Here is a 108,068-nt window from a genome sequence, read left to right as displayed (position 1 = left end):
TACGAAAAACCATGAAGGGCGAATTTGTGCACTACCGCATAATGATTTTTTTTTTCCTTGTTGCATTCATATATGTGACCACCAATTAGTATTTTAATTATTTTTAAGCAAACAATTTTATTCAAACTTGACACTTTTACATTTGTTTTTTAGCACTATTTCTGAGCCAAAATCAATCAATGGCTAAGGTTAGTTACTGCTGCCAAAATATATTTAAGTCGTTATTTTTGGTTGAAAATTCGTATATGTAAAAGTAATTAAATTAAAATTGATTAAAAAAGTAGTAGTTTATTATTAGGTGAAATATTTAACAAAATTACATTTGTTCCAGTTTCCACTCTAGGAGAGTCGAGGCCAGGCTTAGTGAGTTAATTTTAAAAAAACAAAGGGATGAATGTTCAGCCGGACCGGTCCATCTACCCTTTAGTGGACCAAGGTTGCACCAGCCCGTTATCCTTCCACTGCAAGGAGCGGGAAGTTTTCGCTGCTCTGTGAGGCCAGCCTGACGCCATACCCTCCACTTTAGGAGAATCGTGGCCCATACTTTCATATGGAACGCAAGGCTCAACTCCTCGCTTGGAACGGGCGGGCCAGAATATTGCAAATTTGGGCCGAGTAGCTAAACTGATTCAATGTCCAAACATCCCAATGCCCCCAACTTGGGTTACAAGCTCTTGTTAATGAGCTCGGCGACCTTAACTCCTCTGACCCTTCTTATTAATTGTTGTTAAGTAATACTCTCTTTCTATGTGGGATACCTAAGTTTTCCCATTTCCACCCAAAATAAAGAGGAAAATGGATATTTTTTGCTTTTGAATTTGCATGCGCTTAAACTTCAACTTTTATTAGAGAAATTCATTCAAATTATCTTCGACCAAAAGAAAAAATGAGGCAGAGGATTCAACTTCTGATTATTTTGTACACACTGTATACTTTATTTGCTTCTTAAAAGAATATAATGTAAACACAAAACTATTATAATTCAGTGATCCACGATCCTAACATAAAAAAATATTTTAATCATATGTGTATCATTCCGATGTATGATTCAGAAAAATGTTAGATTTTCTTCCAAGAATGGACATTTCGGCTTCAAATAAAACGAAGGGAAATGGATCGGTTTGAAACAAAATAAAGTTGCCCTTGTCATGGGTTGGTCAATCGTGCCTTACCACTTCAGTTGGATTTCGACTCGTACATGCACAACTCTATCTCGCTTTTTCATTCATGTATATTTGGATTCTTTTGTGTTACATGGTGAGTAGTATGACTACATAAAAAATAAAAAAACTTGAATTTTTTTAATTTAGTGTGTGTCACATATAGAATATATGGGACTTGGTGTAGTACCTTCCGTGTCTGTAGCAGAGGGATATGAAATTTGATGATGATAGCAAACAAGTGGACACTAGTATTGATCACTATTTCTTTTTTTAAAAAAAATTTCTTCCCTGACATATTTTGACAATCGTTCTACAAAGATGGAACGACTTCAATTTGTGATAAATATATAGTTCTACAACAAAAAATGTTTTTAACTCTCTTTTTAATAGAAGGAAGAAATTTCAATGACAATATATGAATGCTAATGTTCTTTTATTTGAATTATCTCAATTTGTTGTTATCACTATGAAGCATGTTTTGGTCATGTTCATATGTGATGATTGTTAAATGAATAAATCCCAAAGACACCATAAAAGACATCATTTCAAGATAATATTGTTTTATTATATGATAGTGTTCCAACTTCCAACTCATAATCTAAGGACTACACGAGAGCCACATATATTTTTTTCACACGAGCTCACATATTACAATTTATAAACAAATATAAAAAAAACTAAAAAAAGAAAAAGAAAACATGGCTTCATTGTAATTTGTAACCCTTGTACTAATACCGTATGTCGTTTGATAGCATGAGCAAATCCATGTGTAGACTCACTACAAAGATTGGATTTTATACTTAATCAATTATTTATTTCTGGTTTGATATTTCATTTATTTATCATTAGTATAAAATACCAAAACTCTCCCCTTTTATTTGTTATTCCTCGAAGGAAATAAATCTTGGTTCCCAGTACATTCGACCATGTTCGTCATTATACTCATTTCATTTTGAAGTAGAAATTTAAGTTTTGTGACTGGACGAAGTTAGATTTAGGAAGGAAAGCCCGAATGGATTGTATTCGGTTCGATTAGGATATATGTCGGAAATGAATAGCCTAGCTCCACCTCCCTTCCAATCTTCTTTTCCGTTGCAATTGCATGGTGGAAGCTTAATTTTGCCACCACTAGTCATACTCTCTTGTTTTGCAAAGCCATTCGGCAGATTTGGAAAAATTCAATTTTTTGGCATTAATCCGATGTGGCATGGAGTTTTGTTGGATCATATAATGGCTTTACCAACATTTGGATTTTGTCGGATTCTTTGCTGGAGGTGACCGTGCAATTAATCAACGTAATTACCTTGTGAAGATTTGGGGCCAGACGGCGGATGAAATTCAAAATCTCATTGGCTCTCCGGGTTTTATTTCCCTTAAGCATATTATGAATCGATCGGATCGGAGAATATACAGTGGATTATCTCCTTGCAAGAAAAGTTTTGTTTTTGAATTCTCAGTTTTAGAACTTGCTGGTTGTGATCTGCCTTATTGGCTTTCTTATGTAGTCTCTGGGGACATTGGTTCTTGATTTTATATATATGTTTGATCTCAAAAGAAAATTGGAATATTAATAGCTTGTGGAGTTAAAATAAAGAATTGGGTGTGAATTTTCTCAAATATATGCATGAAAAATAAGTTAATTTATTAAAAATCGAAAACCAAGTTTGTATCTTGCTACGGCATTAATGAGACGCTGACATTAGGGATATAATAATATATGCATGATATTACATGAAATTGTTTATATTCATTCTGATGGAAAAAAGGGAATACCATGTGCATAATTGGAGACACACCACACCACACCACCTTTGCTCCTAACTTTACTGTGCCCATATTCATGTGCGACTCAAATGCCATGGCCTATGTGTTTCTATTAGCAGTGGCATGCTATCAAATCCCCTCCACACACACACACGCACATATTATATTTATTATACATAAAAAATTTGTATAACAGGGAAAAAAAATGACACCAACTGTTTTTTTTTCAAAATTGTCTTTATATAATATAGGTATTATATATTTTTTTTTCCTTTGGCTTTTTTGTTTTCAATATTTCAAATTGCGGTTTAGTTATTCGATAATTTTTAAAATAATAGTGTAACCTTCATGTAAATATAATCAATTCAAATAACAATATGATCGATCCTTCATTACTTTTTACAATTATATATTACTCCTATTTGAATATAAACAAAATTAATTAAAAAAATCTATTCAAATATGCAACGCGCGATTGGAGAGTCTATGCTAGCACATGGATAGTGCATGTTCACATGAACATCTGAAATGTAAAAAAATAATAATAATAATAAATCGTTGGATCTGCCCATGTGATAACATAGACTCTTCCCTGATAAGGATTGTTAAAGGACCATCTCAATCCGATATCTTACCGGATTTGTTCGTTTCTAGCTTGTATATACACACACATCATCGATACTTAAGTCATATGAAAAATCCAAAACTATTTTTCGTTATGATTATATATGAATGTCGAGATTTGCATGGGAATGAACAAAAATCATTATATTCAATAAATTTTTTATGCAAAAAATAATGAATGCCGAACTCGTGAAATACCGCATTATATATGAATTTTTTTGTTTTTGCTTGTTTCATTTACATATATGCTAATGTGTCCACCGAATTATTCTTAAGAAAACACTTTTAATCATTGGCAAATGAATTAATCAACTTTTGACAATTTTTCCTAATCAATGGCTTTGATTAGAAAAAAAAAAATCAAAGGGATGAATGTTCAGTTGGACCAGTCCACCTTCCCTTAGTGGCCCAAGGCTACACCAGCCGTCATATGAAAAATCCAAAACTATTTTTCGTTATGATTATATATGAATGTCGAGATTTGCATGGGAATGAACAAAAATCATTATATTCAATAAATTTTTTATGCAAAAAATAATGAATGCCGAACTCGTGAAATACCGCATTATATATGAATTTTTTTGTTTTTGCTTGTTTCATTTACATATATGCTAATGTGTCCACCGAATTATTCTTAAGAAAACACTTTTAATCATTGGCAAATGAATTAATCAACTTTTGACAATTTTTCCTAATCAATGGCTTTGATTAGAAAAAAAAAATCAAAGGGATGAATGTTCAGTTGGACCAGTCCACCTTCCCTTAGTGGCCCAAGGCTACACCAGCCGTCATATGAAAAATCCAAAACTATTTTTCGTTATGATTATATATGAATGTCGAGATTTGCATGGGAATGAACAAAAATCATTATATTCAATAAATTTTTTATGCAAAAAATCATGAATGCCGAACTCGTGAAATACCGCATTATATATGATTTTTTTGTTTTTGCTTGTTTCATTTACATATATGTTAATGTGTCCACCGAATTATTCTTAAGAAAACACTTTTAATCATTGGCAAATGAATTAATCAACTTTTGACACTTTTTCCTAATCAATGGCTTTGATTAGGAAAAAAAAAAATCAAAGGGACGAATGTTCAATTGGACCAGTCCACCTTCCCTTAGTGGCCAAGGCTACACCAGCTCGTTCAGCCTGACGCTATGCCCTCCACTTTAGGAGAATCGAGGCCCATAATCGAGGCCCATACCTTCGTATGGACCGCAAGGCTCCTCGCTTGGATTAGGAAAAAAAAAAATCAAAGGGATGAATGTTCAGTTGGACCAGTCCACATTCCCTTAGTGGCCCAAGGCTACACCAGCCCGTTATCCTTCCACTACAGGGAGCGGGAAGTTTTCGCTGCTATGTGAGGCAAGCCTGACGCTATGCCCTCCTCTTTAAAAGAATCGTGGCCCATACTTTCGTATGGACCGCAAGACTCAAGAAAAAAAAAAATCAAAGGGATGAATGTTCAATTGGACCAGTCCACCTTTCCCTTAATGGCCCAAGGCTACACCATCCCGTTATCCTTCCACTACAAGGAGCGGGAAGTTTTCGCTGCTCTGTGAGGCCAGCCTGACGCTATGCCCTCCTCTTTAGGAGACTCGTGGCCCATACTTTCGTATGGACCGCAAGACTCGACTCCTTGCTTGGAGCGGGCGGGCCAGAATATTGCAACTTTGGGCCGAGTAGCTAAACTGATTCAATGTCCAAACATCCCAATGCCCCCACTTGGGTTACAAGCTCTTGTTAATGAGCTCGGCGACCATCACTCCTCTGACACTTGTTATTAACTGTTGTTTAGTAAGAGTATCTTCCTATGTGGGATGCCAATCTTTTCCCATTTCCACCCAAAATGAAGAGGAAAATGGCTCTTTTGCTTTTGAATTTGCATGCCCTTGAACGTTAGTGGGAGACTGGCAGTCAAATACCCAACTTCAACTTTATTACAGAAATTCATTCGAATTTTCTTTTACCAAAAGAAAAAAAAAATGAGGTAGAAGAATCAACACCTAATTATTAATTATATTATTTTGTACACATTGTATACTTTATTTGCTTCACTTAAAAGAATATAATGTAAATACAAAACTATTATAACATAAAAGAATATTTTAATCGTATGTATCGTCCCAATGTGTGATTTAGAAAAATGTTAGATTTCCTTTCAAGAATGGCCATTTCGGCTTCAAATAAAAGAAAGGGAAATGGATCGGTTTGAAACAAAATAAAGTTGTCATTGTTGGGTTGGTCAATGATGCCTTTCCACTTCAGTTGGATTTCGGTTTTAATTCATGTATATATATTGGGATTCTTTTATGTTACGTTGTGAGTAGTATGATAAATAAATAATATTTGGATTTTTTTAAATATATGGGACTTGGTGTAGTACCTTCCATGCATGTAGCACAGGGATATGAAATTTGAAGTTGATAACTATTTCTTTAATTAAAAATATTTTTCTTCGCTAACGGAATTTGACTATCTTTCAACAAAGATAGAACGATTTCAACTTGTGATAAATGGTTATACGACCAAAAGTGTTTATAATTCTCTTTTTAATAGAAGAAAGAAATTAATTTCAATGAAAATATGAATGCAAATGTTATTTTGTTCGAGTTATCTCATTTTGTTGTTATCACTATGTGTTCATGTTCAATTCATATGGGATAATTGCGGTGAATAAATCCTGAAGACACCATAAAAGGCATCATTTCAAGACATATGCTTTATGAAAACTCGCAACACTTGGCAAATTGCAATTTTATATGGTAGTGTGCAACTCTTAGAGCCCGTTTGGATTTTGTAAAGATTTTTTAAAATAAGTGCTTTTAAAAGGTACAATTTTTTGCTTTTAAAAAAAATACTAATTTTGACTTTAAAAAGTGCTTATTTAAGCATTTTTTTGATCAACCAAACATCTTGTTAACTGAAAAGCACTTAAAAAAGTACTTTTTTAGCCTGACTTTTGAAACCATACGAAGCCTTAATCCAAGGACTAAGCCACATATCTTTTTTTCACACGAGCTCACATATTTCAATAATAATAATAATAATAATAATAATAATAATAATGGCTTCATTGTAACCCTTATTCGTATGATAATATGAACAAATCCAGTGTAGACTCACTATGAAGATCGCAATTCGCATGTGTTCCACAATTAATTACACCTTTTGTAACCTAGGTGGGATATTTGGCACATATATTTGTACATGATTATTATTACTGATGATGTCGATTTTTTACCTCGGGTTCGGTCTGGTAGAATGGATGCTCCAAATCTTTTATGAAACAGGTCGGGTCGGGTATCAATGAATTCTGCACAAGCAACAACTAGGTCAAAGGGCGCCGAAGGTGTTTTCGGCGTGACCCCTCCGATGCCTAAGTCAGTGTCTTGAAGGCAGAGGGTATGATTAATGCGAAAACTGAGAGATATGAGTGCGTGAATGTAAAAGTGAGAGTGAATGTGTGATGAATAATGAAGAGTAAGTAATGAATAATGAATAATACCATAACAATACCTGTATTTATAGGGGAAAAATAGTAAGTTACATAGTCGAATTATAACATGTCCTGGACTAGGACTCGTCATCCATTGGTCCATTTGTAAGCTTATCTCTATCTCGTGAATATTTGAAAAGATCCAAACTTATCTCATATATATCAGAGTCTTACTTGAATTATAAAAGAATACTTGCGGCCCATTAGAAACAACTTGGGTTGGCCCATAATGACCAGCCTTGGTCAAAGTTCAACATAGCTCAAACTGGGCTGGACCTTGACATGTCGGGCCATATCGGGTAGACCCATTATAAACGGGCTCGGGTTGAAATATTTTCTCGGGGTAACAATAGTACCTCCCTAACTGGTCTAAAAGAAGAATGAATTTAGACCAATAATGTAGAACTGACCCCGAACTACATGTGCTTCCTTTGGACGAACGGTCTAGATGAAGGTCTGATTAGAACCGAGCTCGAATAAAGAGCAATAGACGACAATCTGATGAAACTGAGTGCCAGACCTGTCTGGGCTTTGAATACCACTGACGTGGGCCACTGAGGTGGACTTTGAGTGCCAGACCTGCCTGGGCTTTTGAGTTCCACTGATGTGGTCCTTGAGTGCCAGACCTGTCTGGGCTTTTTAGTTCCACTGATGTGGTCCTTGAATGCCAGACCTTCCTGGGCTTTTAGTTCCACTAATGTGGTCCTTGAATGCCAGACCTGCCTGGGCTTTTTAGTTCCACTGATGTGGTCCTTGAGTGCCAGACCTGCCTGAGCTTTTTAGTTCCACTGATGTGGTCCTTGAATGCCAGACCTGCCTGAGCTTTTAGTTCCACTGATGTGGTCCTTGAATGCCAGACCTACCTGGGTTTTTAGTTCCACTGATGTTGTCTTTGAATGCCAGACCTGCCTGGGCTTTTTAGTTCCACTGATGTGGTCCTTGAATGCCAGACCTGCCTGGGCTTTTAGTTCCACTGATGTGGTCCTTGAATGCCAGACCTGCCTGGGCTTTTTAGTTCCACTGATGTGGTCCTTGAATGCCAGACCTGCCTGGGCTTTTTAGTTCCACTGATGTGGTCCTTGAGTGCCAGACCTGCCTGAGCTTTTTATAGTGTTGAACCATAAATTGGGTCTTATTGCTAGATTGCATGCCCGATATGATATAATTGGGCCTTACTGCGAGATTGCATGCCCGATGTGATATAATCGGGTCTTATAGCGAGATGGCATGCCCGATGTGATATAATTGGGCCTTATAGCGAGATGGCATGCCCGATATGATATAATTGAGCCTTACAGCTAGATTGCATGTCCGATATGATATAATTGGGCCTTATAGCTAGATTGCATGCCCGATATGATATAATTGGGCCTTACTGCGAGATTGCATGCCCGATGTGATAAAATAATACAAGGAAAGAGAAGTCCAACAAATTTGATCACAAGAAAACAAACATGTAATTTTGATAGTAGAAGATGCCTCAGAATATTATTAATAATGATAATAAATAAAAATTTAATAATTTAATTCGAACATAAAGATTATTGAAATACTTATCTCATTCATGCGTTGTCGATGACATGACTTTGGATTGTAAGATAAAATCTTATATTCTTTGATCAAAGAACCGACTTGATGTAGCAATGAAAATTGATCCCCACCGTCCAAAATCAGTATCAAGATGTTCAACTTTGAACTCGATCCAAAGATTCAATTAATTCTTATGATTTTTACAAGATTCTGATAGAACACATAGAATTTGTGCGAGGGAGCGGCATTTGTGCGGCGGTCCAGATCTGATTCTAAAAGCCACCAATCATAATATTCACCGTTCAGATCTTAGAAAACATATTACTGAATATGTATATAAAATTTGAACTTGATCCGATGGTTAAATTAATTCTTGTGATTTTTTCAAGATTCTGATATGCAAGCCCCGCGAAGAACACATAGAAGCTGTGCGAGAGAGCGGAATCTCTTCGGCGGTCCAGATATGATTCTAAAAGCCACTAATCACAATCTCCACCGTTCAGATCTTAGACAACATATTCGTGAATATGTATATAAAATTTGAACTCGATCCGACGGTTTAATTCATGTGATTTTTGCAAGATGCTGATATGCAAGCCCCACGAAGAACACATAGAAGCTGTGCGAGAGAGCGGAATCTGTTCGGCGGTCCAGATCTGATTCTAAAGCCACTAATAACGATCTCCAACGTTCAGATCTTAGACAACATATTTGTGAATATGTATATAAAATTTGAACTTGATCCGATGGTTCAATTAATTCCTGTGATTTTTGCAAGATTCTGATATGCAAACCCTGTGAAGAACACATAGAAGCTGTGCGAGAGAGCGGAATCTGTTCGGCGGTCCAGATCTGATTCTAAAGGCCACCAATCACGATCTCAACCATTCAGATCTTAGATAACATATTTTTGAATATGTATATAAAATTTGAACTCGATCCGACGGTTCAATTAATTTATGTGATTTCTTCAATATTGTGATATGCAAGCCCCACGAAGAACACATAGAAGCTGTGTGAGAGAGCGGAATCTGTTCGGCTATCCAGATCTGATACTAAAGGCAACCAATCACAATCTCCACCGTTCAGATCTTAGAAAACATATTCATGAATATGCATACAAAATTTGAACCCGATCCGACGGTTCAATTAATTTCAATGATTTTTGCATGTTTCTGATGTGCAAGCCATACGAGAATCCGAAATTTTTTTCTTCTCTTGTACTCACCATCTTAACCCTTTATTTTCAAATTCCCACGGACGGCGCCAATTGATGATGTCGATTTTTTACCTCGGGTTCGGTCTGGTAGAATGGATGCTCCAAATCTTCTATGAAACAGGTCGGGTCGGGTATCAATGAATTCTGCACAAGCAACAACTAGGTCAAGGGGCGTCGAAGGTGTTTTCGGCGTGACCCCTCCGATACCTAAGTCAGTGTCTTGAAGGCAGAGGGTATGATTAATGCGAAAACTGTGAGATATGAGTGCGTGAATATAAAAGTGAGAGTGAATGTGTGATGAATAATGAAGAATAAGTAATGAATAATGAATAATACCATAACAATACCTGTATTTATAGGAGAAAAATAGTAAGTTACCTAGTCGAATTATAACATGTCCTGGACTAGGACTCTTCATCCATTGGTCCATTTGTAAGCTTATCTCTATCTCGTGAATATTTGAAAAGATCCAGACTTATCTCATATATATCAGAGTCTTACTTGAATTATAAAAGAATACTTGCGGCCCATTAGAAACAACTTGGGTTGGCCCATAATGACCAGCCTTGGTCAAAGTTCAACATAGCTCAAACTGGGCTGGACCTTGACATGTCGGGCCATATCGGTTAGACCTATTATAAACGGACTCGGATTGAAATATTTTATCGGAGTAACAATTACTAATCCTTCAAACGTATTTTTATCATATATTTTAAAATTTCATGAGAAAGGATATGCTATAAATTCTAAACAGATTATATATATATATATATATATATATATATATATATATATGAACGATATTAAGTCAGAAAATATTAGATAATGTATAGATTAGTCATAAAAATGAAGAGATTAGAATAGTTTATTATTGTAGATTTTCTTTTTTAAAATAATTGTTTGTTTGAAAAATGAATAGATATTATCACATGTATATACAATTTATGTCCGAATAATAAATACTCCCTCCGTCCCAATTATATTGTCCATGTTTTCTTTTTTATTTGTCCCAAATATATAGTCATATACCATATTTAGTAATTTTTTTTTACACTTCTTTACTAATATACCCCTATTAACTACTGCAATCATTTTTTAATACATTAAATAGGGATAAAATAAGAAATTTATATAAAAATTTTTTTCCCAATACATTTTTCTTAATCTATGTGAAAATCCAAAAAAAACATTATATATGAGACGGAGGGAGTACAACAAAAGATGAAATATGAGTGGGAAAGTGGAGAACGGCGCGTTTTCTAGAAGACCACCACACCCTTCCTAATTTCCTTCCATTGACCATTGAAAACGCCGCCGTATTCGTTCGTAAAAGCATATTCTTTCTGCCAAACTAATTCCTCGTTTCTCTCGCACAAAGCAAGGACTAATCTTTTCCCTATATTTATTTATTGACCAGTAATATTTTTTTGGTATATAAACTATTGATATAAAATATTAAATTGATACACACACTATCGTAAATGGTTTAATTGATAAATGATCAAATCTAAAAGTCAGATTTTACCCTTAATATAAATTGTTTTTTAAGTCCAATCGTTATTAGTTATTACTAAACTTTGACTAGGTACATAATTTATTTTCAAAATTATTTATTGATTAATTTAAAAAAATATATTTATTTAAAATTATATCATGATAAATAATTTTCACCTCAAATTATACAATAACAAATATTTTAATATATTGAATGAAAATATAATAAAATAAATATATGTTACAAAGATCATTGATCATGCTTTTAAAATATTTAAGCAAACATTATCATCATTTCAATTTCTCGAAATTTGTTATTGTTTTGTTGGGAGTTCAAAAAAAATTTCATTTAGATAATGATAAAACAAATGTCGTAAAAACATAACTTACTAATTGTCTCAATTTGTGTAATTCTAATAAAGTAAAGTTTTTCCACTTATTTAAGAATTTATAATTTTATTTTTTACTCGTTTTTTAATTTAAATATAAATAAATAAATATTTAATTTATTATATTTGTATCGATATTAAATATATTTTATTTATGTATATGATTTATTTATTGTGTGATAAATTTTTTATATCAATTTTTTTTTTCAAAAATGGATAATTATTTAATATAAATAGAAAAAATATCATTTTAGTGTATATATATATATATATAATATTTTTAAAATATATTGTACTTGAATAAATAATTTATTAATAAGGAAACTATAAATATATTATAAAAATAGTAAGATACTTATTTCTTTTAATTTTTGAATATATAAATATATATATACTTTTAATCAATAAAAATTATTTTGAAATAAAATTTGTTTTTAGTTAAATTTACTAAAAAATAATTGGACTTAAAGAAATTTTATTAAATGATAAAATCGACTTTTTAGTTGGACAATTTTCAATAGTTAATGTATCAATTCGACATTTCATTAATATTTTGTGCATCAAAATGAGTTTTACTCATTTATTTATTGTGTAGGTCTTTTGTGAGACGGTAAATCCTACTCATATTTATAATAAAAAATAATATTTTGACAAAAAATAATTTTTTTTATGGAGGATCCATATAGAAGATTTTTCTCACAAAATTGAATCGTAAGATCACATTATAAGAGTTTATTTGAGACATATCTTTTATTTGATCATTTTACAATTATTTTACGAAAATAATTTATTTTTCATTCTAAATATAAAATTGAATAAAGCCACATGTTAGCCCCGGTGATCCAAAAATTTTGAATTAATTTGATATTAATTCGGATAATTGGATTAAAAAAATTAAATATTTCAGAATTGAAAGTTTTAGCAGGAGTAGATTTTTAATCCGGACGCGAGTGGTGTGTATGATACTGTTGGGTTTTATATTATAAAAGCGTGTGATTTTTATTCTTGTGCTGTACACCTGAATTCTCCCTCCATTTCTCCCAGAATTCCAAATTGTCATCCATCGGTCTCCGCCATGCACGACGATCGCCGCCGCCGATACTGCAGCGATCAACAACAAGATAACATTTCTCTAGACTTGAACAATCTCAAGGTGATATCAGTTCTGGGCCGCGGTGCCAAAGGCGTGGTGTTTCTGGTCCAAACAGAGACGTTCGAATTGCTTGCGGTCAAAGTAATTTTGAGATCTTCGATCGAGAAGAAGAAGAATAATAATAATAAGAATAAGAAGAGCACTGGCGAGGAATACAGAAGAATTTGCTTCGAAAGGGAAGTTTTGAGCGACTTTCATCATCCTCTGCTTCCCAAGCTTCACGGTGTTTTGGAAACGGATCAAGTCGTCGGATATGCGATTGATTACTGCTCCGGCCGTGATCTCAATGTTTTGAGGAAGAATCAGACTGAGAAAATGTTCTCCACAGATATTATAAGGTGATTTTGTTTCTTCTCTTCTCGGCAATCAATCACACGAACAAATTTTGATTTCGAATTTATGGTTGCCTTTTTCTGATTTCGTTGTTTGGTTTTTTCATAGATTTTATGCTGCGGAGTTGGTGTTGGCTTTGGAATATCTACACGGGCTAGGGATTGTGTACAGAGATTTGAAGCCGGAAAATGTCCTGATTCAAGAAAATGGGCATTTGATGCTCGTCGATTTCGATCTCTCCACAAAACTCGCAGCCGCAAAGTCTCCAGAAACCCGTCAAACCCCTCAAGCGCAAATCGCCCCGAAGAAGAAGAAGAAGAAATTCGCCCTTATCTTCAACCGCCGCGACACCGGCATATCGCCGGAATATTCTCCCCAACCCGCCGCCGCAGATCCCCTCTCGGATGCTTCCGACTCGGCGGAGAAATCCAACTCGTTCGTCGGCACGGAGGAGTACGTGGCGCCGGAGATCGTACTCGGCGACGGCCACGACTTCGCCGTCGACTGGTGGTGCTTAGGGGTGATGCTGTACGAGATGCTCTACGGCACGACGCCGTTTCGAGGCCCGGCCCGGAAGGACACCTTCTATCGGATCGTGCACAAAGAACCGGACTTAACGGGGCAGGCGACGCCGTTAAGGGACCTGATTCGAAAATTACTCGAAAAGGACCCCAACAAGAGGATCACCGTCCGTGAAATCAAGGGCCACGATTTCTTCAAGGCTGTTGATTGGGATTACATCCTTCAGATCCCCCGGCCGCCGTTTATCCCAGACTTAACGGACGTTGGGGACATGGTTGGCAGTAAGGAAATTGACGTGGAGTCTTACGTCCAAGGGGTGTTTAAAGTTGACCAAGAGGAGAAAATACACACATATTTTGAAGGGAATCAGAATAAAGATTTGTGGGCAAATAATTTAAAACATATTCAAAATGACAATTTCTTGATTTTTTGATACGAAATATGAATAGATTAATTTATTCATTTGTACACAAAATATTACTTCTTGTTAAACTTTCATTTAGAATTATATATATGATTTATTTATTTATATATTTAATTTTTGTAAAGTAGAGTATTTCATTTCGAACAAGAATATGTTTTCATTATTATCACTAAGATTCCCGTACTAATCGTAGGTCTCAACCAATACTTTGAAAGGTGACTTCTTTTCTTTTCTTTATCAATTAATTTCGTCACACGTATTGTGTGTTTAGAATTATTTTATTTACATATTTCAAAGACAAAAGCGTGACAACTAACAAAGTGATTATTCAAACATGACGACCACTTACGAAAAGTTATTGGCCAAATCAAGGAAGATCATAAAAATTATTATATAATTAGATTGAATGTTTAATCAAAATGCATGATCCACTCGTTGGAATATTTATTGACAAAAGTATTACATGCTTTTATTCATTTGGAATTTGAATATTTATTTCCAAATAAAACGTAAATCTCATATCCCACGCGACAAGATTTTGATTGTACTCAATGTTTAGCTTGATCAAGTATAATAAGTTTACGCAAAAACTTATATGTGACATTTCATATGTTAATTTCGTCAAATAGATATTTATTTGTCTTTATCCATGAAAAAATATTATTTTTATATCAAAAATATTGATTCTCTCGGAGAAGATCAGCTCATCACATCGATGACCCTTATCCAAATGTCTAGGTCGGCAGAGCTCCCTCGCCACGCATATCAGGTCGGTAAAGTGGCAGGTCAAAAGTCGGCAAAACTCCCTCATCCACGCACTTCAGGTCGACTAAGATATTAGGGCAAAAGGTCGGCACATCTCCCTCGCCATTAAACCCAGGTCGGCTAGATGTTAGGTCGGCACATCTCCCTCGCCATTAAACTCAGGTCGGCCAGGTGCCAGGTCGATAGGTCGGTACATCTCCCTCGCCATTAATCTCAGGTTGGCTAAGATGTTAGGTCGGGAGGTCGGCTAGAACACTAGATCAGCTATACGGTATCAGATCACTTCAAATATTTGACCTTCCATCTTTAGGAAATATTCAGACGAGATCTCAGTCAAGATTCATGGGATTGCAATCCCAATATTCTCGGATTCTAACTAAGAAAGGACGACACCGAATCTGGATGTTTCTCCTATAAATACCAAGTTCAATTTCATTATTAAGGATTCCAAATTCATCAAGTTCACACACATCACTCCTGCTATCATAGCATCTGACTTTAGCGTCGGAGGGGATGCGCCGAAAACACCTTCCGACCCCTCTTAACATTCTTACTGTTGGTTGCAGGTACTTGTCAAGTGGGACTAGATCTATTAGCTCGGCCAAGGGATCACATTATTGAGCATTATCAAATATTATTTTTTATTGTAGATATGAGCCGGATCGATCCGTCTCACAGATATATATCCGTGAAATCATCTCACAAAAATCATACCCATAAGTTTATTATGGAATAATAGACTCAATCGTGTTTTCCAAATACTGTACCTAATTTTTGAAAATTTATGATACACGAATATCATATAAATATTAACTCCAATATTCCCTATGTATTGAACATACTCAAAATTGGATTAGAATTTTTTTTTATTTAAAAAAAGGCCTATATCGTGAACAATAATGGGATTTAATTTGGAAGGGGCAAGGTTTGATCTGGATCTAGATACGAAATTGTTGTCATTATTTCTGCTAGTTGTCCCTTGATAGTTTCATAATTATATACAACTCATAGCTCACACGAGACTATTATGACAAAACTTTAAGAATTTAGTTGACTACCCTAATAGTCAGGTCTAGATCTTAACATCCCAGTGATATTATGTATTTAGATTCGAAACTCATCGATTTGTAAGAGATGTTTAGCTAATCAGATTAAATTTAGATTAAAAAAATATTGTTTGACAAAGGAATTCCAATAAAAGTCCTTTGGGAAGTTCAATTCTCCTCAAATTTTAATCATTTTATTTTGAACACAAAATATATGGGGTTGCCACGATAATGGGTCTGTCACCATACAAAAATTTATCAAAAAATACAAACGCTGTTTAAAATTTTAAGACCATAGAAATTTAACGTTATTTTTCAATCGACATGTCACACACACCGACTAAAATAACCCATATGCCTGCCTACTTGTACGCTACGTTCAAAAAAAAAATGAACAAAAAAACAAACTTGATTAAGCTTTGAATATGCTAAAACAGTAAAACTTGATTAAACGACAAATTTTTATAACAAAAATGTCATTTGTGGTTTGAACAAAACTATTTTTATTATACACGTTTCTTTACTTTTGAACTTGAAAAATCTATTAAATTTTATATTGATATTAATTATATCATTGTGTTTAGTGTTTAATTTAAAATAATTAAAATTATAATACAAATTAAAAACCCTATTTTTATGTTTAAGTGAAATTAAAGCTTGAAGTTCGACCTCCTCCACGTTTCGACAAACTTCACACTTTTTATAATCGTGCTTATAAATCATACCCAAGAATCTTCATCCCAATATTTGATCCAACATTCAACTTCCGAAAATCATACAAACTTGTAATATCAAGTATAAGATCGGCATCAAATAAAACTATTGAGATCTATAGCTAATGATAATTGAGAGCTATAACTAATAACAATGTTGTTCGAAAAATTTAATGGGGTCGCAGCCCACATCGTCCCAACAAAAAAATGGAGGCACATAACTACAGCATTTAATTTTGGAAGAGAATAGAGTTTGATGCTTGATTAATTAATCAAACATGTGAACAGTGGACCAAGATCCAAAAGCCTAATAAATAGACAGAGTGGCTCCAACTTCTTTATATCTCCAATGAATTGGCAAATTAGCTGCAATATTTTTTTTTAAATATATATTGTGGCCATCTAAGTTCAAGTCTACATCTCTAACTGCCTAATAAATTGTGCAATAATCAACAGGCATAAGCTGCTCCCACAATCTCACCCCACAATTTGTATACCACAACAAAATATCTATAGCAGTTTTGGGGTCAGTTTTGGGGGTTTAAGGTAGGCACAAGAATACAAATTCTGAAATGAAAATGACCATCAATCCCATCCAGTGAAGAATATCAAAATGTGATAAAAAATTTATAATTTTTTGCCCAAGGACCACAATCAAAATTCCAAAATACATGCCATGTGTGTGAGTAAAATTCATTTTATGACATGTCGATAATGACATAATAGAATGGGAAATTGAAATACTATAGAAAAGAAATGCAAGACCGAGCTATAATTCTTCAACGGGCTTGAAAGCAAAAAGTCATTGCAAATCCAAATGGAACTGTGTATTACACACAATACAGATAGATAGCACGAAACAAAAGTTTGCATTGTCAACATTTCCACTCAACTTTCCAATACCAAGTAGTCTCAAAAACATATTACAGGAGAATGTAAGTTTACCCCAATAGCTCATTCATCCTCCTGGCTGCGCAGACGAGCTAATTTGTTGGTCACAACAATATCCAGCTGAGCCGCCCGCTCGACAATGTCCTTCCTTTTCTTGGTTGAAATATTGTGCGCTATCTCAGCACAATATGTCCTAAAATGTCACAAATAAAAGTTTCAGCAAATTCAGATGGACAGGGCTGTTGAAAGGAACTATTGGGGTTGAATAATGAGTGGGGAGGTTTGAAAATGCTCAGATGAAATGTAACAAACCTGTTGTGCATCATCAGAACTTCAAGTTCTTTGACATTGTGAACAACAAACTTCTTAAACCCGTTGGGAAGATAATGCCGTGTCTTCTTGTCTGATCCGTATCCAATGTTTGGCATGAGGGTGCATCCCTTGAACTTCCTTCGGACTCGGGAATCAATACCCTTGGGCCTACGCCAGTTTGTCTGCCAAAAAAAAAACGTTCAACAGCGAAGTACTGACCATGAATAAATACGTGAACATGCTCCACTGTTTGTCAAATGTTATTTTACTTCTTTCCCTTTCATAAATTGTAATGAATTAGTGCTGACTTCAAAAACCATCTCATATTCCGGCAGATAAATAACCTTTCAAATTATATAGACTGTCATACATTATTACATTTACTCCTTTTGCTAGGGCCACCGTAAATTTGTTCACCAACTCAAAATGAAGTCACATATGATCAGAAAGTTAATATACACCATGTCTGCTACCATTTTAAAAGATATGCCCATCATATGTTATATATAATCTACTTTGCAATCCGAGAGCCACATTACATAGCCACGTGAATGAGTAAGAGTAATCAATGACCATGCCCACACTACATTTCAAACACAATGTTGATTTTAGAACTAATTTTAGGACCGAAGACTGCCCCTACCATTAAAAACTAATACAAAAGGCAGATCAAATCGCAAAACTAAATAGCAATCCAAATATCACGATGGGATTGATGTCACACAACCAGCAATCATTGAACCATATAAACTAAAACAATATCCTAGAGCCAGACGCTACTATTTAAGTCAAAAGATTGGGAATGATTAGCATGACTAAACAATTTATGTTACTCTATTATCTATACATGTTTTTCCCAATGGAAATATGATTAAGGAAAGCAATTAGGGCATGACAGATGCTGGACCAGAAACACACCAGTGCATACAAACATATGGTAATGATGACGATGCAAACAACAACAAAGTAAAATAGTAGCGAAACAAATGCGATACTAGGAGTTGGGTAGATACTGAAAATAACAGTATTTTGCAATAGAAATTTTGAACAGTTTAAGCCAATTACTGCAGCCATGATGAATCCCAACATGATAAGAGATGACCTGCTAAATCTTAAATGTAAAATGGAGACGAGAAATAACCTTCACAGAAACATAGCAATCACTCTGGTGCCGCTTGAACTTTTTGACCCGTTTCTTAACAATCTTCTTGGTAAGCAAAGGAACAGCCATCACTTCTACAAAATAAAATCAACTTCAATGTGAAATTAATCGAAGTTGAATCCATATTTATATAAATAATTAATGGGGTCACAGACATAATTATTTTGAAAAATAGAAGCTACAAAATCAAATAACTATGCGATTATCACTGCTACTCTTAGGAAAAACATCATGATTGTGCTCCAAGACCCGATTAGAATACTCACGTAAACTTGGTTGTTACTTGAAATAGCAACTCGCACAAATTATTTGACACCATGCCCAAGCAACTGTGTGACACAGCAAATCATGCATTCTGAACAACTGAAGCTAAGCGCTTTAAGAAATAGCAGAATTATGAAAACTATGATGTGGCGACTAACTCACAGTCATTTCCTTTAAGAAAAAAGGCTAACATTTGACATTTCTCTATTTTCAAAACACCTAAAACTCTAGTCCCACAATATGCTTTATAATTTTCAATGTTCAAGGTACATATTTGTGTCAACCACTCAAGAAAAAAATACCAGCATTTTAAAGTAAAACCCAAACCGAAACAAAATCTAGCCTACGGAATGTTTAAAAAACCAAATTCCTCCACAGATAAACTATATTTACACACACACACACCCCACCACACATACAACACTCCTCTATATGCGCAAGCATAACTATATAGATAGAGTATCACAATAACGCAGCTAACACAAATGGAACAGAGAGACGATGAATCAAATCAAAAGCTGAATTACTAAAGAAATTTTTTTTAACGGGAACAAAGCTTAAAAATCAAAAACAAAAATTCATGAATAGGTACGTATTAACCAACCAGAAGATATAACAATATATCGAAAGTTGAGGAAAACTAAACAAAATGAAGAGAGGAATTTGATCAGAACCTAGCGGCGACGCAGTCGAGTTCCTACCGAGGGAATGAATTTTGCGGAGAAGCTAAAGTAACTTTTAATAGTCCCGTCAAAATTTAGGGTTCATAATAAATGGGCTGGGATGGGCTGAATTTCAATCAAGCCCAACATTTACGAGTCCAAAAATATGAACTGTCGGCTCAGAATCAAATTTAGTTGGATCTTTAAGGTTGTTTTAGGATGGATGTATTTTGATTTGAGAGTGTTCTTATTATTAAATCTCTTGTTTGGAATAATATAGAATTTTAAAGTGGAATTTTAAATCTATTTATTAGAAATATGTTGTTTGGTTAAAAAATTTAAGAATTTCAAATCAAAGAAAATTCTAATATATTATTCTTTATTTCTTTATATATGTTGAAATTAAAATTAGTGTTATGATTACAAAATAACCGTGTTTAATTTTAAATAATATAAATTTAAATTTTATTTATTTTAATTGGATTAAATAATAAATTTACGTAAATAAACTTTAAAATAAATATTTATGTTTTTTTCTAAAAAAACAAATATATAACTTATTATAATTTATACTGGTAACATATAAAAATATTTTTATGCAATATCTCTACAATAAATTAAATCAAATTTTGGTAACATATATTAATCAAAAAAATTATATTAACACATATCCAATATTCAAAAAATATATTTTGAAATTAAAATAATAAGTATTATGATAACACAGTAACCATATCCAACTCAAAATAAAATAGAGTTCATGTCTTATTTATTTAAATAGACAAAACATTTATATAAATAAACATCTAACAAAGTATTAACATTTTTCTCACAATGCAAACATATAAAATAGATGTAGCGCTCATCCTCATAAGCTAAAAATATCAAATCCAAATTCTAGAATAGTCGGGAGTCGTAACACTAAAACATAAACAAAGAAACACTCTATCTTTAACTTGTTAGTTTCTAAACAAAATTCTAGAATAATCATGAGTTAATGAGAAAATGCACCCATTTTCTTTTATCCTCATCCGAAAGTGCTTTTAATAATCTAAAATTTTCAACGTCACCATTCATAATTTTTTGGATCGCCTTAAATCTTTGGGTGTCCGTAAGTCCAGTTACGCTAGAGACAACCTCATGTATTTCTGTAAGGACCCGATATTCATATGTTAATTAATTTGTGTGTTAAAAATATGTATGAATAAATATCTATTTATAGACGATATTAAAATGCATATTTTATTTATATAGCACATATGAGTTGAAATAACTCAAATTTGGGTCAAGTTGTAACCCCGAATGAATAAAATAAGACACACATTAAACCAATGTATATCTAATTAGATATGGACATACAAATACAGATATATGATAAATAATATATTAGACTCCATTGTTTTCTCTCTCCTCCAAATTTCTTCTCTGCGTCGTCTTCTTTTTTTTCTTTGTTAAATTTTTCCCGCCACTTCAAATCGTCGTTACTTTGCCGTTGGTTATCGATTTTTGAAAATAAATATAGTTTCAGAATCCTCTCGACGTAAGATTTTTTTTGATACCGATTTCGTAAAGTTTCGTCGTTGTCTCGAAAACCCGACTTCAACAGCTGCCGTCCAGTCGCCACCGTTCGCCGCCTAGGTTAAGAGAAGGTGGTTTAAGTTGTGTTCGGCCATATTCGAGGTCTGGGAGGTATAATTTCGAATTTAGGGTTTTGAATTTTGGGGATTTCGATTCAACTTACTTCAAACTATTGATATTTGATTTATTGTTGATTGTAGGTGCTATAATTGAGCTAATTGGAGGTACCGATCGAATTTCTGAATTTTTCAGAATTGATTTGCGAATTATTTGGAAAATTCCAGATGTTTATATTAGGGATTTTTGAATTTTACTGTTGATTATTCACTATGGATTGGTTAGATACTCTAGAAAATATAACTGCAAAATTTTGAAATTTGTAGGAATTTTTAGAAAATTCAGATTGTCGATTATTTGGGTATTGGAATTGTCTATCTGAAATTCAGGATTTATTAGCAATTTTCTGGTATACCAAATGAAAGGGTCCGTGTTCTGATTTAATATGTAATGATCAAACAATCAGGATTGATTAATGTAAACAGCGAAAACGAGTTAAAGTTTGCATTTTGGGCCTACAGAAATTTCGGCATGACCTATTCGTAAACAGGACATCCCAAAAACCTATACAAAACAATATATACTCGAAAATAGAGTCGCATCATCAATTTAAAAACCTATAGCCACACTGGCCATGACTAAACACATGCAGAGCCGTCAAGGCTCGATCACACCAACAAAGTAAAAACTATCAATACAGATACACAGGGCATGTCCCCGAAAAATATAAAACTCGCTAATATAAGATATACATATAACTGGGAACTCGACTCCACGCTTGACTCACTGGGTACCACTAGATGACGCTCCACCAGATGCGTCAAATTCCCTGGATAACCTGCTATGGAATCACAAACAACCACAGAATAAAAAAGAAAACAGGGGTCGGACCCCAGTACAACGAACTAGGAAAATTACGACAAATATAACTGACATGAATAAAATCAAGTACAATGCAATGAAATGCAATGTAATGTGTGACAGGTATCAATGGAATAAAGGATACCAAATGGAGTCCAAATAATCGTATCACAATAATCTCAGTGGCCACCCGTGCCAGAAACGCAGCAGACCTCGAATCATCACTGCTAATCCATACACGTAGCTTTGGAGGGTGACTGGAGCGACCCATTCAGCCTCATGTTGTCATCAGGAGTGTCGTACGTAGCATCGGAGGGCGACAGGAGCTACCTGTCCGTGCCTCATGCTATTTCAGGAGTGCACTAAACAATGTCACTCGCTCCATGATGATTCAATACATCTCAAGAGATCAATATCAATAGCAATCAAAGGAGTCAAGGCTCAAAGTGCTATGAAAAATTATTAACATGCTTATTTGACGAATATCCCTTAATATTTCCAATAAAAAATGTATTTGAAATTTATTTTATTTTATTAAAAGAAAATAGGGATTATTCTCAATTCAGCATATTAACAATCAATGTAAATGAGTGAATGCAATCATATAATCCACATAAGAACATAAAACACGTTATCACTCATTACAAAATACTTAATATCATTACATGATATTATAGGAGTCGTAATTTAAACAGCTCATATGTACCTCAACCAACACTTAATTTATCACATAAATATCTCAAGTATTTCTCGAATAGTCCAATCCTGTGGAGAACCATTTATTTCATATCAATTCCTATTCCTTTACAAATCTAAAAATTATCAGAACTAAGGCTAAAACTCAAAAAGTTGAATTATCCAACTTATCAAAATCTGAATTTTTCTATAATTATTTAATAAATCATAATTTAATATAAGACAATTCTAACACAGTTAAGCATCTAAATATTGATTTCAATAATCCTAAAGTTCAAAAATCTCCAACTACAATAATATGAAAATTTGAAATAATGCTCAAATAATTTCTAAAAAATAGACAATACCTTCAATAGACTCCGATATAATACCTACAACCAATAATAAATTAAATATTAATTATTTGATGTCAATTGAATCGAAATTCCCAAAATTTGAAACCCTAGTCTCGAAATCTACCTCAAATATTCGAATTAGAGATTCAAACAACTCAAACAATGTTCCCCTAACCTCCGGCGATGCACGGCGGCGGAACGACGCGGCTGGTCAAAAATCGAGCTTCGAGCGACGCGAGGAAACCTTACGAAATCGGTATCAAAAGAAATACTACGTCGCGAGGATTCCGGAACTATATTTATTTTTGAAAATCGATAACCGACGGAAAAGTTACGGCGATTTGAAGCGATGAAGAAATTTGAAAACTAAAGAACAAAGAACGGGATGAAGATGATCGCAACTTGAGGAGAGAGAAACGGTGGAAAATATAATATATATCATATATCTGTATATGAATATGTATTAGTTTAATGTGTATCTTGTTTTATTCATTCGGGGTTAAAACTTGACCCGTTTTGAGTTATTTCAACTCTTGTGTGCTCTATAAATAAAATATGCATTTTAATATCGTCTATAAACCGATATTTATTAATACATAGGTTTAACACACAAATTAATTAACATATTAAAATCAGGTACTTACATTTCCCCCCCTCTAAATATGTATGAATAAATATCGGTTTATAGACGATATTAAAATCGGGTCCTTACATTTCTCCCCCTCTAAAAAAAATTTTGTCCTCAAAATTAACACACATAAAACTTATATACAAAGGGATCAAACATCTACCACTGATAGTACATAGGAAAATCAGAGTACATGGAATAATTCATTACATTGCCAAACAAATGAGGCAATTCTTTACGCATTCTATACTACAATTCTCATGTAGCTTCTTCTCTCCCATGTCTACTCCATTCCACCATAACCAAAGGAATCATCTTGTTCCTAAGTTGCTTTTCTTTACGATCAAGAATCTGCACTGGATACTCAACATAGCTAAGGGAACTATCCAACTCCACATCATCAACCCTCAAGATATGAAAAGGATCTGGTTTATACTTCCGCAACATAGATACGTGAAATATATCATGTATCGCAGACAAACTCTGCGGCAAGTTCAAACGATACGCAAAAATACCAATCTTCTCAATAATCTCGTATGAACTGATATAACGAGGAGCTAATTTCCCTTTACGCCCAAATCTCATAGTACCACGAAATGGTGATACTTTCAAGAAAACAAAATTGCCAACCTGAAATTCTAAAGGTCTACACCTGTTATTAGCATAGCTGGCTTGACGATCCTGGGTTGCTTTCATCATATTCCTGATCAGTTCAACTTTTTCTTTCATCTCTTGGATAAACTCTGGTCCTGACAAATGTCGTTCTCCTACTTCTTCCCAATATATCGGAGATCTACATTTTCTGCCATACAAGGCTTCAAATGGTTCCATCCCAATAGATACTTGATAACTATTATTGTAAGAAAATTCCACCAAAGCTAATGATTCTTGCCAACCACTACTGAAATCCATCACAACAGCTCGTAATAAATCTTCAAGCGTCTAAATAGTTCTTTCAGATTGACCATGGCCAATTTAGAACCCAAAGCTGATTTCAAACTAGCCCAAAACTTAGAAGTAAATCTGAGATCACGGTCTGATACTATCGTAACTGGCACACCATGCAATCGCACTATCTGATCAATGTACATTTTCGCCATTTTCGTATATGTTCAAGTACGATCATATGGAATAAAATGGGCAGATTTAGACAATCTATCCACAATAACCCAAATGGCATCACAACCGCGACTAGATCGAGGTAGGTGTGTCACGAAATCCATAGTAATGTGTTCCCAATTTCACTGTGGTACTTCAAGACTAAGTAACATACCACCTGATTTCATTCTTTCAGCCTTTACTTGTTGACACGTCAAACACTTAGCCACAAAGTCAGAAATATATTTTTTCATATCTTCCCACCAGTAATGGGCTTTCAAGATATGATACATCTTTCTAATTCCAGGATGTACACTATGTCGACTACAATGAGCTTCTCGTAGTGTCTCTTCTTTTATATCTATCAAATTCGGAACCACAAGTCTACCATTATAACGCAGACATCCATCAAAAGCAACAATGAATTTTCATGACTGACCGCCTAGGTTAAGAGAAGGTGGTTTAAGTTGTGTTCAGGCCATATGCTCCTGTACCGTAGTTTGCTCCTACACAGCCTTATGTTCATGTACAACACAAACAACAATATATATACTCAAAAATAGAGTCGTCCTACAGAAATTTCGGCATGACCTATTTGTAAACAGGACATCCCAAAAACCTATACAAAATAATATATACTCGAAAATAGAGTCACATCATCAATTTGAAAACCTATAGCCACACTGGCCAGGATTAAACACATGCAGAGACGGCAAGGCTCGATCACACCAACAAAGAAAAAACTATCAATACAAATACACATGGCATGTCCTCGAAAAATATAAAACTCGCTAATATGAGATATACATATATTTGGGAACTCGATTCCACGCTCGACTCACTGGGTACCACTAGATGACGCTCCACCAGATGCGTCAAATCCCCCTGGATAACCTGCTATGGAATCACAAACAACCACAACATAAAAAGAAAACAGGGGTCGGACCCCAGTACGACGAACTAGGAAAATTACGACAAATATAACTGACATGAATAAAATAAAGTACAATGCAATGACATGCAATGTAATGCGTACATATATCAATGGAATAAGGGATACCAAATGGAGTCCAAATAATCATATCACAATAATCTCAGTGGCCACCCGTGCCAGGAAAACAGCAGACCTCGAATCATCACTGCTAATCCATACACGTAGCATCGAAGGGTGACAGGAACTACTCATACAGCCTCATGCTGTCATCAGGAGTGTCGTATGTAGCATCGGAAGGCGACATGCGCTACCTGTCCGTGCCTCATGCAATCTCAGGAGAGTGCACTAAACAATGTCACTCGCTCCATGATGACTCAATACATCTCAAGAGATCAATATCTGTGAGACCTCGGTTCTAAACATCTAATCTCGGATAATACAACAATTAAGCATACAAGATCAAAGATAAGAAGCAATAATTTTTTTTTAAGAACAGAGCTCGCTCGATCGGTAAAATCTTACCGATCGAGCGGCCAAACAATAACCCAAGGACTGCCCAAAAAAAATTCAAAGGCCCCCGCTCGATCGGTAATATCTTACCGATCGAGCGGATACAAAATGCCCAACTCTCTGCCTCAGCTTAGGGTTGCTCACTCGATCGGTAATAATCAACCGATCGAGCGGCACATTTATGCAGAAAAGAAAAACAAAATTACTCTCCTCAACATGCAACACAACACCTCAAATCTCAATATACAACATGCATAACTCATTCCAATCGACATGCATAATCCAATACAAGTTAGTTCTAGAGTTATACAATCTCAAACTAGTAGAACATGTTACAGTCTAGTTTATTCAATACAATACATAACGAGTTCGAATACAATATAAGTTTGATTACATATTCGACTTCTAAAACACCAAGGCCTCACTCTATCAACTCGACCACCTAGCCATGCGATCTCTGAATTGGTCCTGTCCCACCTGTTGCCAAGCACACATACAAAGACAATACAACAGCCGGATAATCCGGTGAGAATAATATTCCCAAAAAAAAAGACAAACATGCAATTTCATTTAATATATCAACTAATGATATATAATCTCAAGCATGATACACAAATCTCAGTCATGTATTTCAAGAAGGAATGTAAAATGAAATGCATGACTTTAAACTTGGGATTATCAAGTCTGGATAATCAAAAGGTAATCAGCTCTTCTCTTCCTTTATTGGGATCCCGATGATGAACTATCACACAAATCGCACCGACCCTCCACTCGGGGTGGATAGTGTATAATTCAATCCTCTAGACTCTGGAGCAACTATATAGGATTAAGTCGGTCATTGCAGTAAATCGCCTGCCAATGCCCCCTATTATAATTCTCAGATCGTCTAAATCAAAATGAATGAATTCAAATGACTCAATATGAATGCAAGTGCAAGCATAACTCATTCAATAATCCAAGTAATTAAATAACATGCAAGTATGTGATTTCTCCGAAACACTCGAATCAAGTCGGATTCGATTTAATCGTTCCATTCAAATCTAAGTCGTCATTTACCTTTTCTCAGTACGTTGATGCTCCAAAACCTGGAAACAATAACGATTCCTCAATCAAGATTTATTCTAATATCTTTTATCGATAATAAGAAGGTCGATACTATACCATCTTCAATCTCTTGAACTATTCAAATTCTGAAATCTCGCAACTCTCGGCCTTCAAATGAATCTATAAAAGAAATAATAAGGCTCGAGATCAATAACGACATTCAAACTCGACTCATAACAGCTCAAACCAATTCATCCAATCTATAGTCCAAAACTCAAATCGGCGGCATAACGGCTATATTCTTATCAAACCGGAAACACAGACAGCAGTACAATAAAGATACTAACTCAAATCAGTACCAAATCATCAAAAACCACTCAAAACAAACAAATCTCAAAACTCCAATTTTTGAAAATCACAAGAAATTTCATAACAAATCCGAACGATGCTCTATTTCCAAACCGACTGAGAATAAACGATAAGAACTCTGTCAAGAACAACATAATCGAAACTCAATCGATTCTAACGACATCCGAAAATAGAAGTCTAGCTGATCGAAGAAGAACTTACTATAGAACGAAGCTCTCGTAGCCGTGATCGCTAATCTGCCTTCAGAAATAAATTCTAACGGACGGATCGGCCGAAAATTGAAATCTTAAAGCTTAAAAGTGAAATGGGGCATCTTCAATGGAGGTTAGGCGGCTTGGAGGAGAAGGTGAAGTGAAGAATAAGTCAAACCAAGTATAAATATCTAATAAAGTCCAATTTTGAAATTTAGTCCCTGAAAAATCTAAAATTTGCAAAAAGGACCCTGATCAAACTCAAGTCGATCCTCTAATTCTATAATCTCTGATTATCTCAAATAAAGTTAATTAAGATAATTTTGGGGCGTTACAATTCTCCCCCTCTAAGAATAGATTTCGTCCTCGAAATCAAACAGAGTTTTATCTCAAAGGCTAAGGAATAAAATCCAAAACGTCAAGAGAATTCATCTCTCAGAATAAGTCCAGAAAATTTATGATCCCATACGAACTCTATCTCTCAAATACTCCTTCAAGACCGTCTATCAAAAGTCGACTCATTCTCGTCAAAATAATCCTCTTCTGCTCAGTCACAATCGAATCATCTCTGGTTCCGACCAATGACACAGAAAATCATCTCGAAAACACAGAGATCTTCATCTCTTCTCGTACAACTCTTGAAAAATACCTTCAATAATGCATCAAATAGTTGTCGTTGTACGGAATCTCTACAAGAATCCAAAATTCTTCCAACTAGGGCTAAGTCGAGCTCTACTACTCATGGCATATCCTCCAAAGTTTGACTCGTCTGATCTGGCTGTCCGTCGTTCTGAGGATATTGAACTGAAATAAGTTGTAATCAAACAACAAAATTCTCTTCGAAGTCTATGCTGAAAGAACGAGTGCAACAAGGATCTCTATCTAAACTGATGGACTTCGGCAAAACAAGACATCTGACGACCTTTGACAAAAATATCAATCCCCTGATCCTGACTAAAAGTCATTCTACACGAAATACGGTAGCAGATTACATCAATCAGTCAATCATAAACATATAGTAGATAAAATAAGAACAAATTCGTCGGCTCAAAACATCAGCTGTTGCAATCAATTCCTCAGGTAAAAGATTCGCAGTCAGAATCTCATACAATCTAATCTTCTTCTCTGTCCTCATAATCGGTTCCGTCTGCGAAATAAATACTAAAACTCTTAAGATTAGAAAAGATCACGAAAATCTCCTCATAAGACAATAGATAACAGATATTCTAATCAATAAGATCGCTGCTGTTGGAAAAAACTGGCGGTCAGATCAATCACGATTGATACCCGGTGCAGCGGAAGTTTAAAAATTTTATCATGGAACAATTCCATGGTGTGGGTATCAACCATTCAACGATTAAATTATTGTGTGTGTAAAATTCAAATAACAATTAATTAAATTTTACCTTCAATCTCGAATCGAGATTAATGGACACCACACAGATTTCTCTGCGCTTCTTGTATCTCCCAGGAACTGATGAACTCCTTCAATCAGGTCCACGAATGGGGTTTAAATCCCTCTGATAGATTGCACTAGAAAATCTATCAGAAGTTTTTCTGCGAAGAGATTAAACGAATCTGATTCGTTATTCCTGACTGCGATTCAAAATCACAGACCGAAATTTCTCGGGCAGAGAACAGGGAGGGGACGTCCGAAAACTTTTGAGAGAGAGGAGGGTTTCGATTTTCTGTCTCAAAAATTATGAGCTGTTGTGTCTAATTTCTGTACTGCAATAACTTATTTATAATGCAGGCCACTAACACCTTAGGGCCCATTAGTCATAAGTTGAGGCCCGACAAGCAAAGCCCGCTCGTTCAGAAATTAATATAAAATTCATCGTGACTCCGATTGATAAACCGATTTTACCAATGTGCACAGAAACCATTTCTGCACATTTTAAAGTCAAAATAAATTTTCCTGAATCCGAATTCAGTGGTTTCCTAAAATGTCCATCCCTATGTCATTTTAGGAAATCCTACTCCCTTACTCTTATTTAAGAAGTCCAACTCCTTAGTTCATTAAATTTAACTCTTTAAATTTAACTATCTCAACGGGGATTAAAACTCCATTACACTGTGTGACCCTCAATGGTTCAGGGATACAGCTAGCCGTGGGCTCACAACTCCTTGTGACTCGAAACAACACTTTCCGACTTGCCCAACGAATCATGGTAAAGCGCCTAGCAACATCGCCCCATGATTCCCTAGGTATCACTGATAGTGCCTACAAGAACCAGTAGATTTTGGTTAGCGTACAGTACGGTCCCTTCATCCATATATCCCGATCGAATCAACAACCATTGGTATATCGAGAGTCGCTCAAGATTCGATAACTATGCAATGCATCTTGAAGATCAAATTAGAGACATCGCATGTGCTACTAAGAAACCATTTCTTAAATCACATCAAGTACTCTGGCCAGAGATTTGTCACACTAATATCTCCTCAGATCGCATAGGATATCCACACTCGCAAGTATGTGGTGAATCCTTGACAACAATGCATTGACTCCTATATGTGTCGTAACTGTACCCAATCTCGACACCTGATGACCCCCATAGAGTCGGTAAACGAGTCAAAGCACAGCACTAGCATATAGAGTCTCCATGATGTTTCAAGTCGTAAGGACTAATGGTGTACAACCAAAACCGCGGACTTTATCCACTCGATAAGTGATAACCACTTGGAAAGTCCGGATAGGGTAGTTCGATTATTCATCCTATGAATATCCATTTGCATGCTTCGAACATCTCCATGTTCCCTACCAATGAAACGTGGTACTCCGCATCGCAAATGCTAGTCTCAAACTCGAGCGATCCTTATCCTTATTATCGGACGGCTCAATCGACTAGGAACGGTTTTTAGAATATACAGTGACTATAAGATGTATTTCATGATAGACATCTCCATGTTCTACCACATCTTACATACACTATAGTATATTCAAGGTCTTTATCAAAACAACAATAGTATATCACAATATAACAATATGAAGTAATATAAAGTCATTGCCATAAAAGTGTAAATAATATTAAACAAAAGATTGTTTATACAAAGAGTCATCAAAGCCCATAGCCACACAGTTGGCTCACTGGGCACCCACTCTTACAGCTGCGAGCTCAAAGTCCAAATTCAGACATTGAGTCTCGAGCGTCTTCAACTATCTCGATGTCTAGACTAGAGCGCGATTTCTCTGAATAAGTGTACATCCAAAATCTCGATAAGAAGAAAAGCTAAGTACTGAAAGATCATCAGTACCGAAAATCAGTATACTGGGGCGCTGTTATGTCAGAAATTTCCATCACCAGATCATAAAATCAAGGAAAAAAACTCGATCCAAAAAGAATTCAGACATCGAAGAATAGCATACAACTGTTCGACACCAAAATCTGAAATACGATTCTCAAAAGCTCGGAATGATCAGAAAAATTCTCATTCCAAAAGATAAGCAAATCATCGATAAGAATTCCTAGCTTCAACTAATACTTCGGAAAGATCCGGTTAATAGAAAAATTAACAACACTGCAGGAGCATTCATCAATTCGAACGACCCGACAAGATTTAGAGGCACGATAAACATAAAACAGATTCTTCAATAAGAAGGCAAGAGACTCACCAGTATCTATCCGTCAATAAGAGTAGGAAACCAAATTCGAACGTTTACCTGATATGATATTATCGGGTGCAGTCTGAGCCTGATCCTCGGTCAGAGCATAAACTCATGCCTGCTGTCTGGTAGGTTGGTTCGCATGCTGGCTACCTTCCTGTCTATCCTGTTGCTGAGGTTGGAAAGAGTGGACCGTAGGTGCTTGCTGCTGAGGCTGATCTGTCTGTCTCGAAGAACTTCCACTCTGTGCTTGCTCAGAGCCCCGCTGAGGACACAATCTGGCAAAGTGCCCCGCCTGGTTACAGATATAGCAGCTTCCAAAAATACCTCTACACTGATCACTGGAGTGACGACCTCCGCAATTGGCACAAGACATGCCTGACTGACCCGAACTCTGTCCCAATACGAACTGCCTCGAGCCACTAGAGCTGGAATAACTGCTTCCGTGCTTCTTAAACTGTTTCCCCTTAGGATGATAGTAATCCTTCTTATTACCTCCACTGCTACCACCATCAGAACTCGGTGGTTGATTATGAAATTGAAAAGATTGATTTTGGTAAAGAGATGGTTGGTTCTGAAACTGACTAGGCTGCTGAGGAACAACTGGAGCTCCTTTCTGCCTCCACAAACCTGCTTCAGCTCCTTTTGCAAGATTCATGGCATCCGCAAAATTATCTGGCCTAGCAGTGTTTACCAGCGTGAAGATGTCAGGGTTCAAACCATTAATGAACTGATCAGCTTTGACTTCTTCGTTGTCGGAAATGTGCGGTGCAAATCTCAGCAAACTATCAAACTTGGACACATACTCCTCAATATTCAAATTCCCCTGCCTAAAATTTGAAAACTCGGCTCCCTTGTCCTTTCGGTACAAAACTGGGAAAAACCGCTTATAAAACTCAGATTTGAACATATTTCAGTTAATAGTTGTACCTCGGTTCTCCATGGATCTCTTCGTCGTGATCCACCAGTTCTTAGGAACACCCCTCAGCTGATGAATAACCAACCTGGTTCTGCGGTCATTACAATAGTCAAGGGAATCGAACAACTGGTCAATGTCGTCCAACCAGCTCTCACAGTCAACAGGATTCTCTGTACCCAGCAACAAAGGCGGATTAAACTACTGAAACCTTTTCAGCAAGGTTTCCATAGGCGTCGCTGTGACATCCATCTGAACAGTTTCGGTACTAGCTTGTTCGTTCGGAGGAGTAACTGGCGGTGGGTTTTTGTTAATAACTCGACGAGGACCCATCTGATAAACAAAGGTTAGGACATAAGATATCTCATCGCTACAATCGGTGCCCTTTCAACCTCTCAGAATTCGGATACCAGTCGATAACAAAAATAATTATATCGCAAGTAGTCCATGTTTTATAAATTAAATCACATAATCATGTAATTCAGATAATTCTCACATAATAAAGCATGCTCGCATGAAATTTAAATAATCGATAAATAACTCAATCACATGCGAGGAGCCAATACACGCGGACTCGATCTACCCCGCTCACTCTAGTTCAACCAATAACTTATCGCTCTGATACCACTTAATGTGAGACCTCGGTTCTAAACATATAATCTCGGATAATACAACAATTAAGCATACAAGATCAAAGATAAGAAGCAATAATTTTTTTTAAGAACAGAGCTCGCTCGATCGGTTAACCCAAGGACTGCCCGAAAAAAATTCAAAGGCCCCCGCTCGAACGATAATATCTTACCGATCGAGCGGACACAAAATGCCCAACTCTCTGCCTCAGCTCAGGGGTGCTCGCTCGATCGGTAATAATCAACCGATCGAGCGGCACAATTATGCAGAACAGAAAAACAGAATTACTCTCCTCAATATGCAACACAACACCTCAAATCTCAATATACAACATGCATAACTCACTCCAATCGACATGCATAATTCAATACAAGGTAGTTCTAGAGTTATACAATCTCAAACTAGTAGAACATGCTACAGTCTAGTTTATTCAATACAATACATAACGAGTTCGAATACAGTTTAAGTTTGATTACATATTCGACTTCTAAAACACCAAGGTCTCACTCTATCAACTCGACCACCTAGCCATGCGATCTCTGACTTGGTCCTGCCCCACCTGTTGCCAAGCACACATACAAAGACAAGACAACAGCCGGATAATCCGGTGAGAATAATATTCCCGAAAAAAGAGACAAACATGCAATATCATTTAATATATCAACTAATGATATATAATCTCAAGCATGATACACAAATCTCAGTCATGTACTTCAAGAAGGAATCTAAAATGAAATGCATGACTTTAAACTCTGGGATTATCAAGTCTGGATAATCAAAAGATAATCAACTCTTCTCTTCCTCTATTGGGATCCCGAGGATGAACTATCACACAAATCGCACCGACCCTCCACTCGGGGTGGATAGTGTATAATTCAATCCTCTAGACTCTGGAGCAACTATATAGGATTAAGTCGGTCATTGCAGTAAATCGCCTACCAATGCCCCCTATTATAATTCTCAGATCGTCTAAATCAAAATGAATGAATTCAAATGGCTCAATATGAATACAAGTGCAAGCATAACTCATTCAATAATCCAAGTAATCAAATAACATGCAAGTATGTGATTTCTCCGGAACACTCGAATCAAGTCGGATTCGAGTTAATCGTTCCATTCAAATCTAAGTCGTCTTTTACCTCTTCTCAGTACGTCGATGCTCCAAAACCTGAAAACAACAACGATTCCTCAATCAAGATTCATTCTAATATCCTTTATCGATAATAAGAAGGTCGATACTATACCGTCTTCAATCTCTTGAACTATTCAAATTCTGAAATCTCGCAAATCCCGGCCTTCAAATGAATCTGTAAAATAAATAATAAGGCTGAGATCAATAACGATATTCAAACTCGACTCATAACGGCTCAAACCAATTCATCTAAACTATAGTCCAAAACTCAAATCGGCGGCATAACGACTATATTCTTATCAAACCGGAAACACAGACATCAGTACAATAATGATACTAACTCAAATCAATACCAAATCATCAAAAAAAACTCAAAACAAACAAATCTCAAAACTCCAATTTTCGAAAATCACAAGAAATTTCATAACAAATCTGAACGACGCTCTATTTCCAAACCGACTGAGAATAAACGATAAGAACTCTGTCAAGAACAACATAACCGAAACTCAATCGATTCGAAAGACATCCAAAAATAGAAGTCTAGCTGATCGAAGAAGAACTTACTATAGAACGAAACTCTCGCAGCCGTGATCGCTAATCTGCCTTCAGAAATAAATTCTAACGGACAAATCGGCCGGAAACTAAAATCTAAAAGCTTGAAAGTGAAATGGGGCATCTTCAATGGAGGTTAGGCGACTTGGAGGAGAAGGTGAAGTGAAGAATAAGTCAAACCAAGTATAAATATCTAATAAAGTCTAATTTTGCAATTTAGTTTCTGAAAAATCCGAAATTTTCAAAAAGGATCCTGATCAAACTCAAGTCGATCCTCTAATTCTATAATATCTGATTATCTCAAATAAAGTCAATTAAGATAATTTCGGAGAGTTAGAAGAAAATAGGGATTATTCTCAATTAAACATATTAACAATCAATGTAAATGAGTGAATGCAATCATATAATCCACATAAGAACATAAAGCACGTTATCACTCATTACAAAATACTTAATATCATTACATGTCATTATAGACATCGTAATATAAACAGCTCATACGTACCTCAACCAACACTTAATTTACCACAGAAATATTTCAAGTATTTCTCGAATAATCCAATCCTGTGAAAAATCATTTATTTCATATTAAATCATCCGAGCAATGTCCAAATATCAACTAACCGACTCAAAAGATGATTTCAATACCGCTTGGTCTTTTTTTTTTCTTGCTCGCCACGAACTCTTGAAAAGATGTAGAGATCTTGTCAACAACCTCAACCAAATCATCTTTTTTTGCTTTCTTCTTTTTATTGGATGTTGAATCCAATGAGTTTGAACGTCGTGATCGTTTATGTGTGGAGTTTACCTCATTTTCTTCATCCTCCTCCATCGCATTGGCACCTTCATCAAACGTTTCAACTCCTAAACCGATTGCTCTATCTCTTCCATGGGTAATTCATTCCTACAGATGGGGTATTACCCCTTCTGTAGGATCAAGGCCATTGATTGGCCAATTTCATGTGGGGCCCACATGAAATGCATGTGTGGCCACACAGCTGCAGTGGGGGTAATACCCCCCACTGTAGCATCGACACACCCCTTCCACATAGAAGCACAATACCATTTCAATTCTCTATTGCTCTATTTTGTATTTCTTTGGCCTCTGGATGCGACTATTCATAAAAGAAATAAAATATTTATAAGTTTTTTGCTAAAAAAATATTTGTATATTAATTAATATGGATAAGAAAACAATATGACAAAATATGCATACCACAATATATCCATTCCAAGAATTATATTCATCCGATGTCACAACAATCATTTTTTGTTCTTCGTCCCAAGAAAATCCACTTTGTTTTTGAACATTTGTAACAACACTGTAATATTTCTTCCAAGCCTTGAGTCTATTTTTTATATTCTCTTTAATCAACTGAAGATGCATTTTGGAATTTAAATATGTCACTGCCGCTTGCAAAGCTTGGGGTTTCCAAGTATCTCCATCACATTTATTTCTTTGATCCATTTGATCAATTAAAAATCTAGCCAAATTATTGTCGATGTCTCTATTCCATGAGATACAGTTTCTTGATAATTCAGATTATTTTTTATGATATTCATGGTCCACCTACCAATAAACAAGTCTTTTATTTTAACACTATCATTTGTAAAAGCCCATTAAGTTGATATTTATTACTTATAAACACGACATGCTATATTGAAACCAAATGATTTGACAAACATAATCATAGGTATACTTTAAAAAATTCAAATGCAAAATATTTATTACCTCTAGAATTTTCTCCTCTCGATGTATCACCAACACGAATGGATTGTTGAGTTTCGGTAAGAAAGTCATCAAGCCTATGAATAGTTGATATTCCTCTTTTCATCTTGCTAGTTATGTAAGAAATATTTCTGCATTATAACAAAATATATATAAACCAATAATATATTCACAAACTGAAATCTTGGAACGGTCCCTTAAAACATCACTCCAAAATAGATATGAAGCTTTACTTGTTAACACAAACTGAAATCTTGAACTCACGTATATTTCTATCAAAGAATCATAGCAACTAGGATCCAAAAAAAGTCTCAAGACACAAAGAATCATAGCTACTAGCATGACTCGATCACATTATGATGAAACTTACGAATTCAACATAATAACAAACAACTATAGAGCAATCATATGGCTAAATTTTCAAATAGAACAATATTTAAGGATATATCATATAGCATAATAACATATCACAAAAGAAATTCATGTGCATTAGCACATCTCTTTCGGGTCAAACATTACTTAGTCATGAAAAAAATAAACAAACATTAACACAAAACCAGATCTCTGGCAGACTGGCTCCTAGGTCAATCCCAAATCCATTAGAAAATAGGTGATGGCAAGATAAACCACCCTCCAAGAGTCGAGAAGAGAACTAGAGTAGAAACAAGTACTGCAACTTGTTTTATTGGTAAACAATCAATTCGAAGATCATTGTTGTAACAATAAGTACATGTGAAAATTCAATAAAAACACCAATATTGAAATAACAATCATGAATGAGAACAACAAGAAACTATATACATTATAAAAAGTTGGTTTAACACTGCTAAAAATATTAACTCACATGGAGACCAAGTCTAAACATGAATCAAACATCTAATTCAAACATCTCAAGATCTATAGAAATAGTACACGACCAATCTGTTGCCATAATAAATCACCAAAAATTTCAAGGTATAGGCGGTCTCTTGTAATTTTTTCTTCTTAATCTCCATTTTATAATAATCCAACAACTTTTTTAAGCAAATGGGAGTATTTTTTTTTATGCAGTATCAAGTATCAAGAAAATTCACCTACAATACATACCGACATTAAGTTAGTGAAATGCCTAAAAAGAAGTTATACCAAATTGATTATCACGTTTGTACAGTATTATCAAGCAAATGTTGGGAAGTTCTCAAGCAAATTTATGTATTTCTAACCTGGACAATGATCAAATTGTACTATATTTTTTTGACTATGAATGAAACATTTTATGCATTATATCAAAATCATCAATCATCTCATCAAGTTTACTGCCATCTTCTCAATATCTCACATTCTATACCATCAGTAGACACAAAATAATCATCAAAATCTCACATTTGTGACTAGTATAGGAACACACAACAGTTGGAGTTCATAAATATAATATCACAAAACAAGTCAGCGTCAAAGAAATGAAAATGGTGACAGAAATTTCAGGAGCCAAACAGAAATTCAAATCCATGTAATGCAATACCAAGAATCTCAAAATCCAAGCTACACTAACTTCAAGGGGTCACAAAATTTCGAGAGTTCGACGTTAATCCGAACAACATCAACAAGAAATGCGAATAAAATCCCATTCAGTCCCTATATCTTTACCCAAAAAGCCTCGAGAAAAAGGAGAGTGTGGATGACAATTTTCTCCGCGGAAAAAATTCGAAACGGGGCGGGTTCGGAGGAGAATATTCGGGTATGAGTTCGAGTTCGAAGATTTTAAAAAATCCCAGCAACATATTGAGACGGGTATGAGGATGATATCCCCATCCCCAAACCCGTCCAGAGAATAATAATAATAATAATAATAATAATAATAATGATGATAATTATGATTATGATGATGATAAAGTGTTCAAATATTTTATTTATCAAATTTTACAATATCTAAAATCTTATAAATATTAAAATTAGAAGTATTACTATTCTTTATTTTATATTTTTTTATGTATCAAATTTTTTTCCTGTTACATAGACATATAAACTATTAATATTAATCTATGTATATTTTGTTATTTATTTTGATAAATTTAGAAAACAAATCTATTCTTAATAAATTTTTGATATATAGTATTTTATTTAAAATTTTGTTATTTAAAATATTTTGATTAATTTTAAAATTTAATATTATATTTACCCAAAATATTTTATGTATTTTATCATAAAATTTAATAATAATTTTTTTATTCTTATGTAATAAAATTTACTAATATTATATATATATATTATAATAAAATTTATTAATAATATATACATATTCTTGGGTATGGGGACGGAGATGAGGACTTGGTCCCCGCTTTGATGGGAATCCCCGATAATAAATTATGGGGATTGGGGCAGGGTTTGAATTCGTGAACGTGGACGTGGATGGGGAAGACATCCCCGTCCCTGCACCGCCCCATTTTCATCCCTAAGTGGGAGATGAGAGGCACCACTGTGGACGCTGTCGTGAAGAAAAAAGCTTGAAGAAAGCAACGCGGAGAAGATTTCAAATTATCGGTTGTGGCGAAGGATTCAAATCCATTGATAAATCCATGAGCCAAATCAATAGATTTGAAATTTCAAATATACGGGCCTGTCAAACAGTTGTAGTGGATTTGGGCTGTGGATTTGAAATCCAAATCAGCCCAAATCCACTCATCCAAGCAGAGCCTTATATAACTTTCAAGCTTTAAGGTAATATTGAATGTTTCTTCACATATATTTGGTTTTTTGTGAGTGAATCTTACCAATTACGAGACGATATCAATCTTAATTAAGGATGATATTACCTCGGCACCGTATGAAACTCGTCCCGTTTGGGGCAAGTTCAAATCAGGTCAAACAAGTCGGGATGAGGTGAGATGGAATGGGTCCAGGTCAACAGATCTGGGGTGGGTTTCAGGTTTGGATAGACTCACCCACCCACACTTATATTATATGTATATAATGTATATTGTGTAGACAAATATAGAAAAATGTTACGATGCACCCTAGGGTGCATGGTAACCACACTTTAATAATGATTTGTTAATTTTTTAATTTATTTAAAATTTTTATTTAATATAATTTAAATTATATTTAATTTGGCGGATCCAATCCGGATTGAACCCGCCGGATCCATGGTCAGGCGGGACGAGTTTGGGCAACCCGCCCCGTTGCCATCCCTATGCCCTCCTTCGCCCTACAGTAGATCCCCCCTGTTAGGGATGTAATATATTCTTTAGTATATTTATGTAAACTTAACATTATTTATCGTAATAAGAACTAAGAAAACCTATTTTTCACTTTTTGCGTCAAACCTCATAAATACAGCTCTGAGTTAGAGACCCACCCCACAAAATTTGCCCGTTAGATAAAAAATTTTTGTGTTGCAACTCTTTTCTACAATCGAAATATATTTACTCATATTAATTAATTTTCTCAAGTTTTACACATAATTTATTAAGTTAATCGATATATTAATTGAATTTTCTCTACATCAACACATTTACAAAGAACCAAAAATATATCAAATATATGTAAACGCGAATAACATGCAAAAATCTCAGATGGTAATTGGTATCTCCAGTAAAAAAAAAACCATTAATAACTTAATGCAAAAATAATAATAGTAATAAAAATAAAAAAATCAAATGATGCCAAGGGCATCCAAGAAAAGCTCATTTAATACAGAGCAAAACATAAAAATAAAGGAGTGCTATAGGGAAGATCACTGCAAGGGAGGGGAAATACGAGGGGATCAACTCGAACAACAAGAGAAAACACTCTTGTTTTGCTTAGATAAATCGACCCCGTCAGCCAGACTAACTCGATTCACAGACAATTCGGCCTTATAGGAGTCGGACTTGAGGATTTTCCGGCTAACTTTGTCATAGATCTCCCGAATAACAATCTCGAAAGACTTTCTCACATTTGTAGAATCCAAAGCAGATGTCTCGATGAAGAATAGTCCTTCCTCTTCAGCAAAGCATTTGCCCTCTTCCACACTCACCTCTCGGATGTTCTCCAGATCGCACTTGTTTCCTACTAGCATCCTTGCAACCGCAGTGTCGCAATGGGCTGCAATATCAAAGGTAAAAAATAGTTCAATAATACAAACCTGAATGTAAAAGATTAACTAAAATGCTTCTTGCACCTGTTTTAGCAAGATTCCTCGATATATTCAGCCACCAAAAAACAGTAACTTAATGAACAATTTCCGACTCACCAACAAAATGCTAACTAAACTTCACAAGAAATGTTAGTTATCGGACTATTTGAGTTGTTATAGTAGTTTTCCTTATATTTGTTGATATTCGAAACTTGGATCAAGTATAAGAAAAAAATTTCTATAGTTCATATATATTAATTCCAGGTGCCCCATTTCACGCGTTCCACCACCTCTCCGTTCATTTCAATTACTAATTGAACCGGGCCTGGAGTGAAGTAATCCTCGGAGATCCCCGACACAATCACTTGTACCAGTGTGGTTTGGTTCAAGTGCTCATGTGCTTTTGGAAATAACAGTTTTGTTCATATCAAATTCTGCCACCGAAATTGTTTATTTTTCATGAGAAATGAAGGGTACTAATAAATTTAAAATTTGTTATCAAGGATAATACATACTTCCAAAACAAAACAAAATAAAAAATTGACAAACCAATTTGTATACCTAACCTCAACATGAACAGAATATACAATTATTGATCTAGACAAGCAAACGTATATTGCCAAAAATTCGAACCACATTTATGAATGATGGGCACGAAAACTTAAATACATATATAAGCAACATTTTTGTGTCCACTTCAACTTGAGATGTAAAGATCTTTAATGAATACAGGTGGGAGTAATTTTGGTCATTTGTCCTAGACTCAGCTACCCCAACAAATCTTATCAATGACAATAATAAAGAAATTGACATCTTCCTTCATAATTTGCGGTAGATTGGAGGAGAATATCTAAAGGCAACGAACTAGAACGATTTACACCGATAAACCTCGACTCAAATAGAATATGCACAAAACCATTAAGCACTTGTCCTTCAATTCTCAATCAAAGAGTAGAGTCTACTTCATGAAATGAGTTCACATAGAACCAAGTACACTATACCTTGCGTATAGTGATAGTAGACTCTTAAATCCTCGAAAAACTTACATGAAATTCAATCACATTCGACCTTCTTACTGCAATGTAGGAATCACGACACAAACATCGATCCATTTACCAAAAAACCATCCTAATTTAGGAAAAAGTGAAGGTATCCCTCATTCCAAAAATGTCAACAGTACCTACATTGAATTTGTTGTAAAAAAAACGCAAGAACACTATCCTACCATATACCAATTCTTGATCTAATTATGCATTCATTATATAACATTAACAAAACATTAAGACCAGAATAGAAAGCCTAATCCCCACCAAAAAAAACATTAAAAAAATCCAATCTTTTTCAAGAAATTCGTTAAATATGAATATATTAATTGTGCCAACACTCACATAGAACAAAAGAAAAACGCCCAAAAAGAGAGAGAGAGAGAGAAGAGATTCAAAACCATACTGTTGAGTTCATCGAGCCACCGCTTGATACTCTCGAAAGTGGGCTTTCTACTGATATCATACACAATCAGAGCCCCCACAGCGCCACGATAGTAGGCGGACGTAACAGCCCGGAACCGCTCCTGGCCGGCGGTGTCCCACACCTGAGCCTTGACCTCCTTGCCGTCAACCTCCACCACTTGGGTCTGAAACTCGACCCCTATCGTGGCCTTCGAATGGTGGTCGAACTCGTCTCGAGCAAATCGTGACAGAAGATTCGATTTGCCCACCGCAGAGTCACCGATTACCACAATCTTGAACAAGTATTCCTCGCCTCCTTCCTCCCCCATTGCTTGTTGTGTTGTGTGGGTGTTTGAAGGCTGAGAATGGAAGAAATGGGGAAGAAGTGGCGCAAGTGTAAATGTCTGTGGTGTGGCTGCGTAATTCACGGGTAATAAATCTGTAGCTGTCATCTTTCCATTTATTTTATTTTATTTTTTTGGAAAAATAATAATACATTTGTTTCGTCTTTTTTCTTTATTTTCTTTTCCATGAATAAGTCCACGTGAAATTCATAAATTGCAAAGTTTATAAGTGAAGTGAAAAGCCTAATATTGTTAATCTATTTGTTAAATAATTTTTTTTTTGGTAGTCAAATAGATTCATGGTAGCGCTTAGTCATGTCACGCCCAAATTAACCCAACTCAGATTAAACAATTAAACATGTAGTAGCGAGAGTAGGGATCGTTCCCACGAGGAAAGTGAAATTTATCTGTGTTCTTAAAATTACTGAAATTAAATAAAAAAAAAAGGATTTGGATTTTAAAAAATAACTACTAACAATTTAAAACAAAATAAAATACTTAAAAACAAGTCTTGGTATCAGTCGACTCCATCCTTGAAATTATTCATTTGATCATCGATTCTCTAAAAATAATTAATTCTCATTGAATATTCACCATTGAAAATTTAATTCCTGTTTCACCTTAATTTTAGTTAACTAGACACAAGCGTTCTAAATTAACCCTTACCAATGAATTAACCCAATACAAGCGATCAGATTTAAACCCACGGCAGCATTCAAACTAGTAAAACTGATAAATCTAGACAACTCATACACAAGCGGATGAATTTAGCCTAGTCAATTATTATCCTTACAATTCCTAATCTCACAAGCGAACGATTATTAATTGTAGTTGCTTCACAAATCAGAGGTTTCAAACAATTACGGATTTGAATTCTAATTTAGCAGTAGATTGTATAGAAATCACAGGCCTATAATCTCACACACAAGCATGACAATCAATTCAGAATAACTCTTGATACGCAATTTGAATTAAACAAATAGAAACTGAATCTCACAAATTAAATAAAATCAAGGGTTTCGTCTTCCTTAACCAAGAACAAAAACTAAAAGATTAAAATCTAAGAACAAGGAAGAAAGAACCAAGCCGCCAGAAGATTTCTCTCTGTCTTAGGTCGTCCAAGTCTGCGTCGTTCCCTCTGATCTCTTCTATTGTGTCTTTTAAATCTCTTTTATATGTCCTCGAAACCCGTCAAAGAAAGTCCGACAAATCGAGTGTTTTAAAGTTACAAAAATCGACCAATTTCTCGCACAGAGCAGCGCGGGCGCGCCTTAGCTTCGTATTTTCACTTCTTTTCACATCCAGGGACGGCGCGGGCGCGCCTATAAATCGGGAGGGCGCGCCTTAGCTTCGCATGTGTTATTCTGCAGCGAGCGATAATTTTCAAAAAATCATATCTCACAATCTAACCGTCGGATTGAGCTGAAATTTGGACAGCTGCTTTAAAACATCTTGAACTTCATTCTGAACGGTGAAGATCGGATTTGAAATTTTATAAAATTAAATATAATTTTCAGATCATTGCTGCTCCGTAATTCATTCTCGCGCAAAAGCTTTTCCATCTTTTCCTCGACAAAAAGATACGTCCTATACAATAAACACGGGAGCGCGTAATGTAGACATGATGCATGAAATACAAACTAAAACTTAATTAAAACAAATGAATGCATGCAAAAACGACAATGAAATGATATGAAAATATGCAACACAAACATGAATATCAAATACCCCCACACTTACTCCTTGATCGCCCTCGAGCAAGTTATGCAAAACAATATGCAAATAAAACAAAACAATCATAAGTAAGGATGGATCATGACACCATAGCCTCAATGAAGTTTCTCCCACAAAAACAAGCTTACGAATACTCTCGATTTTCAATGATACACCTTCAGTTAAGCGCAAACGTGTGTGTGTGTCATGTTATTCCAACTAGTGCAACTTCAAAAGAAAAAATTTTAAGACTGTTCGCCGACCTAAGACATATCAGTGTACGTTTCACCCTCAAGAATCCCTCCTCTCAACAACCCTTTAACACAACACAACTCTCTTGAGATAAAATTATGTACCTTCGGATTTTGCACCCGGTATTGCAATAGCCCCAATAATTACCCGCTGACTTAGCTATAACTGGCTAGGATACGAAAAATCATTCTATTTTTTCTTTCTAATCCCCTCGTCTATAGCCCGGATAGAGAGCATCAACCCCATTTAATCCGCATACTTAGCCTTGATCTTGCTCTTTTAGGATTTCAATTCTGTCAAGGCCCGAATGGAGTTATAAATTTTTTTTTTTTTTTAGGTACGCCCAAGATCGTAGGTGTCACATAAAAAAATCATCAAGGTTCAAGAAACTATCAAGTTTCACAGATACCTATTGTCGTGCAATGGTCCAACAGACACCAACTCGTCTAATACATCATTACAGTTCACTGGTCAAACATGTGTGCAAAAGATTATTCACAACTCAACCTCAAGTTTCTCATATCCAATCAAGAGCAAATTTTCACAAAAAAAAACATTTTCTCACAATCTCTTCATAGGCTATCAATTTCCATCCTACTTATGTAACACGACAAATACTAACAAATTAACAAATGATACGGAACAAACTATATGCAAATACGCAACAAAACAAATGCAGAACAAAATGACAAACAACGAATGAAACTCCCCCCACACTTAACCAAAGCATTGCCCTCAATGTTCTAGCACTAACAACACAAATGCAAACACAAGATGAAAATGCAAGCGAAAAAAAAACAAAATAATACTCCCCTGGTTTAATTGTTGACGCTTTCCTCTTCGATATCTGGCTGAATAACGGAAGATTCCTATTGAAACTTTGGACTGCGGATGGGGCGGCTAGGTTCTGACAAACAAAGAAAATAAAACAAAAAACAAAACAAACAAAAACGAAATAAAGGAAAAAGACACTGGGTTGCCTCCCAGCCAGCGCTTGATTTTCAGTCATCGGCTTGACTCTCAGAAGCACTACAAAGAGCGGCAGACGCCCAAAGTAAGTGTCATATGACACCACAAATGAGTCTTGGTTCCATATGCCCTCAAGCTTGGCTAGATGTAAACAGATTAAGCTCGTCACCTCAACAACACTCTGAAGCTGGTAAACATGGGAAGAGAATATCTCTACTGGATCTCGGAAGCCAAAATCCTTTGAAACAGGTACTGATGGAAGGACAGGATATTGGGGATGTGTGTATGATAATACTATCGATGAGCTCCTATCGATAGATTCTTGAACCGCGTCATCCTCGCACTTTTCTGACATATTTCCATCAACCAATATTTCTTTCAGTACATCTTCCGGCTGAGGGCCAATAAGAAGAGAAGACTCAAGCACTTCTAAATCTTCAGCAGGAATTGATTCGCACTCCCAATCCTGGTTCTCTGAGTCATCATCATCAAACCAAATTGGGTTGGTCACTGCTTGAGTATCTTGCTTCACCTCCTATTCGATGTGTCCCTGGAGAATTGACCTCTTGAGATTCTCTATGTGCTCCGCAAGGTCGCATCTAGACTTCTTCATATCTTTTATAGTTTCCTCAGTCGATGCCACAAGCTTGCTCATTATATCCTCTAGCGGATGTAAGACCCCTTGATCACAACTTCCCACCTCCTGTTGAAGCTCGAATGGTTGGTCTGTAAAATCTGGGTATTGAAAGTGTGAATACTGGTAATAGTCAAATTCTGTCATATCATCCATCAGGTGTCTAATGGTCTCATAATCTTGGCAAAAAATTGAAATACCGGCTGTGAAAGCTCCATCAATTACCCATCTTCTTGTCACTGCATCCAAAACACCAAGAAAATATGTTAGGAGAGAATAGTTAGAAAAATCACGATACCGGATGATGGTTGCTAAATCATTGAATCTCTTCCATGCTGCGTAGAAAGGCTCTCTGTGTTGCTGGATAAAACTTGGGAATACTTGTTGATTTAACATCTCGAAGTATTACACCGCAATAATCCTCCTTCGCCTAAGCAAAATTCTTTCTATCTCTGAGTCGTATGAAAATTCTTCTTCCTCCGAAGATTCACCTGCACGCACGAACAAACCAGAGTAGCACAAGGAGGAATAATAAAAATAAAAAAAAACAAAACACAAATAAATTAAACGCCTTTTCCCCGGCAACGGCGCCAAAATTTGGTAGCACTTAGTCGTGTCACGCCCAAATTAACCCAACTCAGATTAAACAATTAAACATGTAGTAGCGAGAGTAGGGATCGTTCCCACGAGGAAAGTGAAATTTATCTGTGTTCTTAAAATTACTGAAATTAAATAAAAAAAAGGTTTTGGATTTTAAAAAATAACTACTAACAATTTAAAACAAAATAAAATACTTAAAAACAAGTCTTGGTATCAGTCGACTCTACCCTTGAAATTATTAATTTGATCATCGATTCTCTAAAAATAATTAATTCTCATTGAATATTCACCATTGGAAATTTAATTCTTGTTTCACCTTAATTTTAGTTAACTAGACACAAGCGTTCTAAATTAACCCTTACCAATGAATTAACCCAATACAAGCGATCAGATTTAAACCCACGACAACATTCAAACTAGTAAAACTGATAAATCTAGACAACCCATACACAAGCGGATGAATTTAGCCTTGTCAATTATTATCCCTACAATTCTTAATCTCACAAGCGGACGATTATTGATTGTAGTTGCTTCACAAATCAAAGGTTTCAAACAATTACGGATTTGAATTCTAATTTAGCAGTAGATTGTATAGAAATCACAGGCCTATAATCTTACACACAAGCATGACAATCAATTCAGAATAACTCTTGATACACAATTTGAATTAAACAAATACAAACTGAATCTCACAAATTAAATAAAATCAAGGGTTTCGTCTTCCTTAACCAAGAACAAAAACTAAAAGATTAAAATCTAAGAACAAGGAAGAAAGAACCAAGCCGCCAGAAGATTTCTCTCTGTCTTCGGCCGTCCAAGTCTGCGTCGTTCCCTCTGATCTCTTCTATTGTGTCTTTTAAATCTCTTTTATATGTCCTCGAAGCCCGTCAAAGAAAGTCCGACAAATCGAGTATTTTAAAGTTACAAAAATCGGCCAATTTCTCACACAGAGCAGCGCGGGCGCGCCTTAGCTTCGTATTTTCACTTCTTTTCACGTCCAGGGATGGCGCGGGCGCGCCTATAAATCGGGAGGGCGCGCCTTAGCTTCGCATGTGTTATTCTGCTGCGAGCGATAATTTTTAAAAAACCATATCTCACAATCTAACTGTCGGATTGAGCTGAAATTTGGACAGCTGCTTTAAAACATCTTGAACTTCATTCTGAACGGTGAAGATCGGATTTGGACTTTTATAAAATTAAATATAATTTTCAGATCATTGCTACTCCGTAATTCATTCTCACGCAAAAGCTTTTCCATCTTTTCCTCGACAAAAAGATACGTCCTATACAATAAATACGGGAGCGCGTAATGTAGACATGATGCATGAAATACAAACTAAAACTTAATTAAAACAAATGAATGCATGCAAAAACGATAATGAAACGATATGAAAATATGCAACACAAACATGAATATCAATTCACTACCTCAATTAGGAAGATTCAGATCATCTCTAGTAATGTTTGAATCTATGTAGCTGTCATTTACCTCCAGAGCCGGACCTAATATTTTTAAGCCTGATGTTGAGACGAGTTTTAGAAAATTGACCCTCAAATAATACAATGCATTGTTTTTAGTTAATGAGATTTTTTCTAAAACAAAAACCAAAAAATATAAACTAAAATATAAATACCAAATAATATATAATAATATTCAAAATGTTTGTAAAATAATCAAATAACATAAAATTTAAGTTCTTTTCTTTCACCTAATATCGTTTTTAAGCCTTGATATTGCAGAAGCCAAAATAACTTATTGGGCCAATCAATATAATTGAATTATTTAAAATTAAATTAAATTAAAACTATTTTTTGGACAAATACTTAATACCTAGTATAATTTTTTTTGGGTCCCCTAATTACATGGGCCTGAGGCGAGGCCTTTCGGGGTTTCCTCAGATCCGGGCCTGTTTACATCATGGACAAAACATCAAAAGCACCAGGGAGTGTTTATAGAAAATCTAGCAACAATCCAACGACGACAACCTAAAAGAGAGCAAGATTGGAGAAATGAGAACTACCTCACAAATGTAATGACTTGAGTTATATTTTGAAATTTTTAGTGATTTATGAGTTTGAGTTTTATGAGTCTAGTTTAAATTTAAATGAATAAATATAAATTGAGCCTCAAAATTAATTTGAGATAATTAAGGCCATTTCATTAAATGGGTGACGGTCAAATTTTTCTCAATTCATTTCAATATATCAGGGAAAAAAGGGTAAAAAAATTTACATCCCTAATTCTTCCTCAGATTACAAATAGAAAAGATACAATATCTTTATTTAACTTGATAATATACTCATATAGGAGATTTAATTCAAGCTCGAAAATTTGTGGATCTAATATGAGCTTGATAACTATTATAAGTTCAATTTGAGTAATTAAATTAGGAATTTGGCTATTGATTTCGCAAATGATAGGTGGTGCGCGTTTTCATGAAAGGGTACACTACGTAATATTAAAATATAGTTGGAAGTGATTAAAAATCTAGTCATCAAGAGAGTGTTTGTAACCTCTAAATATAAGTGATTATATATTTTTTATTCACAAATTTTTGTTAAGAAAAAATCCATAATTATTTATTTTTAAAGGTTGCAAACACTACATTAAATATAATGATTATATTGGATAGATGAAAATGAGAAAATACAGAAAAGAGGGTAAAAACATATAATAAATTTGACCTTTCATCAGGAGAGCTCGGCCCATTCCCACTAGCCCGATCTAAGTACTACATGGACCCATCCACAAATTAGGCCCAAGAGGGGAGGTTCATTAGAGGGCTCATCTCATTGGGTTGTCGACCTCCTAAATATCAATTTTTAGTCTCATTTGTGCCCGTCCGACTGAATTGGTTGCCCACATGGTGACATGCTTTGTCAAATGGGCTGGTCTGCTCCCACCTTGCTTGGGTTCGCCAATTTGGCGGGTTGGAAAACTCAATCCAATCAAACTGGGGTGGGATTGGTTCGGGACCCGTCTCGTAACCTCCTTATCCGATTTCCATTCTGATAGGAATTAGAATTTTTTTCTTCCCGATCTCGCACCCGAGAAGTGTCGGAACCCGAATGTTCGGGATCCCGCCGGGTCGAGAGAGGGTAATCCCAAACAATATTTTTTAAAAAAAAATTTCTATGAAAATATTTTTTTTAAAAAAAAAATATGAAAAAACTCAAACAATTTCTTAGCACATTACAAATAAATTAAAATTTCTTTGTATATAACCATTAAAAAACTAAAACATCTTCTTAGTACATTACAAATAAACTAAAAAAACTACTTAATTAATACAATAAAAGCATACAATTATTCATAATAACAAAAAATAAAAATTTATAACTCAATGTTAATATTAAAAAATATAAATATAAATATAAAAAATAATTATATGATATATAATTATAAAACATTAATATTAAAACAGAAAATTATAAAAAAAATATTTTTTTAATTAAAAAATATTATTTATATATTTGGTTCGGATCGAGAATCCCGTCGGATAGAGTTGCCTATCCCGATCCCGATCCCGAAATTGATCGGATCGGGATTTTCGAAAAAAGTTCGGGACGAAAAAAATTCGGGACGAGTTGGGAATCCGAAAGGATCGAAATTTTACTGAAATTTGCCAGCCATAAATCAAACACAGTCACACAGATGGCAGAGGCCAACCCGTTAAAAAATTTAAAAAAATTACCAATTTGTTTTTGAAAAATGCATACATAAAATATATTAATAAACGTTATAAATCTTTCAAAATTCATTAACCTATTATGTAAATCATTATAAAAATTTCAAAACTCATCGATCATACATCATTAATAAAAATACTAGCGATCGGGGCATACGTGCTGCGTGTGTAAATGATTAAAATTTAATATATATTTTAATACGATAAGGTTGTTATTATAAAAATATTGTGTGTAATATGTACTCATATTAAATATATTCATCGGTATACTACACACATTATTTGAGCACAATAATTGTATTGATATCAACATCATCAGCAATATAAAATCTTAGAAAATCGATAAATGCTTTAAATTGAGTAGCTACCGTTATTTAAAAAAAAAAGATCGAAAGAATAAAATATTCACCTTCACATTGAAGAATGCTTTTATCCCCTATTTTTCACTTATTTATAAAAACTAAATATAAAACTTTTAAATGTATCTCATTATAAACATGAGATATAATTATTTAAATCAACTGGTCAGAACTTGTCTTCTTACTTGCGACGCTCGTAGAACTGCAAGAATAACAGTTATAATCTGAGAATTTATTCTATTACATTAAAGTAATATATATTCAGTAAGCATAATACGTTATTTATGTAGTATTATTTTTATATCAATATTATTGGCATGTCTGATTTTTTTCATATCAATATAAAAAACAAATAAGAGTAAAATATAAGAGAATCACGCGACAAAAAATATTATTATTATTTTTATACTTTTAAATTTAATCACATATGTATCTGAACACTGTTGTTTCTTCTATCTGTCTTCTTCATTTTATGTATTTCTTAAAATTTAAAGATGAAATTATAATAGTAAAACTTGAATAAAAATTTAACACGACGCATTTAGAAAATATAAAAGAGTATATGTTGTCATACCTTTGTTAGATCTCAACCTTCAATCCAACTAATTCTCTTCATACTATAACAAAAATTAACAAAATATACTCATCATTTTCGAAATAGAGAATTTCTTATCCGATTTTCAATGTAGGAAAAGAACTGAATAAATGATTGAATAGTTCATGAATACAACAAATGGAAGAATTGGTTTATTAAAATGTAATTGGATTATATCGGTGATTTAAAATCTTAACGGATTGAGAAAAAATCAAAATAGATTTGTTCCTATCTCTTATGATTTTCAATCCTAATTTTCAAAGTTCAACAGAATACAAATATTGAGTGAAACTGAAAATGAAAAAATGTATTAAAATTTTGAAAAATCAATTTTAAACACTAAAATTTTTATTTAAATTCGTGAAATAAAAAAAATATATAGATAGCGTGAATAAGATGAGATTTAAACTGATTGATAAATAATCAGAATTGATTTGTTCCCATCAATTATGATTTTCACTCCTAACTTTTCAAATTTTAAACTTCAAATGTAGATTGGGTAAAAATATAAAATCAACAATAAATAAAATTAATAATAATAACGTACGAAATTTATGAAAAATAATTTTAAAACACTAAATGTTTGAAGAACAAAAATTAGATGACATATTTCAGTTGAAATATAAACTTCGGAATATATTTGTTCTGATATTTTTACATTAGATATTTTTATATTAGATAACACTTGAATAAAATTTGATGCAAGCCAAATTTGAACATTAAATACAAATTAACATTTTTAAAAAGCAAATTTAAAAACTAAAAATGATGTTAAAACGTAGGACATGAAAATATTATGAAAATAAGTTTAGTATTTGATCATTCCCTTCTACTTTTTTAATGATATATACAACAAAGAGCTTTAAACATACTGAATACAAAGATTGAGTGGAAACCGAAAATGAAATAAATTTATTAAAATTTTGAAAAAGCAATTTAAAACACTAAACATTTTATTTAAATTCGTGAAATAAAAAAGAATAGTTAGTGTGAATTATGAATAAGATAAGATTTAAACCGGTTGAAAAATAATCAGAATAGATTTGTTTCCATCGGTTATGATTCTCACTCCTAACTTTCAAATTTTAAACTTCAAATGTAGATTAGGTAAAAGCATTAAACCAACAATAAATAAATTTAATAATAATAACCTACGAAATTAATGAAAAATTCATTTTTAAACGCTAAATATTTTGGATTGGACTTGTTCTGATATTTTTACATTAGATAACACTTGAATAAAATTGGATGCAAGCCAAATCTGAACATTAAACACAAATTAAAATTTTTTAAAAAGCAAATTTAAAAACTAAAAATGATGTTAAAAACATAGGAATGACAATATTAAGAAAATAAGATTTAATATTTAATCATCCCTTCTACTTTTGTAATGATATATACAACAAAGAGCTTTAAATATACTGAATAAGAAAAAACATAAAAAATTTGCTAACTACTTTTCCAGTGGCTCATTCGTGAGGAGAGTGCATGAGATAGTTAGTGTGTAGGTTGAAGATTCTGAACCAAACACCGATAAAAGTAAGACAATTTTTGGATGAGAAAAAAATGAGTTATTTTAACTTTTGTAAATTGAATCAAAATTTAAGTTGGAACTCAAATAGATCGAATATATCATCTTTTTCATGTGTAAACTTGGAAATGACACACCAATATCACCGCAATGGAAGATCAATTTTCAGTTCACAGCAAGCGAACTCTGTAATCAACCTATAAGCTTGGAAAAGACACACCAAAATTTTACTTATCTAAAGAGCAAATTCTGGTTTTACTTATGAAATAAGTAATAGCAGCCATGTAAAGTTTTTAAAATCACAATCACCGCAATTAATGATCTATTAACATTAAGTGTTAGTATCGTATCAATATCATAACAAACACTTGATAAGACATAAAAAAATTCCACCGAATTCAAAGTTAAAAACAGATCGAATCAATTCAAACACTTGGTAGCACATATTAAATCCAACCAATGCATAATAAAAACCAAATGAACCAAAACTGTCGACACAATGAATAAACCTCACCAACCTCATTTGAATAAAACTCATTTGTAGCAAATATTAAATCCAACAAACACACAATAAAAAAACTTTAATATTGAATAAAAACTTTCATTTTCCACCATCCGAGATAAAAACAATCTGTAAACTCTGAAAGTTCTCAAAATGATTAGAAATCTGGCGTTTAACTTAATTTGTTTTGTTTGGTTAATAGTAATAGTGTATATATTCAATAATTGGTTAGCACAACTCCTGATTCCTAATTTCGAACAAAGTAAGACCATTCCTATCGGGAAAAAATAGTAGGTTTTAGAAGAAAGGAAAAAAATTCATTGAAGAACCAACATAACCGTCTATACAATTATGAGAAAATGAATTATGATTCTTGATATTTACATGGAAGCTTCCTCACTTTATATACTATACCTAATACAGCTGTCGCTACTTTGACAACTAATCTTCACCTCACTATATGACTAAGCAACTACAAACAAATCATCTCTAATACTCCCCCTCAAGATGAGGAATGAATGTTATGTACTCCTGTAAGGGATATCATGGTTCATAAAAATTTTTATTCCTTTCAACTCCCATCTTGAATAGAAGAGTTCGAAACTGAAAAGGCAGCAACACTTTAGTAAACAAATCTGCAAGTTGTGACGCTGAAGAAACATGCATGAGTTTAACGATCCCAGCTTGAACCTTTTCTCTCACAATATGACAATCAATATCAATATGTTTGGTCTGTTCATGAAAAACAGGATTAGATGCAATATGGATTGCAGCTTGACTGTCACAAAACAAAGCAACCGGCTTTTGACAATGAACTCCAAGATCTTTAAGAAGAGATATTATCCATAAAATTTCACAAGTGGTTGCAGCCATTGACCTATACTCAGACTCAACTGATGACCTTGCAATGGTTTGTTGTTTCTTTGATCGCCAAGAAACCATAGATTTTCCGAGGAACACACAAAAACCAGTTGTGGACTTTCGTGTCTCTAAACATGCTCCCCAATCAGCATCAGAAAAGAATCTAAGCTTAAGATTTGTATCTGAACTATAAAAGAGGCCTTGTCTAGCCGTTCCCTTGATATAATTCATCATATTGGTTGCAGCCTCCATGTGAGGAATTCGAGACTTAGACACATATTGGCTCAGCTTATTGACTGAAAAAGCCAAATCAGGCCGTGTAATTGTTAGATACAACAATTTCCCAATCAATCTTCTGTAGGACAATGGATCAGATAATAATTTCCCATCCTCTTGACTTAGTTTCATGTTAACATCCATAGGAGTAGTTCTTGGCTTACTTCCAAGAAGATCTGCTTCATTAATCAGTTGTAATGCATAGTTCCTTTGACAGATAGAAATTCCATTCTTGAAACATGCAACCTCTATCCCCAAAAAATATTTCAACTCTCCCAAGTCTTTCAAGCAAAACTTACTATTGATAAGAATCTTAAAATCTGCTGTTTCTTCTTTATTGTTTGTAGCTATAACAATGTCATTAACATACAACAACAAAGCCAAGAAAACATCTCCACGAATGCAAATAAACAATGAATTATCTGCATTTGATTGCACAAAACCAAGGTGTATCAAGGTAGAAGAAAATTTAGCAAACCATTGGCGAGATGTTTGTTTGAGTCCATAAAGAGATTTGTGCAGTTTACGAACAACATCTCTAGGTAAAATCTCTCCCTCTCTGCAATATCCCGGAGGCAGAGACATATAGACCTCTTCAGATAAATCTCCATGTAAGAGCGCATTGTTCACATCCAGTTGGAACAAGAACCAGCCTCGGGCTGCTGCAAGAGCTAACAGAACCTTAACAGAAACAAGTTTAGCAACAGGGAAAGAAGTTTCAAAGTAATCAATACTCTATTGTTGTGTGTAACCCTTAGCAACTAGCCTAGCTTTGTAACGTTGCAAAAATCCATCAGCAGAAAACTTGGTCTTATAAACCCATCGACATCCAACCATAGTTTTACCCGATGGCAATGATACAATAGACCATGTATTATTGTTTTCTAAGGCTCGAAGCTCTTCAGTCATGGCTTGTCTCCACTATGGAAACACAACAGCCTGAGAGAAATTTTGAGGCTCAACAATAGAAGAAACATTTGATATAAAAGCACAAAAAGAGGGTGACAGCTTTTGAGTATCAAGAACTGAGGATAAGGGATGTGCAGTAGATGTGTTGAGGTGATGATTAAAAGCATAACACTGATAATCACGAAGATGAACAGGTCTGGAAGAAATGCGTTGGGAACGAGACGGACCAGGTGCATTGGTTTGAGTAGAATCATGTGCAAGATTTGCTGGGATAAAATGTGTAGGTAACACCCGATCAGAAAATAGATCAAGGATATACAAATGTTGCGATGATTTGTCAGGTGTATCAAGAAATGGGAAAGTAATTTCATGAAATGTAACATCCCGAGAAATATACACCTCATTGGTATCAAGATTCAACAACTTGTAACATTTATATCCTGGTGGATATCCAAGAAACACAGATTTGATGGCTCTAGGAGAAAACTTGGATCGAGAAAAGACAAGAGTAGAGCCATAGCACAAGCATCCAAAATTCCTTAAATGTGAATATGCTGGATTTTTGTGATACAATATTTCAAAAGGTGTTTTGTGGGCAAGAACTAAAGAAGAAGTTCGATTAATAAGATACACAGCTGTGGTAACACACTCATTCCAATACAACAAAGGGATACCAAATTGAAATAAAAGGGCACGAGCAACATTGAGAATATGTTGGTGTTTTCTTTCTACAACAGAATTTTGTTGTGGGCGTTCGACGCAAAAATGATAATGAACAATGCCCGTGTCCGAGAAGAACGTAGTAAAATTAAATTGTGGTGCATTATCACTTTGAACCGATTTGTTTTTTGCATTAAATTGAGTGTGAACTAAGGAGTAAAAATTTGGAAATATGGTAGACACATCAGATTTTGATCGCAACAAGTATATCCAAGTAAACCTAGTGTGATCATCCACAATAGTAAGGAAATACTTAAAACCTTCAACTGTAATTGGAAGAAAGGGACCCCAAATATCAATGTGTACAAGATCAAAAGCATTGTCACAAATTGTGTTATTTGATATAAAGGATAATCGTTTTTGTTTAGAAAGATGACAAACAAAACAATGTGTTAAATCCTTATCAATTGGATTGAAATGTAACTCGGAACCTATTTCAGAAAGTCTAGTGAAAGATGAACGACCTAATCTAGAATACCACAATGCAGTTTTGGATAAGGAAACATTACAGACAACTGCAGGAATATATGAATTGGTGAAGACATATAGATTGCCGAATCTTTTACCCATCCCAATCATCTTGGTCCAGTTGATATCCTGAATTTGACAAAAAATCAATCATAAAAGAAACTGTACACATATTCTGCTTTGTGAGAGAACTTATAGAGAGTAGATTAAAATGAAAATTTGGGACAAATAATACGTCACTCAATATGAGTTCTCGTGAAAGTTGAACGCTACCTATATGAGTGACTGGAACAGAAAGATTATTTGGTAAAATGACTTTAGATGATATGGATTTATAAGAATGAAAAAGTTCTAAGGTGCAACATATATGGTGAGTGGCTCCTGTGTCCATCACCCAATCTGAACACAATATTGAGGAAAAAGATTTAGATAAGGAATGAATACCATTGAAACAAGACACCATATGCTCTTGCTGTTGTGATGTCGAAGTAGGTTTCGCCGCAACGTGGAGCTTGGAGTTTAGAAACTCAATAAGTTAATGACATTGATTCGGAGTTAAATCATCTGCAGATACACTTGCCACACTACGTGGTCCATGTTCCTGATTGACTTGCAAATTTCCTTGGCCTTGATTCTGCCTTTGATTATACTTATGATGTCCAGGTGGATATCCATGCAACTTAAAGCATCTTTCAACCGTATGATATGTGAATCCACAGTGCGAACAAAGAAGTTCGTTCTTTCCTTCCTTAGCTCCTCGATTATTTTGATACTTTCTCATAGCGGCAACAGTAGCCAAAGGAGCAGAGTTATTAGATTGTCGATCCATGAATTCCTTAGATACATTAGATGTATTTTGATGGATGGATCTCTATCTTTCCTCTTGCACAACTAGAGAAAATGCCTTAGAAATTGTAGGCAGAGGATCTGTCATCAATACTTGTGCTCGAACTTGAGAATACGATTCATTCAAACCCATTAAAAATTGCATAACACACTCTTGACTAAGATAACTCATCAACTCCTTCATTTTACAACAATTGCATACTGATACTGGCTGATAATCCTTCAATTCATCCCAAAGTGTTCTCAATTTTGTGTAATAAGAACTGAGGTTCATCGATCCATGTTGTAACACACTTAGCATCTTTTTGATTTGAAAAATTTTTGGTGCGTTGCTTTGATGAAACCTGTCACGTAGATCTACCCAGATTTATTGAGTAGTTGACATATACATCAAGCTATCTGCTATTTCTCGACTTACTGAATTTAGGAGCCATGAAATAACCAAAATTCTACATTGATTCCATGCAGCAAATAACAGATCATCGGATCTCGGTCGAGCAATAGATACATCAACAAAACTCAATTTGTTCTTCGCGGTCAAAACCATGGACATAGCTCTGCTCCAAGTGTTGAAATTTGAATTCGTGAGCTGATGAGATACGAGAATTAACCCTGGGTTATCTCCATTTTGGATATAATATGGACTATTCAAATCCTCCATTAACACTCGATGAGCTTGATTAGCATTTGCTCCCTTTGCCATGGAAGAATACGAGAAGAGCAGAGCACGAAACCTAGATCTCTGATACCATTTTAGAAGAAAGGAAAAAATTTCATTGAAGAACCAACATAACCGTCTATACAATTCTGAGAAAATGAATTATGATTCTTGATATTTACATGGAAGCTTCCTCAATTTATATACTATACCTAATACAGCTGTCACTACTTTGACAGCTAATCTCCAGCTCACTATATGACAAGAAACTACAAACAAATCATCTCTAATAGTAGGCATACAAATCCGTAAACCCAGAATTCAATTCCAGAATGATGGAAAATGGAAAATAGAGAAATTCGTACAGATTCATAAATCAAAAAGATAATTCGAGGTGTAGAAAAATATGAATATTAGAAAATCATAAACCCAAACCAAAACAACTATAGAGATTGAGAGGAGAAAATTAGCTATTTGAGTATCTCTGGAGAATAATCCGTCGGTTGAAATGAAAGGCATTGAGCAGAAGCGTGGAAGAGAAGCATGGAAGGAGAACGTGAAGAAGAATGCGTGAGACGTGGAGCCAGAAGGAGTGGATAAAAAAATCACGCGTTAAAAAATATATATAATGTAAAAGTAATTTAAAAAAAGAAGGATAAAACGGGAAATAAAAAAGTCTGTGTCCTCACGACAGTTTTTATGTACTTCTAAACTTTTATAAAATAGTAAAGAATAGTAAAGATAATTATTTTAAAATTTATCAAATATCATCATAAATAATATAAACCATTTAAAACTCATCAACCACATATAAATAATTGAAATAATATAATAAAAAATGTAAAAAAAATAAAAAAAATAAATTTGGTCGGCCAGTTCACCCCAAGCCGTGGCCTAAACGGGCTACCAAATGAGTAACAAACTCGTCTATTTCTCATGGTGGACGTGTTGGCCCAATGAACCTGGTCAATTTTGACCACTCCACTTCACACATGAGGCACATTGACTTGTATATGACCAATCTCTTGAGGTTAGCTCTCAAGTCGATCCAAGGAGCTTTTATTCACATCAATCGATCTCTGCTTTATAAAAAAATAATATCCTATGAAACTGCACATGATTTCTTAGAGTTCTATAAGGAAAGAACTATATTGAAAGGAAACCTACTCATATGGTAATTCACATGTTATACATATATTTGTTAATCGTATTGTTGATTCATTAACTCATATTTCTTACCTATAATATTTATATTTTTTCTATTCTCATACTTGACTTGAATGTCGAAGAAAAAACATTGAAAAAACTTTTCGTCCTTTTTTCTCACGTTTTTCTTGTAAGAGATTTGAGAGTAAGAGTGCCAAAACAGTGAAACGAGTGTACCTGTTAAAATTATGTAAAAGTGTTCCAAAATTGATAGTTGTGGTTTGAAAAAGTTTAACTTTGAATCATAATAACAAATAATTTACACTCATCGGATCGATGATAAAACCACAATCATGGGGTAAAACTAAGTTATCATATGTTTGGTTTGACCAAACCCAACTAGCAACTTGAGTAAGTTCACGAAGTTAATTATAAATAAGTAACTTTTAATTGACCTATTCATAATTTGCCTAGCCACCAAGCAATATTCTCTCATCTCTCTCACTAGACGGTCGTCACTTTTACCTAGGGTCTTGGCTCCCTGTTACAATTGTCCCACATTGAATAATAAAATTATTAAAGAGCGAATTATAAACCTTTAAGGCAACCCCACTTAATAGGCAAACCTTTTGGGATAGACACCTCATGAGTTTATAACCTAACATTGGTACTCTCGTTGAGAGCCGACGTAGCAGAAGGGAAAACCTAAGAAAGATATACATCCGCAGGGACAGATATAAGGGGTGGCAGGCCTAGGCTTTTTGGCCCAGAGATGTATATATATATATATATAAATTATGCCCTAGCCCAAATAAATTTTAGCCCAGCCCAACACTCATCTCCACCACAAATGACTGACAAAAGTCGAAACAAATCTCTCTTTTTTTTTTTCTTATCTCTCTCTCACGGCTCACGGAGACGAAATCTGCTTTTTTCCCCCTTATTTCTTTCACAAATCGAAAGGTACTTCATATTATCAAGGTAGTAAAATACTAATTACGAGATTAAGAAATTAAATATAACTAAAACTAGATTTATTATTCCCAATTTTCTCGTTTTAGTGGTTAAGAGATATTGTATTCAATTGTGTATTATGCTAGTTTATGTTGCTTGTTTTCAAAAAATATTCAATTGTATCCTATTACTGCCTATTATGCTAATTTATGTTGCTAGTTTTCAATAAATATTTTATTTTGATGTTGGTTTCTCATTCTCTGTGTGTAATTGTGTATAGTGTATTCAAAACTGCAATTTGTAACAAGATGGAGGATGATTTTCTTGCTGAGTGTGTGATCATTTATTTCGAGCGAGAATTTGCAATGAATATAAATATAGATTTCATTATTGACGAATATTATGCTATTAAACATCGTCGGACACCGCTTAAATATGTAAATTTGATTTATTATTTTTTATATGTTCTATGAGTTTTATTTATACATTGACTTTTCATAACTTTAAGCCACCCCTTGATTAATTCCTAGCTCCGCCCCTGTACCTCTGGATGAAGGTGAGTGAAAGCTGTTTAGAGTGGACTGCCGCGGACGTCGGCTTCTCAAGAGGTCGCCAATGTTAGAATTGTCCCACATTGGAAACTAACAAAGAGTGAGTTATAAACCTTTGAAGTAACCCTACTCAATAAACAAACCTTTTAGGATAGAAACCTCATGAGTTTATAACCTAACACCCCCATCCACCACACCACCATTGCATTGTCGTAGCACCGTCGCCTCCGTCGTCGTCCTCTTTTGTGTCTCAATGCAAAATATTCTCTAGTTCTTTCTAGTGCAAACTAAAGAATGAATAAAGATTCCACTCATAGACTTGATAGACGATCAAAAGTGAAGAAATGAGAATGAAGATGATCGTTTGTAAGTAATTATAAAAAGAACTATCTCCGTTTAATGACCGGAATAGTTGGAGCCAAGTAATTATTCTCTAAAAGTAAAATTTCGATAAACACTCTGTTGTTTTGATTAAACCGTACATTTTAATTGCCCAAGCAACAATCATATCATAATAAAATTTTAAAACTTTAACCATATCTTGGATATGAGAAGACGACACACTAACACCAACGTCTCACTGTTGATCACAAATGAGCCACTTGCTCCAACTCATTTCTTTGCACGGCCACTCAAGATTAATCCAATCGAGCTGAATTATATATTTCCTGGCAAGTGGGATTATTTTGAAATAAGGACAAATATTCTTACTTGCATTTAAAGAAAAGCCCATTCCATGAAATCATTACTCTCACTTCTAAAAGGTGTAAAAAGTTACAAATAAATAAATAACTAGCTATAACTTTATTAATATTTAACAGTTCTTATTTGAGAGCATCATTATTGTATTAATATCATCACGGTGGCCTCCATCATATGTATAATTAAACTGTACATATTTTAATACATAATCATGTGAATATTTAGAACAAGCTGAGATTACTTTTCCACCAATTAAAAAAAAATAATCAGAAAAGTAGAGATAGTTCTAAATTCTAGGTAGATTGCATAAAAGTATAAAACCATCAAAGAAACCGAATTTAATCCACTTGCAAGAAATTAGCTTTAGCAACAATGCTTAAGAGAGCATCCAATTATATTTGCATATTTTCTGACTCTGCCTTGGTATGGTGGTGCCGCTTGCGCAAAGGCAAGAGGCCGCGGCAGAAAGGCCACACTAGACGGCTGGGGACTCGGCGGCAACGAGGGTTCCGTCTCAGGTCATTCCCGTTAGTCCGGTGGCGGATTGTTGCTTGCCCCTTGAGAATATTGAAGAAAATCATCATGCAAATGGATGAGGCTTATTTGGGGTCTTTGCCCTTTCTACGTAACCAAATATTTCCTATATGTTAAATGTTTTTTTTTCTTTTCTGTTTAAATGTTCTTCAATCCGTTGATGTTATTGGTATACATGAAAAAATTGTGTGTATATTTAATTAAGTATTACCGAGCCTTCATTGAAATTAATGTTCTTTTCTAGCTAGCTAGCGTTGTGTGTTTATACAATAAGTATATATAGACACGGGCGCTCTAGCTTAGCTTGTAAAAAATTAGAGTCAGATTTGGAAAATTTAAATTTTTCTGATTTTATAAATTTAATTTTTATCCCAAAGCTAAAGATCTTGAATCAACAAGGTTGAGGTGTTATATATTGAATAAAGATGAGGTGTTGTCCCAAGGGATGTCCGAATTGGTGGAGTATATAAGCTTTTGACAAATAGTCAGGAGTTCGATTCTCTCTACCACATTTCCGAGAGCCTGCCACACATGAGCTTGCACTGTGCGGTTTACCTGTAGCGTAGTTTGCACCCACCAATACCTTCTTGAGCGAGCCTGTCGCACAAAACTTGCTAAGTGCAGTGCGGTTTACCTGATAGCATTGTTTGCAGATTATTATGTTAGCTTTACCCAGTGCACACCGAGAATTAGCAGCTGCGAGTTCCCACGTCATAAAAACATATATATGTGTATATGTGTTAGATTTCATGTGGGGCCCGGATGAAAATTGGCTTTTGGCCAATCCGGGCCATCCATTTGCAAAGAGGGTATTACCCCTTCTGCAGGGTCGAATGACCCGTTATATGGATAGGGGTATTTTTTAAAACAAATCATGACAGTTTTTCGTCTAATTAATGTATAGTATAAGTTATGAGATTAAATTAATTACTATAATTTTTAAACGAGATTTCATCGCTCGAAATTAATATGTTATATAATTAATTATCTAAAACATAAGATTTTAGTTATTAGGAGTATTAATTGCTACTTTATCAATTAATATATTTTTTTGTTGAAATAATTTGACCCACTCGTTTAATTTTGGCCACTGTAAAGGATCGATCGTAAGAAAGTATTGGCCATTTTATATATACATTCGTTTTTATGAAATTATTTGTAACTTCTTTAATTATAAGTTCTGTTAGAATTTTCTTTTCTCAAAATTAAAATTGTGGGAGGTCGCCAAATAATTAATCTCTATATTTTAACTTGTTCTTACATGTATAAATTGAGTATCGTGATGCGAGAATCTATATCCAAAATATAAGCACGTTACTCAAACATTATGCAATAAAAACTACACGAGACTGAATATTTAATAAAACACGTGAGATGCCTCATAGAGACGTTCAGGTTATTGGATCAGTAGGTAAGCTGTTGGCAAATGGGCAAATGGTCAGGAGTTTGATTATCTCTATTAACACATTCTCGGATGAACCTGTCGCACAAGACTCGCTCAAAGTGGTTTACTTGACTAACGTGATTTTGTAGGCTATTGCGTTAGCGTGAAAATTGAACACCAATTTGTGTGTGTGTGTATGTTCCCACATCTGAAATGCAGCAATGACACAACATGAATATATGTCTCAACCGAGCAAGTCAATATCCTTCTTTTTAGACCGCTCATCAACCAGAAACAAAATTTAGATGAATAATATTAAAGATCCAACAAGTATATATATAGCACATTGATATTTACATCAATTATATCGTGAGTTTTGTATTAAATGTTTCATAAGATTTTGATAAATGAGATTTTTTGTCACGCTCCGAAACCGGACCTAGTTGACATCGGCGTTGTTAACAATTTAACATTGAAACAACAAGCCTCGTAGTACAAATCTTGCCAAAAACTAGTCTATTTCATAAACCATGTCTGTTTTTACGGAGAAAAACACAAGTGCGACATTGCAGAAGCAAAACTAAAATTTAAAGTAATGAAATTTAGACATGCTTCATCTTGAGCTGATCCATCCTCACCAGCCCCATAACATATTCTGTTCCTCGTCATCTAACTCATCTTCATCTTTTTCTAGAGAGAGAGAGTAAGAGGAGTGAACGTTTTGAAAAACAATCAGCAAGTGGGGCCGATAGAGCATATATAATAAACACCAAAGATATATTTATATATATACATATACATATTATAACCATAATCTCAAAATAGGATAAGCATGTTGAATCTAACACAAAACAAACGTAGCACTGAAAATCACCACATTTTTCCATGGTTTACTGAATAATCTCCTATATGTTACTCTTCTAAGGGGCGAGGCCAAAGAAACGATTATTATATCTCACCGCATTAGGGCCAAATCAAATCAAATCAAATCATCAAAATTTTCCTTAGTCACTTCTAACTCGAATCTTAACATAGCATTTCAAATAATTCTAACATGCTTTCGAATATTATATCCAATATCGAACAAAAATGAATTCAAAGTAGTATACCAAGTGAAACGAATATATATCATGCCGATTGAGTTTTCAAAAATATATGTAATTTATTTTATAAAACTTAACTCATTCAAAAATAATATAAGTGTAAAGACTTGTATAAAAAAATATAGGTATAAAAGCCCAATTACCTTATATTCAATTCTAAGAAGATCGTGTAGGATAGGAATAAACGTTTGTTGGAACCTCGAACTTGAGCAAATCTAGCTCGAACTTGGCGAAGACCAGAATTTCGACTTTAGGATAAGCTAGCTGCTCGGTTTTTGTGCAGAACAAGGCAACCTCCTTGGTTGAATTCCAGGGCTTCTTCTTGCTCGACTTCGAACAGATTTTTGGCTTAAGATCGGCTGTTAAAACTCCGATGGTTGCTGTAGGTGCTTACTTCGACACTTGGACAGATTCAAAGGCTTCAAGAATGGACAAAATCTTGCTCTCGAAATGTTGTACAAAGGCTTCGAAAATGGACAGAAATTTTCTTCGAAACGATGCCGAGTTCTCGAGCTTTCTGAACAGCCTTGATGCTCGACAATGAGCAGAATTCAGATCGAGCTTCAAACTGCTGCTGCTGGACTTCGAAATGGGCAGGAACAAAGCTGATAGGTATGTTTGATATCTGGACAAAATTTTGCTTCAAGGATCTGTTGAAATCTTTCAATTCCATCAGCCTTTTTCTTAGTTGAAAATGGTGGCTGAAAATGGTTGCTAATGTGCTCGAGAATGGCAGATTTGGGGTGTGATTTTCAGTTTTTCACTCATCTTTGGCCACTATTTATAGGCTGAAAAATATTAGCTCTAAGGGCTCGCATTCACGATCAATTATCCCCTTCTTAAGAGTTATTATTTCCCTTTATTTTGCTGTTACAAGTGACTTTTGCATATCAAAATTATTGTGCATTTAATTTTTTATTTAATCGGTCATTAAAGCTGTTGAAGGTTACTTGGGTTTTCACATTTTTGTATTGATTTTTCGTGACGTAAAAACTGATATACATCATATATGTAATTGTTGGAACACATTCTCGGATCTGTCAGATATGATACCGGTAGCAGCGGAAGTTTAAAATTTTTATTTTCTGATCTGAAACGATTCCAGATCGTGGGTATCAAATCTTTAATAACAATTAAATTTTACCTCTCAAGTCTCAACTTGAGGTTATGGACTCCAACATATTACTCTGCTCTTTTTGTATATCCCAAGAACTGATGACTCGATCGATCAACTCCTGAATCAGGTCCACGAACAGAATTCTAAATCCCTCTGATAGACTGCACTAGAAAGTCTATCAGAAGTTTCTACAAAGAGAATTTAACAGATCTAATCTGTTAAACCAGACTGCAATTTTCGAAAATTGCAGACTGGATTTTCGAACACAGAGAGAGGAGGGGCGTGGGGTGGCCGAACCCTAGGGAGAGAGTGCTCTCTAGGTTTCGAAAATTATGAGCTGTCTTGTGTAATTTTTGTACTGCAATAACTTATTTATAACATGGGCTGCTAACAGCTTAGGACCCATTAGTCATAAGTTCAAGCCTGACAAACAAAGCCCGCATGTTCAAAAATTAATATAAAATTCAACGTGACTTAAATTGACAAAACAATTTTACCAATATTTACAGAAACCTTTTCTGTACATTTTAAAGTCAAGATAAATTTTCTGAATCTGAATTCAGTGGTTTTCAAAAATGGCATCCCTATGTCATTTTGGAAATCTCACTCCCTCTACTCATTAATAAGAAGTCCTACTTCTCATTCACTAAATTTAACTCATTAAATTTAATTATCTCAACAGGGATTAGAAATCTATTACTTGTGTAACCCTCAATGATTCAGGGATACAGCTAGCCGTGGGCCCACAACTCCTTTGTGACTCGAAACAACAATTTTCGACTTGCCCATCGAATCATGGTAAGAGCGCCTAGCAACATCGCCCCATGATTCTCTAGGTATCACTGATAGTGCCTGCAAGAACCAGTGGGTTTTGGTTAGCATACAGTACGGTCCCTTCATCCATATATCCCGATCGAATCAACAACCATTGGTATATCGAGAGTCGTTCGAGATTCGATAACTATGCAATACTTCTTGAAGATCAAATAGTTACATCGCATGTGCAACTAGGAAACCAAGTAACCTAAAGCACATCATATACTCTGGCTAGAGATTTGTCACACTAATATCTCCTCAGATCGCATAGAATATCCACACTCGCAAGCGTGTGGTGAATCCTTGAAAACAAAGCATTGACTCCTATATGTGTTGTAACTGTACCCAATCTCAACACCTGATGACCATCATAGATTCGGTAAACGAGTCAAAGTACAGTACTAGCATATAGAGTCTCCATGATGTTTCAAGTAGTAAGGACTAATGATGTACAACCAAAACCACGGACTTTTCCACTCAATTAGTGAAAACCACTTGGAAAGTCCGAATAAGGTAGTTCGATCATTCATCCAATGAATATCCATTTGCATGCTTCGAACATCTCTATGTTTCATACCAATGAAACGTGGTACTCGGCATCGCAAATGCTAGTCTCAATCTTGAGCGATCCTTATCCTTATTGCAGACGGCTCAATTGACTAGGAACTAGTTTAGAATATACAGTGATTACAAGATGTGTTTCATGATAGTCATCCATATCGACTATCACATCTTGCATATACTTTAGTATATTCAAGGTCTTTATCTAAACATCATATAGCACGTCACAATATAACAACATGATAAAAGATAAAGTAAATGTCAATATAAAGTGTAAATTATATTAAACAAAAATTATTTACAGATAGAGTCATAAAGACCCTTAGCCACAAGTTAACTAACAGGACACCCACTCTTTCAGTAATATCTCTCAATTTACGGACTAACTACGAAATGTATTATTTCATGATTGCATGTGCCAACAATTATGCAACACATTTCACATGGATTATAGCATTATCCATGTACGTAATTTTCTATGCGTAATCATGAATATAGTGATAAATGGATCCACTATATAATATTAATAATCAAAACAACAAACTAGAATATATTATTACGTAAGTGATCAGCAGCTGTCTTGTCACGTAGGATCGATCACTCCTAAATACCTTAAAATTAATAACCTTAATCATGACGACTCATAGCTAGCATGGAGATCATAACTATATATGTGACTTCAAGAAAAGAAGACGCATTTTCTTGATCGATTATATTTCATTTTTCGTCTTCATCTTCGTCTCCATCGAACTCAACTAGGCCGGTTGCAGGTTCTAATTCTCCGAGATAAAATGGCGTGTCTTCCGATCTCTCCATCAAGGGTGACTCCGTCTCTCCCTCTTCATCCTCGTCGTCGGAATATTCCAGCTTGCCTTCATGATAAGGCGCCACCTCCGCCGCCGTCACCTCCGCCTCTTCGTCGTCCATGACGGTCTTCACTGGTTTGGGGGCCTCTGCGGGTGCTTCTTGCTTAACGTCTTCTTCATCAATCTCGTGTTCCACCTCCGCAGCAGCATTATCCTGCATGATATGATCTATATGAATTAGTGATCCCTACTAGTATATATACTTTAAATTTTAATATATATAGATTTGAGTTTATAATACGTACTTACCTTAAAATAGATTATTAATCCCAACCCAAATTCACATTTATATATTTTATTTTAATTTTTTAATATATTAACGAGAATATTTAAAGAAGAAAATTTGGTGTACTTTAAAAATGTGACTTCTTGTTGAGGGGTAATAAGCATAAAAAATGAATCGTGTATAATTTTTCAGAGAATATTTTTATAATTCATTCTCGTTTTTTTTTTAATTAGAGCTAAGTATATGTAAATGGATATTGTAAAATTGTAAGAACCTGGATGGAGGCCATATAGGAGAAGAGAAGAGATTCAACACACTTAGTTCTGACTTCTGAGAAGTTTCGAAAGACGCGAATGAGAGAAATAATGGGAGTTGGGCCCTATAAATAGGTATAAATTGTACAAAGCATTTTGATAATTATTGAAATAACTATTTAAATTGAATAGAATAAATTTACTGTTCTAAAATCACAAAAACTTTTATTAGACCATCTCACGAGTAAATTTTGTAAGAAAAATTTTCGATTCGACCTTACTATTGAAAATATATTATTTTTTTATGTTACAAATATTAATTTTCACTATAAATATAGATCTCATGAATATACACCGTTTTTAAATATAGGATCATTGTTTAGAAAACAATTATCATATGTTTATAAATATTTAATAAATTAATTATACAATTTATTCGTTGAGCAAAACAGCCTATAATTAGGTTATTATTATTTAAATAGAATTTGGACTGAATATTTTGGTGGGAATGTGTCCGAAAGGAATAAAGTTAGTGAAAGGCGGAGTTCAAAAAGAAAATTGCTTCATAATTCAGTGCTTTAGGAACCAAATACCATTCCACGTGTCATTATCTTAGCCGTCGATTTCAAAATTAAAGACAAAAAATGTTTAATAGATAACCAAATGGCCCAACAACACGTCTTCAGTTCAAATCTCATTTGTGTGGTACTGTGTGTAATGAATGGAGTTTATAAGAAATATCGGGCTAATCGCATCCGTATTTTCTTTTGAAAATCCTAATTGTTAAAAATCTATTAAATTTGTGGTACTAGTTTACTCTATGCAAGAACACAACAAATCCACGGCAACCTCAAGAACACACCTTAAAGCATCATACACAATTAATGCAATCAACACGAGATTTTACGTGGTTCGGCCGGTGTTCCGAGCTTATTCCACGGTATTAGTTGTATTATAATATTATCTTTATTAGTGTTTAAGGGTATTTTAGTCTATTTCTTTTCATTGTAATCCCTAGTTATAAATACTCTTTATTGTATTCTGATTGCAGTACGTAAGTCAATAAGAAATCTCTAGCCTCCTTTTTTCTCTATGTCATCATGGTATCAGAGCCTAGGTTCATGGATTCTCCTTGCTTGATTGAAGAAGTTATAATCCAATTCACAAAGGACCGAACTCCTTTTTTTGACGATTCTGATTTCCGCGGTTGAATTTTGGTATTTCCGTTTCCCTTTGATTTGTTCTCGCTCGCATTGGTTTGTCTGGATTCTGTTAATTTTGGGAATTTCGAATCTGTTGATTTTGGTTTTGGAGTTTTTGTATGTGTGCCTCTTTCATCATGGTTAGTCGTAAGGATGATTCACTTCAGTCGATTAGTGTTCAATTGGATGGTAAAAACTATACGTATTGGAGCTACGTTATGAAAAATTTCTTGCGTGCAAAATCTCTACGGAGCTATGTTACAGGTGTACGGATTAAACCTACAGACGAGACGACGACCAACTATGCGGACTTGGTCGACAGTCGGGAGGTTGATAATTCGAAGATTATTACGTGGATTAACAATTCTGTTACCCACTTCATTGGTGTTCAGTTGGCTAAGTATGAGACGACTAAAGAGGTCTGGGATCATCTGGCTAGATTGTACACACAGTCTAATTTCGCCAAGCAGTATCAGTTGGAGACCGATATTCGCGCACTTCAGCAGAATGATAAGAATGTTCAGGAGTTTTATTCTGCCATGTCTAATCTCTGGGATCAGTTGGCTCTCACTGAGTCTGCAGAGTTGCGAATATTTGAACCATATTTGGCTCGTAGAGAAGAACAAGGTCTGGTACAATTTTGATGGCTCTTCAAAATGATTTCGAGGGATTGCGTGGGACAATTCTACATTGTTCTCCTCTTCCGTCTGTTGATTCTGTGGTTATTGAACTGTTAGCAGAGGAGATTCGGCTTAATTCTAAAGAAGATAAGGGGTCTGTCACACCTACAACTCCAGCCGTCTTTGCTGCTCCACGACAGTCTCCGCCTAGCAACCAAAATAGACCAGTTCCTAAGGTTTCTCCGGATGAATGTGCTTTCTGTAAAGAAAAGGGTCATTGGAAGGCTCAGTGTCCGAGATTGTTGGGTAAAGGAAAACAACAACAGCAACAATGACCACCTCAACAACCACGCCCGCCACAGACTGCTCCATGGTCGTATCGCCCACCTCAGGCCAACAATGCAGTTGCTGCCCCATCCTTGGATCCACATTTGGTGGAGCAGTTTCAGCAGTTCCTCGCTTCCCAGCCTCATGTCATGTCTGCCTCCTCTCATAAAGGTTTGTCCTTGTCCGATAATTCATGTAAATCGTCTCCCCCTATGGATCTTAGACTCAGGTGATTCTCATCATATGCCTCATGATATTGATTCTTTTGCGTCTGTTAATTCTACTTCATCTTTGTCTGTCATGACCGCCGATGGTACTCCAATGTCATTGGCAGGAATTGGCTCTGTTCACACATCTCGTTTATCACTTTTAAATGTATACCATATTCCTAGTCTAACTTTAAATCTTGCATCTGTTGGTCAATTGTGTGATTCGGGTCTCTCAGTTTTTTTTACTTATACCAATTGTTGTGTTTAGGACTCGCGAGCTCAGAAGGTGATTGAGACAGGCCGTAGGGAAGGGGGACTCTATGTCTTGAATGAGCTAAAAGTATCAGATGTTGCTGCATCTAGTGTGGATTTGTCGTATTTTTGTTTGAGTCGTTCGTCTTCTGATTTTTATCTTTGGCATTCTCATTTAGGTCATGTTTTTGGGTCTCTTTAAAGTTTTTGGTGTCTACAGGAGTTTTGGGTCATTTGGAAAGTCATGATATTTCTGATTGCAGTGGTTGTAAACTGGCTAAATTTTCAGCCTTGCCTTTTTATAAAAGCATTTCTTTTTCAATTGCGCCATTTGATCTTGTGCATTCTGATGTGTGGGGACCTTATCCTGTATACACCAAAGGAGGTTCCAGATATTATGTTTTTTTTATTGATGATTTCACTCATTATACTTGGGTTTATCTTATGAAATGCAAGTCTGATTTCCTTACCATATTCCGTAACTTTAAAGCTCTTGTGAAAACCCAACACTCATCTGTCATTAAATTTTTTCGGTGTAATTTGGGGGGCGAATACACTTATAACAATTTTTCTCAGTTACTTGCTTCTGATGGGACTATCCACCAAACCTCGTGTACAGACACTCCTCAACAAAATGGTGTTGTTGAAAGAAAACATCGTCATCTTGTTGAAATAGCTCGTTCGTTCATGTTGTCAGCCGAGGTTCCTAGTGTGTATTGGGGGGAAGCAGTACTTACGGCTTCTCATGTAATCAACAGAATTCCAATATCTCATAATTCAGGTTTGTCCCCATTTGAAAAGTTGTATGGTCATTCACCTGATTATTCCTCGTTGCGAGGATGAACATCCGCAATCGCATCCGACAATTGGGTGGTCGTAGGAGAAGGGTCATGGGAGGTGGATGTCTCTTGTTTCCTTCTACGTATTCGTTAGAGCTGCGTGCTTACTCTGACGTGGATTGGGCTGGTGATCCTATGGACCTCAAGTCGACCACTGGATTTTGTATTTTCCTCAGTGACTCGCTTATTTCGTGGAAGAGCAAGAAACAAGATGTCATCTCTCGGTCTTCTACTGAAGCTGAGTATCATGCCATGGCCTCAACTACCTGTGAAATTGTTTGGTTGCGTCAGTTGCTTGCTGATATGTGTATTTCTCTTTGTCACCCTACTCCACTACATTGTGATAATCAGAGTGCTATTCAGATTGAACGCAATTCAGTCTTTCATGAACGAACCAAACATATGGAGATTGATTGTCATGTCACTCGCCACCATCTGCAGATCGGCACCATCACATTGCCATTCGTTCCTTCTTATCTACAAATTGCTGATATGTTTACAAAAGCACACCCGGCTTTGCGCTTTTGTTTCCTGTCTGACAAACTCATGCTTATCGCTGTAGCATCCTGAGTTTTAGGGGGGATATTAGTTGTATTATAATATTATCTTTATTAGTGTTTAAGGGTATTTTAGTCTATTTTTTTTATTGTAATCCCTAGTTATAAATACTATTTATTGTATTCTGATTGCAGTACGTAAGTCAATAAGAAATCCCTAGCCTCTTTTTTTCTCCATGTCATCACACGGGAGAGCAACAAAATATTTTTATTGCTCACGATCAAGGAGAGTTACAGCTCAATCAGAGCTCCATTACAGATCTTATTCAAGCTATAACACAAATACAAGATCACCCAATTCAAGTAAACTAAACTCTTGAATTCTCTTGTAGAACTTTGCTCCTCAGCTTCTTGATCTCTGAATCCGCTCTCTCTTGAATCGAACTTGTTTTTGTTATGTTTCCATTGTAACAGTTCTTAGCCTTTTAAAAACGATGATGATGATTCTTCCGGGCTTCAAGATGGCAGCTCATCACCAATACACAACCCTTCCTTGGCCCATCATTTGTATCTTGGCCCATCACTTAAACCTTTGGCCCAGTGGATTAGGCCCTATTACATAAGTGATCGGGTTGAAATACTATAGCCAAACTGATTGAAACATATTCAACAATCTCCACCTTGTTTATTCAGGTTGGTTGCTCTCCTTTCTAGCCTCCTTTGGATGGTCTTCCATAATTGCATTGACCAAGTCCAAACACTTCTTGAACTTGGCATGTGGAAGTGACTTGGTCATAGCATCTGCAGGATTTTTCTCTGTTGTTATCCTCACTAGGATCAACTCTCCCTTTGCTATAACATCTCTAACAAAATGCATCTTCACATCTATGTGTTTTGACCTCTCGTGGTAGACTTGATGTATGGGGACCTTGGGTGCTAATCTCATCCTAAGGGGCAAATTAACATTTAATCATAAAAGAATCACACTTGAACGAATAAAATCAAAGACTGAAATTTTTTTTAAAAAAAATACACGGACCTCGGTCCGGACCCTGCACGGACCATTGCACGGGGTTCGTGCAGCCTTTGGACAAGGGTCCGTGCCCATGGCTGAAATCAAAATCAAAGGAGTTTCGGAACAGAGGACACACGGACCCTTACAAGGAGGCTTACACGGGGTCCGTGCCTGGCCTTTTCACAAAACATTTTTTTGGGACATTGTTCATCCGGACCTAGGCACATGGCATGCACGGGGTCCGTGCTGTAAGGCCCGAGATTATTTAATTTTAATCCGAGAATATTTAATTTGAGAATTTTTGGAGTTTAGATTTAAATTCTAATATTCTTAAATTATTTAGGATTGAAATTGAATTAAAAAGAAGTTTCAAGGGTCAATTTGCAAATAGTGAAGAGATGAGGGGCCAAAGTGCAATTTTGACATTTTGAGTGGGACACTTGTCTACACATGAATCTGAACGTGTATTGTAAGCATTTTGAATCAGAATTATCAATTCCTTCAGCCCAAAATCGAGAACATCATCTTCTACCTTGGAATTTTGTCTTCCAAGTTAAATATTTCAAGATCCGTGCATCCGAATTAAATTCCGGGCATAGTTCCGTGATCCTTGAAAGAAGAGCTTCAATTTGGTGTAAGTATCTTTATGATTCAGGATATTTCGAAATTGTGTGTGTGAAGAACTTAGAATTTGAGTATGGATTTATGTTCTTGAGATTCTATGTGTTGTATTATCGCAATCGGGTCGAAGATTGGATGTCTTTTCTATTTCTTATGAATTTTTCAGCATGTATTTCGAAATGGTAGCTGCTGATATGCTGGTATATTGATGTATTTTGCTGGTATATCATGTATTTGAAGTAGATATGAATGATAGATTGGTTGGATTTCAGTTTTGGTTACCGATTCCGTACCGTTACGCCGTCGGTTTGAAAAATGATCAAGTTGAGTCTAGATTGTTTGAGCTGAGTATTATGTAAGTTCTTGCTGATATAATTAGCTTGCTATGCTCTATTTTCAGATTGGTTTTGAAGGTCATCGAACTCGGGAATTCAACGGCGAAACCGGAATAGCATAGTTCAAGGTTTGCTTTGAAGATTAGCTTCCAAGACTTAGTTTGTTGAGCAGATTTTGATTGAGGTCTTGTTGTGCAGCTATATCAGATTTGAAGAGCTTTGAAACCAAGTTTGAAAGGTATAAGACAACCTTAGAATAAGGGCTTGTACATTCAAGAGACTTTGCTTGAATGCCCTTCCAAAACCACATACTATGTGTTTATATATCTTGTATTTGCACACTTGCTTGCTTGTTTGATTTAACTTGTTATTAGTTGGCTTTTAGTCTTATGCTTCTAGATATTGATGCATTCATATTGAGCCAACAATCCTTGCAATTTTAATGGTAGATTCGCCAAAAGAATTTGGATGTTTGGACATATATCGAGGAGCATAGGAGATAGATCGACTCCTATTGCTAGAAACCCGATATAGTGTTTCAAAGTCCAGGAAAAGAGTTCAACGCCACCCCGAAAGGGAGAGTAAGTGGGAGATTTGTTGTGTTCTTCTTCCCCGGGATCCCAAGAACCGATATAGAACTTGATAGCAGATTTTTAAAATCATGCATTGCAATAGTTGGTTTAATGCTTGTTGAGATGTTTCTATGAGTATTTCTTTGAACTATATGTTATGCATGATCTAGTTGTTTTATACTGGGATTCAATTCTCACCGGAGATATCCGGCTATTTCTATGTTTGTATGTGTGCATGGGAATAGATGGGGCGAGCACAGGACAAAGAAGGTTGTAAGAAGAACGAGATCAAGATTAGCATGTGGCGATTTCGGGTATAAGAAGTAGAGTTGTTGTCAACCTTTGTATCTAGATCTTGTGTATGTTTTGTTATAAACATTTGCACTTAAAGACTTGTATGTATAGCAAGAGTAAGAGCATTTGAACATATAGATATGTAGGTTTGTCAAGAACAAGAGTATGTAAGATCTTATGGTTGTATGTCAAGTTCCTTGTTTAGTTACTTGATTAGTTCATGGATTTGCATGTTTTCATCTAGATTTTGGTGTTAAATTCATGTTATATATGTTTGTCAATGTTTGAGAATCAAAACAGGGACAAAGACATCATTTTTCAGCTGTTTGGAAGGCAAATCAGAGGGCCAGGCGCGCCGCCCAGCCCAGAGGCGCGGCCGCGCCTAACCAAGGCACTTTGAGTGCCTTGGCCCGAGCCCTATGCGCGCCCGCGCCACATGAGGTGCGCCCGCGCGTCAAGGTCTATTAAAAAAAAAAAATTGTTGATCTTTTGCGACGTGTTTTTGCATCGCCAAATGTATGGTTTTGCGTCGCCAAATGTCCTGTATTATTTATTTGATTTTTAAGCAGATTAATATTCTGATTGAATATTTCTTGTTATTAATCGCCCTATAAGATGAGATTAGCACCCGAGGTCCCCACACGTGCCCTGCGCATAAAATTCAGTCTTTTTAAGCTATCATGTCTGAAAAATGATATAATCTATCATATAAGCTATCCAACATGATTCTACATAATTGACATGCATTTAAACATCAATCTACATATCTGTAATACATGAAATCTCAAGTATAAATCAGATTTATACTCAACAACAACATATACAAAAGTGCTTGTTGTTCTAACATGATTACCAAATCATAAAATACATGTCATCTGCTTAAAAACCGAGTCTCCACTTCTAATCTTTCAATCTCATGCAATCCAAGTCAAGTCTGACTTGCTTATGCCCCAATCTGATGCAATGCACACATACAAACAAAGCAACAGCCAGATAACTCCGATGAGAATAAATCTCAGTACGAATAACATGCATATACATCATTTAAGCATATAAACTCATTCAAATCTTGAATGTCAACTACTAACATGCTAGCATTTATAAACGCATATGTTAAACCATAGAAATCTCTAGGTTAATGCATAAATGCAATGCATGTGTCAAGGAATAGACTATCAAATCGGATATCAATAAATCGTAGTTCTGGGATCCCGGGGAAATAAAATCTTTAACCGACCACCGACTCTTCCAATCGAGGTGGTGTTAAATATCTCAATTCCCCTGACTTTGGTGCAACTATAGTGAGTCATCTAGCTCTGAAAATAAATATATATTCCGTGCCATGAGTCATCTGACTCTGGAAGTAAATCTACATTCCATGCCACTCAACTACAGTTCTCCAAACATCATATGCACTCTAGGCCTTTCAACCCTTTGTGCATTTCAGGCTGGAGTTCAAGATGAATGCAACAAAATTTGGATGCATCAAATCATACATAAGCTAAAACAACATCTTGAACACATCAATCATATAATCATATGATCATATAATTACTCAAGGATACCGACAAATCTGTAAGAATCACCTGAAATACGTAAAACATATTCAATACAGAACATAATATAATATAAATCAAAGAAGACAAGTAAACATTTACATAAATATTCTGGGAATTCAAGAAGATATCTATCTTGAATAGTCTATCCCATTTATGCAAACGTAAACAATAATATATATTAAACATGCATGTATGTGATTTTAGGCAACTCGATAATCAGAAACAATCTCGAGTTATTCTGCCCATCTTATTAATGTATATTCATACCTTTCCTTCTGAATCTGAGAAGCTCCAATTCTGGACAAATAACATTAAAGAACTTTTATCAAAATCTGCTCAAATCAATACAATCATTCAAGGCAAACTAGCTTCACACCTTCTTCAGTCTTTCTCTGTTCAAAGGCTAACTTCTCAAGCTCGCCGACTCGAAATCGATATGTTGCAATTCAAATCTGAAATGCATTGATATATACTTCAAGATGAGTTTTCAATATCATTTCATTCTTATTTAGGCGCAAACAATCTAACAACTTGATCACGTGACCGGAATTCAAACCGACGACGTAACGGATCGAATTCGATATTTCCAAAAGCATAACATCAGTCTTATTACTCATCTCAACTCAATACCAACATCAATTCATCAGCACAATTTCGAAATACCATAGCTAAAAATTTCAGAATTTCGAAAATCATTTCATAATTCAAAAACATGCTCAAACGACGATCTTTTCTCGATCCGTCTTAGATATGTTATCGTCGTATATGCTAGAACACATTTATGTAATCAAATCTTAATTCTAACAACAACTTAAAATTAAAACATGGTAGAACTTCTTAAAACTTACGTCTAAACGTAGAACTCGGAGCCGTGATCGCAAATATATGCTCAATCGGAAATTCTATCGGGCGGATCGAAAGATATCGGAGTTTTAAAGGGACAAAAATGGCTTGGAACCCTTATTTCCCCATTCTCTCAGTTTCTTCTGACCATTCTGATCACTTTCCCCTTCTTTACACGTTTAAAAGGCAAGTTGCAAGGCAAATTGCACTTTGGTCTCTGAACTTTGTCCTAATTGCAATTCAATCCCCGGATAAGCGATTTAATTCAATTTCAATACTAAATAATTTAAAAATAATATAATTTAATTCTAAACTCTAAATATTCTCAAATTACATATTCTCGAATTAAAATTAAATTATTTAGGACCTTATCGCATTTTAGTCCTTGAACTACTCAATATTTGCAAATTGGCCCTTGCTCGGATTTCATCCTCAAATTAAATCATTGATATTTATAATCTTGGAATTTACATCTTAAATTTCATAAATATTAATTCAAATATTTTTAATCTTTTAATTTAATAATTTCGGATATTAAAATCTTAAAATCCGAAAAATCCTCAAATTAAATATTTTGGACCCGAAATTGAAATATCTGATTTCCATAAATTCTTAAATTCATCTTTTCACTCTTATTAGGAATTTAACTCTTAAATCCCGTCATTAAGAACTTAATATTTTCGGGCCTTACAATTCCTCCCCTCTAAGGAATGATTTCGTCCTCGAAATCGCATTCGATCTTACTGCTGATTCTCGTAAGCTGTATAGCTGACTGAAATAATACGTACTTAAATTCTCTGAGCTTTTGATATTTATTTTGATATCTTCTCTTCTATAGTATCTTATTCTTCTTTCTGATCGCTTCTGCAATCATATCTATTCTCTTGAACATATAATCACTGAGTCAACTTAGATCTAAGTTGCTCTTTGTCGTGATCTAACTCTGTATCAGTTATCTGACTTGAATTCACATACATATTCTAGCTGATATTCTCCAGCCAATGCATATGGATAACAAGTCATCTGTCTGACAATTCGAGATTGAGTATTAATCAATAAGCTAGATCAAATACTCATAGCTTCTGAAATCTCTTTCTGAACCTAATGATGCTTGGGAAATAACTTCTTTGCTGATCATTCTGTTCAGGCTTCAAATCTATATCTGTTACTCATTTGCTAGCTCTGTCAATGCTGCTCTATTCTAATTCTGTTCAATCACTTTTCACATTCTCTATATTTTCTTGACTCATATATGGTCTGATAGCTGATACTTCTGAAATATCGTTTCAATATAAAGACAATTCTTCTTTTCTTATCATCGAAAAACAAAATAAAAATATTGTCTTTATATCTATTCAATAGCTGTCATAGGAATTATATTAATCAAGTGACACATAATCAATCAATTAGTACCGAATCTAGTACTATAGTTCTGAGCATATCCTCGGAAATCTGGATAATCACATCTGATATTCCACTAATCGGATGATGGTATAATGAAATCTCATACAACCAAACACTCAGAACATCTGACAATCAATGCCACAAACGAGAAAACAAATCTAAAGTCTCTATCTCGACAATAGATTTCAATAATTCCTATAATCTGATCATCTTGCTAAATTCATAACAAGTATCTCTTTATGTTTGTATCATGTCTAATACAACATATTCTTGAATCTGTCGAAATCTACTACAATCTAAATCGCAAAATCATGACGATTTGAGTAGATTCGAACTAAAATCTTTTGAAAAGTTGATCTTCTTTCAGTTCTTATGTAACTAATCTGTTACAGATACCACTTGGGTTCTTCTTTTCTTTTTCTTTTACTGGAATTTTAGTATTGGTACGGTAATGTCAATTCTGTCGTATCTGCTTTCATTTCTTTCACCAATACTCATTTCCAAGTAATGACTACATGTAAGTCATATATGTGTAAACAATTTAATGGATAGTCAATCTGTTGTCATATGCCTCTTCCAGAATCTGTTATTCCATATATAGATGTTGGAAAACGGTGATCAGATCAATCAGAATTGATACCCGGTGCAGCGGAAGTTTAAAATTTTTTATATGGAACGATTCCATAATGGGTATCAAAACTTTACGATTAAATTGTGCGTGTAAAAATTAAATCACAATTAAATTTTTACCTCCAATCTCGAAATGAGATTATGGACACCAACAGATTACTCTGCTCTTGTTGTATATACCAGGAACTGATGGACGAACAATTCTTCAATCAGGTCCACGAACGGAAATTTAATCCCTCTGATAAATTGCACTAGAAAATCTATCAGAAGTTTCTACGAAGAGAATTAACGAATTTGATCCGTTAAACCAGACTGCAAATTCAAAATTCACAGGCTGGAATTTTCGAGCAGAGAGAGAGAGGGGGGCGGCCACTTAGAGAGAAAAACAGCTAGGGTTTTCGAAAATTGTGACCTCTGTTGTTTAATTTCTGTACTGCAATAACTTATTTATAATGTGGGCTGCTAACAGCTTAGAGCCCATTAGTCATAAGTTCAAGCCTGACAAGCAAAGCCCGCATGTTCAGAAATTAATATAAAATTCATCGTGACTCAGATTGATAAACCAATTTCACCAATGTGCACAGAAACCATTTCTGCATCTTTTAAAGTCAAGATAAATTTTCTGAATCCGAATTCAGTGATTTCCAAAAATGCCCATCCCTATGTCATTTTAGGAAATCTTACTCCCTCTACTCTTAAATAAGAAGTCCCACTTCTTTGTTCATTAAATTTAACTCTTTAAATTTAACTATCTCAACGGGGATTAAAAATCCATTACTTGTGTGACCCTCAATGGTTCAGGGATACAGCTAGCCGTGGGCTCACAACTCCTTGTGACTCGGAACAACAATTTCCGACTTTCCCATCGAATCATGGTAAGAGCGCCTAGCAACATCGCCCCATGATTCCCTAGGTATCACTGATAGTGCCTGCAAGAACCAATAGATTTTGGTTAGTGTACAGTACGGTCCCTTCATCCATATATCCCGATCGAATCAACAACCATTGGTAAATCGAGAGTCGTTCGAGATTCGATAACTATGCAATGCATCTTGAAGATCAAATAGTGACATCGCATGTGCTACTAAGAAACCATTTCTTAAAACACATCATGTACTCTGGCCAGAGATTCGTCACACTAATATCTCCTCAGATTGCATAGGATATCCACACTCGCAAGTATGTGGTGAATCCTTGACAACAAAGCATCGACTCCTATATGTGTCGTAACTGTACCCAATCCCGACACCTGATGACCCCAATAGAGTCGGTAAATGAGTCAAAGCACAGTACTAGCATATAGAGTCTCAATGATGTTTCAAGTAGTAAGGACTAATGGTGTACAACCAAAACCGCGGACTTTATCCACTCGATAAGTGATAACCACTTGGAAAGTCCGGATAGGGTAGTTCGATCATTCATTGTATGAATATCCATTTGCATGCTTTGAACATCTCTATGTTCCATACCAATGAAACGTGGTACTCGGCATCGCAAATGCTAGTCTCAATCTCGAGCGATCCTTATCCTTATTAACGGACGGCTCAATCGACTAAAAACTGTTTAGAATATACAGTGACTATAAGATGTGTTTCATGATAGTCATCCCCATGCACTACCACATCTTACATACACTATAGTATATTCAAGGTCTTTATCAAAACAACAATAGTATATCACAATATAACAATATGAAAAAAGATAAAGTCATTGCCATTATAAAAGTGTAAATTATATTAAACAAAAGATTGTTTATACATAGAGTCATCAAAGCCCTTAGCCACAAGTTGGCTCACCGGGCACCCACTCTTTCAATCTCCCACTTGCCCTAAAGCCAACTAGTCATACTACGTAGACCCATTGCTTCGCGATGTTTGTCAAATAATGGTCCTGGCAAGGGCTTAGTAAGTGGATCAGCGATATTGTCTGCAGAGGCCACTCTCTCGACAGTGATGTCTCCTCTTTCCACGATCTCCCGGATGATGTGGTATTTCCTCAGTACGTGTTTGGATCTTTGATGAGACCTTGGTTCCTTTGCCTGAGCAACGGCACCCATGTTGTCACAGTACACCGGGACTGGACCAACAACTTCAGGAATAATGCCCAACTCTTGGACGAAATTCCTCATCCAAAAGGCCTCTTTAGCAGCAGCTGATGCCGCAATGTATTCTGCCTCAGTGGTGGAATCCGCTGTTGTGTCCTGCTTGGAACTCTTCCAAGAGACAGCACCGCCATTGAGCATGAACACAAATCCAAAGGTTGACTTCGAGTCATCCACGTCACTTTGGAAGCTAGAGTCGGTATAGCCTTCCAATTTCAGTTCTCTTCCTCCATATACCATGAACATATTCTTAGTCCTTCGTAAGTACTTAAGAATGTCCTTCACGGCTTTCCAATGCATTTGACCGAGATTAGCTTGATATCTGCTCGTGACACTCAGAGCAAATGCTACATCTGGTCTGGTAGATATCATCCCATATATGATACTACCTATGGCTGACGCATATGGTACATGTGTTATTTTCTCTATCTCTTCATCAGTCTTGGGACACATGAACTTGGATAGAGAAACTCCATGACACATAGGTAGATGTCCTCTCTTGGACCCATCCATTGAAAACCTTTTCAATATGGTTTCGATGTAAGTTGATTGAGTGAGTCCTATCATTCTCTTAGATCTATCTCTATAGATCTGTATCCCTAGAATATAGGATGCCTCACCCAAATCCTTCATCGAGAATCTACCTGATAACCATATCTTTGTTGACTGCAACATCCCTACATCATTCCCAATGAGTAAGATGTCATCAACATAAAGTACTAAGAATGTCACAGCATCCTTAACTACTTTCTTGTACACGCACGGTTCCTCCGGGTTCTTGATGAAACCAAAATCCTTTATTGTTTCATCAAATTTCTGGTTCCAACTTCTTGATGCTTGTTTGAGACCATAGATCGATCTCTGAAGCTTGCATACCTTATGCTCGCTTTCCATGGATGTGTATCCCTCAGGCTGCGTCATATAGATCTCTTCCTTAATGTTTCCATTAAGAAATGCAGTCTTCACATCCATTTGCCATATCTCATAGTCATACCAAGCAGCTATGGCAATAAGGATTCTTATGTACTTGAACATTGCAACTGGTGAAAAGGTTTCATCATAGTCAACTCCTTGTCTTTGAGTATAACCTTTCGCCACCAATCGTGCCTTGTAGGTCAATACCTTACCATCAGGCCCAAGCTTTCTCTTGTAGATCCATTTACACCCTATTGGAACAATTCCATCGGGAGGATCTACTAAAGACCAAACTTGGTTTGTATGCATCGAATCTATTTCCGACTGCATAGCTTCAAGCCATAAATTTGAATCCGCATTAGAAATTGCTTCCTTGAAGTTTCTTGGATCACATCCAACATCGGGTTCATCTTGATCCCCTTCAAAAAGAAGACCATATCGAATAGGAGGTCTAGAAGTCCTCTCGGATCTTCTAGCTATAGGCGTGTCCATCATTGGTTCCTGAGGTGTAGGATCATTATTTTGTATTTCGGGTTCTTCTCGAATTTCTTCGAGTTCCATCATCTCGCCTTTATTATCCAATAAGAACTCCTTCTCCAAGAAGGTGGCATTCCTTGAAACAAACACCTTTGTTTCAGCAGGATGATAGAAATAATATCCGATTGAATTCTTCGGATACCCTACAAAATAACATAAGGTGGATCGACTATCCAACTTATCTCCTACTGTCTGCTTCACGTAAGCAGGACATCCCCAAATCCTCAAGTAAGAATACTTAGGAGCTTTGCCATTCCATAACTCGTATGGTGTTTTGTCCACTGCTTTGGTGTGGACGTTGTTCAACAACAATACCGCTGTTTCAAGCGCATAGCCCCAAAACGAAGGTGGAAGCTCAGTGAAGCTCATCATGGATCGAACCATGTCCAACAAAGTTCGATTGCGACGCTCCGATACACCATTCAGCTGAGGTGTCATAGGAGGAGTCCACTGAGAGAAAATCCCATTCTCTTTCAGATAGTCCAAAAACTCGGTACTTAAGTATTCTCCACCTCGATCCGATCGAAGTGCTTTAATACTTTTACCTAGCTTGTTTTCTACTTCAGCCTTGAATTCTTTGAACTTTTCAAATGCTTCAGACTTATATTTCATTAAATATAAATACCCATACCTTGAATAATCATCAGTAAAGGTAATGAACTAGGTGTGGCCAAATTGAGTACCAATTCTAAATGGACCACAAACATCTGTATGGATCAAATCCAACAGATTTTGACTACGCTCAGGTTTCCCCTTAAAAGGAGATTTAGTCATTTTTCCTTTCAGGCAGGACTCACAAGTAGGTAGAGAGTTAATATCAGACATATCAAACATGCCCTCTCCCACTAGCTTGTTCATCCTCCTTGAGGAAATATGACCTAGCCTAGCATGCCAAAGGTTTGCCGGGTTTTGACTATCGATTTTTCTTTTGTTTGTTGTTACCGGTTTATCAACATAATTTATTGGAACGTCTTTTAATTTTAAGTTATATAGATCGTTTTCAAGTTGTCCATTTCCAATCAAATATTCATTCTTGTAAATATTGCAAATCCCATTCACAAAATTGCAAAAAAAAACCATCTTTATCAAGCATAGAAACAGAAATAATGTTTTTAATCAAATCTGGAACAAATAAAACATCTCTCAAAAGTAACTTAAAATCGTTCTGCAAAATTAAATAAACATCTCCCACAGCTTTAGCTTCAACTCTAGAACCATTTCCGAGCCTCAGCTGGGTCTCACCCATTCTAAGCTTGCGACTTCTTGTCATCACCTGCAAATCATTGCAAATGTGAGATCCACATCCGGTATCCAATACCCAAGAAGTAGTATTAAGTAAAACATTTATTTCAATATAGAACATACCCTTCGCAGTTCGCAACTGCTCTAGATATTCCTTGCAGTTACGTTTCCAATAACCGGGTTTCTTGCAGTGATGGCAAACATCCTTGGACTTTTCCATGTTTGAAACCTTTGTCTTGTTCTTCTTCTCGGGTCCTATTTTCTTGGGTGGGGCAGAATGTTTCTTACCCTTTGTACTTGGCCCCTTCTTAGCTGAAGAAGAGGAGCCCACCAAGAGAACTGGTTTATCCTTCTTTAAAGTGGCTTCATATGTTACAAGCATATTGACCATCCCTTCAAGGGAGGCCTCTATCTTGTTCATATTGAAATTCACCACAAATCCGTCAAACGAAGAAGGAAGAGAGAGAAGTAATAAGTCCACGTTGAGTTCAAGCTCCAACACCAAATCAAGCGTTACCAAATTCTGTATGAGCCAAATCACTCGTACCCCATGATCACGGACCGAAGTCCCTTCACGCATGCGACACGTCATTAGCTCTTTTACAGTAGCGAACCTTTCAGCTCTCGATTGAGCCCCAAAAAGTTCCTTGAGTTGTACGTGAATGTCAGCAGCATTCACGGTGTCCTCAAATCGCCTCTGGAGTTCATCAGACATCGAGGCTTGCATATAGCATTTGGCCTTGATATCATGGTCCCACCATGTATCAAGTTTGGCCAACTCTTTCGGACTTATGTCAGCTGGTGCTTCCTTCGGAGGAGATTTTTCTAACACGTAGAGCATCTTCTCCGAGGTCAAGACAATCTTCAACTTACGGAACCATTCTGTATAGTTTGCGCCAGTAAGTTTATTTTGTTCGAGAATAGAGAATAGTGGATTGCGCGAATTCATCTTTATGAAATACTGAAAAGAAACAGACAATTATCAGTGATTGTTTAATTAATTTACTAAGACATAAAATAGGCGAAATTTATTTTATGAATCTCACTCCCACTATTTTAACGATTTCACTACCCTCTAGTGAAAACGGGAAACTGTTTTCCTTAGTGGGAACATGGAGTCCAATTGACAAACTATGGTCCCGAATAATATCAGCCAACCATAATTTTCAAAAGGTAGAGCCCAATTGCTTCCAAAGCAACCTCCACGTGTTTACCTCATGTCCAATAAGGGCCCAATAATATGACGCCGTTTATTGTGACATGTCAAGATGACCCATCAATATTAAGTTGTGATGGACGGTCGCCATGTGGATCCCCCAATAATATGAGCCGATCCCATGGGAGTTCCATCCAACTTACAACATGTGTCGATCCAATGTACAGCTTTCCGACGAACGGGCCTCCCCAATAATATGAGCTGGACCGTATCCGCGGGTAGCATCTCATACATTGATCGTTGATGGAAGGTAGGAACATTTAAACAATATTTAAATTTTCTTTATTTATCTTGATATCAATTTTAAATCATATTTAAAATGAGGGATTTTAATTTTGAAAATTTGTCTCATCATTTAAAATTTGTATGCTTGCGGGATTCATACAATTTAGTCTAAAACATGCATACAACGATAATATCATATATTATATAGGATGATCGATTCCATTTCTAATCGACCAGTGGTTGCCAATCACGAGTCTAAGTCCAATCCTAGGTAATATGCAGGTATGCAATGCAATCCTATTACATTGAGCTTCCAATTTATATTTCTTCTGTCTTTATTGTCTGCTGGGCCCACCTCCATCTTCAAATCTTCATCTCCCACTAAGTCTAATGTATTTACAATAAATAACTATGACAAGTAGGGGATACATTTTAAGGGGTGGGAACGGGCCATAAACCAGGCCCACTTTTATTACATATGACAATTCATATTGGGCCATAAACCAGGCCCATTAATAAATCCAACAACAATAAAAACAAATGTAAATTCCTAACATACACCTACAAAATTGGTCATGGTAATCGATCATCCTTATCCAATAATATTTAATTCAAAATTAATTTATTGGATAACATGCAATGGCAATTTAAATTAAAAGGATAAAATCATATTCCATATATAAAATCTTATTTTACATACAAAATCATATTTTATCTTTTTATCAAATAAAATCATATTTTACATATAAAATCCAATTTTATACATAAAATCATATTTTACTCAATATTTCCATAAGATCATATCTTAACATCAATTGTACCAAAAATAATTAATTTCATAAAATCTGATTTAACGGATAAAATCTATAAATTTTCCAAAAATTCAAATTTATCCAAAAATCAATTTTAAAATTTTCGGACTCGAATAATTCGATCCGACGCCTCGTGGACCAATCAAAACAATTTTCGATCGGACCAAAAATAGAATTTTAACATATTAAAATTTTAATTTAAAAATAAAAATTAATTTTCCCGGGCCGCCCGGGATGCTCCCGGGCAGCCCGTCGCTGCCCCTAGGGCAGCGACGATCGCTGCCCTGGGCAGCGCCGCCGTGCGCTGCCCTGGGCAGCGATCCAATCGTTGCCCGTGTTTTGCCCGAAAAAAAAAATTTTATTTTAAAAAAAAATTATTTTGTTTCAAAAACCGAGGCTTAAAAACTTTTTGTACAATCGATTAATTTAATCGCTTGATCTGAGCAACCTGGCTTTGATACCACTGTTGGAAAACGGTGATCAGATCAATCAGAATTGATACCCGGTGCAGCGGAAGTTTAAAAATTTTTATATGGAACGATTCCATAATGGGTATCAAAACTTTACGATTAAGTTGTGCGTGTAAAAATTAAATCACAATTAAATTTTTACCTCCAATCTCGAAACGAGATTATGGACACCAACAGATTACTCTGCTCTTGTTGTATATCCCAGGAACTGATGGACGAACAATTCTTCAATCAGGTCCACGAACGGAAATTTAATCCCTCTGATAGATTGCACTAGAAAATCTATCAGATGTTTCTACGAAGAGAATTAACGAATTTGATCCGTTAAACCAGACTGCAAATTCAAAATTCACAGGCTGGAATTTTCGAGCAGAGAGGGAGAGGGGGGCGGCCACTTAGAGAGAAAAACAGCTAGGGTTTTCAAAAATTGTGACCTCTGTTGTTTAATTTCTGTACTGCAATAACTTATTTATAATGTGGGCTGCTAGCATGTGTTACTAAGAAACCATTTCTTAAAACACATCATGTACTCTGGCCAGAGATTCGTCACACTAATATCTCCTCAGATTGCATAGGATATCCACACTCGCAAGTATGTGGTGAATCCTTGACAACAAAGCATCGACTCCTATATGTGTCGTAACTGTACCCAATCCCGACACCTGATGACCCCAATAGAGTCGGTAAACGAGTCAAAGCACAGTACTAGCATATAGAGTCTCAATGATGTTTCAAGTAGTAAGGACTAATGGTGTACAACCAAAACCGCGGACTTTATCCACTCGATAAGTGATAACCACTTGGAAAGTCCGGATAGGGTAGTTCGATCATTCATCGTATGAATATCCATTTGCATGCTTTGAACATCTCTATGTTCCATACCAATGAAACGTGGTACTCGGCATCGCAAATGCTAGTCTCAATCTCGAGCGATCCTTATCCTTATTAACGGACGACTCAATCGACTAGGAACTGTTTAGAATATACAGTGACTATAAGATGTGTTTCATGATAGTCATCCCCATGCACTACCACATCTTACATACACTATAGTATATTCAAGGTCTTTATCAAAACAACAATAGTATATCACAATATAACAATATGAAGAAAGATAAAGTCATTGCCATTATAAAAGTGTAAATTATATTAAACAAAAGATTGTTTATACATAGAGTCATCAAAGCCCTTAGCCACAAGTTGGCTCACCGGGCACCCACTCTTTCAATAGAATATCTGGAATCTTCAAACGATTTTTCACCGTAAAATTTATCTTTTCTGATCTGCTGTCTTATCTCTTATCTTAATCTAGCATTCTCAGTTGAATTTTCATTGCTTGATCTAATATCCATGTTGATTTTATCTTTCCAAACCAATCGAGTTTATCTTGGATTGCAACAATTCTGATTGTTTGAGTATTTGTCTCGAAACTAAAGCACAAACATACAACAAGTACAGATCTGTACTCAATCAATGAAGCAATTATCTAAAACCCATAAATCTTGCTGATGGTCTGAATCTTAATTTCTATCAGTTACAAGCCTAATACTTCAAAATACACTGAATAGACACATCAAATAATCAATAATTCTCAAATTTCAAATCAAAGGAACTCGCTCAAGTCAAGGTCACCCAAAATCAAATATTCTGAATGACAAAATCTGCACAGTGAAAACAACTCACTTGCATATCACAACTTAAAGCGAGTAAATCAAATCAGACTCTAGCAAAGGAATAAGAGTCAATCAAACTCGATCGAGGTCGAATACAAAAACCTCAAAATCGATAACAAGAAATTCAATAATAATAATTTCTATAATGTAATAGCTTCAGCAAAATTGAAGAGAAAGCTCAATTGTAGCTGATTTTTCTTATTCTCTATTGACATGAGTTCATTTATTAATTCTCAGCTGACAATAGTCGAATATAATCTTTTCGAATTAACTTCTTGTCATAGAATTAATAATCACTTCGGTACTAGAATAATTCGTTGCTAATTCATATTCTGTTGTTTTTGGAATTCTTTAGGTCAAGTAGTGCTCTTCTATACGAGTTGTCATAAGTTTCTCGTACTAGTCACCACTGTATATAGAACTGCATTCATATCGTAGAAAGGTCGGAATATGTCATTGAACTATTTCTGTACAATCTAACCACTGACATATCTGTCATTTCTAGGTTAATTCTATACTAGTTCAGTATATCGACTAGAACTCTTCCGACATTCTTCTACTTTCATCTTGATATATCCAGTACCGAATAAAAGGAATCGTACTTTCTGAAACTCATATCATAAATATCTAGTCATTTCTATTGCTTAATCAGTGCACGGATTCAATCAGCTGTTAACTGGTACTCAGTTATTGCATTAATATCTATAATGCATGCTAGTTTAATACCCAAGTCGTATATTATTACATTCAATCTTATTTCCTTAAATCTGTATGTTATCTATTCTGTCTAATCTGCTAAATATTTTCCATCTACTCAAAGGCAAATTCTCAGCAAATACACTTAATAAAGGTTCAACAGATAAAGATTGTAGCATAACAAATAATTGATCTATGAATGTATGCTATGCAATCAAGATATAAGCAGATTTAGTCAATTACTCAATTACCTGCAATCTCATTATCTGGTGCAACTTGAGCCTCATTTTCTGTACTTGCTTATTGTCTATGACATTATCTGTCATTCAAATTTTCTCTTGATCTGTTTCAGCTAGGGGAGCTATGCTTATATTTTTTCATCTGCTGGCGTTTAGGCTAAATCGATCTTTGCTGCTATTGTCACTATCTCTTGCTTCAATCAAATCATTCAAGTTGATATGCTTCTGTTTGGAACATTTTTCTTTTCCATGTCTTCTAGTACATACATAAAGAAACAATTCTGTTTACTTACCTGCAAAACCATTTCAATACGTCTCATCTTCCATAAATTCTTCTGGAAAATTCACCAACTTCTTTCTAAGCCATGGAGTTGATATAAAATCAGGCTGGTTCTATGTTCATATTCATATTCTTCACTTGAACAACTGATCCAACTTTTCAACTCAAACCCTTTCTAGATATAGCATATTCTGTATCTTTCTGAGTTGGTGATTAATAGCTTTGGAGTTGTTCAACTAACATACTCCTCAGTGCAATCATCATATCGATCGACTCAAAAACTTATCTCAACACTATTCTGTTCTGTCTGAGGTTCTCATACTATCTGCACAATCTGTCTTATTTGATAACAGAAGCAATATATATGGCAGAGATTATAAAATACAATTTCAGTATAACATATATATAATCTCATGCTTCTGAATGAAACACATGCTTGCAAATTCTCATGCTTTCAAATAATACATGCTTGCAACGAATTCATTTATTCTAATGAATTCAATAAATCATGCATACATATCAGCATATAAGCATGTAATTCGCATATCGGTGAAACAAGCAGTGTTCAATCAATATATCATGTTCGCATACAATTTCTCAATTCAAATAAAGCATAATCATGCAATACTATAAATGGATGCGACTCAATCTACTCCGCTCAACTTCTATCTTAGTCCAAGACTTTACGCTCTGATACCACCTGTTATGGGGACCTTGGGTGCTAATCTCATTTTAAGGGGCAAATTAACATTTAATCATAAAGGAATCACACTTGAACGAATAAAATCAAAGACTGAAATTTTTTTTTTAATAAAAATACACGGACCTCGTTTCGGACCCTGCACGGACCATTGCACGGGGTCCGTGCAGCCTTTGGACAAGGGTCCCTGCCCATGGCAAAAATCAAAATCAAAGGAGTTTTGGAACAGAGGACACACGGACCCTTACACGGAGACTTACATGGGGTCCGTGCCTCCTTTTCACAAAACATTTTTTTTTGGGACAGTGTCCATCCGGACCTAGGCACATGGCATGCACGGGGTCCGTGCCCTGCGCATAAAATTCAGTCTTTTTAAGCTATCAAGTCTGAAAAATGATATAATCTATCATATAAGCTATCCAACATAATTCTACATAATTGACATGCATTTAAACATCAATCTACATATCTGTAATACATGAAATCTCAAGTATAAATCAGATTTATACTCAACAACAACATATACAAAAGTGCTTGTTGTTCTAACATGATTACCAAATCATAAAATACATGTCATCTGCTTAAAACCCGAGTCTCTACTTCTAATATTTCAATCTCGTGCAATCAAAGTCAAGTCTGACTTGCTTATGCCTCAACCTGATGCAATGCACACATACAAACAAAGCAACAGACGGATAACTCCGGTGAGAATAAATCTCAGTATGAATAACATGCATATACATCATTTAAGCATATAGACTCATTCAAATCTTGAATGTCAACTACTAACATGCTAGCATTTATAAACTCATATGCTAAACCATAGAAATCTCTAGGTTAATGCATAAATGCAATGCATGTGTCAAGAAATAGGCTATCAAATCTGATATCAATAAATCTTAGTTCTGGGATCCCGGGGAAATAAAATCTTTAACCGACCACCGACTCTCCCAATCGAGGTGGTGTTAAATATCTCAATTCCCCTGACTTTGGTACAACTATAGTGAGTCATCTAGCTCTGGAAATAAATCTATATTTCGTGCCATGAGTCATCTGACTCTGGAAGTAAATCTACATTCCATGCCACTCAACTACAGTTCTCCAAACATCATCTGCACTCTAGGCCTTTCAACCCTCTGTGCTTTTCAGGCTGGAGTTCAAGATGAATGTAACATAATCTGGATGCATCAAATCATACATAAGCTAAAACAACATCTTGAACACATCAATCATATAATCATATGATCATATAATCACTCAAGGATACCGACAAATCTGTAAGCATCACCTGGAATACGTAAAACATGTTCAATACAGAACATAATATAAATCAAAGAAGACAAGTAAACATTTACATAAATATTATGGGAATTCAAGAAGATATCTATCTTGAATAGTCTATCCCATTTATGCAAACGTAAACAATAACATATATTAAACATGCATATATGTGATTTTAGGCAACTCGATAATCAGAAACAATCTCGAGTTATTCTGTCCATCTTATTAATGTATATTCATACCTTTCCTTCTGAATCTGAGAAGCCCCAATACTGGACAAATAACATCAGAGAACTTTTATCAAAATCTGCTCAAATCAATACAATCATTCAAGGCAAACTAGCTTCACACCTTCTTCAGTCTTTCTCGGTTCAAAGGCTAACTTCTCAAGCTCGCCGACTAAAAATCGATATGTTGCAATTCAAATCTGAAATGCATTGATATATACTTCAAGATGAGCTTTCAATATCATTTCATTCTTATTTAGGCGCAAACAATCTAACAACTTGATCACGTGACCAGAATTCAAACCGACGGCGTAACGGATCGAATTCGATATTTCCAAAAGCATAACATCAATCTTATTACTCATCTCAACTCAATACCAACATCAATTCATCAGCACAATTTCGAAATCCCATAGCTAAAAATTTCAGAATTTTGAAAATCATTCCATAATTCAAAAACATGCTCAAACGACGATATTTTCTCGATTCGTCTTAGATATGCTATTGTCGTATATGCTAGAACACATTTATGCTATCAAATCTTAATTCTAACAACTTAAAATTCAAACATGGTAAAAATTCTTAAAACTTACGTCAAAACGTAGCACTCGGAGCCGTGATCGCAAATATATGCTCAATCGAAAATTCTACCGGGCGGATCGAAAGATATCGGAGTTTTAAAGGGACATAAATGGCTTGGAACCCTTATTTCCCCATTCTCTCGGTTGCTTCTGACCATTCTGATCACTTTCCCCTTCTTTACACGTTTAAATGGCAAGTTGCAAGGCAAATTTCACTTTGGTCCCTGAACTTTGACTTAATTGCAATTCAGTCCCCAGACCAGCGATTTAATTCAATTTCAATATTAAATAATTTAAAAATAATATAATTTAATTCTAAACTCTAAATATTCTCAAATTACATATTCTTAGATTAAAATTAAATCATTTCGGACCTTTTCGCATTTTAGTCCTTGAACTGCTCAATATTTGCAAATTGGCCCTTGCTCGGATTTCATCCTCAAATTAAATCCTTGATATTTATAATCTTGGAATTTACATCTTAAATTCCATAAATTTCAATTCAAATATTTTTAATCTTTTAATTTAAGAATTCCGGATATTAAAATCTTAAAATCCGAAAAATCCTCAAATTAAATATTTTGGACCCGAAATTGAAATATCTGATTTCCATAAATTCTTAAATTCATCTTTTCACTCTTATTAGGAATTTAACTCTTAAATCCCATCATTAAGAACTTAATATTTTCGGGCCTTACATGATGCTTTGTCAAATGTATTGCACTTTGATTGTCACAGTGCACTACAATTTTATCTTGACTCACTCCTAGCTCAGCTATCAATCCTTTAAGCCACAATCCTTCCTTTATAGCTTCGGTTGTAGCTATAAAATCTGCCTCTGTGGTTGAGAGAGCAACTACCGATTGAAGATTTGACTTCCATGTTATAGTTGTACCATATAAGGTGAACACATATCATATTAGTGATTTCCTAGTGTCCAATTTTCCAAAAAAATCTGAATCCACATATCCAACTATAGGATCCCTTCTATCCTGCTGTCTTTTAAACTCTAACCCAAGCTCAGTCGTGTTTATGAGATATCTTAGAATCCATTTTAAGGCTTCCAATGGTATGTTCCTGGATTTGCCATAAACCTTGACACCATACTGATTGCATGAGCTAAATCGGGCCTACTACAAACCATGCCATATATTAGACTTCCAACTCCACTAGCATATGAAATACAAGACATCTTCATCTTTTCACTGTCACTTTCAGGTGATTGACTAGATGATAACATCAAGTGCTATCCTAGTGGAGTTAAAACAGGTTTGGCTTGATTCTTGTTAAATTTGAGAATCACCTTTCTCAAATAATTCTGTTGACTTAAGTGAATCAGCTGTCTTTTTCTATCTCTCAATATATCCATGCCCAGAATTCTTCTTGCTTCTCCTAAGTCTTTCATCTCAAACTCTGAGTTGAGTAGTCGTTTCAAGGATGATATTTCTGACCTACTTTTGCTCGATATCAAATGTCATCAACATAGATCAGTAGGTACATTATGACTTGTTCTTTATCCCTTTTCAAGTAGACACATCTGTCATATAGATTTATCATAAAACCAATGCCAATCGTGAACTGATCAAACCTCGTATTTCATTGTCTAGGACTTTGCTTAAGTCCATATAGATATTTTCTCAGTAGACAGACCTTATCCTTTATTTTATGACGTATGAAGCCTTTAGGTTTGTAATCGACTGGGACCTCACCCTCTTATCAGGGCGGCCAAACACCATTGATCTACTCATGAGTATGGGCCTGGGCCCCCAGAGCAGAAGACCAGATGGTCCAGAAGCATAGGGATGCACCCATCCCATTACGTAGCTCAAGTGGTACCAGGATTGAGTTGAACTTGGATATATGCCTGGTGGTCCAAGTTCGAATCCTGGGGAGGGCAAAAACTCCTCTTTCCAGGTAGGGAGAAGACAATGATTATGGGCCTGGGCCCCCAGAGCAGAAGTCCAACTGCACACGTGTCAGCTAGACATTGGCACACGTCAGCAGCAAAATGGTGACATGTTCCAATGTCTAGCTGACACGTGTGCAGTTGGACCAAAATCACTGAAAATAAAAAGTTAGTATGCCAAAATCAAATTTTGAAAAGTTAATGAACCAAACCAAAACATAGACAAGTTAATGGACCAAAAAAAATAGTTTTCCTAAAAAAAATTAGAAGTTAAAAGAAAGCATAACTTTTTTAAAAATTTGAAAATAAAATATAAATTAAGATGAAAATAAAACTAAGGATAAATATTTTGTTGGAATATTCACGGTTTTGGTGTTGACATAACAGTTCAGGCAGGAGAAACAAAATGGTAAACTGCATTTGTCACTACAACAAAAATGATTTTTCGAAATGCACAAATTGTCTATCCACAGCGTGCATCGCACACTGTGTAGCGACAAACTATTGAAAATCATGGGTCATTGTAGTGACCCAACCCGGATCCACTATCTAATCAGAGTTATAGTAAAAGCGCACGCAATAAAAGCTTAAAGCATAAAGTGCGGATAATTAAAATACAACAAATCCAATTGGCAGAATACAACCGACGCTATCACAATCATATAAAATACTGTTATACAACCAAATCGAAGGTTCAGGGTAAATAAATCCCTACCCTCTACAACCTCGCACTCTCCAAAGCTCAATCCTGCTGAGAGCCGCCTGGACCGTCCAGCCTCAAACCTGCCCCGCCACAAGGTACACAATACCCAAACACAGGGGCGTGAGCTAGAACGCTCAATACGAAGCAATGATATAAATACAAATATGCGCACACAGATGATTTAAAACTCAAGTGAAAACACTTGCTCATGGCGTCGAGAATATACAGTACCGGCTAGAGAGCTACTCCTTGGGGTACTCGTATATTTCATATCAAGGCTGAGCCAACCCCATCCTGACCCGAATCCAAAACAGGATACAAGCCTCATATGGAAACTGTCATACCTGACTCGAGTCCAGAATGAGATCATCGTTCCCTATGGAGACTGTCAATGACTCACATCTCTCCGGATGCAGTCACACGTAAAATCATGTATGTGCTAAGGCGGTAAAACATGCTAAAACATGATAAAACATATAGCACATACTCATGCAACATATAAGCAAATATATCATGCCGGCTATCTCGGTCAGTACTTACGTACCTCTAACACTGCTGGTCAAACCTAGCTCTGCTGGTCTAGGCTCCAAGCCTACTAGTCTAGTCTACTAGCTACTACAATGCAAATATCCATGCATCAACAATTAAGCTCTAAAAGCCTTAACTAAGCTATTGCATACTCCTAAATATTTTTAGGAAGCCAAATTATACCTTCGTCCGTCGTCAGCCCGCTGGTGTAGAATCGCCTCAAAACTTAGGCACACCTCCGCTACGACGCCGGGATCGCTAGGCAACTTCCGGATTCCCAATAGGATGCTTAGAACTCCGTAGATCTGAGTAAGAAGGTTCGAAAACCAGAGTAAAGGAGGGGAAATCGGTGCACAGAATGAGGGCTCGGACCCCTTATTTATAGACGGCGATCGAAACGTCCGATCCCTCATCGAAACGTCCGATCGCGAACGGAGAGTCCGATTGTGACATCGGAACGTCCGATGTCACCTCACGTTCGTAAGCAATGACGTCATATTGCTGACGTCGGTGATGACGCCAGCCCTAGCCAGAACGGAACGTCCGATCCTCCAACGGAACGTCCGATCCCGATCGGAGCTTCCGATCTGTGCTTCAGAGCTTCCGATCCACTTCGGATAATTTTAGGCAAAATTTAGTAATTAATTTCCTTAATTACCTTGATTAATTGCGGGTCACTACATTCTCCCCCACTTAAGAAATTTCGTCCTCGAAATTACATTTTAAGGAAAACATAGAATGCAAAATCAATGCTCTTATTACAACTGAATAATATACATTCGATACAACAGAGTACAAAATCTTAAAACAACTCGGGGTGCTCGGCTAACATCCGACTCTCCAACTCCCAAATAGCTTCCTCTGTACCTCTGTGTTGCCACTGTACCATCACCAACGGTATGCGCTTGTTACGAAGCACCTTGTCCTTCCTGTCGAGAATCCTGAGAGGTTTCTCCACATATGACAAATCGTGGTCTAGTTGCACCTCAGTCGGACGCAAGATGTGGGACTGATCTGCCACGTACTGTCTCAACAAAGACACGTGAAACACATCATGAATCTTCGAAAGATTCGGTGGCAAGGCTAGACGATAAGCCACGTCTCCAACTTTCTCGAGAATCTCAAAAGGAGCAATAAATCTTGGTGACAACTTACCCTTGCGACCAAACCTCATTACCTTCCGAAAAGGTGACACACGCAAGAAAACATATTCCCCTACCTCAAAATGAAGTGGCCTGCGGTGAGTGTTCGCATAGCTAGCCTGTCGATCCTGGGCTGCCTTAACCCTGCGTCGGATCAATTCTACTGCATCAGTCATCTGCTGAATCATCTGAGGACCCTCCACCTGCCGCTCACTAACCTCGTCCCAAAACAAAGGTGTACGACAACGACGTCCATAAAGAGCCTCAAATGGTGCCATGCCAATGCTGCTATGGTAGCTATTGTTGTAGGCGAACTCCACCAAAGGTAAATGATCATGCCACGCTGGACCAAAATCCATCACCGTCGCGCGAAGCATATCCTCTAGAGTACGGATAGTCCTCTCCGATTGTCCATCAGTCTCTGGATGATAAGCCGTACTCAAGCTCAAAGTAGTACCAAGGGCTCGCTGGAAACTACCCCAAAATCTCGAGGTGAATCTCGGATCTCTATCGCTGACAATGCTCAATGGAATCCCATGCAATCGAACAATCTCCCGCACATACAATTGTGTCATCCTATCAAAAGTGTAATCGCGGTTATAGGGAAGAAAATGCGCTGACTTCGACAACCGATCCACGACAACCCAAATAGCATCATAATTCCTGGAAGACATAGGCAAGTGGGTGACAAAGTCCATCGTCACATGCTCCCACTTCCATTCAGGAATCTCTAAGCTGTGAAGTAACCCTCCGGGTTGTCTAAACTCTGCCTTGACTTGTTGACACACAAGGCATCGGGATACGAACTGATAAACGTTGTGCTTCATCCCTTTCCACCAAAATCGAGTGCGAAGATCCTTATACATCTTTATGCTGCCTGGATGCACAGAAAATCGACTGCGGTGAGCTTGCGATAAGATCTCATCCCTCAAAGTAGAATCCTCGGGTACCACAACTCGACCAGAAAGACACAACAGACCGTCTCCTTGCAGATGAAAACCAGAAGTATTATCACCTTCAGCCAGCCGGGCCAACTTTTGAGTCTTCATATCAAAATTCTGAGCTTCCCGGATTCGTCTGTATAGCGCTGGCTCTGCAAGCACAGAAGAGACACGAATCCCTTGTTGTTCTTTCTTATGACGGAATGTAAATCCCAAAGAACAACACTCCTCCACTGCCTTCGAAACCGAACTGGTACGAATGGAACTCATATAAACTTTGCGACTAAGCGCATCAGCAATAGGATTTGAAGAACCTGGATGGTACTTGATCTCACAGTCATAATCCTTCAACAGATCCATCCAATGACTCTGCCGCATGTTCAACTCAGCCTGAGTGAACAGATACTTCAAACTCTTATGATCGGTGAAGATCTCGAATCGTTCTCCGTACAAATAGTGACGCCATATCTTAAGAGCAAAGACAATGGCTGCAAGCTCTAAATCATGTACGGGATAGTTCTCCTCGTGAATCTTCAACTGTCTGGAGGCATAAGCGATCACGTGGCCATTCTGAGTTAACACACACCCCAAACCCTGGAGAGAAGCATCAGTGAAGACTAAAAAACCACCTGATCCAGACGGTAAAGCAAGAACTGGAGCTGTCGTCAGACGACGTCTCAACTCACAAAAACTGTCTTCACAAGCATCAGACCAAACGAAAGAAACGTCTTTCTTCGTCAACTGAGTCAAAGGCTTAGCTATCTGAGAGAAATTCTCAACAAAACGACGATAGTATCCTGCTAAACCAAGAAAACTACGAATCTCAGAAGCTGTAGTCGGTCGTGACCAATTCAAAATAGTTTCTGTCTTGCTAGGATCAACAGATACGCCATCTTGAGAAATGACATGACCAAGGAACACAACTCGGTCAATCCAGAAGTCACACTTACTCAGCTTCGCGTACAGCTGTCTCTCCCTCAAGACCTGCAATACAGTATAGAGATGGTAGGCATGCTCATCCATGCTGCGAGAATACACCAAAATGTCATCGATGAACACCACCATGAACTTATCCAAAAAGTCGCGGAAAACTCTGTTCATCAGATCCATAAAAACAGCTGGAGCATTCGTCAAATCAAACGGCATCACTAGAAACTCATAGTGTCCATACCGCGTACGAAATGCTGTCTTAGGAACGTCCTCTTGTCGAACTCGCAACTGATGATACCCAGACCGAAGATCAATCTTTGAATATACAGATGTACCCTGCAACTGATCAAAGAGATCATCTATCCGCGGAAGAGGATACTTATTCTTCACTGTCACTTGATTCAACTGACGGTAGTCAATACACAACCGCATTGAACCATCCTTCTTCTTGACAAACAGTACTGGGGCTCCCCATGGCGAAACACTAGGTCGAATATAACCCTTATCAAGAAGATCTTGCAATTGCTTCTGCAGCTCTTTCATTTCTGATGGTGCCAATTGGTAAGGAGTTCTGGAAATCGGTGCAGTCCCTGGCACTAACTCAATGCCAAACTCAATCTCCCTTATTGGTGGCAAGCCTGGAATCTCCTCTGGAAACACATCTGGAAAGTCACGAACCACTGGTATCTCTTGGATATCTGGCTCTCCTAAGGATGCGTCAATGGCGTAGATAAGGTAGCCTTCCCCGCCAGACTCTAACGCACGCCGGGCCTTCAAAGCTGAAACCACTGGCATCGGGGGTCGCGCTCCCTCACCATATAAATACCATGACTCGTCATCCTTTGGATGAAACTGAACAAACCTCTGATAGCAATCCACTATTGCTCGGTAGGTAGTCAATAGATCTATCCCAATGATGCAATCGAAATCCTCCATCGCTAGAATCATTAGGTTAGCACTAAGCTGATGTCCCTCAAAATTCAAAACACAACCCACAACTAGACGCTTGGCTAAAACCTCGCTACCCATAGGAGTAGAAACCACTAATAACACGTCTAGAGGAATATATGGCAACTTATACTTCTTAGCAAAACGTGCTGAGACAAAAGAATGCGATGCACCGGTATCAATTAAAACATATGCAGGAAAACCACATAAACTACATATACCTGCAATCATCCGATCGCTGTCAGCCTCTGCCTGCTCCTGGTTAAGCGCAAAGACCTGACCCTGGGCACGTGGCCTCAAAGAAGAATGACCCCGAGAAGGAGTCTGAGTAGGCTGTCTCTAAGACTGTTGCGGATGCTGGCGTTGCTGCGAAAACTGCTGCTGGAAAGGTGGCTGCTGGTACTGAGGTGGCTGAACAGATGCCTGAGAACCTCCGGAACCACTCGCTGCCCCAATCAGCATAGGACAATCTCTCTTCATGTGACCCTCCTGGCCACACTAGAAACATGCAGTGGTCGATCGACCACACTGTCCTGGCGGATGCCTGCGTCGGCACTGAGTACACCGGTTCGGTCTCTGTCCACCAAAACGATGCACCCCACCAGATCCAGAGGAAGAAGAAGAAGTACCTCCTGGCTTCTTGAAGGACTGTCCTCTCGGACCCAAAGGACTAGAGCTCGCTGGCCTGGAAGAAGAAGAATAAAGTCCCCTGTTCCTCCGAATACTGTCCTCGGCCTGGCGACAACGGTCCACCAAATCCTCGTAAGTCCCATCGCCGCCCACAGCAACCATACGATGAATGTCAGGATTCAAACCCTGAAGGAAATGATCAAACTTTGCCATAGAACTATCAGCAATATGAGGACAAAAGGGTAGCAGATCAAAGAACTTCTGCTGGTACTCCTCGATCGTCATCGTCCCCTATCGCAAACTCAACAACTCGCTGGCTTTTGCCTGACGAAGAGCTGGAGGAAAATAAAATCTCTGATAAGCAGTACGGAACTCAACCCAAGTAGCTGCACCTCTAGCTGCTATGAACGGTGCGGAAGTAGATCTCCACCACTTCCTTGCTCTGCCCTCAAGCATAAAGGCAAGAATCTCCATCCTATCCTCAGCCGTGCAACGGAACTCCTGGAAGCACTGCTCCATCCTCTCCATCCAATCCTCCGCCTTATCAGCTGTCTCACCACCCGTCAAAGGCTTCGGGCTAACTTCTTTGAATCTACGCATGCTCACTCGCCTGCGCTCCTCGGGCTGTCCCCGACGTCTACGATCATTTGGATCGCCCCAACGACCGCCGTCTACGCTACCGTGACTTTCGTCGTAATCTGCCATCTGTTACATAAGAACAGATAATTACTTAATCCGCTTTACGATATTCCCAATGCAATGCGTCGCTCTGATACCAAAAATGTAGTGACCCAATCTGGATCCACTATCTAATCAGAGTTATAGTAAAAGCGCATGCAATAAAAGCTTAAAGCGTAAAGTGCGGATAATTAAAATACAACAAATCCAATCGGCAGAATACAACCGACGCTATCACAAGCGTATAAAATACTGTTATACAACCAAATCGAAGGTTCAGGGTAAATAAATTCCTACCCTCTACAACCTCGCACTCTCCAAAGCTCAATCCTGCTGAGAGCCGCCTGGACCGTCCAGCCTCAAACCTGCCCCGCCACAAGGTACACAATACCCAAACACAGGGGCGTGAGCTAGAACGCTCAATACGAAGCAATGATATAAATACAAATATGCGCACACAGATGATTTAAAACTCAAGTGAAAACACTTGCTCATGGCGCCGAGAATATACAGTACCGGCTAGAGAGCTACTCCGCGGGGTACTCGTATATTCTATATCAGGGCTGAGCCAACCCCATCCTGACCCGAATCCAAAACAGGATACAAGCCTCATATGGAAACTGTCATACCTGACTCGAGTCCAGAATGAGATCATCGTTCCCTAAGGAGACTGTCAATGACTCACATCTCTCCGAATGCAGTCACACATAAAATCATGTATGTGCTAAGGCGGTAAAACATGATAAAACATATAGCACATACTCATGCAACATATAAGCAAATATATCATGCCGGCTATCTCGGTCAGTACTTACGTACCTCTAACACTGCTGGTCAAACCTAGCTCTGCTGGTCTAGACTCCAAGCCTACTAGTCCAGTCTACTAGCTACTACAATGCAAATATCCATGCATCAACAATTAAGCTCTAAAAGCCTTAACTAAGCTATTGCATACTCCTAAATATTTTTAGGAAGCCAAATTATACCTTCGTCCGTCGTCAGCCCGCTGGTGTAGAATCGCCTCAAAACTTAGGCACACCTCCGCTACGATGCCGGGATCGCTAGGCAACTTCCGGATTCCCAATAGGATGCCTAGAACTCCGTAGATCTAAGTAAGAAGGTTCGAAAACCAGAGGAAAGGAGGGGAAATTGGTGCACAGAATGAGGGCTCGGACCCCTTATTTATAGACGGCGATCGGAACGTCCGATCCCTCATCGGAACGTCCAATCGCGAACGGAGCGTCCGATCGTGACATCAGAACGTCCGATGTCACCTCACGTGCATAAGCAGTGACGTCATCTTGCTGACGTCGGTGATGACGCCAGCCCTAGCCAGAACGGAACGTCCGATCCTCCAACGGAACGTCCGATCCCGATCGGAGCTTCCGATCTGTGCTTCGGAGCTTCCGATCCACTTCGGATAATTTTAAGCAAAATTTAGTAATTAATTTCCTTAATTACCTTGATTAATTGCGGGTCACTACAGTCATCGACAGCGCAAAAAGCACGCCACGGAAACATACATCAACAGCGCGCAAATGAACTTCGCGAAAAAATTATTGGCAGCACGCAAAGCACGCCGCGAAAATGAACATCAACAGTGTGCAAAACATGCTGCGGAAACACTATTGACAGCATGAAAAGCACGCTGCAAAAACATTTGTATCAACATGTACACGGTGTTGATTTGTACTTTTTTTAAATTTTTTGCGTTATAGTATACGTAACTATACAAATTGAAATAAATCAAAACTCAAAGAATTATCAAACCATAATAATCATAATGAATACATTTATAAAAAATTATAAAAAAAAACAAGATGTGTCATGCAAACTAATTTATTAGAACTCTTCATTATCTAAATAAGACGCAACTTTAATAAAGTAACTCGATTTCACTTAGAAACAACCATCATTTTTAATCAAACGACTAGAAGTATTCACTTTCAAATCCACTAAGTTGTACAAATTATGTTGCTCGTCATGTTCCAAAAGCTCCGCCTCACATGATTCCAAAGCGTCGCATGCTTCATATCTAAATTGTGACAAACCTACATATTAAAAATTGATAAAACTCAGAATCAACAAACATCAAACATCATGTTAACCCAATTCAAGGATTCAATTTTTTTTCTCTCGCTCTGATCCAAGATTCAAGGATTATTCTAAGCACTTATAGTTTGTCTAAATTCATCAAGTCACTTTATATATCGCTTTACAACAATAAATAAGATGTTAACCACATAATATATAGTTCACAAATTAATAGTTCTGCTACCTGGAATCAAAGGGAATGGAATAATCTACAGTTCCAAGGAAACAGTGTATAGGTGGTAGAAGGGAGATTGTATCCCTAAAGTTGGAGTCTCGCACCATTGTTTTTGGAAAATATCTTCGTAAAGATTCTTCTCCCTCCATTATTCTAGGCAAGTAACAAATATCATTATAAGTGCATACAATGCTATCAGAGAATGCAACAAAGGTAGTGATACTAAGTTCGAGATATTGAAGTTGGTCTAGTATATTGATACCTTAGATTTATGGAGCAGTATAAACATTTTGTAAGAGTGGGTGCCCAGTGAGCCAACTGTGTGGCTATGGGCTTTGATGACTCTTTGTATAAACAATCTTTTGTTTAATATTATTTACACTTTTATGGCAATGACTTTATATTACTTCATATTGTTATATTGTGATATACTATTGTTGTTTTGATAAAGACCTTGAATATACTATAGTGTATGTAAGATGTGGTAGAACATGGAGATGTCTATCATGAAATACATCTTATAGTCACTGTATATTCTAAAAACCGTTCCTAGTCGATTGAGCCGTCCGATAATAAGGATAAGGATCGCTCGAGTTTGAGACTAGCATTTGCGATGCGGAGTACCACGTTTCATTGGTAGGGAACATGGAGATGTTCAAAGCATGCAAATGGATATTCATAGGATGAATAATCGAACTACCCTATCCGGACTTTCCAAGTGGTTATCACTTATCGAGTGGATAAAGTCCGCGGTTTTGGTTGTACACCATTAGTCCTTACGACTTGAAACATCATGGAGACTCTATATGCTAGTGCTGTGCTTTGACTCGTTTACCGACTCTATGGGGGTCATCAGGTGTCGAGATTGGGTACAGTTACGACACATATAGGAGTCAATGCATTGTTGTCAAGGATTCACCACATACTTGCGAGTGTGGATATCCTATGCGATCTGAGGAGATATTAGTGTGACAAATCTCTGGCCAGAGTACTTGATGTGATTTAAGAAATGGTTTCTTAGTAGCACATGCGATGTCACTAATTTGATCTTCAAGATGCATTGCATAGTTATCGAATCTTGAGCGACTCTCGATATACCAATGGTTGTTGATTCGATCGGGATATATGGATGAAGGGACCGTACTGTACGCTAACCAAAATCTACTGGTTCTTGTAGGCACTATCAGTGATACCTAGGGAATCATGGGGCGATGTTGCTAGGCGCTTTACCATGATTCCTTGGGCAAGTCGGAAAGTGTTGTTCCGAGTCACAAGGAGTTGTGAGCCCACGGCTAGCTGTATCCCTGAACCATTGAGGGTCACACAGTGTAATGGAGTTTTAATCCCCGTTGAGATAGTTAAATTTAAAGAGTTAAATTTAATGAACTAAGGAGTTGGACTTCTTAAATAAGAGTAAGGGAGTAGGATTTCCTAAAATGACATAGGGATGGACATTTTAGGAAACCACTGAATTCGGATTCAGGAAAATTTATTTTGACTTTAAAATGTGCAGAAATGGTTTCTGTGCACATTGGTAAAATCGGTTTATCAATCGGAGTCACGATGAATTTTATATTAATTTCTGAACGAGCGGGCTTTGCTTGTCGGGCCTCAACTTATGACTAATGGGCCCTAAGGTGTTAGTGGCCTGCATTATAAATAAGTTATTGCAGTACAGAAATTAGACACAACAGCTCATAATTTTTGAGACAGAAAATCGAAACCCTCCTCTCTCTCAAAAGTTTTCGGCCGTCCCCTCCCTGTTCTCTGCCCGAGAAATTTCGGTCTGTGATTTTGAATCGCAGTCAGGAATAACGAATCAGATTCGTTTAATCTCTTCGCAGAAAAACTTCTGATAGATTTTCTAGTGCAATCTATCAGAGGGATTTAAACCCCATTCGTGGACCTGATTGAAGGAGTTCATCAGTTCCTGGGAGATACAAGAAGCGCAGAGAAATCTGTGTGGTGTCCATTAATCTCGATTCGAGATTGAAGGTAAAATTTAATTAATTGTTATTTGAATTTTACACACACAATAATTTAATCGTTGAATGGTTGATACCCACACCATGGAATTGTTCCATGATAAAATTTTTAAACTTCCGCTGCACCGGGTATCAATCGTGATTGATCTGACCGCCAGTTTTTTCCAACACATTTGCACATTTTATTTCTTGTTTTACTCATATATTAGTCGAGCACTCTCACTCACTCACAAATCTATCTAGTCATTTGATTTTGGTTCTAATCTGTTAGTTTGCATCATTCCGTACATTTCATTTTTGGCCGAGTAACATCGATATACGAGAAAAAAACAGTTCAGTTGACCAACTTCAATTGAACTCAATCAAGGATTTTTAGGGTCAACTGCTACAGTTGAACTTGTTAAAGAGGAAGACCAATCCTCAACCGATCCTGACAAGTGGTATCAGAGCGAGGTCTTTTCTCATCTCTGAACTTATTTAAAATGGATATTTTTTGTGAGATCGCCAAGTGCTTCTGGTATACCATCGTGGACAACTTCACGACCTAGACTATTGAGACATGCTCTACGGCTAAGAATCTTTGGCGGCAGTTGATCAAACTAGGCGATGAGGAAATAAAGACTTAAAAGAGCAGGAGTCCATTAATCAAGCCTATTGAAAAACCCTGCTGCTCAGATAAAACCACAAATATAAATGAAGAAAGCTACTTCATGGCTCATGATGATCAACCAACCATCAGTGAGCAAGCACCAGAGAATTTGACTTCAACTCTAATAAATTTACACGAGAGGACTTAGCTGAAACACTACATGATATGGCTAATGAGTACCAAAAACTGTGCTTAGCATTTGAGAAAGTCAAAGAAAACAAAATGATTTGTCAGAATACTCAACTGAACCCGATTGGGATATGTCAGTTAAGAATATTAGTCTAGAGACAAAGATTGCTAAGCTCAAGACTGAGAATGATAAGCTACAAGTTGAGAGTCAACAGTTAAAATCAGAGAATCTAAGGCTAACTGAACTGATTAAAACTTGGAATTAAGTCATCAGCCTTTTCAAGAGTCACAAAAGCCTATTAGAGACAAAACTGGTCTCAGATTTAGTGACAAGGACTGTAGACCAACTGAGACAATACTCAACCAAAACTGAATATGTGCAAATGCAAGTACATTCACTTTGTCAAATCAAGTTTGGTACATGAACAAAGTAGTCTTGCACCCACATAATGATGAAACTGTTGAAACTTGGAACAATGTCCAGAAGTTTGAAATTTTATACGCGCCACAGAGCTCTTGTGCAAGACAATACTGGAAATACAGTCAAACCAAACACAACTTGATGACTGGACAACGCAATCATAGAACCTACAGAAGACTTGATCCAAAAAGATACAGAAAGATTCATGATGAGGAAAAGATGAAATCACACACTGCATCACAAGCATATTCACGAACACATCACCCACATCAAAATGTTCATCATACACATTACTCACAGTTCAGTGCATATTCTTTACCTCACAAGCACACAAGACACAAAACACAAACCTTATGGGATACATTCATACCCCAAACTGAAGAAGAGAGAAACTGAAAGAAAATCAGTTTTGAAGAAAAACTGAATTGAGGGGGAACATCAGTTTTGTAAATCCTTCTGAGGATTGCGTAAATCATGAAGACTGCAAATGAATCGCACATCTTGATTCAAGACCAAGCTTTCTTATCCTTAACTTTTTAAGTTTAAGAATTAATTAACTTTATTAATTCACTTTGCTTTGTGACTACTGATATATTTTGGTAATTTTAGTTTAGATCATTTGTATGTAATATATTGTATGAATTGAAATAAAGGGAACAACACAGAAATAAGAAATATATCTTATTTATAGATTATGCATTACAATATCTATTTTCCATTCTACTGCCATCATCCAAAAGCTCATCCAGGTGCCTAGTTCACCTATAGATACCTCCATAAACTCTGCATTTGAGGAGATTTTGTTCAGAGTCTGAAGCTCCTTTGTGAGCATCAGGAGGAACTAGGAAGACACATTCAGTGCTGAAGACATCTTCAGACTTGGAAGTACCAAGTCATTGTTTATATTTCTCCAGCCTTCTGCCTTCAACTTGCGGAAGAGGAGAAGCAACTGACTGCAACTTCTTCACCTTAGCCTTGATAAACTCTGTTTTCTTAAAAATTATGTTCTCTTATTTCTTCTTTTTTGTTTCAAGACTAACTTGAGCTGTCTGAGTATTCTCCATTTTTTGATATGTTGATCAAATTCAGGAAATATGTATCTCTTTTATAGACATACCCTAAACATACGAAGAGTTGTACACATTCTCATGTCTTATCATAAATGTTACAGGTGCTCTTGAGAATATGAAGAGACAACACTTTTCCCAACATAACTCTTACAGTGAAGTCATTATTTTAGGGGGAAAAGAAGTCGTGTTGTAGTAAATCAACTGATAAAGTCGGTTTTGCACCCCAATATAAAGAATACT

General features: G+C 36.1%; 6 protein-coding genes across 6 annotated transcripts; 3 read left to right on the top strand and 3 right to left on the bottom strand.

Moving 5' to 3' along the window:
- Nucleotides 1–12,675: 12,675 nt before the first annotated feature.
- On the top strand, nt 12,676–14,229 carry LOC140882560 (serine/threonine-protein kinase OXI1-like). Its single transcript, XM_073288629.1, has 2 exons — nt 12,676–13,181; nt 13,285–14,229. The coding sequence occupies exons 1-2, from the start codon at nt 12,766–12,768 to the stop codon at nt 14,129–14,131; spliced, it is 1,263 nt and encodes a 420-aa protein (XP_073144730.1). The 5' UTR covers nt 12,676–12,765; the 3' UTR covers nt 14,132–14,229.
- A 3,189-nt stretch (nt 14,230–17,418) lies between these two features.
- Nucleotides 17,419–20,013, bottom strand: LOC140882372 (large ribosomal subunit protein eL32z). The gene is made up of 4 exons (XM_073288341.1): nt 19,950–20,013; nt 18,991–19,085; nt 17,850–18,031; nt 17,419–17,730 (listed from the first exon to the last, which is right to left on the bottom strand). The coding sequence occupies exons 2-4, from the start codon at nt 19,078–19,080 to the stop codon at nt 17,601–17,603; spliced, it is 402 nt and encodes a 133-aa protein (XP_073144442.1). The 5' UTR covers nt 19,081–19,085; nt 19,950–20,013; the 3' UTR covers nt 17,419–17,600.
- A 20,325-nt stretch (nt 20,014–40,338) lies between these two features.
- Nucleotides 40,339–42,759, bottom strand: LOC140885173 (ras-related protein RABA5b-like). The gene is made up of 2 exons (XM_073292123.1): nt 42,347–42,759; nt 40,339–40,866 (listed from the first exon to the last, which is right to left on the bottom strand). Exons 1-2 carry the CDS (start codon nt 42,672–42,674, stop codon nt 40,547–40,549), a joined length of 648 nt encoding a protein of 215 aa, XP_073148224.1. The 5' UTR covers nt 42,675–42,759; the 3' UTR covers nt 40,339–40,546.
- A 24,875-nt stretch (nt 42,760–67,634) lies between these two features.
- On the bottom strand, nt 67,635–68,570 carry LOC140885109 (uncharacterized). The gene is made up of 2 exons (XM_073292041.1): nt 68,506–68,570; nt 67,635–68,159 (listed from the first exon to the last, which is right to left on the bottom strand). The coding sequence occupies exons 1-2, from the start codon at nt 68,518–68,520 to the stop codon at nt 67,857–67,859; spliced, it is 318 nt and encodes a 105-aa protein (XP_073148142.1). The 5' UTR covers nt 68,521–68,570; the 3' UTR covers nt 67,635–67,856.
- A 1,254-nt stretch (nt 68,571–69,824) lies between these two features.
- Nucleotides 69,825–70,331, top strand: LOC140877344 (uncharacterized). Its single transcript, XM_073280881.1, has one exon. The coding sequence runs from the start codon at nt 69,825–69,827 to the stop codon at nt 70,329–70,331; it is 507 nt and encodes a 168-aa protein (XP_073136982.1).
- On the top strand, nt 70,331–71,938 carry LOC140877343 (uncharacterized). The gene is made up of 5 exons (XM_073280880.1): nt 70,331–70,613; nt 70,713–70,805; nt 70,858–71,009; nt 71,112–71,205; nt 71,316–71,938. The coding sequence occupies exons 1-5, from the start codon at nt 70,331–70,333 to the stop codon at nt 71,936–71,938; spliced, it is 1,245 nt and encodes a 414-aa protein (XP_073136981.1).
- Nucleotides 71,939–108,068: the final 36,130 nt, after the last annotated feature.

The sequence above is a fragment of the Henckelia pumila genome, chromosome 2, assembly GCF_033568475.1.
Source record: "Henckelia pumila isolate YLH828 chromosome 2, ASM3356847v2, whole genome shotgun sequence".
Lineage (NCBI taxonomy): Eukaryota > Viridiplantae > Streptophyta > Magnoliopsida > Lamiales > Gesneriaceae > Henckelia > Henckelia pumila.
This window is presented reverse-complemented; position numbering and strand designations above follow the sequence as displayed.

What these genes read in the sequence shown, in the direction of transcription:
- LOC140885173 (XM_073292123.1), bottom strand. Translation starts at nt 42,674, where the DNA reads ATGGGGGAGGAAGGAGGCGAGGAATACTTGTTCAAGATTGTGGTAATC. An exon ending in GTGGCTCGATGAACTCAACA is followed by an intron (nt 40,867 to 42,346) that starts GTATGGTTTTGA and finishes TTGATATTGCAG; the next exon opens with CCCATTGCGACACTGCGGTT.
- LOC140882560 (XM_073288629.1), top strand. Translation starts at nt 12,766, where the DNA reads ATGCACGACGATCGCCGCCGCCGATACTGCAGCGATCAACAACAAGAT. An exon ending in TTCTCCACAGATATTATAAG is followed by an intron (nt 13,182 to 13,284) that starts GTGATTTTGTTT and finishes GTTTTTTCATAG; the next exon opens with ATTTTATGCTGCGGAGTTGG.
- LOC140877344 (XM_073280881.1), top strand. Translation starts at nt 69,825, where the DNA reads ATGGTTAGTCGTAAGGATGATTCACTTCAGTCGATTAGTGTTCAATTG.
- LOC140877343 (XM_073280880.1), top strand. Translation starts at nt 70,331, where the DNA reads ATGGCTCTTCAAAATGATTTCGAGGGATTGCGTGGGACAATTCTACAT. An exon ending in TCAGTGTCCGAGATTGTTGG is followed by an intron (nt 70,614 to 70,712) that starts GTAAAGGAAAAC and finishes CCAACAATGCAG; the next exon opens with TTGCTGCCCCATCCTTGGAT. An exon ending in GTCTGCCTCCTCTCATAAAG is followed by an intron (nt 70,806 to 70,857) that starts GTTTGTCCTTGT and finishes TATGGATCTTAG; the next exon opens with ACTCAGGTGATTCTCATCAT.
- LOC140882372 (XM_073288341.1), bottom strand. Translation starts at nt 19,080, where the DNA reads ATGGCTGTTCCTTTGCTTACCAAGAAGATTGTTAAGAAACGGGTCAAA. An exon ending in ATTGCTATGTTTCTGTGAAG is followed by an intron (nt 18,032 to 18,990) that starts GTTATTTCTCGT and finishes TTTTTTTGGCAG; the next exon opens with ACAAACTGGCGTAGGCCCAA. An exon ending in GTTCTGATGATGCACAACAG is followed by an intron (nt 17,731 to 17,849) that starts GTTTGTTACATT and finishes GTGACATTTTAG; the next exon opens with GACATATTGTGCTGAGATAG.